This window comes from Papio anubis, chromosome 14 (genome assembly GCF_008728515.1).
Source record: "Papio anubis isolate 15944 chromosome 14, Panubis1.0, whole genome shotgun sequence".
In the NCBI taxonomy this organism is placed as follows: domain Eukaryota; kingdom Metazoa; phylum Chordata; class Mammalia; order Primates; family Cercopithecidae; genus Papio; species Papio anubis.
Window position 1 is genome coordinate 64,758,207 of NC_044989.1, and position 144,179 is coordinate 64,902,385.

A 144,179-nucleotide genomic window follows, 5' to 3' on the forward strand; every position below is an offset into this window, starting at 1 on the left:
ACTCTTCAATGCCCAGACACCAAAGAACATCGAAAAGCATCAACACCATTTAGGAAAACATGACTCCTCACCAAAGGAACTAAATAAGGCACCAGAGACCAATCCTGGAGAAACAGAGATGTGTGACCTTTCAGATAGATACTTCAAAATAGCTGTGTTGAGAAAACAAAAAAATTCAAGATAACGCAGAGAAGGAATTCAGAATTCTATCAGATAAATTTCACAAAGAAATTGAAGTAATTAAAAAGAATAAGCCGAAATTCTGGAACTGAAAAGTGCAATTGGCATATTGAAGAATACATCAGAGTCTTTTAATAGCAGAATTGATCAAGTAGAAGAAAGAATTGATGAGCTTGAAGACAGGCTATTTGAAAATACACCGTCAGAGGAGACAAAAGAAAAAAAGAACAAAAAATAATAAAGCACACTTACAGGATCTGGAAAATAGCCTCAAAGGGGCAAATGTAAGAGTTATTGGCCTCAAAGAAGACGCAGAGAAAGAGATGGGGGCAGAAAATTTATTCAAAGGGATAATAATGGAGAAATTCCCAAACCTAGAGAAAGACACCAATATCTAAGCACAAGAAGGTTATGGAACATCAAGCAGATTTAATCCAAAGAAGACTACCTCAAGACATTTTTAATAATCAAATTCCCAAAGGGTAAGGATAAAGGAAGAATCCTAAAAGCAGCAAGAAAAAATAAATAAATAACATAAAATGGAGCTGCAATACATCTGACATCAGACTTTTCAGTGGAAAACTTACTGAGGAGAGAGTGGCATGACACATTTGAGGTGCTGAAGGGAAAGAACTTTTACCCTAGAGTAGTATATCTAGTGAAAATATCCTTCAAATATAAAGGAGAATTAAAGACTTCCTCAGACAAACAAAAGCTAATGGATTCCATCAACACCAGATCTGTCCTATAAGAAATGCTACAGAGAGTACTTCAATCAGAAAGAAAATGACATTAATAACCAATAAGAAATCATCTGAACGTACGAAACTCACTGGTAATAGTAAGAAAAAGATGGAGCTAGTGATTGGGTACAAAAAAAATAGAAAGAATGAATGAGACCTACTATTTGATAGCACAACAGGGTGATGACAGTCAATAATAATTTAATTGTACATTTTAAAATAAATGAAAGAGTATAACTGGATTGTTTGTAACACAAAGGATAAATGCATGAGGTGATGGATACCCCATTTTATATGACGTGAGTATTATGCATTGCACATCTGTATCAAAACATCTCATGTACCTCATAAATATAAATACTAAGTACCCACAAAGATTAAAATCTTAATAAACAAATATTACAAAAAAGGTCAATATTGAGAACTCTTTCTCCCAGCCTTATGCCCACCACCCTGCAAATAGGTAATAACTTTTAGTAGTTTCTTGGTAATGGAACATCTTTAAAAATAGTATTGAAATAGGTTTTATAAGTTAGATTGGAACCCATCCACCTTTTTCTGGAAGAGACTAGCTGGTACCGAGCACTGAGCAGGGTGGTCATACTTGGGGACCACAGTGTGCACAGGCAGAGGCAGCCCCGCAATCTTGCAGACTGGCAGAGTGTCCAGTGTGGGTGCAGCTGGATACCCCAGAGCCAAGCTAAGGGGGCATGGATCTGAGGCCGTCAGTGTGGTTGAGGATTTCCCCCTGTGGCATCCTTAGTCTAATAATAATCCCCAAGGAAAGGGTATCAGTGTTTCCTAGAAACACATGACGAAGTCTGTAATCTGTCCCACCTTCAACCGCAAGCAAACTTCTGCATACTCGGGATTACACGCATCCTCACAACTGAGATGATATTCCCAACCACAAGCACAACTCTTTGTTTTTGTGGTCACCACGTACAACAAGATAGCAGTTGATTTCCTTCACTCTCTTGGTTATGGTTGAGATCAGCGGAGAGTGGGAGGGAGGAGCTCCCTTCCAAGGGCTGGTCCCACGGGGCCCAGAGCTGGAGCAGGAGCAAAAGCTGGACTGGGAGAGAGCCCAAGGCAAGCTGGAGAGAAATGCTGAACCACCCTGCAACCTTAGCTTTAGAATGTGTCAAAGGCGTCTTTTCCTCACGCTGCTCCTGGCCACATCCCTACTCATCACTCATCTATAAGGTTGTTTCCCAGTGAGTCACCTTCTTGGGCTTGCAGGCAAGCTCCCAACTCCTTCTGGCCTCAGCCAAGGGCGCTTCCCAGACTTCTCCATGTATTCCCACCCTCCACAGGGCCCTGCAGATGTCACTGAAAGCTCTCATGGTGTGTGAACTTCCTGGTGCCACAGCACGTCCTGGAGATAATGGCCAAGGGAAGCAGACCACTTGCCCATTGCACTTTCTGGGCCATCTGTCTGATTTGAATTTAGGAGGATGTAGAAATGATTGGGCAAAGACAAACCAAACAGAGCTTGTGGGCCCACCCTAGAGCACCATGTCATTGCTTACCTAACCTAGAGTGGATATGTTTTTCTGTTCGGGTCAAGTAGCATTAATTAATGTGTTCAGGAAAGTGATGATTGTCATGGGGACTAAGGGAGAGAATTTAAGGAGGAGAGGGAAAGGGTGGGAGCCAAAGTTCAGAGAACAGGAAGTGTCTCAAGAGCTCTGGAAAGACAGCCTGTGATCAAATGTGTAGATGTTGAAGGAAATGCACATGGAGGAAAGGTGTGGTGCAGGTTGGACTCGGTACTGAGGGTACTAGAAAGGTAAGATGCCGAGCGCTTTCCAGAAAGGCAAGATGCCGAACGCTTTCCTCATTTTCCTCACACTCATGAAAGTCTCTCCCCTCTTTCATTTGATCAATGCATATTTGCCCCTACTTCACTTGTGGGCACTCAAGAATCAACTAAAATGATGTCCTTCTCTGTATATTTTTTCCTGTTTCCTTGGATATCTCCTCCTCAATTTTTGAGAAGAAATACAAGGTTATAAAAATCCAAATAAAATTTTCTCTGGAAGACTGATTTCACCACTAGTAGTTCATTTCCAGAAATATAATCCAGTAACTATGTCCCTGCAACACTCTTTGTAAGAAATTTTCACAAGTCATAATCGCTCGCTTTCTCGCTCGCTTTCTCGAGGATGACTGGCTCCTCCTTCTGTTCGTGGGGTAAAGACTAGATCGCTACTTCATGAGTTAGACAGAAACAGAGCAGAGGGGTGTTATTTTGGTTTCTTCATGCTGTTTGGGACTCTTGCTGTACTTTTTCTAAAACTCTGTTTTTGAGGCCACACTGACAAAACATTCCTTTGTACTCTTGTTGCTGTCTGGTAATATTTTCTTTCATCTTATGGATTAAAGAGCGCTCAGATTTCTATATTTTAATAAATGTGACCTAGATAGTGGTAAACCACCCACACTTCACCAATAACTGTTTCAGATATGACACAGTACATCTAAATATGCCTTTTGAAATTCTGATTAGCTTAGGGCAGGGGAGTATAAGTTGCCTATGTTCCACTGCCAGGAATCTTGCTGTTGGAGACTTCTCCAGCACCTCCCAAGCACAAACCACCTGGGGAAAAAGAACAAGAAGTATTCTCCCTCCCAGCTAAGTAGAATAACCTTTACTTCTGGCCGGGCGCGGTGGCTCACGCCTGTAATCCCAGCACTTTGGAAGGCTGAGGCGGGTGAATGATGAGGTCAGGCATTCAAGACCAGCCTGGCCAACATAGTGAAACCCCATCTCTACTGAAAAATACAAAAAAAGATTAGCCGGGCATGGTGGTGGATGCCTGTAATCCTAGCTACTTGGGAGGCTGAGGCAGGAGAATCGCTTGAACCTGGAAGGTGGAGGTTGCAGTGAGCCAAGATCATGCCACTGCACTCCAGCCCAGATGACAGTGCGAGACTCCATCTCAAAAGAAAAAAAAAGAAAAAAAGAATAACCTTTACTTCTGTCCTTCAGCACATGTACTGTAACGAAATAACTGCTTCATCAAAGCCAGATCCTCCCTTTTCTGGAAAGATTCCCCATCTTCCCAGGGACTTAACTCCTTGGGATACCCCCTTTTTCTCCTTTCTACTGCCTTGTTCCCTCTCCCTGGCCTTGGAATTATTCCCATCTGCATAAAAACATACACTAAAAATTCCCCTTTTCACATGTGCCCCAGCTGCAGCTACACTCCTCTGCTCCCACCACACTCAATACTTCTAGAATGAGTCCCCTGTTCACTGCCATAGCCTCTGCCTTCACCACACCACTGAAATGGCCCTGTTCAAGGCCCCAGTGACTGGCCTGTTGCCAAATCCAGTGGTCATGTTTTTGTCCTAGTCTTTTTCCCCTGCCCACTCCCTCCTCGTGGACCCCTGCTTGCCTCCTGGGCCAGCCCCTCTCCAGGTGTCCCTTTTCCTTCACCACCATGTCTGCCCACTCTCCTCCACCCAACTTTTAATAGCCTGGGCAGCCCAGGATTTGGTTCCAGCCTCTGCCCTCCTTAGTCTCTTCTACCTGAGGCAGCTCATCCTTGTCTGGGGATTGAAATGCCCTCTTTATGCTGTTGAGTCCCAAATGTCACTAGCCAACCCAGACCTCTCCAGCACAAGACTGGCTCATATAACTCTGTCTATGTGGCTTCTCCCAATTCAATGTCTCCTGAATCTCCTAGTTTAACCCATCCAAACCAAGGGCCAATAGGCATTTCTGAGCATTTGGAAATTAAAGGAATTTATTCTCGCTGCCATTGTTCTGGATGATGCTGCCTGCTGATAAAATCATGTGTGTGTGTGGGGGCGGGGGGGCACCTGGAGTTCTATTCCCACTATGTGCACAGTATCCTGACAGGCAGCTGTGTGTCATTTTCCCTGAGCTAATTCCTACTGAACTCTCTTTTCCTACTGGTTCTGTGATATTTTGAATCACTGCCCCCTGTACCTCAACACCAACAAAAGTCCACATCCCATATATTTCCTGGAATGCTGGGAAATGCTGTCTAAACTATGATGACTGTTCTGCTGGAACTATGGGACCAGGTTATACCCTTTCAGTTAGGGGTGGAAAGAAAGTTCCCCCCTGAAGGAAAGAGATGTTTAACCATCATTCAATCAATCCAGAAGAGTTGATTCTGGGCCTTAGATGTAAGCAAGGCAAACCGTGATCCCTCTCTGTGTTCGTGGCGTCAATCAAAGCCTGGAGAAATTGAAGATGTCAGTAGCGGGCTGGTCCCTGAGTTACATGAACATAAAACAATGTTTGAAAGCTCTTTTTGCTTAAGTCAATTTACTCATGAGTCCAACTCCATCCTGGCTGTTCCCTAAGATCCTGAACTCCTCAATCATGAATGCTTCCATTCAGGGGACACTGGGATAAGAGTACACATAAGCGGGGAATGTGAAGCTCTGGCCAGAGATTCTCAATTGTGCTACACGTTGGAATCACCTGGAGGGCTTTAAAAACTGTTGATGACTGAGATCTTACCCAGAAACTCTGATTTACTTTGTCTGGGGCGTGGTCTGGTCATTGATAGTTTAACAAAACCTCCCAGGTGATTCTAATACACAGCCAAGATTGAGAGTCCTACTCCAGACTATGCTGGCACCAACTGCCCAAGGTTTTTTTCTTCAACACATGCTGATTTCCAGCAGTATAATTTCAGCTTCAGAGAGAAGCTTGGGTTTGCACCCATCAGATGGCACTGCCTCATCATGTGCAGTGTAGGGCTGTGTTTCCCCTGATAGACTGTGAGTTCTTTGAGGACTGGGGCCGTGTCATTGTGTCTGTTTCTCCAGTGTCTAGTACATCGTGGGAGCTCAACAAATGATAGCTCAGTGAATGGATGAACATGAAGCAAGGTGAAGTAGACAGTTGCCCCAATCCCCATGCCCTTGAGTTCACCTTCCGAGACTGTACCTGCAGTGGCATGTCAGTGTGCACTCTGCCTCACAGTCCATTCTGAGCTTGTCTCCAAGGTTCCCGTGCAGGGCCCTCCATGTGGGATTCTTCTCCACATTCCCATTGTTCTGCTGCTGCCTCCTCCAACAGGGCAGGGAAACTCCCCACAATAGGCTGGTTTCCTATTTGTGATGGCGGGGGACTGTCACCACAAGGTGTTCCATCCAGCCATTCCACACCTGCTCTCTCACTGGCCTAGGAATGTGGTACCCTGAACACTGGAAAGTCTGGAACCTAATGGGTGGTTCTGAGAAAGCGTTATGGATGGTTTCTCTTTGAGATGTGTCACTGGTTTGACATTGTCATCTGTCACTCTCTGAGCCTCAGGATGACATCACTTAGCTGGGGACTCTGGGAGTGGTGGCTGGAGATGCCAGCATCATTGGTGCTTTGCCTTTGTTTAGCTCAGTTCCTATTTGGAATCCTTCACAATGGGGTGTGTTAACCAGGGACTCATACATGGCTCTTGGGGAGGGAGATCCGTGACCCCCTGGAATCACGTCCGTATTGTACCAATATACTCTATGCACATTTCTCTAAAGAGAGAGAACCCCTCAATTTTAATCAGATTCTTAAAGTTGTCCATGACCACAAAAGGTTTGACCCATGTACCTCCCGCTGTCTTCCCCACTGTTTTCACTTCCCGCTGTTCCTAGAAGGCCTTGAGAAGGTGAGTTCTAACATCCTTCTGCCACAAAGACCTGGAATGGGGTTGTCTAGGTTAGACTAGCCTGTGCATGTAGAACAAGACTACAAATGATTTGGTTTTCTGAAAACTTGGAAGGTAAAGGGGAGTATTATTAGTGGCCATCCTTCATCTTCCAACATGGACATTGATGCCACATGCACGTGCGTATGCCTGAGTGTGTGTGTGCATATAAGAGTGTGCGTGTCACTGGCCGGGCTCCTCACACTGAGCACATGTGTCACATCTGACAAGCAGCTTGTGTCATTTTTTCTTGGCTTTTCCTGGTTGACTGACCATACGTTTCCTAGGTTTTGTGATGCTTATGCAAAATGGCCAGAATGCCCTCAGAGAGCTCAGCCGCCTGCCACCAGCACGCCCACTTCCTGCCCACCTTGGACTACTCACACAACCCCGTTTCATCCCTTTCTCCAGGGTGGATTCTGTTTATTTGCAGCAAGATGCATGTGGTGTTGCCTCCTCCTTTTCCCTGGCACTCTGAAAGCACTCTCTGAGGCTGGGCGCCACCCCTACCTGTGTATGCCTCACTGGGCAGCAGCTGTGGATGAAGGGAAGCCTTATCTTCCCTTTGGCAGAGGCAGCAGCCTATGGAGCAGGTAGCCGGCGCCGTGCACACTCAGCCCCATTCTCTGTGGCAGTGGAAAGAGTGACAAGCATGGGCTTTAAACCAGGAAGCCAGTCTGGGGACTGCTAAGGCTCTAATAAGGCAGACTCAGAGAGAGCTAGAGTGACCACGCCCGGGACTGAGTAACGTCCAAGTCAGCGTGGGCTGGCCTGGAAACGCAGAGTCGAATCTGCTTGTTCTCTGACTAGCCTGGGACTCGGCTCACAGCTGTCCCAGGCAGAGCAGAACACGTGGGAGCCTTGCTCCCTGCCCACCCTGATGGCATGATCTCCAGCCTCCTTTCCACTGCCTTCTCCCGCATAGCCTTGTATTTCCTCCTGGAGAACATTTCTCCCTCAGGCAGGGGAGCCTCCCTTATCAGGCTTTTGGTGCTGGCATAGTAAAAAGGCAGGTGGCAGCAGGGGGCACTTGTCTCTATGGATGCTGTGCTCTGATATCTGAGCGGTAGCTCCAGTGTGAGGAGCGTGGATATCCTAGGCTTTGCTGTTACACTGATTGAGGGGTCCTGAACCTATGGGCTTCTCTCCTTGCCCAGATTTTTCCATGTGTAAACCCCATGCACATATGAACATGTACCTAAGTGCATATGGTACTGTATCTGGTGCCTGCCCTCAGACAGAACCAAAATATGTGTGGAAACCTTGTTTGCACACAAGAATAATGACAATCATTTGGAAACAATAGCTGACATTTATTGAGCGCAAACCATGCTGGATCCTTTGCTATGCACTTAACGTGAATTATCTATTTTAATTCTCACACTCCATGTGAAGTAGGTGCTCCTATTATGATATTTTACAGAGCAAAGTGAGGCTCACCGAAGTTAAGTAACTTGCTCAAGATACACAGTAAGTGGTTGAGCTGAGCATCAAATCCAAGTTCACCTCCACAGCTGCGTGTGTAACGACCATCAGGAACTAACCCTGTGAGGACGTCAAGGCACAGTGAGCAGCCAGAGAGTGGTCCAAACAGCACGTGACACAGGAATTCCGTAGAATGAAAAAGGCTGGTGATAAGAGGAAGGCGAAGGAACAGAGTGAGATGGAGAAATGTGATGACTCTGGAAAAGAACACCTTGAACTCTGCCATGCAAATCTGTTGGTTCCCCTTAAAGCTTGATATTGAGAAGTCTTATAGGGGATGCCCATAATAATCTCAAAACTGTACCCAATCTCCCTACTCTGGCAGATCCTCCCTGCCAGTGTCAGAACCCTTTGTCATCTGCTGCCAGCCCTAGCCCATGCCGGCTGATTTCCAAGGGAGACACTCTAGCTGCCCTTCACCTCCACACACTCTGTCAGTGCCCCGGCCAGATCCACTCAAATCCCTCCCCACAGCCCGCCCCCGCCAGCTATGGGAGCTTTGCTGGGAACAACCTGCTCCTGTGGCTCCCAAGAGTCCTGTCCTCAGGCTAACAGAGCCACTTTCACCCTTCAGGAGCAGGGAGGCTGGGAATGTGTAAACTCCCAAGGCCACCTGCAGCCAATGACTGACAGCCATATGACACTCAGCTCTCTTGCCTCAAGGTGGAACAAACTCTAAGGTGTCATTTCTACTCCAGAGCTCCTTAGGGGCCGGGCTGCTGCCGACTTCACCTGAGGTAGCCCCCTTGCTTTCCTTTTCTGTCCCACTCTCCACATTCCCTTGTGATTTTTGTGGGAGCATGGCCTTCGTAACCACATGTGCACAAACCCTTATCTCAGGGTCAGCTCCTGGAAGGAGACTTAATGTAGTGTAGCTGTGAAGTTCCACGGACATCTTCAAAGAGACTGAATTGACTTGAACTGACTAGGCACCATGCCAGCCTGAGACTCTGGGGGCCTTCACTGGATCAAAGAACCCCTGGAGGAAGAGGAAGCGATTTCAGAGGGCAGGGAAACAGCCGGTTCTCACTGTCCCCAGGGGAAAGCCTGCTACGCTCAGCACCTTGGATGGCAGTCAGCATGAAAGTGTGAGCAGTGGTCCTCACTCCCAGAGACAGGTCTGCAGCCCTCAGCCTTTCCTCATTCCCACATCACAAGCACAGGAGAGCCTAGAATTAGTGAGGAAGGAGGAACAGAGGAGGGGGAATGCGCTGGCTCCTAAAGGGTAGGTAAAAGAGGAGGGAGGATGTTCAGGAGGAGGAACAGGCTGAGCCATGAGGAGCAGGTCCTCTTGGGCCTCCTGTCCCTCAGTGGAGCTAGACCTGAGGCCACAGCCTTGCAGCCCCCTCACACTGACAGTCTGACCCCTCTAGTCCACCTGAAGAGCCCTCACTCCATACCTAGGGCAACCACTGAATATGAGCCCTTTCTTCCATCAGTGACTCCTGCTCCTTTAAACCACAGCAGACTCAGGTGAGAGTAGGTCATGATTTCCACGGGGTTACCTCACCCAAGAGCTGTGCCCCCCAGAGCTAAAGTAAGGATGATCTCAGAAGAATACCCACAGAACGTAGGTCTCTTTCTCCATGGACATTCCATTCACTCCCTATACACATATGTGCTTGGACACACACATACACACACACACACACACACACACCCCTGTATTCTCTCTTCTGTGCATTGACCTCAGTCCAGGCCTGCTGTTTAAGCAGGTGTTGTACAGCCAGACTCTGGGGTTCATGGATTTTCCTGGTTGAGTAAGAACTGGCTGGCAGCCTGACAGAGCTAAGCACCAGCTCAGGTCACAGGAAAAGTGGTGGGGCTGGGAGAAAGAAAGTGAAGCACTCCAGGACCTTGAGACCTGCCTGACAGCAATGAGCCACTCCCCTGCTCGTCACCTCCACTCTCTCTCCACACCTGCACAGAAAGAGTGACCTGCTGCCTGGGGAATGCAGGTGCCTCCCTCCACAGCCTCGTCCCAGGGAAACAGCTGTTCTACCTCTGGGAAGAGGGAGTCTCTTCCTTGGCCCTGCAGGGATGCCGTCTCCTGTCTTCTTCCTCATTCCCAAAGCTGTGGCAATTCTCCCTCCCTGTGTGATGCCAGGCATGGTCTTTGCAGGTGTCTGGACTCATGGGTGTTCACCCATCATGAACCAGGAATGTGCTTCCTCCTGTCAGTACGGGACAGTCCTTGTATGGGAAACACACAATTCCTCCTCCCACTGTCAGAATTTCCACTGACACTTCTCCGCACAGCCAAGCTCAGGCCTTAAAGTAGGCTGAGAAAATCTTCAGCAGGGAATATAGAGTTTCTAGGGTATATTTTTCTCCACTCAGGAAAAGCAAGAAATGTATATTCCCTCAGTAATAATTCAGTCAACCCTCAAGGCTACCATGGACAGTGGTGTTGGTTGTACCCTGCACAAATATGCCCTGCTGAGGGGTAGAGTGGAGGCTGAAATTCAGCTACAGCTCACTTGCCACATTGTGTACTGTGGTATGGGACTGCATCCGTTTAAAGTTTGCACAGAAGCATCCCTTGCTCATTGGGCTCGGGACCCAGAAGGGGCACCTTTTCCTAAGGCATGCAAGGCTCACTATAGGCTAGCCTCTACCCTGCCAACCTTGCTTCTCTCACCTTCTGCCTAGAAGTAATTTTGTCTTTGCCCATTCTTACAAGGCAATATTTTTCCCCTTTCACCTCCTCCTCCTCTGTCTGAGGACAGTCTGATAGGATCAGAGACCTACAGATTGTCACTGCCATTGAGAAATAACATCCATGTGCCTTTTGAGTTCTTGTTCTCGGATGGACAGCCACCCCAGGCATACTGGGCAGAGCTGTCAAGGCTGGTTTGCCTGTCCCTTCAGCCTGGTCTTCCTTCCTGATCTTCCTGTCTTCCTTCTTTTCCTCCTGTAATGTCCAGCAAGACCATCTCTCATGAAGCTTGCTCCTGGGGAGACAGAGTCACAGGAGGTGAGCAAGGACTAACCTGAAAAGATCCCCTCTAGCCCCACCCTGCCCCTGCTTACAGCCTCAGGAAATGGCAGGTGGAGCTCATCACCAGGCCTGGCTCCAATGCCCCCTTGTTCTTCTGTGAAATATTTCTCTTTGCTTGTAGCATCGCATCTTCTTCTGCCAGGCTGTGAGCTGGAAGTAAGCATCCCAGCTGGGGTCATTGCTCAGCACAGAGGGCAGCTTAAGCAAAGTTTGCCGAAAGTGCCTCCTGGGGCAAATGGCCTGCACTGGCTTCAGTCTGATGTGGTGGAGGCTGTCACTACATATCTCAGACAGATTCTCCCTGCTCCTTTACCCCTGGGTTTTCTCTTTGCAACTTCCCTCCTCAGTTGTTTGCAGGAAGCAGCAATGAAGAGTTTGGCTTGTGTTGCTGGAGCTCCTCCAGTTTAACTCTGAAGCCCTTGGCTGGGCAGACCTCCTGTGGGTGGGTCCTTCTGAGGGTTGGGGGCTGGGTAGAGAATTTCGAGCCAGTTTGGTTCTACGAGTGAGGCCCACCCCACATCCCCAGGCTTCACCTGTAGCACAGGAGGGGCCAGACCTGCTCATCTTCAGGTGTGCCCTGACTTGGGGACTCTGCCAAGCTCATAGCCAGGGCTCAGCCTGTTCCAGTATCATATTAGGGGTCTGAGCACAGCTTAGTAGGATAGGAGGCAGGGCTCAGATAGACCCAGACCATGGTTTGCAAATATCACTCTCCACTAAGAGGAATCAGGCACCTTGGAAAAATAGCTAATTCTAGGGCTGGAGTGGAGATACATGAGCCTGGAATACCCTGTGGCAGTGAGGCAGGTAGTACTCAAAGAATGACAGGAACATGTCAACAGGACACAGCAGCCAGATTTAGGGAGCTCCCACTGGCTGTGTTCAGGACAATTTGAGCATCAAAATAGTGATAATAATGGTTTCTAGTCTATATACTACGACAGGAATCTTTGAGCCCATACTGATAAATGAATATGAATAAATTGAATGTTCAATGAAAAACAGGGCATTTATATAATCTCAAAGTATTTCCCCACAGAATGTTTGTTTGTTTGTTTTTGAGACCGAGTCTCCCTCTGTTGCCGAGGCTGGAGTGCAGTGGCGCGATCTCGGCTCACTGCAAGCTCTGCCTCCCAGGTTCACGCTATTCTCCTGCCTCAGCCTCCCAAGTAGCTGGGACTACAGGCACCCGCCCCCATGCCCGGCTAATTTTTTTGTTTTTTAGTAGAGATGGGGTTTCACCGTGTTAGCCAAGATGGTCTCGATCTCCTAACCTTGTGATCTGCCCACCTCGGCCTCCCAAAGTGCTGGGATTCCAGGCGTGAGCCACCGCGCCCAGCCACCCCCACAAAATACTTAATTACAAAATGGAAAATAATAATTTACAGTGGAGAAACTGGCAGATACCACCATAATCAAGTGATCAAAGTAAACATCACCAGTTATGGGACAAATAGAAATCATGTGGCACCTGGTAAAATCAACTCCCAGAGCACAGGAGGATTGTTGAGATGTGACTATTTGTGTGGAAAAGTGAGACTATAAATTCTACAAAATGAGTGGTTTGCGATTTCCAAAACTGTCAAGGTTCTGAAAATCAAGGAAAAGTTGGAAGAACTGTTTCAGACTAAATGAAGGAGATTAAGTAGACTTGCCTGTTAATTGCGATGTGTGATCCTGGCTTCAATCCTTTTACTTTGACATATTTGGGACTATTGCACAACTTGAATTTGTCTAAGAATTAGAATGGTAATTGCATTAGTCTTTCTTACACTGCTAGAAAGAAATACCTGATACTGGGTAATTTATGAAGAAAAGAGGTTTAGTTGTCTAACAGTTCTGCAGGCTTAACAGGAAGCATGACTGGGAGACCTCAGGAAACTTACAATCATGGTGGAAGGCAAAGGGTAAGCAAGCACATCTTCACAATGGCGGAGCAGGAAACAGGGAAGAGAGGGGGGAAGTGCAACACTTTTAAACTATCAGATATCATGAGAACTCCCTCACTATCACGAGAACAGCATGTGGGAAACTGCCCCCATAATCCAATCACCTCCCACCAGATCCTTCCCTTGACATGTGGGGATTACAATTCAGATGAGATTTGGGTGGGGACACAGAGTCAAACCATATCAGTAGTGATATATCAATCTTAATGTATAGATTTCAGTGGTGGTTTGTGGTTATGTCAAAGAATATTCTTATTTGTAGGAAATACACAATAAAGTATTCAGGGGTCATGGGGCATTATGTGGCAAATATGCTCAGTTGTTTCAGGGTAAAACAATGCTGCTCTTACAAACACTCTGTACAGTTGAAATTGTTTCACAAAGTTTTTAAATCATTTAATTAATTAAATGAAACCCTGTACCTGCAGTTAAATTCAGAAATGAGATATCTATTTCCACAGAAGTTTAAGTGTAAAGAAGTTAGAGGCTTTATGTGGCTACATACTCAATATCCAAATAATATAAAAATGGCAATGATATTATATAGCTTGAAGTATTATTCAGATTAAAAATAATCACATGAGACTGTAAGGGCAGAAACGTGTCTATTTTATTTACTACTACTGTATTCTCAGCAGATAATTTGGCATTAATAAATATTTGTTAAATAAATGAATAATATGTGGCAAATAATAAGCCCCCAATAAATGGTAATTTTTAAACTGTTGTTGTTACTTATAAGGATGCAAGTCAACCATGTAAAGCTGCCAAAATGTTGGTCTTAGGATGGCACAAGGTAAAAAATAGCTCAAATACATATCACAATAGTCCTGTCAAATCTGGACAATCATGCGCCGTTCTAAATGCAACATTTTAAGGTGTATCAGATTTAATTGATCTCAGCTGTAAATAACAGAATGCTTGATTTACAATGTCTTAAATAAATGCAGGTTTGATCTTCTCATCACACTGAAAGTCTGGAAGAAGGCAGTTAGTGGTGGCAATTCTCATTTCAACAATTTCATTGCTTGAGTCGCTGAGATATTTTTGGCCTCTCCCTTATGGTGATAAGATGGCTACCCCAGCTCCAGGCATCAGATCCACATTCAAGGGGGCAAGAAAAGGTGAAGGGACTATGCTAGTAGCAGCTATCACTACAATTAAAAAGTCAAAAATTTCTTTATAAGCTCCTCACTAGGTCTCTGTTTACATATGATTGGCTAGAACTGGGTCACATGGCCACTCCTAGTTGTAGGGAAGATTGGGAAAGGCAGCGTTTTGTTTTTCATGCTTTACATTGGGAGTAGCCAAAGCAAAAGAATTGCAAATGTCTGCTGAGTTAGCCAATGAACAGTGTCTGCCATAGATGGACACCAACCAAAACATGTCCAGAGGAACACAATTGGGATGCTAAGGGGTGTAGAGGTAATGTCCTGTATGGCTTGGTGGAAGGAACTGAAGATGTTTAGACTGAAATAGAAACACATTAGGAAGATGTAGCAGTCACCTTATAGATCTATCACGTGGAAAGGGAATTTACTTTCTCTGTACTGATAGAGAAGACAAAAGTAAGACAACAGGTGGGAGGTATAAAGAGGGGCCCCTGGTCTTAGGCTGGCCCTTCTTCACATGGCTGCTTTGTGAGGAAGTGAGACACCCTTGCCTGGGAGTGGCCAGCGGTGGCTAGACCATCACATATCAGGGACATCCTCCATGGCATGGGGCACTAGAGTGAAGAAGCTCTAGGGTACCTTCCAAAGCACAGATTCACCGACTTTTCTGTGACCCAGTCAAAAGCCAGGCCCACAAAGAAGTGGGCTGGTTTTGCTGATGCATAACTTCGTTTTCAATACCTTCTTGGTAAAAGGGAGCATCTTTCTTCTGAAGAAGTCAAAGTACTCATTTATTTCTTTAGTCACATCCTACCAGGCCTCTTCTTTCCTGCATATAGCTTCAGGGGTGTTTTATCTACTCACTCATTGGAACTTGTGTATAACTGAGGAAAGAGCGCTACCTCCTAACTGATGAATGCAACAGGAACTTTATGTTGGGCAGAGGGTTAGAGCAGAAAGAGTGGCATTTTGACCCCAGGCTTGAGTTGTCCTTAGAGACGAAGATAATACACTATCTGCTTGACTCACGCAGTTGTAGGACCAAGAGTTGCTGAGTGCTTTGGAAATCTTCGAGTGCTGAACTAATGACAGCTATTACAATAGATATGATCATTCTGTCTTCTGCCCTGTTACAGAGAGAATATCAAATACCTGGAGCCCCAGCTGGAGGACCTTTAAATTGGTATAAAAGTCTGTCTCCCCACAAGTGTTTTCTGTTCATTGGGCCTTCACTAGCAGTTGTTTGAATGTTTCATGAGTTTGGTTTTGAGCCTTCTAAATTGGCAGTGATTTTTCTGCTTCTGTCACCAGAGACTTCAGCCAAAAAGATCAGTCTGAGTTAGTTCTTCCCCAGCCCTTGTAGCTGCATCTCTGCTCCTGCAGCCCAGCCCTTGGTCCAGGATCTGACCCAGAGGGGCCCGGGAAATGTAAACCGCCTTTGGGAAGAGTGTGCTTTTTGTGATCCAAGTAGGCAAACATCACCTGCAGAGGAGCAATTGAAATCGCTGTTGCTGAAGAGAAGATAGGGAACCGGCGTTAATCGCCCATCGAACATTCCCTGCCAGGCACTGTGCTTTGGGCTTCAATATTAACATGTTTAATTCTCAAAACAATTTGTACAAAATAAAAAGAATTGGCCCTAGAGTACATAAAAGGAAATGAAAGCTTCAGTTAAGTAGCTTGCCTGAGGTTGTATATTTTACAAGATTTTGCTCAGTTTTTGAAACAAGAGTTCCTGACTTCACAGCTTGTCGGTATATAAACATCACATGCAGGATGGCTAGGCTGAGGCCGGATCTTAACACACTTGAATTAGAATGACAGGAAAGGAGGCAGGGTGGGCATGTGGTGAGGCTAAGAACCTGGCAAATGACCATTATTTAAAGATACCAGGAGTTCTTTAGCTGCTGGAGATGGATACTTCCATTCACCTTTGGGGAAGAATGCTTCTCTGTTTGTGGAAAATGGCCGCCAGAATGGGTGGTTTTTTTGGTGTGTTTTTTTTGTTTTGTTTTGTTTTTTGGTGCTGAAAAGCACTTGCAGGAGTTGACGGAAATGGTTTATGAGAGACTTAGGAACTAGACTGTGGGCAGCTGTTTCTGGATCCAAGGGAATTAGGTAGGAGAAGATGCCAGTGCTGTTCCTAGGATATGTGGAGTCCCAGGTGATATTTCTATACGGTCCCTGTCTATATTAACCATTTGTACATTAACCAAATGTACTGCAAAATGCATGGGTCTACGTTAGATAGAGCCATTTACAAACAAAAATTCAGAATAAACGATAGAAAAGAGATACGTCTGTATGTGTTTGTTGTTTAATCAGTGCACCTGAAGATTCTTTGTAATGTACTGAAAAGGTAGTGATGGTGTTGTGACTCACAGTTCTATGACTCCTTGGAACCCACTTGTAATGGTTGTTTTGTTTGTTTGTTTGTTTGTTTTTTGAGAGGGAGTCTCACTCTGTCGCACAGGCTGGAGTGCAGTGGCGTGATCTCGGCTCACTGCAACCGCCTCCCAGGTTCAAACAATTCTCCTGCCCCAGCCCCTTGAGTAGCTGGGATTACATGCGCCATCACACGACTAATTTTTGTATTTTTAGTAGAGACAGGGTCTCATCATGTTGGCCAGGCTGGTCTTGAACTCCTGACCTCAGGTGATCTGCCTGCCTCAACCTCCCAAAGTGCTGGGATTACAGATGTGAGCCACTGCACCTGGCCCATTTGTATTTTAACAATGTAGAAATTCTTACCTCTGCAGTTCCCTTATAGTTTATTTAATACTGGTAATATCATAACTCTTGACTGTATTATACATCCTGCCACCTGGCTGCCAATCACTCTGGAAGGTTGTTCTGGGCTTCATTGATGATGACCACAAATGAGATTCTTACTTAGAATATGCAGGAAAATGTGAACCATAATTTGTTTTCTGCTCACTTTAAATTTACTGATAGGAACTGTATAGCAAAAACAGTCTCTCCCCATCTTGTCTTCTCCTAAACTCATGAATCCAGTAATCATTGTATTCCTACAGTGTGATGTCTTTCAGTGTTTACCCACCCCAGCTTTGCAAACACTGCCACCAGCAGGGAGGATTAGTGGGAGGAGGGGGGTGCGCAGTGGGGACAGAGCCAGAAGATCCATCCCACTCATGTAAAGTCAATCCCTTGTCCCAAAAGGCTTAAGACCGACCTGAGACACCAAGACATCATTGATGGTAAAGGCCAATTGGCATTGAGGAGCAACAACCTCTAAATCCCCCGAAGAAGTAGACAAGGCCATACCTGGGGAGGGTCTAACATGTGGCCTGGGGCCCTGTGGGAGGGTGGGGTGACCACCGTGTGTGCCAGTGATGGTGGGGTGCACATAGGGTACAGGATGCCCACTGCCAAGCAAACGGCATCCCCACTGCCCCACCGTGCTGTGCACTGGAAGTGGCACTGCAGTAGGTGAGCTTCAGGGCATGGCTGACAGATGCACAGCTCCAGCCCAAGTCAGCGGTGGGCCGTGGGTACCCCAAAGGTCTGACCTTGTCCTTGCCATGAGTGAGAATTACTCCAGATCAGCATGTTCTCACCTTTCCCATGGCCCAAGCTCTCACGATCCCTGAGAACAATACTGCACAAGCTAATGAGAGCAATCCACCCACCAAGCCTTCTTCCTGGGAGCAAGTCCTGGACACAAGTCCCAGGAAACACCTCAAATTTTGAGAAGGGCGTTCCAAAGCGGAAGGGTTGTGTGTGGGACATACCCACTTGCCTGGATCTAAGGGTGGTAGGAAAGCTCTCGCCCCCTGCCTCTGCCTCCTACTGAGTACCTCTGGAAAGAGGCAGCATGGAGTTTGCAGAAGGCGTCTTCAGTGACTCTGGGGTGCAGTGTCCCTCCTCCCTCTGATGGCTTGGAGGGTAAGGGGAGCAGCCAGAAGTAGCTGGAAAGAGTAGTTGATGGTCACAGAATGGTGTATGAGCACATGGTGGTATCTTTTAAAGAACTTTCAGAAATTACTGGAAGACACTTCAGAGTAGGTCGAAGTGATTGGGGGAAAAGGGACTGAGGTCCAGCAATCCCCCTTGATGTGGGGATTGCAAGTTTGATCTTATTTTACACTTGGGGTGATGAGGCCTAAAAGATAGGTGATTTAAAAAAAAAAAATCTTACTTGCTTTGATATTCTTACCTATTTATACAAGTATTTGCATAGGAGATGTTTCAGACCTTTTAATTAAACAGCACATTGTGATTTACTTCTGAAATCAATAATTATTCATTCTAGTTTTTTAATTTTGAAAGTAAAATTTACATCAGGTAACATGCATGGATTACAAAGGTATGAGTTTTAGCAGATATATACAGCTAGGTAACAACCATCCCAATCAAGACACAGACTATTTCCATTAATCCAGAAAGTTCTCCAGTTAAACCCATCCCCATGGGCAACCACTGGTCTGATTTCTATGACAATGGATTGGTTTTGCAGGTTCCAGAACTTTGTACAAATGAAATCATACATTATTTACTCTTTTTGGCTGGCTTCTTTTCACTGAATTACGTTTTTGAGATTCACCCATGTTGTAAAAATTATTTTTTATTGCTGAGTTTATTATTTTTACATTCTACTATATGGCTGAATGGTTCATCTGTTTCCCTGTCACTAGACCTTGGGTTGTTTCCATCGCCTTTTTTTTTTTTTTTCTTTGAGACAGAATCTCACCGTCACCAAGGCTGGAGTGCAGTGGCGCAATCTCAGCTTACTGCAATCTCTGCCTCCCGGGTTCAAGTGATTCTCCTGCCTCAGCCTCCAAGTAGCTGGAATTACAGGCATGCGCCAACCATGCCCAGCTAAGTTTTGTATTTTTGGGGACAGATTTCACCATGTTCGTCAGGCTGGTATAAAACTCCTAAAGTATTCAGTTTGCCTTGGCCTCCCAAAGTGCTAGGATTACATATGTGAGCCGCTGCGCCCAGTCTATTGCCTTTGATTTTAAGCTGTGTTCAAAATGCCTTGGGATCATGGTGGGAGTCCATCACCAAGTTCCAAAGCAGAGGGGTCGTGTGTAAAACAAAAACTTCTATTTGTTTTCCATTTGTTTTACTTACATGTTGGGATCTCTGTGAAATAGGTTTAGCTGCTAACATAGAGTTTAAACTGCTGTAACTCAAATTAATGAAAAAAAAAAAATAGTTTTACTTTTCAAGTGGCTGGGATTCCCTTTCCTGTCCATCCTTTGGTGCAGCATCCATGTTGAAGGAGAGGCCAAAAAGGCAAGTCATAAACCAGTAAACAAGGTGCAGCCACAGCTGCCTGATGATTGGCTGCCAAGTAGACTTGTCCAGATATGCCACTTCGGCTCACTTTGATGAGTAACTCCACTCCTGGAACAATAGCCCTTCTGTAATTAACAAAGTTCCCAAAATGAATTGGACTCTGACTGTCTGCCACATTCTAAAACAATGAACCAACTGAAGGCTGAGATGTGAACCTCTACTTCAGTTGAAGTTTAGGTCAGACATGTAAATACCAAGGACTAAACAAAACTTAACTGTCTGGAGTGTCTCCAACTTATCATTCACCTAGAAAGTGGAATGTGGGTGACATATCTCTCATAGAAAGAAGGTAAGGGAGGGGAGATAAGGTTGGGCTTCTCAAGGTGGGTCCATCACCTGAGTTTGCTGAGGCCCAGCTAGGAGAGTTGGATGAAACAGGAGGTATGGATATCACATAATTGGATTTTCAAAGTGAGTTTTCTATTCCAACCTTTTGTTCTTCTCTGTACCCAAAATACTGAACCAAGAGGAAATGTAAGACTGGGCCCACCAACCCAGCTCTCCAAAGAGATCCACAGTGACTCACTTACATTCTCCACCATCCACAGCCAGTGTCACTTTCCTTGTTGAGTCCTCATCTAGTTTCACAGGAAGTTTTATAGCTTCTACTTTTTGACCAATAAACTCAGAAATACATTTGCTACCCAGACCTCTCCAGTATATAAGAACTTGTAGTCTGGACAATCTATTTTCATTGGTCATTTTCCTCATCCTAATTTTATTCTGTATTTATATTGCACTTCATGCACTGTATATTTCCTGTATGCCACTTTTAATCCTTTGTGGAATGAGGTGGGGTATGAGTAAATAAATAAGTAATAAAGCCTGACTTTGTATCTAAATTAAAACAACCCATGTCTCTTCTGTACCCCCACCCAGCAGCTGGTACAGTTGGGCAGTTGATACAATAGCTCCTTCTTCCTGCAGAAAGAGTGGGCAAGCAGGAGTATAACTGCCTCTGGGGATGATATTATCCAAGCTTCTCACCCTCTCAACTTCCATCCATTCTTTCATTTATTCAACAAGTATACATTGAGCACTTAATATATGTCAGGTGCTGGGGGATAGAAACAAGGTTGCTGCTCTCACGGAATCTTCACTGTAGCGAGGGAGACAGAAGACAAGCAACTGAACAACAACAAAAATCACATGATTTGGTGAAACCCTGTCTCTACTAAAAATATAAAAAATTCGCCAGGCGTGGTGGCAGGCATCTGTAATCCCAGCTACTTGGGAGGCTGAGGCAGGAGAATCACTTGAACCCAGCAGGCGGTGGTTGCAACGGGCTGAGATCGCACCACTGCACTCCAGCCCGGGCAACAGCGCGAGACTCTGTCTCAGAAAAAAACAAAAAACAAAAACATGACTTCAGATAACTGCTATAAAGAAAATAAATGATGGTAAGGTGATTATTGTTTTAATGAGGATGGGCAGGGAAGGCCTCTCTCTAGGGATATTTGAACAAAGACATTAATAAAAAGAAGGAGGTGAGCCAAAGAAGGGACTTGTAGTCAGAAGAAGTAACCACACAAAGGCCCTGTGGCTGGAATGTGCTTGACCCATTCTGAGAATTAGGAAGAAATTCTGGAGTGTGGCTGGAGCCTGTCAAGTAAGGTGGGGAGGGGACAGTAGTAGGAGATGAGGAGCCAGATCATGTTAGGCCTCATATGCTGCGGGAAAGAGATTGAAATTTATTCTGAGTATGGTGGGAAGTTATTGAACCTTTTGAGCAAGAGAGTGGGGTGAAGTGATTTCTAATTTGAAAGGAGCTCTCTGGCTGCTGGGTGCTGAATTGACTAAAGTGGAGCAGAAGTGGAAGCTGGGGGATTAGTGAGAATGCCTCTCCCGTAGTGTGGGGAAGAGATGCTGGTTTGGACCAGAACACTCATGGAGGAGACGGCGAGGTGTTTAGATTTCACTAAGAAGGAAAACACCGTTAATTAAACAATGGCACATCATTAGTTTTCAGATGCATTCTGAATTCATAGACTTTATCATATGAGGGGAACAGTGTATCTTAGAATCAATGAAATGTGATATTCAGAAAGCAGAATCCAAAAGTCTTGCTGACAGGTTGAAGGTTGAGGGGCAAGAGAAGACAAGACTCAAGGGTGGCCCCTAGGTTTTTGGCTTGAGCAAATGGGCAAGAAATGGTGCTATTATTGACTAGGAATGGGAAGACTGAGGGAGGCACAGCACTGGAGACAGGGAGAAAGGGCAGGGGGGCGTGAGAGTTTGTCTTGGCCATGTCATTGTGAGCTGCGTGTTAGACATCCAGGTGGAGATGTGAGCCCTACTTCAGCCAACTGAACTTGGATATATGAGTCTGGAGCTCAGGGGAGGTGCGGGCTGAGTGTATAAATTTGAGACTCCTCAGAACTGAGATGGTTAATGGCCATGAATTAGGGAGTAACTGCTCTGTTCTTCTTTTCTGGCACCTCACTCGGAGACCTTCTCAGGCCAGCAACTGCAGAAAGCAGAGTCGGGGGAGCAGGAGGACCTTATGTCACATTGTACCCCATCTTCTCCCCAGGACCCTCCTGCATACCTGTCCTACCTAGGGTTCCTCCAAAAAGCAAAGCCTGAGACAAGGACTTTAATGAAATGAGTTTATTTTGGGAACTGAATTCAAAGAGCCAGAGGAACTTGGATAATGAAATGAGAAAAGAGGGAAGCCAATCTGAGGGCACTTGATGGAGCTGGTCACCACCATGGCAGCTGAATACCACTGGGAGCTTCTGAGGAGCCATGTAGAATGCACCTTAGCATTGTCCACCTGAGACTCAGGAGAGGGGAGAATTCATCCACCCTCTCCCATACCCCATTGGTCAGCGGTTGCCCCGGGGGGTTACCTCTCTCAGACTTCTGGGTGTGTGCCTGTTCCAGCAAGGCTGAGTGGGCTCTCCCTGGTTTCACAGTCGGTGGAGGTAGGAAGTCCTGAGACAGAAAGTGACAGATGAAGAAGCAGCTGAGGCAAGGGGCTGCCAGACTACACTGGGACACAGCTGGTTCCAGCAGAGCAAAATGCGGGCCCGGGGAGGTGAGCCAGCATGTGATAGGTGTCTGCCAGGATACCCTGGAGCCCTGCCGCAAATCTGAGTCAGCATTTGAAGGAGGGTACCCATGAGGGCCTGGGGATACATGGGACACAGAAATGCAGTATAAAATGAGACAATTATGCAAGGTCAACTGAATTGTAATACTTCATCCATCTGAATTTCTGGAAGCAGGAGGCTTTTCAGACTGATTTGCTTGTTACTATGATACAGGATTAAAGTGCTTCATTCCAACTGTCTCTCCTTTCCATTTCTGGCACAGAGAACGTTTCTCCCAGGATGGCAGGTAGTCCCTAGAGTTTGGCAGAATCCCAGGTCCTGTTCATCTGTGTTTTGTGACTCGGGTGGAGACATGTGACTATTTTCCTGGTCTACGGGTCTTTGGCCTCTCACTCAAAAATGGATGAGTGATATCTTCCATGACCCAGAATTGATTTTATTTGGCCCAGCTTGAGGTCATATTGCCTGGGAGTTGACACCATCAGCTCCGGCTTAATTCTGTCCTGGGACTTGGTGTAGTCAAGGTGGGACTCATGGCAGGGAGGCATCTCCAGGGTGTCCTGGGTGCTCCAAATGAGCTAACTCTGGATGCAAGGTTGTGCATCAAGGATATAGGATTTCTCAGTGTGCTCTGATCTGGTCTTCATGAATTTTTATAGTAGTCACACTCCACCACCACCATCACCATCACCACCATACCACTACCACCACCACCACCGTCACCACCACACTACTACCACCTCCACCACCATCACCAGCACAATCATGGCACCACCATTACCACCACTCCCACCACCACTGTCACTACGACCACCACCTCCCCATGCCACCGCCGCCACCATCGCCACCATCACCTCCTAGTACAGCAAAGCTTCAATAATAATTATATTAATGTTTATCTTAAGCACCTATTTATTGCACGAAAACACTATTCTTAGCACTTTCCACATAATAGCTCAGGTAAGCCTCATAATAAAGCTGAGAGAAGAGCACTATTATTATCATCATCATCCCTATTTTATAGATAATAAAACTAAGGCACGGAGTAGATGAGTAATTTGCTCAGGGTTAACTGGCTAGTAAGTGATAGAAGCAGGATTCCAACCCAGGTGGTCTAGTCTTGGAGTCCACATGCTTAACTATTACTCTCTGTGGCCATGTTCCTGCAATGCAGCCCCATGTCCAATACCAAGGCTGATGGGTGCAATACCTGGTAGGATATTAAAGAGTAGGGCATGCCCTCTATACCCTTTTTCTCCATCTCTCAAAGCTGGGAGATGCATATGGTGGTGAGTCATTTTGAACAAGGCAGATGAAAGCAATTCTTAAAACTTAGCAAATCAAAAAAACAGGAGGAATCTGGGTTCCCAACATGATGAAACTCCTTTTATCAGTTTTGACTGCTTAGGAGAGAAAAAAATTAAAATCTGCTTGGCTTATACCTCTATTATTTTGGTTCTTAATTATAGCAACTGAATCCATATCTATAATAACACCGTGGGCAAAGTCAATCTGGATAGCAACATAGCCAACTGCCCCCACCCCAGAAGCTCTGTCTTCAGCTTCAACATGCCGAGGGCCTAATTCTGTGTGAGGCTGGGCTTTCTGAAGACTCCTGCACCGCCGAGCTGTACAAACCAGACTCACGGGGTGGAAAATGGGGAGAGGCCCATCTCCACGACAACCAAGTGGTGATGTTTATATTTATGTAGACTCATAAATGCTCCTGTAGTTTTTATGAGCATAAAACAGAAAATTATCAAACCAGAGCAGAGCTTCCTCAGCAAAGAGCTGACACCCCAACAAAAGGCCTCACCTCACAAAACAGGGTGTGTGTCTTCTTGGAGACTATAAGATCACAGGAGAAACTAGATAGGCCATCTAATCTGATCTGAAGGCTGGGAAAGAGAAAAGGAGAGAGGTGAAGGAGGCCAAAGCTGAGTCAAAAGGTTGGAACGTGATGGTTTGGGAGGTGCAACGAAGGATTCAAAGTGTTTTTCAAATCTTTTTGAATTGAAAAATCAATGGAATAGTAAAGTTTTTTTCTTCTTCGGTGGTGGGGGGTGGGTGTCTTGCTTTGTTGCTCAGGCTGGTCTCAAACTCCTCTGCTCAAGGGATCCTTTTGTCTCAGCCTCCCAAAGTGCTAGGTTTATAAGCAGGAGCCACTCTGCCTGGCTAGTGGTAAAGAAATTTTTAAGCCTCTAAAATTTCATGAATCCTTAATAGAACTTTAAAAAAATGTTTTCTATATATATCTTCGTAGCCATACTTATCAAGCTTATCTGCAAATATATTCAACTTTTTGACTTCTAATTATAATTCTCCATATTTCTACATACCTATTGCAATTGTTAGGAAAGTCACTTAATCTCACAAAATCTCAATTTTCTCATCTTTAAAATGGGGCTAACTATACCTACAGTAGCTGTTATAAGGATTAAGTAAAGAGGGTCAAACACCTAGCAGCATGCCTGCCACAGAGCATAAACAACCTTTCTCTTTAAAGAGTTTGATAAAGTTTCCCCAAAACTCCCCATTCTCCCCATTCAAGGTTTCTTTCTTCCTTGTACTCTGTGCTCATAAGGTACTTCTTATCTGTCCACATTAAACCAGTAAAGAGGTAACTTAAACGAAGGCCTGAATACATAAATGTAGTAGAGTCATTTGATGGAATATTATACAGCAATGAAAAAGAACAAACTACCACCATACACAAAACATACATGCAGCTCCCAGTAAAAAAGTTGGGTGAAAGACATTAGACATAAAATATTACATATTCTGTGATCTCTTTATATAAAGTTCCAAATCAGGAAAAACGAATGTATGGTGATGTATGTTAGAATAGTGGTTACAGGCTGGATGCAGTGGCTCACATCTGTAATCCCAGCACTTTGGGAGGCTGAGGTGGGTGAATCACAAGGTCAGGAGTTTGAGACCAGCCTGGGCAACATGGTGAAACCCTGTCTCTACTGAAAATACAAAAAATTAGCTGGGTGTGGTGGTAGACGGCTGTAATCCCAGCTACTTGGGAGTCTGAGGGAGGAGAATCACCTGAACCTGGGAGGCGGAGGTTGCAGTGAGCTGAGATCACACCACTGCACCCCAGGCTGGGTGACAGTGTGAGACTATGTCTTAAAAAAAAAAAAAAAAGAATAGTGGTTACCTCCTGGGGGAGATGACTGGGAGGGGACATCAGGGCAGCTTCTGGGGTTCAAATAATGTCCTATATCTTGATTTGGGGGTGGTTATTGGGTGTGTTTACTTGTGAAAATGCATCACACAGTCCATCCCTGATTTGTGCAGCTTATTATATGTTATATTTCAGTTGGAAAGTTTCTTTACAAAGTGAAAATTTGGGGTGTCACAGGAAAAGATACTAACACAGGATGCCTGGCTTGCCCTGATCACTCCAGCCCTACCCCGTTCTCTGCCATCTCCTCTCTAGTGTCCAAGCACATTTTTTGTTTTTCTCACATAGGCAATTTTTCCAACACTTAGGGGCTTAGGAAAGCTCAGAGTCTATTCTTACGCATCACGTCAAGGAATTTCTTCCCCAAACAAGTTCTCTTTGCATTTATGTCTTTGCGATGAACTCCTTTATGTATATGTGTTTTTTATTTCGATGAAATTTCCAGAGTGAGAATCCATCCTTATGACTTTTTATTCATATGACCATTTTGCTTTCTAAGATGGCTGTACCCAGTCACAACCCCCAAGGTGATTCATTCACACCCAACCATTAGTTTTCTCTGGTATGAGAACTAGGAAAGAAGTCCAGTCCTGAGGGCACTGGTCTGGCTACTTTTACACCCCAGGTCTGCAGGGAAAAGTTCCCCAAAAGTGATGATGCTTCTCAAGTACATGAGGTGCTTATTCATCTCAAATATGTCATCATCCATATTGATGCATTCCAGACATGAAGTGTCTACCTGGGGCCTCGCATGGGCTGTGCCCTGAGATGAGCGTGGTAGTGGTGCGTAACCAGCACAGTGATCTCTGGCCTCTGGCAATGTGACCTGTGGATGACGAGTCCACTCACAGTGCAGTGGCTTACATGGACAAGAGAGTCCTCAGCTGCCCTGTGTCCATCCCATCATTAGAAGAGACCCGCCAAACTAAAAAAGGAGTCTAGATTCACAAGCATCACTGTTATAGTGAGTTACTGCCTGGTAAATGAGTTCCAAGAGGCTCTGCCCTTTTCCTCTTAGTTACAATTCAAAATTATTGGGAAAGATTCTGATTGTCCCTTCTTGGGTTATCTGCTCATCTCCTATACCAATCATGGAGACCAGGATAGTAGAATGGAGTAAGGGACAGCTTCCATGTGGACCTCATGGTTCTTAGAGAAGAAAGAGTGGCACCCCAAAAGAAGGAGGCATTTTCCCAGTGGGAAAAAAAGGTGTTGGACCTACAAAACAAAAAATATTTTTAACAAAGTGTGAGCACATACGTGGGCACATGCACACACACGCGGGGAGGTGGACTCTGTCTTAGCTTGGGTTTCCCCAGAAAGAGGGGGAATTGCAATTGTTAGGAAAGTCACTTAATCTCACAAAATCTCAATTTTCTCATCTTTAAAATGGGTCTAATTATACCTTGAGGAGTTGTGACCCTGAGATAGAAATTTGAGTGAAGTTTCCTTGGGAGCTGATCCCAGGCAACACCACCATAGAAGTGGGGAAGGGAAAGCTGTCAGTGAAAGAGACATTCTTGAGCCAGTTACCACCAAGGGGAACTGGGGCTTAATCCCACTGCAGAACTCTGGGAGTCAATGCAAGACAGTAACCCCAGAGTTATCTCACCTGAGAGCTGCTTCCACACCAACTACCACCAATCACTGGTGGATGGCTGCTCCGGGGACTGGGGAGCGTTGTGAATTCTCTGAAACTTCTGCCCATTGGGCACTCAGACAGTGCAGGCTCCAGCTGCCAGAGAAAGCCCTTGTGCAGTTGGAAGCCTGGCTGGTGTTCACACAGTGGTCAGGCCCAGGGAATATTGCTGGGACACTGACAGTGTCTCTTTCATACATGCTTGTGTTCCAGGCGGAGAGTTAATTGTGGGAGGCTCTGTATCTTTATATCTAGCAGCAAAAGGATAAGAAATTTGCGTTCCCTCTCAGGGTTCATGGGGATGAGCCTCAGGTGATGATGGCTCAAGAGGGAGAGCTTTATCTGCAGATCTATCATTTCCATCGGGGAAGCCCACTTTTAGTGCTAGGGAGGGCTGCCGGGTGCAATGACCATGAAGAGGGTGTTCTTGGGGATGGTCAAATGTATGGAGCATACTTGTTAGTTTCTTTCCCTACAGGATGGAAACCTAACCCTGCCCTGGCCAATTAGTGCACTTTGACTCCCTACCCATAGCACCTGGTTCAAAGATGGACTTGTGACCCAAATCAGTAAAACTCAGTTAATCCTAGAATGTTTGTTATAATGGCCAGGAAAAGATCTTTCTGTAGTATAAAGAAATGGGGAGACTGTTAACATGTGGCTATGGAGGTCACCCTGTAAAAAGAGCCTGCCTGAAGAAAACTCACAGGAAAAACAAAGGAGCCAAGGCTACGGAGGGAGTGAGGGCCGATGACAGCACATGAGCTGCTGGATCCAGCTGTGCCTGAAAACCCACCAAATCCACCCTTTGACTGTTCAGGTGTGTGTGAAAAGGTACGGGTGCCTGACTTTGACTGTTCGGCTATGTATGTTAAAATGAATTATGCTGAAGCAATTTTTGTTGGTTTTCTGTCAGTTGTCCCTGGAAGAATCCTGGAAATATAAGATCCCTGATCCTGTTGCCTGCTCTCTTGGAGACCCCTAGGCCTTGCAAGACAGTAAGATTTCCAGGCAAGCCCAGGCTGAAGGAATCGGGAAAAGTGTCAATTGCTCTTATGTTTCTGAGAACTAATTTCCTGGAGCCTTGAAGAGCAGCTATGAGAATCTTAAGGGTTACCAAGGCAACAGAATCAGTCCTTAGAAGTGAGTTTAAGGCTTTCTTTCTTTATTTCTGGCAGATAATTGACAGTCCTCTTGCTTGATAAAATCTACATTGCCTGGTTAAAAAAAAGTGACCATAGCACCTTCCTATGAATTATTGGCCCATGATAGATTTAGCCAGACTTTTCTCTGCCTTTTACAAAGCCAATTAGGATGATATCAGATAAGATCTCGTAATAATAACTAACATTTTTGTGCACTTATGTGCCTGGCAGAGTTCTAAAATGCTGCATACACATAAACTCATTTGACCCTCACAGTTAAACAACCTACAAGGCAGGCACTATTATTACCTCTGTTGTATAGATGAGGAAGCTGAAGCACAGAGGTTAAGTCACTTCCACAAAGTCACACAGTTAGTACACATTGGAATGAGGATTCAAGCCCAGACCTTCTGAATGTAGAGGCTACATTCTTTTCTTATCACCCCTCCAGAAGGAAGCGGGAAAAAGCCCTGCTTTCCATTAATCCCATGACACAAGCCAACCATGTCCCTAAGCTGCTTCCACAGGTGCAATGGGGACTGTGTCTCTCAGGATGAGATAGGCCGGGAGTAGACAGGCATGCTGGGGGCAGGGGCTGCTTTGTGAAATTAGTTGGAAATACATTCCTGGGGAATGTGGGGTCTAGCCACCACTCAATGACCCCTTTCCTGGTCCCCTTCTTTCTCACTTTCCACAATAGCCATACCAAAGTGCCCTTTGTCCTCAAGTACCCATCTCCCCCAGTCTCTGCTAACGGCCTCATTACCCACTGCACCAAGAAAACAGGGGCCATGGGGTATATAACCCCTTCCACTGCCTGCTCCTATAAACTTACCAGTATCTCCAAACAATCTTGGGTTCTTCCATTCAGACTAAGAGGATGTGTTTCTCATCTCAACCAGGACCCTAACCCCGATCCTGTTGCCTGCTCTCTTGGAGACCCCTAGGCCTGGTTATTTTATCTCTGCCCTGGCTCCTGCTCTTCAACCAATAAGCCTGTCCAAGTCCCCCCTAGCCTAAATAAAATAAAATAAAATAAAATCCAGTCACCCCTTTTAATTGCCACATTTCATGAAAGAGGCCTACAGTGGTGTCTCTACTTCCTGATACCCAATCATTCCTCAGCCCACTGCAATCTGGTCTCTGACCACCACGCCCCTCCCTTTACAAACAATTCCTGTGGTGGTCATGGAAGACCTAACCTTACTGAATTCCCTACGGTGTTTGGAGCCCCCTTCTCCTTTTGTAAGCATGAGCAGTTGAGTATGGTGGTAAAGGATGCTGCTCAGGAGACCGACTGTCCGGGTGCAAATCCCAGCTTCTACCTGTGTGATCTTGGGCAATGGGCAAGTGACTCACTCTCTCTAAGCACCACTTTCCTCAGCTATACGATGGTGGCGATACTGCTCTCTACATGCTAAGGCTATTTACAGATTAAATGAGAGGATACATAGAAGGCCAGACCTCTGGATGTGCCATGCATTCCCTCTTTGTTCATCACTGACCACCTTCCTCTAGTTGATGCTGACTTTAGAACCGCTGGATAAACTTTGCAGAATTATCTGCCCCCCTTAGAGGTGGTAGGGGAGCACAAGCCCCAGCAAAAAAAAAAGTGTGTACCCCAGTGCCTTTGGCATCAGTCAATCAAATCCTATTCTCATTCACACTGTTTGGTCTGCAGTCAGACTCTGAGGTCTGACCATTTCGGAATATGGACAAGATCAGATTCCTGGGCCTACAAAGGGTGGCTGGTGCTTGCCCTGAGAAGCCCTGGCTGACTGAGGAGCTGGCAATCTAGGGGACCTGTCCTGAATGAGGGAGAAGGAAGCATCAAGAACAACCCCCAGGTTTCTACTTTGGGTGCCCAAAGAACTCATAGGCAGAGGGCAGACCTGGGGAAAGGGACCTTTTGTGCAGTGGGGAGCTGGAGAAATGGAGAGGTCCAGCTAGCAGTCGCATGTCACACAGGGTACAGCTGTGGTGCCATCAGCATGTGGACAGGAGGAGGCCCTGCTTCCTGTTGCTTTCTCCCGGTTGCTACACATGACTGCATTTCCTCAATTCAAATCAAGGCAAAAGTTCCCATTTCTGATAACTGCTGCTGCGTTTGCTTCCGCCATTACAACATGAGACCCACTTACCTTTTCAGCTTGACATTCCTTGGTCTACCTTGAAAGTGTGAATTCAGACCTCAGACCAGCATGAGGACCAACCAGTGGTCCACATTCTGAGAGGAGATTATTTACTTCCCTCCACCTAGTGCCAGCTGTGAGGCATTCAGGTTTCCTTGCTGGCCTGGCAGCCAGGTGGGTTCATTCCTTGTTGACTGTTCCATTGAAAGTGTAGCTCTTTGGTGTCCTACACTCCCTCGCACCCCCCTCACCTTGACTGCTTTTTCTTTCTTAGAGGCTACGTATAGTAACAGTGGGTCTTACAATCAGGTACCTTAGATTAGATGACACACTATACCTTCCTAAACACAGAGATTTGATCTTATTTTTCCCTGCTGAAAGCCTTAGTGACTTTCTTTTGCTTGGAGTGTGAAGGCCAACCCCTTGGCCACAAATACAGGGCCCATTCTCATCTCTCATCTCCTGACACTTCCGCCTCCTACCCGGCACCACGTCCAGGAACCTCAGGTCCACTGACACCAGATGACAGTGATTCCCCAGCAGACTCGCTGCAGGGGCCACTTTGGAGGGCAATACAGGGGATGCTGCATGGAGCCTCTGCCTCACAAGTCACAAACAACCTACATCCAGAGCTCCCCACCCCTGTCCCCTCTTATGGCTCATATTTTGTTTTTTAATAAGAAAAAATAAAATAAAATTTTCAGGTTTTAGCTTACAAATATAGAACTTTTTTGAGAAAAAAAAGGCATTTAAAAGTAGGATTACATTTGAGCAAGAAAAAGAGTATGTTTCAGGAAAATGATGATACTTTATAGATGTACAAGTATTACGTGGGATGCAGACATTTTCAAACCCATATTTAGATGGTTTCTAAATTTTTAATAGAAAGAGTTTATCTTAACAGTAAATATAATACCAAGTTCAAGCACCAGCATTCTTTGATAAACACTTGTTATAGTGTTCTTGAACTTTGTCGTTTTACATTTTTTATTTTTTACTTTTTATTTTGAAATAATTATAGACTTACAGGAAATTGCAAAAAAAGCAAGGTTCGGGTACCTCTGAGATTTATTCTATTTTTATTTTTATTTTTATTTTTTTGAAACAGGGTCTTGCTCTGTCACCCAGGCTGGAGTGCAGTGGCACAATCTCAGTTCACTGCAACTTCCACCTCCCAGGTTCAAGCAATTCTCCTGCCTCAGCCTCGCAGAGTAGCTGGAATTACAGGTGTGCACCACCACGCCTGGCTTCTTCTTCTTTTTTTTTTTTTTTTTTGGATTTTTATTAGAGATGGACTTCGCCATGTCAGGCTGGTCTTGAACTCCTGGCCTCAAGTGATCTGCCCACCTCGGCCTCCCAAAGTGCTGGGATTTCAGGCATGAACCACCCTTCCCGGCAGCCAAGATTTGATCTTAACAGATGCTACAATAGTAACCACTATAACAAAATATGTATCTAACATTGAAAAGTTCAAAGAAAATTTAATAAAGAGGCTTTTATGCATTTTATGTCGCCCATTAAATAACCTTGATATTGAAACTTTTCCATACTCACTTGCATTACCTCCCACTTTCCCCAGGCCTGGGAGACTAATAATTCACTAGCTTTTTAAAATTAAATATCACATCTCTAATAAATTGAAATTAATTAATTAACTCTAATGCTAATCTAGAGTAATTGGGGGAAAGTGTGTCTGGAAACCTGTTATTTTACAAAAAAAGCCTTACACACCTTGGGTCTGTGTGAATTCTCTCCCCTGCCTCCGGGGCCCGGGAGGAGGGAGGCTGCCCAGATGTTTCTGTCTCCAGGAAGTCTGCACGAGAACTTCTCTCTCCTGAATCTCATCTGGGTTCCCCAGGCTAGCTGAACGAATCTTCTCAACCATGTTAGAATTAGTTTTGTATGTTGGTCTCTTAGTGTAAGAGTATGAGTACGGGAAAGACATTAAGTATGGTGGGAAAGTTGTTTTGTTTTGTTTTGTTTTGTTTTGTTTTGTTTTGTTTTGTTTGAGATGGAGTTTCGCTCTTGTCCCCCAAACTGGAATGCAATGGCACAATCTCAGCTCACCGCAACCTCGACTCCCGGCTTCAAGCAGTTCTCCCACCTCAGCCTCCCAAGTAGCTGGGATTACAGGCACCTGCCACCATGCCTGGCTAATTTTTTTTTTTTTTTTTGTATTTTAGTAGAGACGAGGTTTCACCATGTTGGCCAGGCTGGTCTTGCACTCCTGACCTCAGATGATCCACCCTCCTTGGCCTCCCAAAGTGCTGGAATTACAGGTGTGAGCCACCATGCCCGACTGTGGGAAAGTTTTAGAGGGAAAAAAAAGGGTATCTCAAGTCCCAACTACTCCATTCATCCTTTTGAAACTCAAAACTTCTCATCTGTAAAAATGAGTACAATCTAGTCCAGGAGAGACAGCAGATAATGCCTGTGCCTGTCATTTGGCACAGAGAAACACATGGTTGAGATTACTGGCAGTGAAAAGAAGAAGAAAGAGAAAAGCGTTGTTATTTTTTAAATTGCAGCTGTTTGAATAAATGCCTGCAGGAGAATGAGAGAATTTCTCTTAGAGAATTGCCTTTTTGTCTCAGACAATTCTTTGTTTTCATTCCCCCACTTGGTTGTAAAAGTTGAGGCCCTGGCCCAGTGTGGTGGCTCACGCCTGTAATCCCAGCACTTTGGGACACCAAGGAGGGCAGATCACCTGAGGTTAGGAGTTCGAGGCCAGCCTGACCAACATGGTGAAACCCCATCTCTACTAAAAATACAAAACCCTGTCTTTACTAAAAATACAAAAAAGTAGCGAGATGTGGTGGTGCACGCCTGTAGTCCCAGCTACTCCAGAGGCTAAGGCAGGAGAATCACTTGAACCTGGGAGGTAGAGGTGGCAGTGAGCCAAGATCACACCACTGCACTCCAGCCTGGGCAACAGAGCAAGACTCCATCTCAAAAAAAAGTTGAGGCCCCTCCCACAACATGGTTTAGAAGAAAAAGAATTAACTTAAAATATAAAATAATAATAATAACAAAGTTAAATTCATCCCTTCCTTTTGTTTTTTTTCTGATACCTGATACCTCTTTCCTTCCTGATCCATTTGGCCCTGAGGCCATCAGTGAGTGGAGTGAAGTAAGTGTCCACAGTGAGGGGCTCTCAGTGGCTAGGAACAGTGTCTTCAAGCGCCAGTGGGGTAAGGAGGGTGTCCGCATGGAAGGACAGCCCCACGCCCAGTGTCAGAGCCTGCGTATGGTGAGGAGGCTATCCAGATGGGAAAGAGGATAGTGGTAGAGACAGAAGATCAATTACACATAAGGATGGATCAACTAAGCTGTGAAAGGAAATCTCCAGACCCCAATTCACTCTGCCAAAAGGAAAAATTAGGCTGAAAGCTGAGTCATGCAAGAAACCGCCTTTCCTTTTGTTCCTAAGCAGACAGCTACAGATAAAAGGTTAAATGTCTCCACAGGTAGCTGCTTTATTTTCACCTTACCTTATGTAAGGTGCAGCTTTACTGAGCGCAAGATGAATACAAATTGATTATTCCCCTACCTGCTCCTTTTCTCTTGCAACATATAGACTCAGTAATGTGACCATACCCCCCTCTGTCTTGCCCCTCCAACCGCTTTTCCCCTTTAAATATTTGAAGCCCTCAAAATCACCTTTGGAAAAAGGTAGGATCACAGGTTGTTCCTGTGGATTTATGTTTCTTTTTTCAGGGCATATCCTTAACCTTGGCAAAATTAACCTCTAAATTGATTGAGACCTGCCTCAGATACTTTTTGGTTTACAAAGTAAATACATTAAGGGTAGTGGATGCCACTGTCAGGAAAGGGAGTTACAAACAGGAAAGAGAGAAAATGAACTTTGTGGTGGTTGGATTGGAATTGTAGACATTAATGTGAACTCACAGTTTTCCATATATATAGATTTATAAATAAAAATAAACATAAATGTGTATATATGTGGAGAGAGAGATTGCTAAGTAGTATTTTATGATATGAATATATAATACCACAATTGTTCATCCTGTTGATAGGCATTTACCTTATTTCCAGTTTGGGAGCTATTACGAATAAAGCTTCTGTGAACATCTTTACACAATTCTTTTTGGATACATATTTTCATTTCTCTTAGGTAAATACTCTACAAGTGAAATTATTGGGTCATAGGGTAGGTCTTTGCTTAACTGCATAAGAATTCATCAAATGGTTTTCTGAGTTGGTTGTACCATTTTCACAACCAGCAGTGTAAGAGAGATTCGGTTGTTTGACATCCTCACCAACATTTGGGGCTTTCACTGTTGCCACTTGAGTAGGATTAAAAGGATATCATATTGTCATTTTAATATGTATTTTCCCAATGACTAATAATATTGAGCACATTTTCATGCGCTTATTTGCTGTTCATATGTCTTCTTCCATGAATTGTCTTCTCAGATCTTTTGCCTATCTCTTAAAAATTTGGCTGTTTGTCTTTTTGTTATTGACTTGTGAGTTTTTCATATATTCTGCATACAAGTCATTTGTCACTTACATGCACTGTGAATATTTTTTCTACTCTGTAGCTTGCCTACTTATTTTCTTAATGGTTTCTTTTAATGAGCAGATTTTAATTTTGATGAAATCTAATTTCTCTTTATTTCTCTCATGACTATTTATTTTATAAAAATTTTCTACCTAAGAAAATTTTGCCTTACTTCAGGAAGATATTTTTTATGTTTCTCTTGAAACTTTAGAATTTTAGCTTTTACACGTAGGTCTTTGTTCCACCATGAATTACATCTTTATGTGGTATGAATAGTGATTGAAGTTCATTTTATCCTGTTTAATTTATCTAATTATTCCAGAATCATTTGTCAAAAATAATTTTCTTTCCCCATAGGAAATCCTTGATGCCTCTGTTAAAAATCAATAAACCATATATGTATGGGTCCATTTCTGCACTCTTTGTTCTGTTCAGTTGATCTATTTGTGCACCCTGACCTAAATAACTCCCTACCATGGTCACAGTAGCTCCATAGTAAGTATCAGCAACAGATACTTGGAAAGCTCACTTAGTGAGCTTTGAGGTTTCCCCCCAACTAGGTTGTTCTTCTAAACCCCTTGTATTTCTGTTTAACTTGTAAGATCACCCTGTCAATTTCTACAAAAATCTGTTAGGATTGTAGTTGAAATGATATTGAATCTTTAGGTTATTTTAAGTAAACCTGACATATAACAGTATTGAATCTTTCAATCCATGGCATGTATCTTTCCATTTTGCCAGTCTTCTTTAATTTCTCTCAAAAATATTTTGTTGGGGTGGGTGCAATGGCTCATATCTGTAATCCCAGCCCTTAAGCAGGCTGAGATGGGAGAATCACTTGAACCCAGGAGTTCAAGACCAGCTTGAGCAACATAGCAAGACATCGTCTCTATAACATTTTTTTAAAAATTCCCTGGACATGGCGGTGCATGCCTGTAGTCCCAGCTACTCAGGAGGCTGAAGTGTGAGGATCACTTGAGTCCAGGAATTCGAGGCTGTAGCGAGCTATGACTGTGCCACTGCACTCCAGCTTGAGTGACAAGGCAAGGCCCCATTTCTAATTAAAACAAAACAGAAATATTTTGTAGTTTTTAATGCAAAAGTATTATACATCTTTTATTAATTACTGTTTTTGAATCTTATTTTCCAATTATTTGTTGTTATTATATAGCTATGTAATTTATTTTTGTACATGAGTCCTCTATCATTAGGATTATCTATACAATCTTGTCATCTTCAAATAAAGACAATGTTTTAATTTATTTCCACTCTTTAATTCTTTTTTCTTTTATTTTATTGCTCCGGCTAAGACCTCTAGTTACAAGGTTGAATGGAAGTGCTAGAAGTGAACAACCCTTCCTTTTATTCTGATTTTAGGAGAAAAATATTCAATGTTTCACCATTTTATATGTTAGCTGTAGGTTTTTTCATAGACTCTTTCTTCCTTTCTTCCTTTCTTCCTTTCTTTCTTTCTTTCTTTCTTTCTTTCTTTCTTTCTTTCTTTCTTTCGAGATGGAGTCTCGCTCTGTCGCCCAGGCTGAAGTGCAGTGGCACAATCTCGACTCACTGCAACCTCCGCCTCCTGGGTTCAAGCGATTCTCCTGCCCCAGCCTCCTGAGTAGCTGGGATTACAGGCACGCGCCACTATGCCCAGCTAATTTTTGTATTTTTAGTAGAGACAGGATTTCACCATGTTGGCCAGGCTGGTCTCAAAGTCCTGACCTCAGGTGATCCACCCGGCTTGGCCTCCCAAAGTGCTGGGATTACAGGCATGAGCCACCATGCCCAGCAGATGTACTTTCTTAAATTGAGGAAATTCCCTTCTTTTCCTAAGTTTTAAGAGTTTTTAACCATAAATAGATGTCAAATTTTATCATATGCTTTTTTTGTTTCTACTGAGATTATTGAACAGTTTTTCTCCTTTATTCCATTAATATTGTGAATTACATTGATAGATTTTCAAATGTTAAACCAACTTTACATTCCTGAGGTAAACCTTACTTGGTCATAATGTATTATCATTTTTATGTATTTCTGAATTCTACTTGCTAATATTTCGTTAAGGATTCTTGTGTCTATGTTCATAAGCATATTTGTGTGTAATTTTCATTTCTTCAAATGTCTTTGTCAGGTCTTAGTATGAAAGTTATGCTGACTTTATAAAATGAAAATTTCCCTTCTCTCTTTTTGAAAGAGTTTATGCAAGATTTGAATTGTTTCCCTTAAATTTTTGATAGAATTTACACGTGAAATCATAGAGCCTTGGAGTTTTCTTTGTGGAATATTTTTTATAGTTAATTCAACTTCTTTATGAAATATGGGTTATCTATTTCTTCCTGTGTTGATTTTGATAAGTTGTGTTTTTCAAGGAATTTGTTCATTTCACATAAATTGTCAACTTCATTGCCATAAAGTTGTTCATAGCACTTCTGAATTATCATTATAACCTGTAAGATTGGTAATGATATCCTCTCTTTCATCCCTATACTAGTAAGGTGTATTTTCTCTCTTTTTTAATTGATCAATCTTGTTAAAGGCTTACCAATTTTATGAATCTTTTCAAAGAACCAATTTTTGACTGGGTTAAAAATCCCTGCAGCTTGTTTTCCAATATACTGACTTCTGCTTTTATACTTATTATTTCCTTTTTTCTTTGGGTTTACTTTTCTTTTTGTTCTACATTTAAAAATGGAAATTTGGATAACTAATTTTAAACCTTCCTTCTTTTTCTAATACTACCAAATTAAAGCTATTAATTTCCCTTTAAGCACTGCTGTACCTGCACCCCACAAATTTTGAAATATAATGTTGAATTTTCATTATCCCTCAATCTGAATATTTTCTAATTCCCCTTAAAACGTTTCCTTTGATCCATGGTTATTTATAAATGTGTTATTTAATTTATAAACATGTAGGATTATCTAGGTAGTTTAATATATGATCTAATTTCATTGTGGTTAGAGAACATGCTCTGTAAGATTTCAATATTTTGAAATTTATTGATATAAAACAAGTATATAACTTACCTTCTAGAAAGTAGAAAGTGGCCATCAGAGAGGTGTAAATAAAATGCCGTGGGAGTTAGAGGAGGGAGCGGTAAATTCCAACTGTATTAAACAATGGAAGACTTACGGAAGGAGGTGGGATTTGAGCTGAGTTTTGAAAGAAAGATAGAATTGGGAAATAAGGAGATCGAGGGACAGCAGGCAGGAAAAGCTACAATTAGACTCAGCTTTCTTTAAAAGGAGTAACTATGATTATCTTTTATGAAACCCAAGGCCTCAGAGCACTGCTGGGAAAGTGACTGCAGACCCATGGCCCCAGTATTCTTCTCTCAGTTGCCTCTAAATATCTGTTTTCAAATAACCACTTAGACATTTTAAACTCTGAATCTGGCCACCTCCTGTTTTAGAAATTGAAGCAGTAACATGTACTTTAAACTCAACAATGAGAAGGGCCAGATTTCATAACTTGAAAAGCAATTTTCTTTCTATTTTTAGGATACGTACCATTCTATGATTTCTTTTTCTGCCCGCAGATCTGGGAGCATGATGAGTGTGATACACTGAGACATTTGTGTTCCTAGTCACAGCCTCTCCCTTTGGAGAAGTTTAGACTTCTTAATGATATCATTGGAGAAAAGCTTCACTTATCTCTATGGTCACATGGCAAGAGTCACTCTTAGAAGTGTCATGGGTAGAAGGCAAGTGGCTCCTCGGGATCTGTGTCATCTGAAAGAAGCTCCTGGTCAGAACCCTCTGAGCAAGTGATACCAAAAAAAAAAAAAAAAAAAAAGTTGGGGCCTGAGATCATTATCCTTCAGCCAAACGCATGGAGGCCACAATTCAGATCCACATACTCCCAGATCTGTGCAAGTTGAGTCTAATTGTAGTTTTCCCTGCCTGCTGTCCCTCTATCTCCTTATTTCCCAATTCCCAAACACACATAGGTCACAATTCAGTTCTGCTGGCATCTTTAGGGGTGTACAGCCACCATCCCAGAGCTCCAGGGCAAGACTGGTATTTTCTTCCCCACTTCGTATGCCTCAGTCCCCAGAGTGGCATTTGTGGAAGTTCGTCAAGTGGACAGGCAGGGTCCACCTGAGCCTTCTTCTCCCCTGAGCTCTGGTCCACAGCAGGAGCAGCCTTTACCCTGAACTTCCCTCCGAGAGATAAGACTGTTGCCCTTATCTTTGGTGATTCCTGGGGGTTGAGTTCCCAGTGTGGAAAGGTTGGTTTGGAATGTTTTCTCAGATGTACTCTGACATGCTAACACTCACATTCCTGCCTAAACTAAATAGTCCCGCCAGCGCTGCCAGATATCATGATCTTTTGTTGCCATAGATGCCCCTGGAGGAAAGGGGTAAAGGGATGACCTGGAATAAACATGAGCCCTTGATAGCCGTGTCTCAAAAGACTGAGAAGCCACACCAAGCAAAGTGTGGCTATCAAGACCTCTAGTTCCAGTTACAGTCATTGGACATAATTCCTGGCAAGAAAGGGGTAATCCAAAGTCAGGCAAAGGTCAGTCTTCTGTGGGTCTAATGAAGTCTATTGGAAGAGTTCATCCTGATGCCTCATTTGGCCTTGCTGAGGTCAATGTCCTTTAGCCAGAAGCTGTATGAGACACACTAGCATATATACAGGACACACTAGCATGCCTGTCCATGTGCAACACATTTTAGCCATGTGTTTACAGTGAAACCTGGCCAAAGAACTCCACCTCCAGTGAGCAGCCTCTCCCTGACTTTTGCAACTCTGAGTCTGGAAGCGTTCCCTATCCAGGATGGTGATGAAGATGAAACTCTCCCTAGAATGTCCCTCTTCAGAGGCAGTCTGAGTTCATGTAGGAGACACAGACAAGGGCTAAGGGCAGAAAGTGCCTGTGATGGCATTTGGTTGTGAGGCTTTCAAGGCTGGATGGTCTCAACAAAGCCTGCCAGGCCAGTTCTTAACATTGGACAGAGACTGGACATCTGGTTCCCTCCCCCTTCAAGTGAGGAGGGCAGAAAATACAAGAAGACTATGGGCTAGAAGCCCTCTGAGGCTAGTTAGCCTGGATGAGTTTGAGAGAGATCAGTGACAAACACTTCAAACTCAAGTCCAGTGCCTTCCTCCTGATTGTTGCTTTAGGTTGACTACCCTCATATCAATTCAATAACTTTTCCTCCTTCTCCTCCCTACTTTCCTCTCTCTCCCATAGTAGAGGGGGGGCCACTATTTGAAGAAGTACAAGATTAGGAGGCATTGGGGTTGAGATTAGGAACTAGAAAAAGGTCCAAATGGAAAAACTAAATGCCTGATCAGGCCTTACGGCATGTTTGTTAAGAAAGAGGTGGAGGGAATGCTGATAACCAGAAAGGCCAAGAAAGGTCTTCTTGCGAAGGCCTCCCACAGATTCTGATAGTACATTTATAAGCCAAGCCAAACGCCACAGAAAGACATGTTCCAAACGTAATGGGTTCCATGGGCTTGGGTAGAATGGATGTCATACTTGTTTGAGATGTTTCCAGTATCTTCCCAGACTGCGCCCAGAGCGCTAACTATTACAACAATGTCACCGAAACAGGAGTGCCCTGGAGTGCTCCACCCTCCACTCTGGGGGTTAGGCTTTGTGCATTAGCATACATTCCCAGCACTTATTAGAACTCCCTCCTGAGTACAAGATACTTGGGCTCCAACATAATTGGTTTACATTTAAGTGCCCAAATGTGATTATATAACTTTGATTCAATTAACAGGTCTGACTTGATTCGAACCTTGCTCAGGTATGAGCCAAATAGTCATCTAAATAATAATTAAAACAAGACAAACCAGCCTTGCTGGACTCCAGTGTCGGGAACTGAAGGAACTTCCGAGTCATCAGATGGAGTTGATGGATCCAGAAGCTCAACTCCAAACACTATGCTCACTTGCCTTTGAGGCTCAGGGCTGTGGTCTGGGGCACCCCAGGCATGACCAGCAGGGACTCTCAGTTGCTCCCTCTTTCCAATTTAGCAATGATAAAAGGGAGTCTAGGAGTTGAAAGCAGAGCTAGGATTTTAGTTCAACACAAAGGTTGAAGGCTCATCTAATCCAACCTCCCATCCCGTTTAGAAACCCCTGACTGTTGTCACACCTCTGCCTGGCCTCGGTTAAGAACCGGAAGCCCACTACCCCCACCAATCTTAAATGGTTCCAACTATGGTCAACCTTCGCTTGTTTTGATCTCAAATCCACTTTCCTATAACTTTCATTCAAAAGTCCTTTTATCTTTAGGCCTCCCATGCCATTTCTCAACTCCCTCAACCCACTCAAAATAAATTCTGGAACCCGGAAAGCTTACTCTGCCACAGTATGTTGATGAGCGGCTTAGACTCTTATGAAACTCAGTCATGAGATTGACTCTGCCCTGACTTTTGAACATCACAGCTTCAGATCTGGCAGGGGTCAGAGGAACTAAGGAACTCAGTGCTTTGTTGTATGAAATCATTTTGAAGACTAGAACAAAATCAGAGAGGAAAATGAAACAAGTATTTTAAATCAGAGCTTTTGCCAGCATAGTGGCATATGTTGATGGGAGAATCTGAATGTTTTCTGAATAAGTTTTTGTAGCACACTGACATTTATGATTAGTTTATAATGATAATGTATGACTTTCATAATATTAGACATGGATCTCAGTGAGGGCCAGTGTGGGGAAGGGGAAACCAGATACTCAACATCTTCAAAACTGGCTAGCAATTGAGTGCACATATCACAGGGGAATGACCCTACTCAGCTACTAAAGACACTGTGGGTCCATGGCGAATGATGTTTGAGTTCAGCCCTGCCAAACTCAGAGATCAACCTTGACATCACTTTGATCTTTTCCACATTTCTGCTCCTATTTGCCATCAAATCCAGAGACCTGGAGGAAAAGTAAGAAGAAAGAACTTTCAGTGGTTTGAGATAAGCTCCTCTTCACATCCCTGAGCTCAGGGCAGGCAAAGCCTGGTAAATGCGGCACACAAAGCCCAGGCTGCCTGCCCTTGGAAGCACATACACTGCAATACTGTATGTCTCCATGGTCCCTACGGTCAAGGATAGGAGGTCCACGTTTAACTGCTGTTATTTAATCATAACAGACTGTGTGGCATTTTTCAGATAATGGAGCTAAGGCTTAGAGAGATTAATGTCACCCAAAGTCACACAGAGCTGAGGGCTGGGCTTTAAACTCAGGCCTGCTCATGTCCACATGGGGAGGACCAGAACTCCCAAGGAAGCCCTTGGGTGGAGTGTGTCTGGCCCACAGCATGAGAGAAGGGGCAGTGCCACCTTTGGCTTCTTGGGCAGGGCAACTGTTCTCTTCAGGATTCGATTTCTTATCACATGCAGAGAATTCCTTAGTTTTCTGGGTCTATTTGTAAATTACTCAGAAAAACCTGTCTGGGTGTCCATTCTGCTGTCAGGACAATGGGGAGTGGGAAGCCAGCAGGTGAGTGGGGTGCCAGTGATTTCCTGTCATGGGGGGCTGGACTGGGTTCTGACGCCACTCTCCTATCACTTCCCCTGCCTTCTTTCCCTGTCTCCCCATGCCTCTTCCCGCACACTCAGTCCATAGGATCGGGGAGACCCCACATTGGTCCTGGCATCCCCACACTTCAATTCTCTCTTGGCAAGTGTCAAATAGAGACCCTGCCTTCCAGATACCTAACTTGGGGGCTTGGCTTAGTCTATGAGCCAAAAAGAGGAGAGAAGGTCTATCAGGAGTCCTTCATAATCTCCAGACTAAAGGAGAGTGTCACTGTGGGAGAACGAATGTCCTCAGGTGGTCTCTCTTCAGGCCTTTGCCTAGAGTGAGCCAGTTATGTGGCATCAGGAGTGGCCTCAGCATGGCTAGGGTGGTCCTGCCCTCTGAGAATGAAGGGGCTAGAATAAAATGGGCGAATTAGTTTACTTCTCGTTATTCGCCCCAGCCAGAGAAAGCTTTGTAAAAGATGGCTCTAATTTGATTAGAGTTAGAGTTAATAATCTCTTTGCCTCATCTGCAGAATCCTAGCCCTTCATGCTTGCCCCACTCACCCCTCCTCTTCTTTAGTCTCTTCACCACCCTGTCTCCACCCATGCTTTGCCCTCACTGTACCTCCTCTTCATCCTCAAACACCCCGTGCACTTTGACACCATTGAGACTTTGTTATTCCTTCTACCTGAAGTAGCCCTCCCTCAATCCTCTCCTCACCATCTACACCCAGCTCAGGTGTCACCTTCTTGCTGTAGCTTGCCATATGTCAGGCAAAATTAATTACCCCTCATGCAAATTCCCATAGCACTTTGAATGTGTCTCTATATCAGTCATCACAAGAGCTATTTGTTCATACGTCTGTCTCACTGGTTGGACGATGCACTCTTTGGAGGGGAGTGATTACTTCATATTCCTGTATATTCCTGGGCCCTAGAACATGGAAGCGGATGCGTGAATGTTGTTAGGAAGTGGATGCAACAGTGAAGATATTCTTCAAGGGGGTCCTGGGCAGCTCCCTGGGGTCAAGTACAAAAGACAGGCTCCTAAGTGACAGGACCTCTTCTCCCTCCCTTACCAAATTGTCTAGTGGGTCACAGCTTGGGTCCACCAGCTCTGGTGCAAAAGGTCATTCACCAAAGGCAGAGTTAGGTTTGGGAGCTCAAAGGTTTTTTTGAAGGACATCAAGGTTACTTTTTAAACCTATGATGATGGTTCCCCACAAGAGAGGTGGAGACAGAGAGGTGGGGTTCACAATTTTGAGCTGGGTAACTTAGAGCAAATTGCTTAATCTCTCTGAGGTACAATATCCTCATCTATACAAATGGAGAAATACTACATACCTCCTGTTGCCGTGGAGATTAAAAACTACTCTTTATTGAATTCATTGTACAGCTACAGGCTCTACAAATATCACCCAGTGAGAAAGGGACAGAGACAGAATCAGAAGTTGTACCACGATTCAATATGAAAAGGACATTGGAAACTGCAAACATGTACAGAAATATTAGCTATAGCTTTTTCTCTTTCTTTCTTTCCTTCCTTCCTCCCCTTTCCCTTCCCCTTCCCTCCTTCCCTCCCTCCCTCCCTCCCTCTCTCCCTCCCTCCCTCCCTCCCTCTCTCTCTCTCTTTCTCCCTCCCTCCCTCCCTCTCTCTCTCTCTCTCTTTCTTTCTCTCTTTCTTTCTTTCTTTCTTTCTTTCTTTCTTTCTTTCTTTCTTTCTCTCTTTCTTTCTCTCTTTCTTTCTTTCTTGAAATGGAATCTCACTCTGTTGCCCAGGCTGAAGTACAATGGTACAATCTCGGCTCACCACAGCCTCCACTTCCTGGGTTCAAGTGATTCTCCTGCCTCAGCCTCCCAAGTAGCTGGGATTACAGGCATGCACCAACATGCCTGGCTAATTTTTTTATTTTTTTATTTTTAGTAGAGATGGAGTTTCGCCATGTTGGCCAGGCTGGTCTCGAACTCCTAACCTCAGATGATCCACCCGCCTCCCAAAGTGCTGGGATTACAGAGCTATAACTATTTATTGAAAGTATTTAGGTCTCAAAATATTTGTCCTGTTGGGAACGGAAACTAGCAAAAGAAAGACATTTTTTTCTGGGCCACCGTGAGTAGCTGTTGCAGGAAGTGCAAAGGCGAAGGGGTGGTAGGAACAGCTAGTTGTCTACCGACAAATTGTGCCTCACCTTCCATAGGCTTAATGGTTTCTGAGACATGGCAGCCCAGCCAGGGATTACACTTCCTGGCTCCCCTTGCATGTAGGTGGGGCTGTGTCATACGTCCTCCTGTGGAATGTGATCAGAAGAGACAGGTGTCACTTGCAGGTCAAGACGGTTAAGAAGAGGGTGTGAACTGCCAAAAGACAGAAGCAACTCAGGTGTCCATCACGGATGAATAACTAAACAAAGTGTGGTGTATACTGCAATGGAAGGAAATTCTGACACCTTTTACAACATGGATAAACCTTGAAGACATTACACTAAATGAAATAAGCCAGTCACGAAAGGACAAATATTATATAATTCCACTTATATGAGGTACCTAGGACAGTCAAATTCATAGAAACAGACAGTAGAATGGTGGTTTCCAGGAGCTGACGGAAGGAGGGAAACGGGGATTTCATGTTGTTTAATGAGTACTGAGTTTCAGTTTGGAAAGAGGAAAGAGTTCTGGAGATGGATGGTGGTGATAGTTACAAAACAATCTCAATGTACTTAATGCCACTGAACCGTACACTAAAAATGGTTAAAACAGGACATTTTGTGCTATGTATGTTTTACAATAGTTGAAGAAGAAAGAAGAGGAGGAGGAAGAGGAGGAGGAGGAAGAGGAGGAGGAGGAGGAAGAGGAGCTATGACTTCTCCATATCTGCCAGTTGGAGGCAAAGAACTTTTAGGTCATAGATGAAAGAACCACACAAGGGAAATAGCCTGTGCCCCTTAATCACCACGTAACAAAGGACCCTCACTGACTAGGAATCTGACATTGGACTCTTATTTGAGTGATAAACAGACTTCCAATGTGTGAAGTCATTGAGATTGGGGTTCAATCTGTTGCAGCAGCTAATAGAACCCTAACACAACCTGCAGCTGATATTCACAGCTGATGTGGCAGAATGGCCACTGATGCAGCAGGGTCCCCTGGTAAAGAGATAGGGGATAGTTTCAGAAATGGTCATGGTTTGAGACAGAGAAGACATTTCTGCTGAGGGCCCATCTTCAAGTTGAGCAGTTCTCAAAAACTAAGTCACAACCGCTTGTCTGCAAGGTGGCTTCCAAGGACTTTGTTTGTAAGGAAACTCGGAGGAGCTTATCTCCTTGAAAGACATGTCACCCATTCTGGGTTAGAAACTGGGTGTGGGCTTGGGGTGTGGAAGGCAGGGGAAGGAGACTGTGGTCCTCAGTCTGTGAGGGGTAGGCATGAGATCAGTCCCTACATGCTCTGATAGGCAGATCATGCCCTGGCTAAGTGGCTCTGCAGTTCCATTTGAGTGGCAGCTCCTTAGCTGAGCATAGCATCGAAAGAAGGCAGGGATTGTCGTGTCTTGTGCTGAAAGGATGATTGTCAGTAGGATATATACCACGGCCACTAGCTGTGACCGGAGCTAGCCACAAACTCCACGATCAGCAGCAAAGGAAGTCCCAGCATCAGGAGTGCAGAGGAGGTAAGAGTGACCAGGACAAGCTCTGGGGCTCAAATGGGTCTGTGGAATTTCAGCTGCAGCTACAGTGTGTGGAAGGCCTTTCCTGGCTGTCCAGGCCCCAGTCCCTCTGCCTCTGGTGGTGGTCTGGGACCCCTGGGCATGGCAGGGGCTGAGGAGCCCTACAGCCTCCAGGCATGCATCTGAGGTGGCTCCAGTGGCTCAGGAGACAAGGACTGACTTTTGGCTTTCTCATAAGCATCCTGGTAACCTGGACTTCTTGGACTCATCACAGGGAAATGACCCTGGGAAAGAGAGAAGGCCATTCTTGCTAGAGGGGAGATGAGGCTAGAGCCAAACTCACAGAGCACATAAAAGAGATGTAGCCTCATTTCATTCCTCAATTTTGCAAAGAATTTACTGTTTTAATGAATTAGAGCAATTCAGGGTCACCCTATAATAACCATACTCTTACTTACATGTATTCTTTCTTTCCTCCTAAGCTGGAGAGGAAGAGGTGAAGTTAGGGTTTGGGAGCTGGGGATTGCAAACAAATTTGACTGTTGTGTCAAAATCTGGCAATGTACATAGGGCTGAGTCATGTAGGTAAAAGTCATGTGAGTTACATTAAAATACAAGTTGAAAATGATTGGTTTTATAATTTTTTATCAGAGATGTAATGTTTATTAAATGTATGAATGCTTCCCTGTTCCCTATTATAGTGTAAGATCTCCAGAATTCTCCCACAGTGGCCATTAACACTGCTGTGGGTTATTACCTCTCTTTAGCTTGTCCCTGGCATTCACCCTGTAATGTGACACCAGGTTCTGAGGCCTCCAGAGATGACAGACTGCAGAACATTCAAAGAAAAAGTAAAACAGAGACTCTGCCTCTCTCTGCATCCTGTCTCTTGGAGTTTCCTGGAGTCAGTCCTCCATCTTCCTACGAGGTGGTGTCTATTTCTTTCTCTTACTCGGGATTAATGTTTGCGTTTTCCTTCACCAAGGCCCCAAGGGGAGGCATAGCACCCTGCCCAGGGTCTGAGCCCTATTTACAGAAAGGTGTTTTTGCTGCCCTGACATTTTTCACAGTCTCTTATGCATCCTCAGCCTGGGCCTTGTACAAACACTAGCTGATAAACATCTGATGACAGTCTTTGAAATGGTCCAAGGCCACCTGGGTCCTGCTACCACTTCCTGGGTTTGGTCCCAGGGCTAGGACTGAGCAACAGCCCCTTCCAGCCACCTGACCTGGGCAGGGCCCTACTAGGAAGGGGAGGTCTGGCCCTGGCCATTGAAAGCTGACTCAGGGCAGCTAAGCCAGAATTCCAGCTCCCACAGCATGAGGAGTCCTCTCCTCTCCCCTCTGCTCTCTTGCCAGGATGACACACCCCTGTCTCCTGCTGTCAGTGCTCACCTGCATGGGAAGCACTCGCTGGGTCACGGGACTATTTTCCCATTTCCTTCAGCACCAGTGGCTGTGGTGACTTGAGGTCATTTAGAGACCTGCCAGCTCAGTCTACTCTGTCCTTCTTGCCCTCTTGCTGCCTCTGGGAAGGGCCGAGCTATTCCTGACACCTGGAGTAGGACAACAGCATGAGGAAGCTATGCAGGGCTGAATATAAGCAAGCTGGGCTCCTCGTGAATGACAAAATGCAAGCTCATGAACTCCAACCTCAGGTCTATGTGCCTGGAAAGGCCACTGCCCCCAGGATGTCTCCATATTCTCCAGCTGGGGGTGGGGAGGCTTATGTTCTCACCTCTGGCTCCTAGTTTCTGCTTCCACTGGGTTCTTTCAGTATGAGTCACTTTGCCATCCCGTGTACACTGTCCTGGGTCTGCACTCAGAGATGTGGAACTCAGACCCTTGCCTTGATTTCCACAGAAACCAAACCAAACAACCATCTAAGACTTCTGTGCAGGCAGCAGACTCTGTCAAGGGCTGCTCAGCCAAGAGGATTTACACTGCAGCAGAGCAAACAACTTCGAGTGGGGTTTTTGATCTTTAATGATCCTCTTTGAGGCCACTCCCAGCTCTAGAGATTTCCCAGGGATCAGATCATCCCACGCTGCTAACAAAGCTCATGTTTTTCCACAGGTTCATGAACGGCCTATACTGGAGCCACTACTGGGGGACTCGGGGGTCTGCTGCGTGTGTGTGTGTGTGTGTGTGTGTGTGTGTGTGTGTGTGTGTGTGTAAGAGAAGGAGGTGGTGGGTTGCATTTGGTGGCTTATTTCCGCTTTGTTTTGTTGGGAGACTTGCTTGTAAATGAACCTTTACATTTGGAGGCAGGTGTCCTGCTCCTTGCGGTGCCCACTCACTAGGGTAACCTCTTAGACCCCATCCACAAAATCCAAAGAGTTGAAAAGAACACAAATGCTGTCCAGCTCAGGAGTCTTCAAGCATTTTGCCTGCATTGCATGTCCCCGAAAATAATGTTGAAACATTGTATATCCCCCTTGACAGTTTTTTTTCCTCCTCCACTCTGAAGCGATCCCTTAAAATTTTTGTGTTGGTATTTTAAATTTTTAATCTTGAGTTTAAATAGCTGAAAAATGTTACATTTTACTGTAAATTTGAAATATTTTAACATTTTAACAGTTAAACATTTTGGAATAACTATAAGCCGCTATTTAAATGTATCAAAATAGAATTGGAATGTTTTAGCAATTTAATATCCTCCATTTAAAAAAAAAAATCATGAACAAGCTCTTCAACGGTCAGAAATTTTACATTATTCCTTTTTTCTCCTCGAGTTTGTATTTCCACTCCTCTTTCCCTAAAGAACTTTATCCTGATATAATACACATTTATAATTAAAGTCTTTTATTAATTGCCTTATCATTTCTCTTAAAATGTATACAAATTCAATTTTTTTTCCTTTTCTGTGACCATAAAGCTATGTTGTCCAATACTGATATTATGGAACACTCGTTAGTTTCTCCTTCACCTTTGTCAAAATAATTGGATAGCGTTATATTTGTAAAAGGATTAATAATCTAATTATTAGCATAATTCACTCTTTCAGCTAAAATCAATACTTTAATATTGTCTCTTTGGACTCTACACCAGCAATGCATGAGAGTTCCTATAGCAGCAAAGACGATCCACCCTTCTCGGGGAGGCTTTTGTAGAAGGTGGCTTTAAAAAACATTCATTTTCCCCATTTCCTCCTCCCTAATATGGGTTTTCCATCTGGGCTTCCAAGGTATCCCAGATTCATAACCTACTTCCTGAGATGTGGGGCTTCCTTTGGCTCTGGCCGGGGGGCTAAGGTGAGAGAGGTTCTAAAGTCAAAGCAGTTGTGAAATGCCACAAATCCACTGGGGACAGCTATGAGTTGAGGTTCTGGAAAGGAGAATGAGTCATTGCAGTTATTGTTAGTCTGTGTATCCACTTCAGTCTCATTTGGAAAATGTGTAATGACTTGCCCTTGCTCAATAAGGCCCCTTGCATTACCAACCATGATTCTTGGGCTCTCAGTGCAATTCACACAAGGCCAAAAGAGCTTTTCCAAACAAGGCTTCACTGGAGCTTATGCCTGGACATAAGAGAGGCTGCATGAGAGAGAGAGAGAGAGAGAGAGTGAGAGAGGAAGAGAGAGAGACAGAGAGAGAATTCCCTCACTTACTCCCCCAAAAGAGCCTTGCTTTTTTATTAGGCAAAGCGCAGGAACTGACATGGGGCATGAGGTATACAGGGGTGGGCTGGGCAAAGCACCTGAGGGTAGGGGATGCGGGTCAGCATATCTGGTTGCCATGGTTATCTTGAGTAATGGACCACCTGATGCTCTGGTAGGTGGCAACAAGGCGGTAACTCAATTGTCAGCATTCCTTCCCTAAGTGGGACCCTCCACAACCTCGTTATCGCCAAAGGCCAGTGCCTGAAATTTGTAAAGTAAAAGGCATGGTTGCACATTATGGTATCAGTGAGGCAGTAGTGTGGGTTTTGTGATCACTAAGAATGCTCCAGCAGGGCAGAGCTGAAGCCAAGCCACCATCTCCACTGTCTCATTTGGTCCTCCCTTAGAGTTCACCTGCCTGATCAGCCAGAGCAGATTTCCCGCACATCTAGGTCCTTCACACCCTCTAGCCTACAAAGCACAAAGAGGCCCCTATTGGCCCTCTGGCTCTAATGGGCTGAGAAGGAGCTTAGCAGGAGAAAAAGTGAGTTTCCCAGACCCATCCTAGGAGAGAGTCTAGAAGGCTTGTTTCTCCTCAGAAACACAAATGGTAGAGATGATTTTTCCATCTCATTATTCCAAAGAATTCTCAGGCAGTGACCATGAATAACTTATAATTCTCCTTCTTTAAAAACAAACACACATACCCCTGGGAATAACTGCGCCCACAGGAAGTAGGCTGGCCCAAGTGCACACAGCCAGGAAGAGTAAGAACCCTCCACGTTTACTTCAGAGCAAGGTTTTTAGCATGGAAAATGTTGTTAGGTTGTGTCTACTCCTTCCAGTGCCCTCTTCCCTCCTCCCTCCCCACAAATCCCCCACTTCCGTCACATGTTGGCAGGAACTTGCTGTTCCTTGGCCAGCCAGGAGGCCTGCCAGAGCCCTTCCATTTTCCGGAGGGCTTCTCTTCTATTTCTAAACAGAGTTGTTTAAAACCGGATGCTACACAGAGCCAAGTTCCTCACCCTTCAGACCCCCTCCCTGACCCTTGACCCTGTGAAGCAGTCCCCTCCTCCCTTTATTGTTCTTGACTCTGGGCCTGTCCCTGTAACCAAAGACAATGAGTTGGGGGCAGGGGCTGGCACAGGCTGCAGGCCAAGGGGGAAAGCTGCCAGAGGAAATTTCACAAGGTAAAGAGGCTCCCAAAAGAGCCACGTCGTCCCTCGGCCCCTCCCATTTCCCTCTCCCCCTGCCTTGCTGTCCTGGAGGGCAGAAGAATGAGACCAGTCCATCGAGGAAGTCCCTCACTTGAGCAGGGCCAGACTTAGGCCATCACAGAACACAGGGAGAGGGTTCTAGTTGGAAAAACAACCAAAGGAATGTCTATGCCCTTCATTCATTTAGTTGTAATAGATGGCTCTTTTAACAGGTGTCCATTCATTCATACTTTCACTCATTCATTTTCTATTCAACAAGGTGAGGTAGGCGGTGGCACTCAACTCCAGAGGCATGGCTTGGACACTTGGACACGGGACCAGATTGAGGACTAGCTAAAACAGGGCCCCAGAGAAAGCCGCTTTCAATCAGACACGCCCACCAGTGTGCCATGTCAATTCATCGTTGCCATGGCAACATGTGGGCATTACCACCCTTTTCCATGGCAATGACCCAATGACCCAAAAGTTACTACCCCTTGCCTAGAAATTGCTGCATAAACTAATCCTTAATCCGCATGCAATTAAAGTGCGTGTAAATATGACTGCAAAATGGTCCTGAGCTGCTACTCTCTCCCTACACAGTAGCCCTGCTCTACAGGAGCAGTCATGGAACTGTAACACCACTTGAACCCAGGAGGCGGAGGTTGCAGTGAGCTGAGATCGTGCCACTGCACTCCAGGCTGGGCAACAGAGCGAGACTCCATCTCAAATAATAATAATAATAAAATAATAGTAATAATAATAATAAAGCTGTTTTCTTCTACCTCAAGCTTGCCCTTGAATTCTTTCCTGGGCAAAGCCAAGAACCCAATGAGCGAAGCTCCACTTTGGAGCTTGCCTGCCCTGCGTCAGAGGCATCTACTCTGTACCTGCTATTGTTCCTCACAGCCATTGGGCTATGACAGTAGATAAAACAGGCCAAAATACCTGCCCTCCTGGGTCTTGTACTGGTGGATGTTAGAAATTTCATACAAGGGAAGAAGGAATAGGAAGTCCTTGGAAATATGACAATGAAGAGAGTAGTCAATGACAATAGCCGTTGACCCTGTTGCAATCTTAATGGGATATACAGAGTCACCAGGCCCGAAGTCAGATCTGGCAATCAGGAAGACCAGAAAACCAGCCAAGAGTCTAATGGCTAATAGGAGTAGCAAATCAGAAACATGGCTTTGGATTTCCTGCTGCAACAGATGTGTAGAGGGGAAGCAGGTGGGCTCTGCTCAGGTCTGGGAGGCAGGGCATTCTGGGGGTTTCCCTCAGGCTGGCCTCCATGCCTGCTGCCACTGTCTTAGCTGCACCATAATAACCACACATCATCCACAGCAACAGGGGAGGACCCCAAAACAAACAACCATGGCCTTCCTCAAGAGCTGTGGTGATGTCCAAGTGGTTACAAAAAAATTCCATTTTCCTCAGTGAACTAGTCCTCATGTGTGGGGGAGGCTTTGTCGCTGGTCCTGATTATTGCTTCTTGGGCAATACCTCCAACATTTTGCTTTCAGTTTCTCTGCTTCCAGTGTATCTGTCCCATGCTAGCCATCTATTATTCATTCAACAAACATACACTGGGTAGCAACCGTGCATCAGGCCCTGCACAGGGTGCTGAAAATGTCCTTCTGGAGGAGAGACACAAGTGGTGCCTTGAGGGCTGTCATGGGAGAGGTAGGCATGCCATGAACAGCACACACCTGGGCTGAGCTCTCGTGGAGGGATAGTGAGCCAGGAGCTCTGGGGGCAGCCGGGAAGGAGGGCACTCCTGACTCAGCCTCAGGTCCTTGAGAATTCGTTTGGCATTGTTTGGTTGGTTGCACTGTGCTAGGCACCGCCATCTCAAGAAAGCTTAGCTTAGCTCAGAAGGGACAGAACGTTCATTTGAGATGAATGAATAGAACTTTCCAAGGCAGTCAACTATGGAGAGGAAGCGGGGGAGGCGTGCAGTCAGAGTGAGCAGCCTCTGTAGAGCTGAGAGCTGGGAAAGGGCAGGGTTCATGGGAGGGCCAGGGAGTGGTGCACATGATGGGAGCCTGAGGGTAGGGGTAGGGAGGTGGCTGATTGGAGGGAAGCTTGGTGTTGGAGGGTGGAGAGGACAGAGGGCATGGAGGCCATGCCAAGGAAAGTTTGGACTTTATCCTATAGTAAGCAAGAAGGAACTATGGAAGTCTTTTAAGGCTGGGCATGATATGATCAGATCTGGGAGCTACAAACACATATATACACATATAGATAGCTATAAAAGAAATTCAAACATCTAAATAGTCTCTCTATATCTACTTTAAGTACACATGTATGTGTATATTTCACCCATACAAACCTAGATAATCAGTTATTGTGCTTTTCTTCCTCTATCGCCTCTCCCCTGGTCAGTCAGAGGCCTGTACATTGCCCAGGAGAATTATGATTCTCTTAGCAGAAATACAAAGGGAACACAGGCAACAAAAACAAAAATAGACAAATGGACTTAATTAAACTAAAAGGCTTCTGCACAGCAAAAGAAATCATTAACATACTGAAGAGACAATCTGTAGATGAGAGAAAATATTTGCAAGCTATTCATCTGACAGGGAACTAATATCTAGAATATGCAAGGAACTCAAATAACTCAATGGGAAAAAGAAAAAAAAATCCCATTAAAAAGTAGGCAAAGAACGTGAATAGACATTTCTCAAAAGGAGACATACGAGTAACCAACAGGTATATGAAAAAATGCTCACTATCACTAATCATCAGAAAAGTGCAAATCAAAACCACAATGAGATATCATCTTACCATAGAATGGCTATCATTAAAAAGACAACAAATAACAGATCTTGGCAAGGATGCAGAGAAAAGAGAACTCTTATACACTGTGGCGGCAATGTAAACTAGTACAGCCATTTTAAGAAACAGTAGGGAGACTTCTCAAAAAACTAAAAATAGAACTACCATTCAATCTAGCAATCCCATTACTGGGTATCTACCCAAAGGAAAAGAAATCAATTATCAAAGGAATACCTGCACTCCCATGTTTATTGCAGCACTATTCACAATAGCAATGATCTGGAATCAACCTAAGTGTTCATCAACAGATGAATGGATAAAGAAAATGTCTCATAGATATACAATGAAATACTATTTGGCCATGAAGAAAAGTGGGTTAAAGGGTACAAATGTGTAATAAGACAGAAGGAATAAATTCAATGCAAGATAACAGAGTAGAGTGACTATAGTTAACAAAAATGTACTCAGATGATGGACACAATAAATTCTCTGACTTGATCACTACACGTTAAATACATGTAATAAAGTTTGACATGTGCCCCATAAATTTGTATAAATAAAAAAATAAAAACAATAGTTAATATTCAGTTGGGTTTACCTCTTACTTCCAAATGATGCTCTTGAGAACCAAGAGGCAAATGTCTAGGGAAATAAAGAGGACTCAGAAGAGAAGAGTGGAAGAGGGATAGGCAGGTGACTTTCTCCCTGCCACAGGGATCACTCCTTCTCCTCCACTATGGGGGTGTGGATGGTGCAGATGGAGGCTGGAGATGGAGGTCTGGCCGTAGGGAGGATGGGTCTGCATGAGAGGCTGCCAGCACCGTGGGTGTTCGGTACCAGGGAACTGTGCAAAAAAAAAAAAAAAAAGCCCACATAGGCAGCCCACTTCTCATCTTTCCCACAAGCACATCTGACATCTGAGCAGATGCTGTTCACATCTCTATGGGATAAATCTGCCCATCAATAGCTGGCTGGGCACTACTGGTAGTCACATTGCAGAGGGAGGCCCACTGGGTCCTGAGACTGCTGAGTCCCATCCAAACTGCCTGGGTCCATAGTCCAGGACAACCCTTGTCCTCCTCCCCACAAAACAAGCAGAAGTCCCTGACATCCCACAGGAGGGGGAAAAGGAATGGTGGGGAAGAGGAAGCCATATATATACTGCATATCATTATATCTTTTGAGATGACTTTAAAAATCTACCTGCTATGGTCTGGCTGTATCACCACTCAGATCTCACTTTGAATTGTAATAATCCCCACATGTCAAGGGTGGGGCCAGGTGGAGATAATTGAATCATGGGGGCTGCTTCCCCCATACTGTTCTTGTGGTAGTGAATATGTCTCATGAGATCTGGTGGTTTTATAAATGAGAGTTCCCTTGCACAAGCTCTCTTGCCTGCTGCCATGTAAGACGTGCCTTTGCTCCTTATTTGCCTGCTGCCATGATTATGAGGCTTCCCCAGTCATGTGGAACTGTGAGCCAATTAAACCTATTTCCTTTATAAATTACCCAGTCTCGGGTATGTCTTTATTAGCAGCATGAGAACAGACTAATACACTACCCAATGTAAGATTTTTTTTTTATTTGAAGAGAAACCAAGTTTAAGGAGAAAATTAAGAAGGGGTAGTAAAAAGATTAATTTGGAAGGAAAGTTAGTATCCAGTGATTTACACTGATCTTATATAATTACCAAAAATAGGATATGAATTAAGCTCTGAGCTTCTTATGAAACAAAGCAAAAATGAGAATGTAAAAGTTACAAAACTGACAATGAACAAAAGACAAAAGAAAGCCAGTTCCTCAGTGAGAGCTTTCTTTTTCCTTATTCTGGGGCTTGAGTGAATTTTCCTCCAAGTTCTCACACAAGGGAAGTCTCATAGATTCTCAGCAATCTATACAATGCTAAGTTCTCTACAGCTATTCCTTAGGGTTCCTGGAGGTGACATTCCAAACCTCAACTTAGGACCAGCAATTCTAAGAGGTGGCAAAGAGAGAGAGGCCAAATACATCAACCCAGTAGTAGACTCACCTGATTTGGATTGGGAAATAAGATCTATGCTATCTAAGGGTAGACTGCATGTCCGTCAGGCAATCCTCCATAACTGTTTGCTAAAAGTTGGGTCACACGTGGTTGGAAGATACATTATTTGGAAAGAACTCAGCTAGAGTAGAATAACTTTCTATTACTGATTAAAGGCAGATCAGTAATCTTCAAAATCAATGTGACACACATCCAAAGAAATACTAGATAGTCGTTAACAGTTATTTTCTATATCATAATTTTTATGACCTGATAATTGTCTATAATATTACAGGTTTAAAAAATCAGTAACAAAATAGGATGTACAGCATCAAACATGGAAAAAAGAAGAATTTAAACATGGAGAATATATATACATATATATACACACACACACACACACACACATACACACATACACACAGAAAGATAAAGAATAGACAGAATGAAAGAATATAAACTGTTAGCTGTCTATTTCTAGGTGGTAGAATTTGACTGCTTTGTGCTTATGCTAGTTTTGGGTTCTATTCACTCCTGAAAGGAGAATTTGGGTGCAGCTGTTTAGGAGATAATAGAAGGAGGCACTAAAAGTGGGGCAAACAAGTAGAAGAAAGAAAAGAAGGTCAGTATGGGATGTGCTGATGAATGGGTTACCACTGTTGGCAACTGGAGCTAAATCCCTCAAGGGAAACTGAGAGACTCTATGAAACACATCTCAGAACAGTCCCATCAAGGGTCAAGATAGCTGGTCAAGATAGCTGGTTAAGATATTTATCCACCCACTCTCATTCTCCATTTTTAAGGATCACTTCTAGAAATGTTAACTCCCCAGCACTCCCAGCACTTTCAACCACCCTATGTGCAAGCCAAGAAAGCTCCTATAGCCAGAGAATGTTCTCAAGAAGGGGACAAAGGTGCTTGAGAAAGGAAGCCATCCATATATAACAGAACCATCCACTAACTGCAGATGACTTCCAAGTGGATTAAGGAATGTGGGCAGGTCACCAGCAGTGTAGTTTTCATATTTTTTACATATATTACTTTTGATATCAGAAAAATAGTATTTCTAAAAATGGACTTTTCAGAAGCTACATGTGCTGAAAGGCACAGATTATGAGAATGAAGGACTTGACCGTGACTCCCATATGAACAAAAGGAATTTGTCTCTGTCCAAAGGTGGACTGGGGCAGCACTATAGAAGGAACAAACTTAGAGAATATTTCTGGGTCCAATCCAGAAAACAAACATATGAGAAGTCAGGGTCTCAAATCTTCACTCCATAGAATATTGATCACATTGATGTTGGCCTGAAGTTTATTCAGACTGGGAATTCAGTCTGAAAAGCTCAATCATGCATTCACGAAGTGTTTAAATTTGAGCATCACGGTTTCCAAGGAAAGATGGCTTTCACTTTAAAATTATAATTGCAAGCTTCAAATGGGTGCCCAGCACTGCCTGATAGCATGACTGTGTCTATTCTAAGTAAGCTCACTTTCCTCATTGTGGTGGCCATGAGAATGTGTCTTGCAGTGTATGTGTAATTAACCACAGGCCCCAGCCACTGTACTGTGAAAGCCATCACTGTGTTGACTCTAAGGCCACCTTCCCACAGGCTGCTTGCAGCCAGTGGCTGAGCTCAACAGGGATAACAAGTCAAGCTCATTCAGGGGAAACAGGGCACTCCTCTGACAGCGAACTTTGGCTCAGCATTAATCCTGCCAAACCTTCCCCAGATTTCATGGCAATCTAGGATGCTTCCATCCAATCTCCCTTTCTTTTCTCCTTCACTCAGGGTCAGACTTGCAGCACTGTTGGACAGCTGTACCAGCCTCTTCTGACTCCCTCCTCACTTGTTCCCACAGGTGGTTCAAGTAATAAAATCTTTGTATGCTTATTCCCATCTTGACATTTGCTTCTTAAGGACCTGGACCAACACACCACTTTATGAACGGGCTCTTTCCTGCCTTCTCTTTTCTCAACAACTCCCTTCTCTCTCCCCCTCTCAGCTGATGACATGGCCTCCTGTTTCCTTGAGAAAACGGAAGGCATCAGATGAAGCCTAAGCCCACCAGCATCTCCTTCCTTCGTGCTAATGTAGCAGAGAAGGTGTCCCCTCTCCAGGCAAAGCCCAGTCTTTCCAAGGGTGCCCAGGATCTCACCCCTTTCCCCCAAAGCAGATCTTCACTCCTTCAGGTCTCTCCTCCCTCTCCTGCAACACAATCTCTTCCTTACCCTCTGTCGTCCTGGCTCCTCAATCTCTCCAGCTGTTTCCTCACTCCTCTGCTCCTCTCCAAAATCAAATGTCTAGTAAGAGATCCTTACACATTTTGTCTCCACTTAGTTACTTCTCATTCATTCCTAATTCACTTCATTTTAGCCTCAGCAACCACCACCCTGGTGCTCTTGTCAAGAATAGCATGGCCTCCACCTTGGCAAGTCCATGGAATATTCTCCTATCCTCATCCCACTCAACTGTTCAGCATCATTTGGCACAGCTGACCATTTCCTTGTTCTTTAAGCCTTCTCTTTTGATTCACACCATAGATTCCTGGTTTTCTCCTACCTCACTGGCCACACCTTCTCAGTCTCCTTGCCTGACTCTTCCTCCTTTGCCAGAGATTTCAACATGAGTTTCTCCAAGACACTCAGCTCTTTTCTCTGTCCCTTCTCCTCAATAAGCTCATTCACTCACTTGACTTCCAAAACCACTGACATGGCACAGCTGTCAACTTTCTATCTCCAGCCCTTACATTTCCCCTGATGTTCAGCCTTGTTTCCACCATCTGCCTACTCCACATCTCCACTCACATGCCTGATGCGCATCCCCAGTTTAACAGGTCAAGAGCTTTTGATTTCTCTTCCCAAATGTGCTCCTCCCCAGCCTCCTCTTTTCAGTAACTGACACTACCATCCACCCAGTAGCATAAGCCAGAGATATCTGGGGGTCACCCTTGATTTCATCTTCTCCCATACTCTTCACGTTTAATTCATCTGTCACTTCTTCCTCAGAAGTATGTCTCAGGTCCACGTATATCTCTTCATCTCTGTGCATCTCTCTGCATCCTAATATTCTCTTCTTATAAGGAGACCAGCCATACTGCATTAGGGCCAACCCTGATAACCTCACTACCTTTTTAAAGGCCCTATATCTTCAAATACACAGTCACATTCTGAGGTACTGGGGGTTAGAACTTCAACACATAAATTTTAAGACCCATTACACTCGAACCACTACAAGTGTAAAGGGGATGTGAAAGCCTTATAACTGATCTCCCCACTTCCATCCCATACATTCCCTCTCCATACAGAATCAAGAGCAGATTTTTAAAAACACAAATCCTATCTTGCCACTCTTCTGTCTCGAACCCTTTAGTGCCTTCCTATTGCACTTAGAATAAAACCCGAAGTGTTGCCCTATAGCACCTGGCTTCAGTCTACCTTGTCAATGTCATCTCACTCCTCTCTCCATCAGTCACCACACTGTTATCACACTCAACTTCTTTTAGCACCTGGAACAACCCAAGCCTTTTTACTGCTCAGAGGCTTTGAACACATGATTTGTTTGCCTGAAAGTTCCCTCCTGCTGCACATAGCATTGCTGTCTCTTTCTCAATCTTCAAGTCTCAGGTTAAGGATCCCTCCACCCCTGCTGTTCTTTATGATAGCAGCCTATACATGCCCTGCATAGCACTCATTGCATATACTCAGTTGTTCATCTCTTTGTCTGATTATCTGTTTTCTATTTCTCCTTCTACAATGTAGGCTTCATGAAGGCAGGGACTTTGTCATCTTTTCACAGCAATATCACTAGCACCCAGAAGAGTGCCTGGAATATTACAGGTGCTCTCTAAATACTAACTGAATGAAGGAATGGTCATGCCAGAATAAATTATGTGAAAAATGTACCCATAAGGAACTGAGAGTCAACCTGTTGCATAGTATTGTTGGATACATGTTAATTAAATTCCAAAGACTTCTGCCAAAATGACTATTGTGTTTTTAGAATAGTTATTCTCGGGCCTTTCTTTCTGGTAATAGTTGAAGAGCAGGATCAGTTTCCTGTTGAAATCACTTCTAGTTCTTCACCTAATCTCATCAGTGGAACAGAGCACACCTCTGTAATTGTCTAGGGCAGGATCAACTGGCCACCATTAGAGTGCCACATTGGAGTGTCACAGACTTTGGCATCAACATATCCGGGCTGGCATCCCACTTCTGCCATATATAAGCTGTGTAACTTGGCAAAGTCTAAACTCCCTAAGCCTCTCTGTCCTCATAGATAGATTGGAGACAAGAGTATCTACCTCTCAGGAATGCTCTTAAATTAAATGATATAATGATGTCATTATATATAAATGATATAATATATATAAAGTGCCTACCAGAGCTCCTGACATACAATGAATATTAATAAGTGATGACCATTATTAAGAATCCAGGAAACAATGATGCAAGACTTTAGGGCACAGTCACGGAGGCAAAGAAGGAGAGATAGTTTAATACATGATTATGAGATTACACAGACAGAATTTATACTTATTTTGATTGGGTATGAGAGATGAGGCAACATTAATTGAAGAGGACTTGAAATTAGAAGCTGGGTGATTAGATGTGCAGTCATGCCAACCACAAACACTTCCATGCAAAAGCAGCTGTGTAGAATAATTGAATCATTTTGAGTTCAGATCACATACTACATGATTTTTAGCTCTGGCTGGCCTTACAATGGGGTTCACCTGTATTTAAGAACTCCTTGTGGGACCTTCTCAGTTTCTGATCAGAGGAAGAAAGATACCTCAGACTCCAAAGAAGGGCTGGAGAGTTTATCTTTTTGTGAATTAGTTTTCTTCATCACCTGCCTTTCCCTTCTAAATATGACTGAACTGAATCTTTTCATTTCCCTTGCACTGAAGGGGAAAGCCTCCTCTGGGGCTGGAGCCTGACTCTGGCAGTCCTTCTGAAGTTACAGATTTAGGCTCCAGTGCTTTTGAGGTCTCACTGTGCATCCGTAGGGGTCCTCTGGTGGCCAAGGCTCTCAGATATGTGCAGACTAAAGCTATGAGCTGAGAAAAACACAGAAAATGCTGTCCCTGAGAGCTGGAAACCTATACCCCCTAAAACCAAGCTAGCAACCATGGTGCACTCTCTTAAGTTTAGGGTGGGTGGGCACTATTTTATGTTTGATTGGTTGCCAGAAGAAAAGGTGGAAGGGAGAGAAATCATCAGCAAAGCTTTCACAGAATAGAGATCCAATCAGCACCACCTTAGCGGCAGGGAGTAGGGTAGGGGGATGTAAATCATAATTGTCGCATCAAAAGTCAACCCTTCTTTTACCCTCTAGCCCTATCCCCAGTTGTGACTTTTCAAATTGCAGCAAGAAGAGTTTATTGTAAATAAGTATTGAATGAATTAAATTACAGAAAGAAAAAAAAACTGGACATGCCTAATTATATACTCCAGAGACATGAATGCATATAGTCATTTAGAGACATGTACAAGACTACTTAAAATAGCATTATTCTTAATAACTAAACACTAAAACACCCCAAATATCTACCAGTAGTAGAATAGTTAAACTGTTGTTTAGTCACGTGCAGAGGAATATTGCACAACAATGAAAAGGAAGAAGTCAGACACACAGTAGAATGTGGCAGACACATCCTACAGTGACTGCCGACAAAACACGTTATATCATCCAGTCCCTTTTATTACTGGCAGAGCCTGTGATTTGTTTCTAACAAATAAAATATGGCAAAGGTGATGGGATGTCACTTCCTTGATTAAATTATGTTGTATGTCACAAGTGATGGGAGCGTGATTATGCTACTTTACATAAGGCTCTGTAAACGAGAGAGAAAGAATCTCCCTTACTGCCATGCAGTAAAGCTGTCATGTTGACAGAGAGCCTGTGAGAGGGCCATGAGGCCAGGAACTACAGCTGTCCTTTAAGAGGTGCGGTTGGCCTTTGGCCTATAGTCATCGAGAAACCAGGACCAAAGTCATACAACCACAAGGAGGTGAATTCTGCCAACAACCTGAATGAGGTTGGAAGCAGATTCTTCCCCAAGCAAGTCACCAGAACACAGCCCAGCCACCACCTTGATTGCAGGCTTAAAAGATCCTGAGCAGAGGATTTAGCTAAACTGTGCACTGACTTTTGACCCACAGAAAATGTGAGATAAGAAATGTGTGTTGGAGCCAGGTGCAGTGGCTCATGCCTGTAATCCCAGCACTTTGTGAGGCCGAGGCAGGGGGATTGCTGAGTCCAGGAGACCAGCCTGAGAAACATGGTGAAACCCTGTATCTACAAAAAATACAAAAATCAGCCAGGCATGGTGGCATGTTACTGTCGTCCCGGTTACTAAGGAGCCTGAGGTGGGAGGATTGCTTGAGCCCAGGAGGTTGAGGCTGCAGTGAGCCGTGTTCACGCTACTGCACTGCAGCCTGGGTGAGTGGTAAGCCACTACCTATGTGGTCTTTGTAACACCATGATAGGAAATGAATACAGAGAACACATTGCATGATTCTGTTGCAATTACAAAACTGGGGATTGTATTTTATTTTATTTTTTTTCCATCTACTTCCCTTATGGGGAAGGATTTACTTCTCTTAATGCATACATATGTTCTTCTTGCTTCCCATCTCCCATCCTCCTAATATGATTATATTTGAAAGTTGGCTCTATCAGTCCTGAGGGATGATATTATTATGACTACATAACGTGGAATGTAACCTGGCTGTATTGTTCCTTGGGAGCCAAGTGTTGTGCCATTATTAGGTGTCTGTGTGGGTTCCCTGGGTCCGCTGTAACAAATGACCACAACTCTGGTGACTTAAAACAACACAAATGTGTTCTCTCACAGTTCTGAAGGCCAGAAGTCTGAAGTCAAGGTGTTGGCAGGGCCACACTCCCTCTTCCAGCCTCTGGTGGTCACCAAACTGGGTTTTTTTTTTTAAGTAGGCTCATGGTATTTGCTAATTTAACCATCATGAACTAGTCCTTCATGACTCAGAATGCTCATGACATGGATGTCATTTTGAAGGAGGCCGACTTGTAAATATTTCTCTCTGGAAGCTTGGTGCTCCTGAATGTCACTTAGCTGGTAAGTGAACCTGGCCGACTGCAGCTGCTATATCAACAAGGGGGCTTTATTGTTTTCCACTGACCTTGAGTCTGCATGTTCTTGGGTATTCACATGTTTGGGGATTCTGAAAGGTCTCCAGTGATCTCTCGGTCTCTTGAAGTCAATCACCCATTCAGGACCCTTCACTGTCCAATCTCCCACTCCTAAGCCCCAGCAGGGTCCCCTCTCATGTCTTTGCTGGAGCAAAGGCCTCGGCTCCTAACACGATCTAGTCAGGCACACTTCCTGTGGGACCCTCTGCTGACAGTCCAGCTTTGCCTCATGTTCTCTTTAAGCAGGTACCAAGGAAGTGTTGCTGTTTCTCAGCCTCTTTTCATGAGATTTGTTTTAGGATTTCCCTTCCCCTTCCTCTGAAGGGTTAAAATCTCACCCTTTTATAGGGGGCCATGGGTTTGGGGATGGTGAGGATAACTAAGAGATTTCAGCTCAGCTACCTGGACAGGTGTGGCCCTAACTTTCCTGAATTCTAAATGAGGGATGAGAGGAGAGGGAAGAAATACAAGCCAACCCCACACCCCAGGCCGCTGCCATGGTCACAGTACTTCACGCTAGAGGTGTCTGCCCAAGTGTCTCAAACCACACAGCAGCTTCAGGGAAAGGATCTCAGCCCTGTGATCCCCATAGTCAACCCCAGTCTCTGTCTCAGCGTCAGAGACAGGCAGGTTACTATGATGCCAATGAAGCTTAAGATCCTGGTTCCTCCTTGCACTGGCTCCTCTATGGCCCTGGAAGGATCCTAGCAATGGGTTCACATGGCAACACAGATCTACTAATAGTATATAAATGTCTTAGTCTGCTTGGGCTGCTATAAAAAAGTACCATAGACTGAGTGGCTCAAACAACAGATTTATTTCTCATAGTTCTGGAGGCTGAGAAGTCCATGAAGAAAGGTCGGGCAGATTCAGTTCCTGGTGAGGCCTCTTTTCCTGGCTTGCAGATGGCCACCTTATCACTGTGTCCTCACATAGTGGAGAGAGAGCATCTCTCATCCTTTTCTGATAAAGCTACTAACCCCACTGTGAGAGTGCCACACTCTTGACCTCATCTAACACTGATTACCTCCCAGAGGTCCCATCTCCAAATACCATCACACTGGGGGGCTAGGGCTTCTACATATGAGTTTTGTGGGGGACACAATTCAGCCCATAGCATATTATATATATTATACACACAATATTCATTCCTCCTGCAATACAAATTATATGAAAATTGATACATAAAATATACATATAGAAAACATATATTCATGTTACAGCAATAGGTTAAAGATCACCCCTTCTTTCCACTTTCCTTCCCCTTCCATCATGCTTCCCCTCAGGTCAGGCTGTCCTGGAGTGATCATGGGCATCTCAGGGATCGCGTTAAGCAGAAGTGGAGTCAAGGATACATTTGGTGTCGCGTTAGGGGGGTGTTTGTGTCACTTCCATGTACAGGTCAGTAACGGCTAGCCATCCTGCTATAGAAATGGCTCTGACAACCCACTCTGCCAACTCACCAGTGTCCTGACATGGAGGCACACTGGTGGTGTGTATGAATGTGGCCTGTGGCAGCCAGCACTAGAACTATGCAGGAAATGGAGAAAAAACAAGGATTAAAATGTACAAAGCCAAAAGCTAGTATGTGGAAAAATTCTTCCAACTCTTACAACTCAGATACAAAAGCAGCTTGATTAAGGTTTTCCTAGATTTGATGACAATCCTTAAAATGTACAGGATATTACCAATAATGAATTCTGAAGCTGAAAGGACTCTTAATAACTATCAGTAGCTTAGAAAAACAAATTTCAGACACATTAGAGCAAAGATTATCTTTCTATTCTCTCCAAAGAAAACGATAGTTACAAAATTGTTGTCACATGAACAGAAAAAGTGTATGTTGCCCAAAACTATAGGGAAAAAGTATTATGAAGCTGTTTTGGGCAATAAATTCATTAGAATATTGTTATTTTTCTGGATTCTGTATTTATGACACTTTTCATAAAGTATGTAGTTTATTGTTATTTCTTGTATTATTCTAAATAAACATTCAGTTTTATATTTAAATTTGTGGGGGTGGGGGAGACAGAGTCTTGCTCTGTCGCCCAGGCTGGAGTGTAGTGGTGCGATCTCAGCTCACTGCAACCTCCACCTCCCAGGTTCAAGCGATTCTCATGCCTCAGCCTCCCAAGCAGCTGGGACTACAGATGCATGCCAGGAAACCCAGCTAATTTTTGTATTTTTAGTAGAGAAGAGGTTTCGCCATGTTGTCCAGGCTGGTCTTGAACTCCTGGCCTCAAGTGATCCACCTACCTCAACCTCCCAAAGTGCTGGCATTATAGGCATAAGTCACTGTGCCCGGCCTTGCATTTAATTGTTGATGGTAGTTTTGCATTATTTTTATTAAAGAGGGCCTCACAAATTACATGAGCTTCAGGCCCCACAAAATCAAGAGCCACCTTGATGGCGAGACTCTGCTTCACGCATTTCTCTGTGTCCCCTCGCCCGTCCTCCCTGCATCTGCACAGGGATTGCCACAGAGTCCCTGTGTGGCTCCAGGCATTTGTGTCAGAGATAGTCTTCCAACCAGAGTGTGAATGCAGGATGGAATGTTAGCACTTATTTTGTTCACCCTTGCCCCAATTTTACAGATGCGGAAACTAAGAGCCAGAGAGGCAAAGTGACTTGTACAAAGTCACGCAGGAAGCTTGTGGCAGAACTTGAACTCAGGACCCTGACTCTTAGTCCAGGGATCTCTACACTGCTGCTTGCAGTCTGTCATTAGTTATACCGGTGGTTTTCAAGCTTCAATATTAATAATCAAGCTTGCAAAAAACAGATTCCTCCAGCATGCAGGTCCTCAGGTCCTCAGTCACAACCCTGAGACATGAGCACCTTGGGTCCCTAGGGGCCCAAGCCAATGATCCCTCAGGTGCACAAAAATCACTTGAATGCCTGAAATGCAGATCTCTGGGCCCCACCCCTAGAGACTGTGATCTATTAGAACTGGGTTGAAATCTGAGTTTTTAAAAAACTCTCCCAGAGAAGCTAAGGCAAGAAGTGGATGAACTTAGCCCACTTATCCTAACCTTCTTGTTCCTTAGATCCCAAATATTCTCCCTCTTCTTCGTTCCACCCACACCCACCTCCCATTACAATGGAGGAGAGAGTGGTATACACCAGCTCTCTTCCTAGCTTCCTACTGTCCCACCTACTTTCAAATGTACATCACACTGCAGAATTTTTTCCTAAGACATTGTGCTTGCAAGCTATTTATAAGGATAAATGCCCAGTGAATTCCAAGGACTGTCTAGAGCCTAAACAGCAAATACACCAGAGATCTCATGCCAGGATTATTGGGAAATAATTCCTGGTAGATTTCATAAATGCTTATTGGTTCTCTACATGAAATGTAAAATCTGGACCTGTCACATCCAGTTTCATTAATGACCCTGGGGATAACCATAGGGTGAACTAGAGAATAGCTGCTATGATTAATTTTGACTCAGGGCTTTAACACCATCTTGATGCTAACTAGTAGTGACCTGATCTGTCGGCTCCAGATGTCTGGAGCCTTGTGAGATCTGGCAACCAGAAGAGGACACACACTCTAAATTTCCTAACAAAGTAGATGCCATTTGAGGCCCTAACAATCATGGATCCTGAACTTCACTATCCACATTAGCCTCAGTTAGAAGAGGATGGCTTTTGCCTATCCCCAAGTATAGTGAGACATGTATATGAAACTCTTTGCAAATTCCTCGGAGATATATAAATGCAGTGTTTCTACTCCCTGTTTTTATGAGGACCAGATCCGTAAGTCCTCAAAAGGTGTTCTTGAGCCCAGAGTAATCAGGTGGCGCTCCCCTAAAGCACATAAACACAGACGTGACTAATAATTGGCCAAACAGAATCCCCGTGGCACTACAATTCTAGTTTTAGAAGAGCTACAAGGATGATTGTTAATGGTAATTCTTCTGTTATTAATCATCAAACTTGCCAAAAACAGTTTCCTGTGAGGTGCAGTTCCTTAGGCACAACTCCACAAGGGGTTCCCTAAGGCAGGGTGCCGGGGCCTCTGAAAGAGCCTCCCAAGGGCTTGCCTCCTGGGCCCAAAGCAACCAGGATTCTTTTGATACAAAATATTTGCCATCCTAAAAGCATGGGTATTTTCTGACCTTTCTGCTTTCTCTATGTTCAATGTCTCAAAACTGAATTCAAAAGAGGAGCTAAAGGCTACTCATTTCTCTAAATAGACTTGCATTTAGTGCTCCAAGAAGAAATTTTATTCCTACCTCCCATGAGCACAGTGTCCCTAATTCTAGAGGTAATAGCTAAATAGTAGCTTGTCCCTATTGGTGTAGGAAATTCTTTTCTCCATTTTCAGGATAAAAATAAAGATTACTCAGACAGATCTGTGATTCTCCCTTGGCAGACAGCTTCAGTGCCTGGGAAGCAGAATCTATTGGATGAACATTCGTAGGCTTAATTTCAGAATCTCAAATGACAGAAACATTCTCACTGACTGCAAATGAGGACAGAATGTTTGGCTGGTTTTGATATTTTCAACTAATACCTTTAAAACAATAGTGATGACCATCTCTTGATCATCATCACAGCAAAATGTGTTCGTAAACTTCATCAATAAATAAAAGTTTAAGTCCTGTCCTTGAAAAACAAAACATGTAATGAATTATCAATACATCTTTATTGAAATGCAAAGAATTATGCAAAGTACCTCGGCACCACAAAAATAAATGGGACACTGTTTCCACTGGGAGGACCTTACAATCCAACAAGAAAGACAAGACATGAACACTGATAAATATAAGTAGAATACGAGAAGTATCACAAAACAGGGACAAACAAAGCTATAGGATTTCAGATGCAAGAGATTACTTTTAACGGAGGGGAATCCACGACGATGGCAGAGGGGTGACATTTGAGCTGGGTCCTTCAGCATGTGTGTAGTCTCGCTACTGGATCTGCCATGTGTTTCTCCAATTACCCATCCAATAAAGCTTGCTTGCCAATAGAGCTCATGGTTTTGACTTATGGTAGTTTGCTTTTGCTGTGTAACACATTACCACAAACTTGGTAGCTCAAACCACACACATTCATTATCTCATAGTTTCTGGGGGTCAGGAACCTAGACACAGAGTAGCTGGGTTCTCCGCTCAGGGTTTCACACAGTTGAAATCTAGACGTCAGCCAGGTGTATTCTCAGCTGGGGTTCTCCCAAGTCCATTCAGGTTGTTGACAGAATTTATTTCCTTATAGTTGTAGGACTGTGCTCCTTGTTTTCTTGCTGGCTGTTGGCCAGGGGTTGCTCTCAGCAACTTGAGGCTCCCTCATATCTTAGCTGTGGGGCCCTCTTACTACACAGCAGCTCACTCCCTCAAAGCGAGCAGGAGAACCTTCTCTTCGGGGAAGGCCTGAACCCTCCTTTAAAGGACTTGCCTGATTATGTCAAGCCTGCCCAGGGTAATCTACCTTTTGTTTGACTCAAAGTAACAGGAGAGACGTTAATTACATCAGCAAAATTCCCCCACCTGTGCCAGATCATGTAACCTAATCACTCCAGTAAAATTCTATCATACTCACAGGTCCCTGACATTCAAGAGGAGGGGATTACACAGGGTGTCTATACCAGGTAGGAATCTTGGGGCCATCCTGCCTACCACGTGATTCAAGCCAAGTGTAAGCTTTGGCACCCATGGGATGACAGTCCTTACTGCGAATCCCATCTCTGTCAATAAATTTAAACCAGCAGGATTATAAGAGGTAGAGAAAGGAATTGTGAGTATGGAAAGAGATGTGGCAGACTGAATTTTCAATGTAGTGTGTGTTCACCATACTCCATACATGTATACTACATTAGTACAAGGTAGTGCATTGCACACTACACACGCACACACACACAGACACACACTATACATGCTGTTCCTCCTATGTGACATTGAACCCTCCTCCCATTGAGTGGTGGGTCTGGGTTACCCCCTCTTAGAATTGGACAGAACTTTGTAACTGCCTTGGCCAACAGAATGTAGCAGAAGTGACACTAAATGACTTCTGAGACTAAGTCATAAAAATAATATGCACTTCCATTTTGTCTCTTGAAACGCTCACTCTTGGAACCCTGCTGCTCTGCTGTGAGAACACCAGTCACATAGAAAAGCCACATGTAGGTGCTCCAGCTGACAGTCCCACTTAAGGTCCCAGTCAACAGCCAGCATCAAACACCAGATGTGTGAGTGAATGAACTTCAGATGACGCCAGCACCAGCTGTTGAGTCACCTTCAAGCTACCCCAGCCTGTAAGCCACCCCAGTAAGTTCTATGTGGAAGCAGAGATGAGCTATCCCTTTTAGCCCTGACCAAATTGCAGATTCATGAACAAATAAATGATTATCACTTTAAACTACTTAGTATGGACTTGGACAGAACATGACTGGAACACATGCGGAATGGCAAGCTGGACACTGGCATCTCTGTATTTCCCCAGAATCAAGGGGAAGCCCTCCTCCTATAACCAGGAAGGTGAAAGTAGTCAAAAGACTTTGAGGCCCAGCATTCCAACAGCTGCACAGCATTCTAATCTCCCCTGCTTTAATCTGGGGGCCTCGTCCATGCAGTGGATTAAGAACCCTAAACTACTGTCCAGAAAGAGCTTGACTCACTATTCCAAGGAAAATGAGAAAGCAAAGGGGCTGAGGAAATGAATGAAGAGCGACAGAATCAGAGGAAGATGCAGAGGAAAGAAACGCTGACTTGAAAATTGGAGTCTGAAATGCAAATGTGCATGTGAATGGGGGCATGTTAGAGACAACAGAGATTTTAATAAATCGTGCCCTCTAGACACACACACACACACACACGCACACACACGCACACCCCTGGATACCAGCAAGAGACAGGCTAGCCTCTACCTCTCTTGCTCTTTCAGGTTCTGGAAAAAGGAATCTGGCTTTCAAATACATACTGAATTTCCCATTGTCATGCCACGTCCCTGGTTCTCTACAAAGCATGTAACTCCAGCTATTTGGCTGCAGCCCAAGAGTCACTTCACGCATGTGTTCTTGCTTATTTGCCTGGGTATGAGACAGAGGATTTCTGAAGGATCCAGAAATCTAGCATTGATTGGGCAATATGAGGGGTTGCTTGGGACAGCAAGAACAAATAGTGTATGACACACCATGCAGACACATAGTATACACACAACACACTCACACACTGCCCAGTACGCTACATGTATATCATATATATTATGGGTACAACAGATACACACAGGACACGCATATACAGCCAGCTGACCTTAAGGAAGAGAAACCTAGTGTTAGGAATGGTTTGACTTAAACACTTGTGAGGCTCTAAGGAAAACTACACATCCTAGGATTATAATGTTTTGCAAACATTCAATCCAAGCTCTCCATTTTATAGGCAAAGAAGTGCGGGTTTAGCTGAAAGTGGGAGCATGTGTTCTCACTCCTAGACTGGAGCTATTTTCTCAGATCTTGGTGCTAGGGAGGCCCCACTGTGCCTCACTAGTTTTAGAAATATACATGTTGATTAATACTTCAGCACTGGTTACATACACACACACACACACACTCCCTTCCTCACCGTGCAACTACTGTTTTAACTTAACTCTAGAAAAATAATAACATGAAAATAATTTCACTTTCAGATCAGAGCAAGGTGAGAAAATGGACACAATCAAGTTCTCTTGTCAGCCAGATGTCCCTCACTTCCACACTCGGGGGTCAACCTTCCTTTTGGTGCCCAAAAGACACAGCCCTTGCACCATAGACTCCAGGAGGCTGGCCTTTCCCCGCATCTTCTCCACAGGCTCCTTGGGACTCCTCAGGAATGCAAACCCATGGATCTTGCCATGCAAGGCTGCTGCCCAGGAGTCACGCTAGTCACTTGCCATTTCATAATTGGCTTCTCCAGGTTACAGACATCCTCTCCTTACTACCCACCCCCGAGCTTGGTTGGACAGGGCACGAACCTGCCTACTCAATTGAGAGAGCTTTGGAATCCTGGAGCCCAGTGAGAGAAAAGAACTCATTTCCCCTCACCTTCATCTTCCAGGGCCTCAGGCTGCTTCAAGTCAGTTAATCGTCATCTACAGAGATGCGCTCTGCCCACTGTGAGGAACCTCCTGCCCCTGTAACCAGGAAGGGTTTCCTCACAGTCCAGCCCCACCCAAGTTCCTCTGCTGGCTCTTCCCTTCACCATCCCTATCCCTCTGGGGGCCAAGGACCCTTTGCTGTGGGGGGGATTACAAGTGTCCTAGGCTCTTGCTGGGGGTGGAGGAGTCTGTACAGGGTGGTGTGACTGGAGCTCAGCAGTCACTGGGCATGGGACAGTGTCTTCTGTGGTTGATGGACAGAGAAGGACTGCCATGTGGCTCCTATGCCTGGCAGCAAATGGTGTTCTCACTCAGCTGGTGCCAGATAGTGGGGTCTCCTCATAGGAAGCTCTCCCTGGCTCCCTCCCCTCCAGTACGGGAGACTCCTGAGAATGCTCCCTGGAGTACAGAGGGCAGGCAAGATGGCGTCCCCCTCTCATGACTTTCCTTTCTTTGCATGGCATAAACTCTGTGCCCCCAAGACCCTCAAAGCCTTGTCTTCTGATTTGCAAGAACCTGGTGATATAGTTTGGATATTTGTCCCCTCCAAATTTTTTTTTTTTTTTTTTTTTTGAGATGGAGTCTCGCTCTGTCGCCCAGGCTGGAGTGCAGTGGCCGGATGTCAGCTCACTGCAAGCTCCGCCTCCCGGGTTCACGCCATTCTCCTGCCTCAGCCTCCCGAGTAGCTGGGATTACAGGCGCCCGCCACCTCGCCTGGCTAGTTTTTTGTATTTTTTAGTAGAGACGGGGTTTCACCATGTTAGCCAGGATGGTCTCGATCTCCTGACCTTGTGATCCACCCGTCTCGGCCTCCCAAAGTGCTGGGATTACAGGCTTGAGCCACCGCGCCCGGCCTCCAAATCTTATGTGATATTGATCCCCAATGTTGGAGGTGGGGCCTACAGGGAGGTTTGGGTCCTGGGGGCAAATCCCTTCCGAATGGCTTGGTACCTTCTTCGTGGTAATGAGGGAGTTCTTGCTCTATGAGTTCCTACAAGATCTGATTGCTTGAAAGAGCCTGGCACTGCCCTCCACTCTGCCTATTGCTCCCTTTCACCATGCAACATGCCAGTTCCTCTGCCTTCTGCCATGAATGGAAGCTTCCTGAGGTCCTCACCGGAAGCAGACTCTGATGCCATGCTTCTTGTACAGCCTGCAGAACTGTGAGCCAAATAAACTTTTCTTTATAAATTACCCTTCCTCAGGCATTATTTTATAGCAACCCAAAACAGACTAAGACACCTGGCCTGGAAGTTTTGAAAACAGCTCCATATTTATATTTTTTTCTCTTTGTGTTCCTACTAAAACAAGCTCACTAAAGGAAGGAACCAGAATGCAAGGGAAGAAAAGAATAGCACAAAGATTTCCTTTCTTTGCACATTTTAATATAGAGCTCTTCAGAGATTCATTGTCCTAATTTTGGGGTCCAATCTCAGAGTACCCCTGTATGCTCTTCTCAATGATGACCAGTAACTTGAGAAACCAGGAGGTAGGAAACTTGACCAGGGTCAACTGTGAGAATGAAATCTGATCATGATAAACACCAGAGTGCCTGACACAGAGTAGAATCTAAACCTCTCTGAACTTCATTTTTATCATCTGCAAAATGTAGGTAACTGTTAGGTACAGAGTTTAATTTCATGTGGAAATTTCATGGCTTGCACATAGTAGATGTTCAATAAATATTCACTAAACTTTAAAACACTTTATTTTTGCAGGAATCTGAATTATGCCCAGTAATGACTAGGTTCAGATTAATGATTACAAAAGCAGCACTGTAATTCCTTATTTACACAGTGTATATAGTGTGTAACTTTCCCCTTTTCCCTAGAGGGCTTAGCATCGGTCTCAAATCAAGTACTTGATTTATTTTCACATTTTTTTTTCTCTTTCAGTTCATTAAGGTAGAAGTGATGGCTCCAGATTCTCTATATAGAAGATTTCAATTGGATTAAAAAGAGGCTTGAGACTTGAAGTTGCATTTACATAAAACACAGCTGCTATAAATATTCATGTGCACGTTTTTGTGGGAACATAAGTCTTGATTTCTCTGGGATAATAAATGCCCAGGAGTAGAATTGCTGGGTTGTATGGCAGTAGCATGTTTCGTTGACCAGGGTCAACTGTGAGAATGACAGAAATCATGATCAGAAATTGCCAAACATTTTTGAAGAATGACTGTATCACTTGACATTCCCACCAGTGGGATCCAGTTTCGCTGCATTTCTCCTCACAGCATTTGGTGATGATGATACTATTTTTAATTGTAGCTGTTCTGAGAGGTGTGTAGTAATGTCCCATTGTGATTTTTAATTTGCATTTCTCTAATGGCTAATGGTGTTGAACATCTTTTCAGGTCTTATTTTCCATTTGTATGTGTTCTTTGGTGAAATGTCCCTTCGTGTCTTGTACTCATTTTATAATTGGATTTTGGGGGTTTCAAGAGTTCTTTATATATTCTAGATACTAGTCCTTTGTCAGATATGTGGTTTGCAAATATTTTTTCTCCCACCCCATAATTTGTCTTTTTGCCATCTTAACAGGGCCTTTTGTAGAACAAAAATTTTTATATTATTATTATTATATATATATTTTTATAGACAGGGTCTCACTCTGTCACCCAGGCTGGAGTGCAGTGGCAGGATCTCAGCTCACTTAGCCTCCAGAGTATCTGCAACTACTGGCGTGCACCGCCATGCCCAGCTAATTTTTTGTCTTTATGTAGAGACAGAGTTTTACCATGTCACTCAGGCTGGTCTCAAACTCCTGAGCTCAAGTGATCTGCTGGCTTCAGCCTCCCAAAGTGTTGGGATTACAGGCGTGAGCCACCATGCCCAGCAAAAATTTTTAATTTTGATGAAATCTAATTTATTAATTTCTATTTTTATGATGAACTTTTGTTGTCAAGACTAAGAACTCTCTGCCTAACCCCAGGTCCTGAAGATTTTTTCCTGTTTCTTTCTAAAAGTTTCATAATTTTATATTTAGGTCTATAATCCATTTTTTAGTTAATTTTTGTATAATACATATAACTTAGGTTGAGATTTTTGTTTTGTTTTATCTATATCTACAAAATTCTTCTGGGATTTTAATGGAAATTGAGTTAATCCTGCCTATCAGTTTAGGGATAACCAACATTTTCACTATGTTGTCCTCCAGTCCATGAACATGATACGGCCCTTTGATGTCTTTATTTAGATCTTTGATGTCTTTCATCATCGTTATATAGTTTTCACAATAAAGTCCTGTATGTGTCATATTAGATTTATACCTAAATATTTCTCTTTTTTTGAGCAATTATAAATGGCATGTCATTTTTAATTTCAGTGTACATGTGTTCATCTGTAGTATATAGAAATATAATGCATGTTATTTTGCATCTTCCATCCTATGACCTTGTTGAACTTATTACTTCTAGGACTTTTTTTGTAGATTCCTTGAAATTTTCTGCATAGTCAATCACATTATCTGCATATAGAAATAATTTTATTTCTTCTTTACTGATCCATATACCTTTTATTTCTTGCATTATTAATTGAACAGAACTTCCAGTACTATGTTGAATAAGAATATTGAGAGTGGGCATCCTTACCTTATTCCCAGTCTTAGGAAGAAAGTATCCAGTCTTTCACCATTAAGTATAATTGCAATAACATTATTTTGGTAGATGTTCTTTATCATGTCGAAAAAGTTCCCCTTTATTTATTTTTTTGGGTCTTTTTTTAACCATTAAAAGATGTTAAATACTCTCAAATACTGTTTCTGCATAAATTGATATAATCATGTGATTTTTAATTTCAGTCTGTTAATATGATATATTAAACTGGTTTTTGGATATTGAACCAGGCTTGCATCCCTGGAATAATCCCCATTTGGTCATGATGTGTAATCGTTTTTATGTTGCTGAATTCTATTTGCCAGTTTTAAGGGATTTTTGTATCTATCATGGGAGACATTGTTCTGTAATTTTATTTTTTTTCACTGTTTTGTCTTGTTTGGGTATCAGGTAACAGTAACTTCATAAAATTAATGGGGATATATTTCCTCCTTTTGCATATTCTGGGAGAGATTGTACAGAATTTGTATTAATTCTTCTTTAAACATTTGGTGGAATTCTGTGATGAAAACATCTGGGACTGGAGATTTCTCTGGGGAGAGTTTTAAACATTTCTAATTTAATGTCCTTAAAGTTATAGGGCTATTTACATGGCCTATCTCATATTGAGTGAGTTATGATAGTTTTTTTTCCAAAGTATCAGTCCATTTCACTTCAGTTGTCAAATTTATATATGTAGAGTTGTTCATAGTATTCCCTTATTATCCTTTTGATGCCTTCAGGGTCTTTCCTGAAGTCTTCAGAGATATGCCATTTTATTCCAGATATTGATTATATGTGCCTTCTCTCTGTTTTTCTTTGTAAGTCGTGATAGAGGCTTGTCAATTTTATTGATTCCTTTAAAGAAACAGCTTTTTGTTTCATTGATTTTCTCTATTGCTTTTCTGTTTTCGTTTTTATTGATTTCTGCTCTTATGTTTACCAGTTCATTTCTTTGTCTTGTTTTGGGTTTATTCTGCTCTTCTTTTTTTAAGTTGGGTCATGGTAGCTTACATTATGTATTTGAGACTTTTCCTCTTTCTAATGTAGGAAATTAATTTCCTCTAATGAGAGGAAATTAAATTTCCCTCTCAGCACTTCTTTAGCTATGTCCTACAAATTTTGACATGTTGTATTTTCATCTTCATGTAGTTCAACGTATTCCTGTTTCCCCTTGAGACTTCCTCTTTGACCCATGGATTCTTTAGAAGGGCTCTTTCATCTCCAAGTTTAGCAGAAATGTTATTTCCAAAATAACAGAAAGTTTTCCTTTCTGTTATTTTTAATTTTATTCCATTATGTTCAGAGAACACACTATATGATTTAATTATTTTAAATTTGCTGAGGTTTGTTTTATGACCTACGATATGAGTTATATTGGCATATGATCCACATGCACTTGAAAGGAATGTATTTTGAGCTGTATTTAGGTGACGTGTTCTTCAAATGTTGACTAGATTCTGTTAGTTGATTGTATTGTTGAGTTCTTTTTTTTTTTTCTGAGACCGAGTCTCACTCTGTTGCCAGGCTGAAGTGTGATGGTGCGACCTCAGCTCACTGCAACCTCTGCCTCCCAGGCTCAAGTGATCCTCCTGCCTCAGCCTCCCGAGTAGCTGGAACCACAGATGCACATTACTGTGCCCACGTAATTTTTTGTATTTGGGGTTTCACCATGTTGGCCAGGCTGGTCTCAAACTCCTGACCTCGTGATCTGCCCGCCTCAGCCTCCCAAAGTGTTGGGATTACAGGTGTGAGCCACTGCACCCGGCCTTTTTGAGTTATTTTATATCCTTGCTGATTTACTGTCTGGTAGTTATATCAATTGTTGAAATAAAGATATTGAAGCCTCCAATTGTAATTATGGATTTGTCTATTTCTCTGTTTAGTTCTATCAGTTTTTGTTTCACATTTTTCAGCTCTGTTGTTTGTTGCATACACATTTAGGATGCTATGTCTTCTTGGTGGATTGACTCTTTTGTTATTATCAATATTCTCTGTCTCTGGTAATTTTCTTTCCTCTAAAGAGTACTGTATTTGACATTAATGTAGTCAATCTTTCTTTTCTTTATTTAATATTTACATAATTTTGTTCCATTCTTTTAGGTTCACCCTATATCATTTTATTTGAAGTAAGTTTCTTCTAGACAGCATATAATTGGGTCATGTTTTTAATTCACTCTGGCAATCTCTGCCTTTTAATTAGTACATTTAGAAAACTTACATTTAATGTAATTATTGATGTTTTAGGGTTTATGTCTGCCATTTTATTTTTTCTCCTCTCTGTTTTTTCCCCTCCCTTCTTTTAGCTTACTTGAACATTCTTTAGAATTCTATTTTGATTTATCTATAGTATTTTTAGTACATCTCTTTATATAGCTTTTATGGTGGTTGCTTTAAGTGTTACATTATATACACATAACTTATTATAGTCTACTAGTATCATCATTTTAATAGTTCAAATAAGGGATAAGATTTCTTTTTTTTTTTTTTTTTTTTTTTTTTGAGATGCAGTTTTGCTCTTGTCACCCAGGCTGGAGTGCAATGGCACCATCTCAGCTCACTGCAACCTCTGCCTCCCAGGTTCAAGCGATTCTCCTGCCTCAGCCTCCTGAGCAGCTGGGATTACAGGCATATGCCACCACACCTGGCTAATTTTTGTATTATTAGTAGAGACGGGGGTTTCACCATGTTGGCTAGGCTGGTCTTGAACTCCTGACCTCAAGTGATCTGCCCACCTTGGCTTCCCAAAGTGCTGGAATTACAGGTGTGAGCCACTGCGCCTGGCCTAGATTTCTTTACCTCCCACATTTACAATATGATCATCTTAAATATTCATACATTTTAGAACCATATTATACAGTGTTATTATTTTTGCTTCAACCATAGAATATAATTTGGAAAACTCAAGATGAGAAGGAAAACCTATTATATTTACCCATATTTTTGCTTATAATGTTCTTCCTTCCTTCCTTCCTAATATTCCAAGTTTCCTTCTTTTGTTGTTTCCTTTCTATTTATAAAACTTTCTTTAGCCATTTTTTATGGTAGGTTTGCTGGTGACAAATTCTCTTAATTTTCATTCATCTGAGAATATCTTGATTTTCATTTCACTCCTGAAAGATAGTTTTGCAAGATGCTGGGTGGATAGTTCTTTTCTTTCAGCACTTGAAAAATGTTGTACCACTTCCTTCTGGTTCCCCTGATTTCTGACAAGAAACCTGCTGTCATTCTAATTGCTTTCTCCTTTAGGTAAAATGTCCATTTTCTCTGACTGCCTTCAAGATTTTTTCATTGTCTTTAGTTTTTGGAAGCTTAATTATAATTGTGAGTTGCTGTGAATTTCTTCGGATATATTCTGTTTGGGATTCACTCAGCTTCTTGAATCTGTAGGATTATATCTCTTGCCAAATTTAGAAAGTTTTCAGCCATTATTTTTTCAAGTACATTTTTAGCTCTGCCCTCATCTTCTCTCCTTCTAGGGTTCTGATGACACAAATGTTAGAGCTCTTGTTTTAGTCCCACAGGCCTCTAAGACTATTTTTCTTCCAGCCTATTTTTCTCTCAGTTTTTCAAACAGTAATTTCTGTTTTTCTTTCTTCTACTTCACTGATTATTTCTTCTGTCTCCTTCATTCTGCTGTTCACTAAGTTTCTTGTTTTCATTCTGTATTTTTCACTTCATTTAGTTCTTTGTATGCTTTTATTTCTTCTATTTCTTTTCTGCGACTTTGTGTTTCTTTGCTGAGGTTTTCAATTTTTTCATGTGTGTTTTCAATTTGTTTCAAGTGTGTTTATGATTGCTATTGTTGCTTTTATCATGGCTGCTTAAAATCTGTCAGATAATTCTAACATCACTGTCATCTCAATGATGGTTTCTATGAATTGCCTTTTTCATTCAGTTTGAGATCTTTCTGGTTCTTGGTTGATGACTGGTCCTGGATATGTTCATATTATGAGACTCTGCATCTTACCTAAAATTGGTTCTACTGACTTTTTCTGATATAGTTCTGATAAGTGAAAGAGAGGAATGCTGCCTATTCTTCCTAGGTAGGGGTAGGAGTCCTGGTTCCCCACTTAGCTAACAAATAGTTGAGTATGGAGGGGATCATGATTGCTGCTGGGCAGGGTGGGAATTCTAGCTCCTCACATGGCCATTAGACATGGTGGTAGAGATGGCCCATTGCTGCTGAGTGATGGTGAAAGTCCTTACTATTCACTAGGCCTCCTCTGATACCATCCCAGCAAAGAAGGGGAGAGGTACTTCATTACTGCTGGGTGGGGATAGAAGTGTTTAATCAAGGTCACAAAGTTAGTGAGTCATGAAGTTGGAATTCAGGCCCAGGCATCTTAGTCTCCAAAGCCCAAGGTATTAACTACACCATCATAATGCTATGAGCTGTGATTATAACTACATACAAATATTTGTATATATATCCAAAGACTGGAGAGTTATAGAGAGCTGAGAAGAGTATTTCAACTAGAGTGATGAAATATGACCACTTTTTTTTTTTTTTTTTTTTTTTGAGATGGAGTTTCACTCTGTCATCAGGCTGGAGTGCAGTGGCACGATCTCAGCTCACTGCAACCGCTGCCTGCCAGGTTCAAGCAATTCTCCTGCCTCAGCCTCCCGAGTAGCTGGGATTACAGGCGCACGCCACCATGCCCAGCTAATTTTTGTATTTTTAGTAGAGACGGGGTTTCACCATGTTGGCCAGGATGGTCTCAATCTCTTGACCTCGTGATCTGCCTGCCTTGGCCTCCCAAAGTGCTAGGATTACAGGCATGAGCCACCATGCCCGGCCATGACCACCTTTTTTATTATAAAAATATTTTAAAGTACTTCTTCCAAGAAGATGAAGTAGAGTTACTTTTCTCTATTTATTCTCCTAGGTACAACTAAAAATCCTGGATATTATATATGAAACAAACATTTTTTAAAACTCTGAAAGGTAGAGAGAAGGCAGACAGACTACAAATCATAGGATCTGAAGAACAACATGGGTCCCTGGTTTTTGCTTAATCTCTATAAGCCTTCATTTCCTGATCTAGAAAATGTGGATACTAATAGTACCTCTGTTGAGAGGATTTGGTGAAATAATGAATGTTGAATACTTGGCACAGAGCTTGCCCTGTAGGAAGTACTTACTGTTAGAACTATTATTGTTATTAGCGTAATATAATGTCACTGTCGGTCCAAATACTGGCTTTTAAGGCAAGAAAATCCCTGTTCCCTATGAGCTGTTTTATCATCTTTAAGTTTGGTATTTCCATGTGGAGTGATCCCATCAACATCTATAAGGCTGTAGATTTTGAAGCTTCTTTCTGGAGCTTGTGTTGTCCAATCATTCTAAATGACAGTCTACTGGCTCCATCAGAATGATCTGGAGTCCTTGGTACTAATACATATTCCCAGAACCCACCCCCAACCTGCTGAATTGGAAAGTCTGGGGTAGCCTACTATAATCTCGTCCCTTCTTAACTTTCCTTGACTGCTCCCATTTGCTGCTTCTTTTGCTTTCTTACTGACTTCTGAGATTTGAAATGCTACTTTCTTATTTGCTTCTGAGATTCTGGCATAGTAAAACCTTCTTCAAGCAAGGAATAAATAATTCTACTATTCACATACCTAAATAGGATCAAATAATGGTATTAACATACTGTTTTGTTTCTATTTGAAAGTTAAACTATTTAAATTCAATAGTTTTCAAAAACATTCAAAAGCTGAATGAAGTGAGACCTCTGATTAACAATCTTGCATCTATTTGTAAAGTCTCATATCATCAGCCACTCTAAAGTATCTTAATGCCAGAATATTTGTGCTGAATATTTTCCATGTGTTTTTCCAGATCCACTTACCTCTCTTTTTCATCCTGCTTAGGGCTTCAGGTGGCTGACTTTTGTGGATTGTATTAACTGCCTTCTGGCAGTTGGGCTCAACTAATTGGATGCCATGCCAAGAGACAAGAGGGTGAGTGGAAATCATCAAGGCCAGGATATTCATTTCCTTCCCTCTCTCCCAGGTCATCATGCATTAACTGTCTCCCATTCAAAGGCCACAGCTCCCGTCTCTCAGCCCTTTCATACAACTCTCTCTCTGAGTCCATTCCCTTGCATCCTCCTATGACCTCTTCAGGCCTAGAAGTGATACCATTGTTACCAACCCTGGAGTACTGCACTATCCCTTGTTAGTTTTCCTTAACATGACCACACCTTTGTAAACACCCGCTTTATTGAACACGCCTCACCATGTTCAAGACTAACATCTTAACTGACAGAATATCCTATCTAATTCTTTCATTTTCTTTCAACACTCCAAGGGCAACTCCCATAAGCCTTTCATTTTTCCAAGTAAACAAATATGTCATCAACAAGTTTACCTTTGTATTAATATCAATAATACTCTGAAATGCAATCAGTAAAACAAATATTCAATATTTAGCCTAAACTGTTATTTTAAAAAACAATACACAAATTAAGCAACAGTGAACTTAGTATATTGCCAGTCAGTTCCCATTATACTGGCAAAAACATAAAAAATGACATTACTAGTTGGTGAGGAGATGGTAAAACTGGTACATATACTTGAAGTATATTCATACTTAAAGAGGTATAATCCTTGAAAACTACATTAATTGGTATAACCTTTGAAAAGCCATTCGGCAATATATTTTGAAAATCATTCACTATACTTTTGATCCAATAATTCTGCTGCTGAATAGTTCATCCAAAATAAAGTAATTTTTAAACAATTAAATGGCTTGGGAAGAAATTGATAAATAAATAAAATTAAATGGCTTAGGAGAAAATAGGTAAATAAAATTAAAGGGCTATATTAGTGTTTAAGTTAATTTAATCATCATTAAAATAAAACAGAAAACAACACTGGAAGCAACTCAAATGTCCACTTATTGAAAAATTGTTGAGCAAATAAAATAAGAAAGTTAAGTAACAATAACAGAACATTCTTATTATGTAATGCTAAACTGAAAAGCATACTGCAAAATTGTAGTGATGTCATATCTATGTAAAATGATATATGCATGTGGTCAAAAACTGAAATCAAACATTTAAAATAAAAAGAATTTTTTTTTTGAGATAGGGTCTTGTTCTATTGCCCAAGCTGGGTTGCTATGGCACAGTCTCAGCTCACTGCAGCCTCAATCTCCTGGGCTCAAGCAATCCTACTGCCTCAGCCTCCCAAATAGCTGGCTAATCCTCCCACCACACCTGGATTATTTATTTATTTATTTTTTTTGGTAGAGATGGAGTCTCCCTATGTTGCCCAGGTGATCTCAAACTCCTGGGCTCAAGTGGTCCTTCGGCCTCAGCCTCTCAAAGTGTTGGGATTACAAGTGTAAGCCACTGTACCTGGCCACAGTTGATTTTTTTTAAGATGATAGGATTATGGTTATTTTTTCTCTTCACTGATTTTGTCTGTACAACTAATTTTTAAATGGGGGTTAAAGGACATCTCACTAAGATAATAATCGCTACCATGTATATACTATATTATACACCATCATACAGCATTGACATATATTAGAAGGCTACTGCATGAGGCAGTGTATCCTCATTTTAGACATGAGGAAACTGGGGCTCTGAGAATTAAACAAACTTGCTCAAGAACACAATGGAAATAAAAAGCAGAGAGTCAAACCCAAAGCATGCAGCACATAGCTGTCTGCTGTAAGATCTGGCTAAAAGGACTGGCCCCTAAATCAGTGCACCCTTCCGGAGGCTTTCCTCCCTTGATTGTCGTAACAGCGGAGTAAAATTCTTGACTGTTCTGCTCCTCTGACCATCCCCACTGAATCTCAAGATCCTGACCCCCGGAATGCAGGCATTCCCCTGGCTCAATTCTTGGCTTTTCCCTTTCTACCTCATCCCTCAGAAGGTTCAGCGATCTCCAGAGCTATAACTACCATTTCTCTGTGGATCTAGACCCCTTTGTTCTCCTGTATTTAAAACCTGTATTTTCAACCGCTTGGTAGGCCGCCTTCTGTGTTTGCATTTCAACCGAAACATGTCCAAGACCAAGCACCCACTTCCCTCCCGATGCTGCCTCGCCTCCTAACCTTCAACATCCTTTAGTGATACGATCCTTCTCCCCAGTAACCCAGGCAAAAACCTCTTTGAATTTCTCCCTGCTTTTTTCTATCCTCACATTCTGTCACTTGCCAAGGCACGTATTTAATAGATTCTTGCTTCACTTTGTCTATTGCATCCTTCTCATCTTTGTCATTCCCACTGCCTCAATCCAAGTTCAGGCTCATTAACTTTCAACTGGACTATCATAATCCTTGGAAATTAGTCTGGACTCATAAATACCCCCACATTAGCTTTTGCCTTGCAATCACACACACATGCACACACACACGCACATGCACATGCATGCACACACACATACTCCCAGGCCCAACCCGCACCTACTGAATCAGAACCTTTAAAAGTACAATGAAGTCTGGGAATATTCTTTAAATCTCCAAGTGATTCTAATATAAAACCAGGTTGAGGAGATCCTGACCTATGATTCCTGGTCTCTAGTTCTTTCTTTCAAAAAACCTCCTTTCCAAATTTTAACCTAGATTGTACGTTGTTTTCAGATAAATCTTGCGAAAACATATGCTTATATTACTCTTTTCATAGACCTCCACTGGCTCCCCCTAGAGCACCTTTTGAAGTGTATACCTGCTAACACGTATTATCCAGGAAGGAGTCCTGCATTAAGTTTAACCAGTTTATTTAACACAGAACTCCTCCGCTTTTATTATGTAATTATATGGTGTGAATTTTCAAGAGGTAGGGATATAGCATGTGTAGTTCTCAAACTTACCTGACCCTGGAACATTCTCTTGTGAAACATCTCATTGCCTTGAGGTTCTGAGGAAGCCTCTAGGAAAGGGTAGCCTATAAGATAAATTCCAAACTCCTAAGCCTGGCCCCAACTTACCCTATACCCAATCTGCCTTTCCAGTCTTGTCACGTGCATGAGTCCCAAACACCCTACTCTGATTAAGCTATTTGCTGTTCTACCAATACTTACTGTTCGCTCTCTGTTGAGGTGGAAAAAGCATTACGGTGAAAGTCAAATGGGAATCCACCACTCTGGATTCTTGTCCTCTCAATTCACAGGCCCATTTCTATTTACCAAACTAAAATGTATGTTTACATGATTTAGACTAGAGCCTTAACTGAAAAAACAAGTCTAGGTTCTCCCTCTATGCTAAAGAATGGTATCAATAATGGGTGTGCCCACATATTCACCTGCACATGCACAGATGTGTGCACACTAAGTAAGCTTGATTATTTGATGTGGCAGAGTAAGAAACTGATTTTTGTTTTTGGTGTTCTTATTTGTTTACTAAAGAAACTTACAGGATTGGATTGCTGGGGGAAGGAGGGGAAGGAGGGGAAGAGAGAACCTATGGAATACATATGAACTGGGCACCATGGCTCATGCCTATAATCCCACCACTTTGGGAAGCCGAGGTGGGAGGATCACTTGAGCCCAGGAGTTCAAGGCCAGCCTGGGCAACATAGGGAGACGCTGTCTCTACAAAAAAAAGTTTTAAATTAGTTGGGTGTGGTGGTGTGTGCCTGTAATCCCAGCAACTTGGGAGGCTGAGATGGGAGGGGAGGGTTGCTTGAACCTGGGAGGTTGAGGCTGCAGTGAGCTGTGATTGCACCACTGCACTCCAGCCTGGTTGTCAGAGCAAGACCCTGTCTCCAAAACAAGAAATAAATATGGCCAGGAGTATACAGACAGATTCCACCAAGCTTTCTTCCACTAAATCTGAGACCATCAGACAAATATCTTCTTGCTTTTGGATCATAGTTACCATTAAAGCAACTCAATGATTAAGAGAGGAATTTCAGAGCTTTTTTGTTTTCTTTTGGTTAACCAAACCAACTGGATGTTTGAAAATCGGTCTCCTTCAAACCCCAAGTCCAGTTACTTCTTGGGACAATTGAACCACTCTCGTTTAGAACCAAGGCTCCTTAGGTAAGCATCCTGCTCTAAGTTACGCTACATGTATCATGGTTTCTGCTGCAGAAAACAGAAACCTGACTATGGTGGCTAAAACAAGTGGTTTATTCCCTTGAATAAGAAGTCTGGATGTCGGTGCTCCAGGGTTAGCCATCCAAGGATCAGACCCCTCTTACCTTTCTGCTTGCCCTCCTTACGTCTGTTGTGTTCCAGTAAGAAAGAAAGAGGAAGAACAAAGAGGAAAAGGCAAATGCCAACCTTTTATGAGGGAAAAGAATGACTCTTCTGAGAGCCCCATAAATTAGACCAATGAGATGTAAATCTCATTGGCCAGAATGACATTACAGTACTACCCTGAACAGCCAGGAAGTCTAGAGAATAGAGCTTTTTAGGGGACAAATTGCCACACACACCAAAATTAGTCCTGTTTGCAAGGAGGAAGGGGAGAATTAATATGAAGGAGTCAGCTGGAAGTATCACCAGAATGAAAGCACCAAACTACCTACCCTGACAGGCAGAGCACTTGTATCTTCCATATGGACATATCCAAAAAGATCAGGCACCTAAATGAATACCTGTGCTCTGTTTACCCACGTGTGTTGAAATGCATATATGTACCTAGTATAGCTTCCAGAGTTTCTTCTATATATAGCATTAAGCAAATTGCTTATACAGGGATTACTCAACATTCCTGAGATCATCTAGTTGTTGAGCATTTAAAGCCAACTTTCAGCATATAAAATATAAAGCACAGTGTGTTCTGAAAATCTCAGTTCTCATAAAATCTGAATACACTCATCTGGAAAAACTGCTTTTGCCCAGAGCAAAAAGATTGGCAGACATCTGACTGACAAGTTTTGTCTATAATTTAGTGAGTTTCACTCATTCATGCATTTGCACACTGCCTGAAAAGTAGTAGGAATGCCTCCCTTAGCTCACTGTTGCTGAATCCCACTGAAACTATAGTTTTTCAGGGGGAATTGTTGCAAAAGAGTCCACTGTGAGTTTACTACATATTAAATGACTTGAACTTAAGAAGCTGGGCAAGCTTCAGACATAACCTTCTCAAACAAGGCAGACAAAAGAAATGTTAACAGCAAATAAATGGGACAGTGAAAAAGAACAACTCATTCTTTCTGCAAAGGTTCAAGAGAAATAATCATTAAAGACATAATCACTTTCCAAAGGGCTTTATTGCAATTTCATGCAAGACTTTAGTGAAGCCAGGAGAATTGAGCTGGCTTCTTTCTCCCTGTCTGTGACTCAGGTCAGGTAGCTCTTTTCAATAGCACTTGTTAATCTTGTTAAATCTTAAGTACCTCTTGGTTTTATGAGCCACGCTTACTTTCCCTTCTAGCCCTCATTGACCTTGCTGTCTTTGTGTGGCTTGAATGTCATCTCATGAAAGAAGTGCACAGTTAATTCTAGAACAACACCAGGCTGAAGAGTATGTGTGTGGCCTGCATTTCAGGGAAGAAGCAGAGGGTGAAGGTTCATATTGATGCCCATCAAATTCATTTTAGATCTATCTATGACCAGATAGCTTTTAGAGGCTGAATTTTGGTGAGCTGGTTATTGTATTTTTGTCTTGTTTTTTAGAAAGGGAAAATGAATTTGTCCTAAGGTTGGTACAGGTGAGTGGAAATGTATCACACACGGGAGTGGAAAATGAATTTAGCTGGTCCAGCCCCACTGGACAAAAACCTAGCAGTATGTATAAAACTATTAGATGGGTGTACCCTATGTTCCAGCAATTTCACCTCTTAGTGGTCAAATGCTTTGATTTTTATAAGAATGTGTCCTGACTCTTTCTTGAGTACAGCATTCTATGAAAGAGTTCACCTTTTGATATTGAATCCAGCTCTCGGAAGAGACAAGTGTTCTGGAAGCAGCGGTGGCTCCTAAACGCAGTGTCTGAGGATCCAATATAAGCATCTCAAAGTCCAGAAATAGACGTTTTTCCTTTTATCTTTTATTGACACGTAATAATCGTAGATATTTATGGAATATAGAGAGATATTTTAATCAGGGACATGTAAATCAAAACCACAATGAGATATCATCTCACCCCAGTTGGAATGGCTATTATCAAAAAGACAAAAAAATAACAAATGCTGACAAGGGTGCAGAGAAAAGGGAACTTATACACTGGTGGTGAGAATGTAAATTAGTGCAACCACTACGGAGAACAGTCTGGAGGTTTCTCAAAAAACTAGCAATAGAACTACCATATGCTCCACCTTTTGTATGCTCCCTGGAATATGGCTTATTTTCATTGGGTTCCACCAACTGTGCCCAGCTGAGAAGTGACTACAGGAAGGCAGTTCAGAATCACCAAGCGGTCAATGGGGAATGTGCAGGATTCCAAGACTCCTCTCCCTCCACCATTGCTATCATCCCCACAGCTACACAATGACCCTCCACACTTATTCCTGCTTCTGCCTTCATGAGGTTTGTCAGGTTTGGGAAAACATTCTTCAATACAATGCTAGATTTCAGAAAGAAGTTATTTACCCCCTCTCCAAACACAAACTGTCTACTCCAGGAAAAGCTATGTTCCTCTGAAACCATGCTCGTTTCCCGGAGGATGGTACTAGAAATATGTTATGCTCCAGATACACTATGTCTCCTCACATTCTCTCAGTTTGACTTAGTGTAATAAATGAGCTTGGGTATCTACCCTAAGCAAGATCTGTTGCTGGCCTCATGAGTTCTCTTCTAGTTGCTGTACATTACTTTTTAAACACCTCTGTACTTGCTTTCCTTTGTGAATTATTTATGGTATTGTTATGCCCTGGGCTATAGGGCAAGTTTCTAAAATGGCTTTATGTGTTATGAAAATGGACAAATGGATAAATCATGTTAAAATATCCACAAGAGAATGGAATAGAATATGTCACAAGGGAAAGAACCTGTTAACATAAGGGTCAACAATGGTGACATAATCAGCTCAGTAACAAGAATAACCTTCATTCAGATCCCAAGTAGAATCCTTTAATCCCCCGGCTCAAAGGACACATTTGGTCTGCTGGGAAGTTTATATGTCATGTTGCTGAATTTTATCGGCTGCCTGTTTTTGTAGAGTGCTTACTACCAAGATTTTGTTCCAGCCTTTTGGACTATGTTTTATATACAAATAAAAGTAACAAGGGATTAAAACATAATTTTTCTATTAGGCTCAGAGAGGACACTTCACCAAACTCCAGAAAAAGAATTTGAAGCCAGTTAATCCCACTGGAGCTAAAAGTCTTAAGGATAATAACTTTCATTACATGAACTCTTCTAGACAAAAATAGAAGTGTAAGTTAGGGGGAAATGTGTATTCTGCATCATCCAAAATAAAACTTGCCATCCTTGGATTTCTTCCTTGCCTAAGCCCAGTCTTTAGAACAAGGAGTCTAATTTCACAATGTAGGAAATGATTTTAAAATATCTTTGAAAGCCCGGGTGCAGTGGCTCACGCTTGTAATCCTAGCACTTTGAGAAGCCAAGGCAGGAGGATTGCTTGAGTCCAGGAGTTGAAGACCAGCCTGGGCAACATAGCGAGACCTGATCTCTACAAAAAATAAAGAAAATTAACAAATTAACTGGGCGTGGTGGCCCATGCATGTAGTCCCAGCTATTCAGGAGGCTGAGATGGGAGGATTGCTTGAACCCAGGGGGTCAAGGCTGCACTGAGCCAAAATCAAACTACTATGCTGCAACCTGGGAACACAGCAAGACCCTATCTCAAAAATTAATAAATAAATAAATGAATAAATAAATAAAATATCTTTAAAAGATTATGTGTAGCTAGGCCAGGCACAGTGGCTCACGCTTGTAATCCCAGTACTTTGCGAGGCTAAGGCGGGTGGATCACCTGAAGTCAGGAGTTTGAGACCAGCCTGGCCAACATGGCGAAACCTGTCTCTACTAAAAATACAAAAAATTAGCCAGGCGTGGTGGCGCGTGCCTGTAATCCCAGCTACTTGGGAGGCTGAGGCAGGAAAATCACTTGAACCTGGGAGGTGGAGGTTGCAGTAAGCCAAGATCGTGCCACAGAACTCCAGCCTGGGCAACAGAGCAAGACTCTGTCTCGAAGGAAAAATAAAAAAAGAGATTATGTGTAGCTATAATTCCACAAAGTCGACGGGGATACGTTCTACTGCCTCTGGATTTCCTCTGTCCTCCCACTTCAGTCTGAGTCCACACTTTGCCACTCTGAGGAACAGCCATATACCCACACGGAGCCCTCTCCCACCCTTTTGGTCATGCACAGTGTTGTATTGTCTTACAGACCCTTCTGAAGAGCGCCCAGAGCCCACACTGCTCACGCCTACAGAACTCCTTCCTCTCCCTTCTTCACCCTCTTTCTCATGGTGCTTCCTACTTTTCCCTCAGGTCCTTTTCTCTACTAACACTTCACTTGCCTGGCAGAGCTCAGAGGTGGCCAGCCCCACCCTACATTTTACAACCTTTCTTCCACCTACTCACTCCCTTGTCCTAAACACTAAAGAGGACCTTTCCTCTTCCCAGGCCATTATAAGAACCCCAGCACATGCTGTCTGGCCCTGGAATTCAAGCCCAGTCATTGCATCTTAGCCTCTAGTTCTGATTCCTAGATTTTTGCAGGCAGGATTTAATATTTAAGTGCTGTAGACAACCCCAAATTATCACCTTTTGATGTCGTTCTTAATAAATGCACCAGATCAGGCAAACACACACACACACACACACACACACACACACACACACACACACAAACACCACCTTATAAAGAACTAAAAAACTGAAGCACTGATGTGAGTGCGCTTTACAATGTCAAAGTGTAGTGCCAATATTGCTGTCATTATTGTTAGGCTACTCTTAACCTTCTCTATAAAGTAATAAGACAGCATAGCTGAGTAGTTAAGAGCTCTGATTCTAGAGCCACACTGCCTGGATTAAATCCCAGCTCTGCTATCTGATCGAGTTTAGGAAGTTACCTAATTTCTGTGTACCTCAGTTTTCTCATCTGTAAAATGGGAGTAATAAAAGGACCTACCTCATAGAGTTGTTACAAGGGTCAAATGAATTAACATTTAAGCAGATACAGAGATGCAATCCCCACATTCCACTTCAAGGAAGGACTTGCTGCTCAACTGCAGGGAGTATGGTCAGCAAACACCCTCCTCCAGCTCTCAGCAACTCCAGTCTGTCTCAGCTGCAGAACTGCCTTGCCTCAGGCCGTGCTCTTCCTAGAGGGGTCCTGGAGCAGGATGCATTTGGTGACTGAGTGAGGTGGGGGCCTGATGCAGGACACTGTGCCAGATTGGCTGAGGTTTTGCTGAGCCGACATTGCAGTTCTCCTTCTTGCTTTCTCTCCCTTCGCTTCAAAGGTGTTACTCTCTAATAAGCATCTTACACCGTGAACTCTGTTTCAACTACTGCTTCCAGAGAACCCAATCTGTGATGGTATTTGTCAAGTACTTAGAAGAGTACCTGGCACATAGTGAACACTACACAGTGCTTGTTAACTAAAATTACGTAAGTAATCTGGAAAAGGTAGCACTTTCATTGCTTATCCCTCTTACAGAAGATGTCAGAGTTAATGTTCAGCATTAGGGATATTAGGTTACTCTAAAGAGCCCGAGAGTTGACCTAATCAAGATGAGGAAACAATAATACCACTAATATAGATATTATATTGCTATGCTTGTGCTTTAGAATTTTTTTCACTATTATCTTTTCTGTGCTTGACCTTACAAATTCCACTTTTTCATTGCTTACAAGGGTATTTGCTGACATTTTAAATTTAGGTTCAACAATTTTGGCTAATATTTAACGTGAACTTATGTAAAATCCATACGCTGTCTAGAATTGAGCCTTCTCCATGGTGGGAAGGACACCTAAGGAGAATTGTTCTGAGACCGTGGACAGGAGGTCAGTAAGTGAACTCCAACTTGGGACCCTGGAGTCCTCAACAGCCATGAGGTTATATATCATCTGCAGATCTGTGGCCTTGCATTATTCATCAACTCATCTATGTGCTCATTCAGTCAAACAACAAATCTTCATGCCCAATTCTCATAGTCATGAAAAAGGAAGACAAGATTCTGTGCTCAGGGCTCTTACCTTCTGGGGTGGAAAGGCCATACCAGGTAATAAACAAGACAACTAGAGATGGAGATAAATACTGTGCAGATGAGGATGCAGTTAAAAGCCCTGGTTAGGGCTGCATTAGGGAAGGCTTCTCCCAGGAGCTGACACCTAAGCTAAGGATTTAAGGATGAAGAACCTGACAAGTGTCTGGGGAAGAACATTCCAGGCAGGGGGAACAGCAAATGCAAAGGCCCGGAAGCATGAGCACGCTTGGCTGCTGGAACAACGCCAGGGAGGCCAGTTTTCACTGAAGAGTGGGGAGCAGCAGAGAGTATGGCCCCCAGGTAAAGTTGGAGAGGCAGGTCCAGCTCCTATAGGGCCTTGAAGGTCATGGAAAAGGAATTAGGATTTCATTCTAAATACCAAGAGAATCCAACAAGTAACTTTAAGGAGGGCTGACATTACACAATTTATGTTTTTAAAAGACCACGCTGCCTGGGCACAGTGGTTCACGCCTATAATCCCAGCACTTTGGGAGGCCGTGGCAGATGGATCACTTAAGGTCAGGAGTTCGAGACCAGCCTAGCCAACATGGTGAAACTCCATCTTTACTAAAAAAATACAAAAATTAACCAGGCATGGTGGCACACTCCTGTAGTCCCAGCTACTTGGGAGGCTGAGGCAGGAGAATCGCTTGAACAGGGGAGGTGGAGGTTGCAGTGAGCCAAGATCATGCACTGCATTCCAGCCTGGGTGACAGAGCAAGATTCTGTCTCAAAAGAAAAAGAAAAAGAAAAAGAAAAAAAGACCACATTGACTAAACACAAGTTCAATATTGAAGAAGGGAACTGAATTACAATTTACTTACTATAAGGTATGGATACTCTCTGATTCCTGGGTGATGCTCTATTTTAGCATTGTGTAATAATTACTAAGGGCTTTAGGGTGAGCCTGTGGCTGTTTTATGAGCTTCTATTAGAACACTGAGAATAAACAACATTGTGTACTAAAATAATTACTGGACCTAAAAAAATACACGTCCTGCTCATAGTCAGCAATTCTGCCCATCCTCTTTTCTCTTAAGCTTATTCCTTCTTGTTTCTATTTATAAGATATCACCTGGCATTGGATAATCTATATAAATTACCTAGTGCCGACCCTTAGTTTGAACTTCTTCAGAATAATTGTTAGCTATATCATCTTGGCTTGAAATGAGATGACACTCATTTTTCTGCCCATCCTAGCTATAGCACCAGTCAGTCCACAATAACTAAAAGAGACAAGGAGACACAGTGGCCTCCTGAAAGACAGGAACTTACCTACTCCTGCTTCCAAAGAAGGATCATATAGAAATGATATGTGTTTATTGGATCTTAATTTTCTCTTTCAGGCTGGGTGAGGATCTACTCAGTAAATCTAGCCTACAAAAGATAGGCTATAGAGGAAGAACATGCTCAGGAGGACAGAGGAAGCACAGATCTACTGGAAGGAATGGGGAGGTGTCCAAAGGGCCAGTAATGACAAGGGCCAACCTGTCCAGGTGAGAAGAGCGGGTTACTATGGAAACAAGTCATTTTGTATTATTAAATGATCGGTGCATTAGGTGGGCAGAACTGGCTGGGATCAGAGCTGCGTGTGGAAGATTCCAACTCACTGTCAAGGAGAACACCTGTTAGCAGAGAAAGTAAGAAAGCACCACAGGGTAGAAGTTTCATATTTGTATCTCTGCCTGAGTCATCTCAAAAAAAAGAAAAAAGATATGAGGTTCTTCTCTTCCTCACGATGGAGTTTTCCCTGGCATTACATTGGGATCAAAACCAAGCCCAGACAACTGCTTTGTGTCCTCTCCCAAGTTACTTTTGTTAATTCCTGGTAATTAAAATGAGGATTGCCTTTTAGGAAAAGCTGAAACCTCAGCAAAAAAAAAAAAATCCTATTACAAAGTGGGCAAAGGACATGAATAGGCATTTCTCAAAAGAAGACATATGAATGGCCAGCAGGGATATGAAAAAATGTTCAACATCACTCATCATCAGGAAAATGCAAATCAAAACCACAAGGAGGTATCATCTTACCCCAGTTAGAATAGCTATTATTAAAAAGAAAAATGACAAATGCTGGCAAGGCTTTGGAGAAAAGGGAACTCTTATACACTGTTGTTGGGAATGCTAGTACAGACATTATGGAAAACAGTATGGAGAGTTCTCAAAAAAAAAAAAAAAGAAAAAGAAAAAACAAACAAAAAAATCCTGTAAATAGAACTACCATAAAATCCAGTGATCCCACTTCTAGGTATTTATCCAAAGGAAAGGAAATCAGTATATCAAAGAGATACCTGTACTCCTATGTTTATTGCTGCACTATTCACAAAAGCAAAGATTTGAAGCAACCTAAGTGTCCATCGATGGATGGATAAAGAATGAAATACTACTTGACCATAAAAAAAATCAAATCATATCATTTCCAGCAACATAAATGGAACTGGAGATCATTATGTTAAGTGAAATAAGCCAGGCACAAAAAGACAAATATCACACATTCTCACTCATATGTGGGAGCTAAAAGAGTTGATCTCATGGAGGTAGGAAGTAGAAGGATTATTACCAGAGGCTGGGAAGGGTGTGAGGGAGGCAGGGGATGAAGAGAGATTGGTTAACAGGTACAAACATACAGTTAGATAGAAGGAATAGTTCTAATGTTCAATAGTAGAGTGGGGTGACTATAGCTAATAACAATGTGTTTTATATTTCAAAATAGCTAAAAAAGAGAAATTGAAATATTCCCAACACACAGAAATGATAAATACTCGAGGTGATGGATACCCTAAAGACTTTGACTTGATCATTACACATTCTATGTATTTAACAAAATATCACATGCACCCCCATAAAAATGTGCAAATAATATGTAACGATTAAAATTTTAAAAGCTGAAATTTCCCTTCTTTCCACTTTACCCACCTTCTCACACACACACACACACACACACACACACACACACCAGGCAATCTTAAAAAGTCATGCCCAGCCCAAAGCCTCCTGAATTTATACAGTTTGAACTAATTCTCAGGTTTCAGAGAAGCACTGAACCAACAAAGGCCAATAATGTGAATGAATGAAATGTGATGAGTTGAATCAATGTAGACTGTCAATTTGAATTTCTTCTTCAGTTTAAAACATTTTCTTCAACTCTTAATCTTTCTCTATGGGATAATCATTTGAACAATTCAGGCCTGAAATCAACATGTACCAGATAGCTTGGATTTAGATAGAAATCATATTACCTAAAGGGAGGTGGGATGCAACGAGCCCCTGGATTCAAAGCATTTCATTTTGATTTTCTGGGCTTTGTTGCCATGTTGGCGGGGGAGCTCTTAGATCCACTCTGAATGCTGTCACATGGAAGAGGCAGTGTGCAGGGGAGGAATCTATGATATGAGGCTAGCAGAGATATCCTTAGGAAACATGTATCTAAGAGGAGGGCAAGTATTTTAAGTGCAAGTAATGTGTGTGGTCGTTTTTGCTTTTTTAAAGAAACTAAAAATTATTATAATGGCAACTAAAACAGAGCCTAGCTCAATAAATTGTTCTTGAATAAATAAATGAAGTGTGCTTTCTCTCAATCACCTTGGGCAATCAAATTTGGATGCCAAGTTTAAATTCCCAGGTCTCTTCTGGATGGTGGTTTGTTCAGAAGCTGTGCTGTGTTAACCCATACTCTGTGTAGTTCACCTTTGAAAAAATCCAGAAATCTGTGTCATCCAAATATGCTTCCTCCAACAATCAAATGACCACCTGGCAACATGCCTCCTGGGTTTTCCTCCCCATTAGTCAGGATTTCCAAATGACTGCTAAATCCGAATCTTGGTCTTCTTCCACCCAGCCAAGCCAGGCAAGTTTCCATGAAACTACAAAACTAAGAAGCCCTTTATGCCACTTGACAACAAGAAAATAAAATCACAGAGGCGGTGAAGAGGAGAACTATAAATGAGCAAATGAAAACAGAAACGACAAGCATAATGAGAGGAGCACAATTAGGCCTGGGGCACTGCCACACAGGCCTGTCACATTCCTGATGGGTAAAAGATTGGCTGACCACAGACCCGCCTGTTGGAATTGCCAAAGGTGAGGCTGGAGAGAAGGCTCAGAAGCACATGGTTGCCTCTTTATACACAAAAAGCTCCACTGGAAAGAATCTTAAAATATCTCATTCACACTGTCAGTTCCAAATGCTGGAAGCAGGGGTTCTGTTTCCCCGAACAGCGCGCACTCCGCTTCCCCGTTGGCCAGGGTTTCTGTTCTAGGAAGGACTTCTCAGACACGCTAAAGGGTCCACGGTGACATTCCCCGGGGCTTGAAGCACAGCATACCTTTGAAGCCTCGAGCTCCTCCTGGGAATGGGTTCATTATTCTCTTCTTAAGCTGGCAGTTTTCTGAAATCAATCCTTTCTGCACTAAGTAATTAAAACACAAGCAGAAGGCTCATTCTAGTCTCCTCATAAATAAACCGAAAATAAATGAAATGTTGAAACTGGCATTGACTGCCAAGTTTTATGGCTGTCCCCTAATTACTTTGGTACAACACACATTTGTGTGTGTCTAAAATGATTATTTGATAACCATGACCATAGTTCCTAAAATAATTAAGAACTGTAATCACATTGTGAAATATAGAAATACAACCTGATAAACGTTTGCCCTCCTACCTAAGTAGGTAAACAAAAGGATGCTGAGTTTGTGTATTTTGCTGCCTACATGAATATTGATCATGAGCAGACTGGCCTGAAAAAGCAATTATGCAGTACTGAAAGCTTGAATGGACCTGTAACAGTGTGCAGTGTCTTATTCCTCAAAGTGGGCTACCACTATCCTTTGAGACCTGCGGTGAGGAGGGAATCAAAGTTGCAGGGTAAACAAGATAAACATTTGGGATGCTGTACTATAGGTATAGGCGTGGGGAGCACATTAAGTTCACATCAAAATAAACATGGCAATATTATGGAACAGAATGCACAATGCACACAAATCTCTCAATATTACAAAGACATTTTGATCTGGCAGCTACACCCACAGGGTTCCTCATGGGTCATCCTTCAGTTTAGAGGTTCTTTGTGGAATCATTTGCAAAGTGCTCCTAGGTAATCAGGAAGCAATGACTTGTCAAATAAAAAGGAAAGTGTTTCTGATGTGTACGTTTCAAATCTAGATTTGATTGGAAAAAATTTCATATCATATATATAAATAAAGATAATAGGAATCTTAAGGCACCTTCTAGATCATTGGTTCTTACAGGGTGAAAACTGGCTTCCCTCTACCCTTGTAGTTTCCTTGGCTGGACTACGAATTAATTTGACATGAGACAGGTTAACAGGAAAAAAACATTTTAATTACATATATACACATGAGAGTCCCACAAATTATGAGACTCCAAAGGGTCAGATGGTTGCAGCTTATATAGTATCCTGAGCTACGGAAAGGAATAGGGCTTGGGCCTTCAAGGGGTGGTGGAAACGTAAGTTGTGGGAGGGTGAAAGTACAAATGTATGGTGAATAAAGGTCGTCTTGTTATGCAGATAAAGTCACCCAGATAAAAGTTGTCTGGAGCAGCCCTCTTCATGATGCAGATACTGTATTAGATTTCCTTTATAGATATACATTTCTTTTACAAAAGGACAGCTTTTCCAGCTGCAGTTTCCTAGAATAATCAGCTCAAAATATGCCAAAGAAGTATATTCTGGGGTGGCATATTCTAGTCTCCTACAGTTACATTTTGGGGTAGTGTGTCCTGAGCCTCAACTGGGGACAATTTGTGCCCTCCCTTCCAAGAGGGGCATTTGTCAATATCTGAAGACATTTTTGGGTTGTCACACTAGGGAGGAGGGGGAGGTGTTATTTGCATCTAGTGCTCAACATCTTCTAACACACCAGACAGCCCCCCACGAAAAAGGGTTTCCTAGCCTAAAATGTCACTAGTGTGAGGAGAAACCCTGCTTTAGACAATGTGTATATACACACCGATAGAAAATGAGCGGTCTGTAAGTTCAAGTCAGGCCTTGGAATCATGACCCATAGGAGGCCTCAGACGGCAGGCATGGTGGAAGGGAAGGAAGCACATGCCTCTCTGGACCAAGTACAGATGAAAGGCAGCCTCTGGAAGCAGGGGTTCAGTTCAGCTGGTTGCCACACCAGAGAGAAGAGTGGGGTTAGAATTCAGGCCACAAACAGAGCTGCAATGTGGTCTTTGAAGACTTGCTTTTGTAGTTCTGCAGCAGTTGCTGCTAGGCATACGCTCAGGGATATGCCACCTCCTTCAGAAAGTGGCCTTAATCCTCCAAATGGGAGTGAGTTTCCCTGCATCAGTGCTCAGGCTGTGGGTCTGAGGCCTTTATTATCTTACCCACTAATACATCCTGCCATTGTGTCCCAGAGTAGACTGTGAGTTTCCTGAGGACAAGACTCATGCATTTTCAACTATCTCCACAGGACCACAGCATGTAGCAATACTGATAAAATAGTTGCTGAATTGTCATCAATATTTATTCTCCTCCCAATATTAGAAATTGTATGTGCATACATTTGAACAAAACATATAAAATGTTAAGGTAAAAAGGAAGTAATCTATTTTCCTCTGGAAAAATCATTTAGCAAAGCCCATCTTCAAAGACCTGTTTGTACTTTTTTTCAAAGCTAATAATGTTTGACTGCCTTCCCCACTTCTTTAACGTTTTTAGTAGTTTCCAGTAGTAACACAGTTCATCTTGAAATTTCACTACTGCATTTCATAAATGGGTCCCAATTTGGTTAATGTTTTTACACACAAATACCTATAATCAAAGCATGGAGCAAATTTTGCCTATTCTTCGCTATACAACTCAAAAAAGAATTTTTTAAGCTCTATAATTCATTAATTTGCTAATGGCTTTTCCCCATAAGGGATAGTTTGACCCTGCTCAACTTTTAGTTACAACAAAAAAACTCATTCAGGCTTTCTCTCTGCTCTTCATATTCAAAATAAACCATGCCCTAGATTGAGAAGGAATCAAGCATTTTTGGAATAAAAGGCAATTTTCCATGATAAAATATTCTGAGCACATTTAGTACCTTCCTATTCTTTACATTTCTAAAATGTAAGAAACTCATCTCCAGCAATCCAAATATCTTAAACTCCACTTATAAAACAAATCAAAGGGTTATTCTTCACCCTACAAAAGCACTTATCAAAAGATTCAACCCAAGATTATTTTCATTCAGCAGCACCTACTCTCAAACCCATTTCAATTTAGACAGTATTTACACAGCTTTTCAGGAACCAGAACTTTCTAAGAGCTAAGAGGGAATGATGAATGAGCTCAGCCCCTTAATTCTGCAAGTGAGGAAACTGAGGCTCAGAAGACCATACGAACTCTCAAAGCTGCATGATAACAGCTAGCACTTATCAAGGGCCCAGGGCTTCTCACAGCTTCACCACTTCCACCATGTCAAGGCCACCATCACATCTTGTTTGGAATGCTATAGGAATCTCCTAAGTCCCATTTTTACCCTCCCTCCTACCATCCACCCTCTCTCCAAAGGCCACTCCATACAGCAGCATGTGGATGCATCTACAGTAGAAGGCAAACTATGTCCCTCCTTTGCTCAGAAACTTTTAATGTCTTCCTATTTCCCCATGTAAAAGCCAATCCTCAACCACAGTGTAGAAGGGCTATCCATTTCTAGCTACATATCTCCTCAGTCACTGACCCCAGCCCCAGTACTTGGAGACTTTTCCCTTGCAGTTCCCTCTGCCAGCAAACTCTTCCTCCAGATGTCCACATGACTCACCCCTCTCCTTCAGGGGTCTTCTCAAATGTCACTTTACCACAGGTGGCTTCCTTGACCATCCTGTATAAATAGCATCACCCCATCTCCTGTCTCTCTCTCTACTGGCTTTTAAATTATTTTTATTATTATTGAGACAGGTTCTCACTCTGTCACCCACGCTGCAGTACAGTGGTGAAATCACGGCTCACTGAAGCCTTGACCTTCTGGCTTCAAGCGATCCTCCCACCTCAGCCTCCCAAGTAGTTGGGACTACAGGCGCACAACACCACACCCAGCTATTTTTTTTATTTTTGTAAAGACAGAGTCTCTCTGTGTTGCCCAGGCTGGTCTCAAACTCTTGGCCTCAAGTGATCCTCTTGCCTCAGCCTCCCATATTGCTGGGATTATACGCATGAGCCACCACACCTCGCCTTATTATTTTTTCCTAACGCTTTTATCACCCAACATATTTTTGTTTACTGACTTCCTTTGCCCACTAGAATGTAAGCTCAGCAAAAAAAAGTCACCTGCCGGATCCCCAGTGCCTGGTATATGGCAAGCACTCGGTATTTTTGTATAATAAGTGCTCACTATGTGCCCAATACTGTTTTAAGGAAAGCATTTACTTAATCCTCCCAATAACCTGAGATAGGCATTATTATCATCATCATCATCTCTGAGTATAACAGATGAAGAAACTAAGGCACAGAGAAGTTTAGTAATTTTTCCAAGATCACATAGAGAATAGTAGAGCCAGAATTTGAACCCAGGACACCGACTCTTTAACTCCATCACATATTGTATCACCCTTATTGTGTCACTCAGTTAATGACAAAGAACTGCTGCACTTTAATGCTTCTTCTCTATACCAGACTCTCAGAAATTGATACATACTAAAGTGTGCTTTCAAATGTCAATAATTTCCTATAAGTGCCTAATATTTTAAAATATAATAAAGTGTGATTTTGAGCTAAGACTGGTAAACAAAGTGTGCTGCAGCCACAAGCGTGCTGCGCTTCAGCCTCTAGTTCGAGAACCACTTCCAGAGGATATGACTGAGGCTTACAGGCGTGTGTAGGTAATTCTCCCTGCTCAACTGAGATTACCATGATTAGCTCTGGTCCATAAAGGGAAAACTAAGACACAAAAGCCGCAGTGATGTTCTAGGCCACACAGCCAATTGCAGTGACTAGAAAGAAGCCCGGCGGCGAAGGTGAGCTGAGATGGCGAAGGTGAGCTGAGATCGCGCCACTGCACCCCAGCCTGGGCGACAGAGGGAGACTCCGTCTCAATTTAAAAAAAAAAGGAGCCTCTGAGGGGCCCTCTGGGACTGCAGTAGGTCACACATGCTCCCTGCTTATTAGTGTAGAACGCCCCGGTGATTCATGCAACGGAATGTTTCAGCCAAGGATGTCACCTAATAGAGGATATGTTGATACAGCTTTATCTGAGAAGTTACATAATCATCCTAGTGTGGAAATGCCATAAAGGAATTTCTGGCTTGAATAAAAGAGGTGTGTATCCCCTGGGAAGTACTCCATGAAGGGTATGAGGAGATTTTCAGTGAGAAGCTTACTACCCTAGACTGGGCAAGTGACTTGTTAAAAACAGGGCTCAATGGAAGCTCCCTGAGGACAGTGACTGTGCCCAGTTTGATTTGGTAAGGCTTAGACTCCGGTCCGAGAGAGTCCAGGGAACCCCAGACCTGCCTGTCCTTCCACAGGGAAGAGAGACCTTTCTGTTTCTAGCCTCCTGGGATAGAAAGGTCCCTACCTTGAGTCCTCTCTGCTTCGTTCTTTCAGGTCACACATTTATTTCTGCAAGCCTTCAGACCTTCCATTCTCTTTCTGCCCTAGAGAGCAGAATGAATCCTTCCCCCGATTTTGTTGGAATTCTCTGAAAGAAATCCTGCCGAGTTTCCCACTCTGGAATACCACCCCCAGCACCCAGTCTTCCCTCGACCTCGCCTCCCACCGCCCCACCAGCCCCCAGGACGTGGCAGGAGGAGGAAGGAGGCTGGAGGGAGTGGCGCCGGTGGCACGAGCACCTGTCACCTGACCTGCTCGGGCCCTTACTTCTCCAGCCCCGGCCCTGCCCACCCTCTGGCCGGTGTGCGCCGACAGGGTCCCCGCCCTCCCGGACCGGGACAGGCCCGTCCCTCCCGCCCCGGCCTCCGCCACCGTCCAATGGCCGAGGGGCAGGGCCCGCTGAGCAAGCCGCGGCAGCCCCGCCGGGTCCCCGCCCTGTTCCCGGTTCCCGAGCCGGGCCCCGGAGGCCTTTAAATGCTGCCCAGGGCCGACGCGGCACGGCCCTTGCCACCTTTCTTGGTCGGGCAGCGGCAGCGGCAGCAAGCAGCAGCGTCGGTCCAGGTCCGGGGCCGTTCCGGGTCGCGGCGAGCACCTTGGCCCTCGCGGCCCGCGCTGCCTCCCTCCACTCCCCTCCTCCCAGGCCCTGCCTGCCAGGTCGGCGCCGGGCCCCGGGCGTGCGCGCGCGCGCCCCCTCGTGTGTGCGCGCGCCCGCGCCAGCTCGGACCCGCGCCCCCGCCCCCGCCCCGCGCAGGACAGCCCCGGGATCCCCGCCCGCGCGCTGCGTCCCACGTACCCCGCCGCGCCGGGCAAGAAGATGGCGGGATCGGTGGCCGACAGCGATGCCGTGGTGGTGAGTGTGGCAGGGCGCGCGCGAGGCGCCCCTCCCCGCCGCCCCGCACTCCGCTGCCGCCTGCTCCAGCAGTGCTGGGGTGCTGAGAAGCCGCAGGCCTGGCCGGCGCCCCCCGCGTGGGAAGGCGCCCGGTACCTGTTAGCAGCCGCCGGCTGCGCGCGGCCGGTGTTGGGGGCTGGAGAGGCCCCCGGGCTGCGGGGCTCTGGGCTGGGGAGGGAGTTTGGGGAGGATGGCGGGGTGGGGGCGCCCGACAGCCCGATCTGTGCCGTGCAACCGCCAGCCAGGTGTGCGCGTGGGTGAGTGTGTCCGGGGCGCGCGCCCCGCCACCGCCCCCGACGTCCCGGGGATTCCCCCTTGGAAATGGGTCGGCGCCCGGGGCTCCCAAGAGAAGTTGAGCACGGCCGCTCCACTTCAGCCACGTCCCGGAGGACAGGCCTGGCCCACCGCGCTTCCAGAAGCGTTTGCGGTTGAAGAGGGGCCTGCCCTCCTCCGGCGTGGGGCTCTGGCTCCTCGGTGGACCTCGACCTTGATTTTGATCTGGATCTGAAGGGTCTGCGGATCTTCAGAAGCTTAACCACCGGGTGGAAAGGATGGGTTTTGTTCGGGGGTTATGAGATTATCTAAGAGACAGTGAAGAGGCATCATCGGCAGACACTGTGTGCGTGTGGAAGACTGCTGGATTCCACCACATCTGTGTGGGTTCTTCCTCCAGCCCCCCAAAAAAGAGCCCATGGAAAGCCAATCTGTGTGCTTCTATTTTTAGAAACTAGATGATGGCCATTTAAACAACTCTTTGAGCTCTCCAGTTCAAGCGGACGTGTACTTCCCACGACTGGTAAATGGCTTTGCTCTGTGTTCTGTGTCTCTGCCTGTACCCTCCTCCTTTCTCATTGCTTTTTAAAATTTTATTCGTTTGTTTATTGCATTTTCCAATGGGTCAGGCCTTCAGGATCTGAGGTCTTGGCTCTTCCCTAACAGGCTGTGAAACTCATTTTTCTTCTCCCACCCTTTGCAGATAGTTCCATTTTGTGGGCACATTAAAGGTGGCATGAGACCAGGCAAGAAGGTGTTAGTGATGGGCATCGTAGACCTCAACCCAGAGAGGTAAGGCAGAGTCTTTACAGAACTATCAGGCTGTGGCTGAGCCCTGCCCACTCCTGTTGTGGTTTAGCACTCCTCCTCTTCCTCTCCTTGTGCACAATGTTGCTAGTTGCCAGTGCCAAGAAAGTACCATGTTCCCATGAAAAGAATGTGTATGAATCCCAGCCATCATTTCTCCAGACAGCTATTTATATCAGAGATTATAAATATAGGCCCACATTTTCTCTTTGACCCTTAGGGAGGCCAAAGGATTTTTTTTTTTTTTTTTTTTTTTTTTATGGTTTTGAAACGTGGTGCCAGAAGCAAGAACTATCAAGATGAATAAGAACCCAACTTAACATTATTTCCCGTGGTCAATTTCTGTGGCTGTTTTTGAGAATTCCGAAGTGGATTAAGACATAGATGTGTGGTCGCTTTGGGGTATTTGAAATCGCTAATTTTAGTCATTTTCAGCTCCACCAAAGTTTTCACCAGAGCTTGCTTTAGGTAACAAAATAAACTGGTTTGACTTACTTCTCCATAATCTAACCTCTCTTGAAGAGTAGTGGCCTCTTAAAAACGGGCAAACCCAGAGGAGGAACAGGAAATATAAGCACCTGGGTCATTTTGAAATGTTTTTATATCCAACCCTGAATCAATGAGATGATTTTCTTTTCAGCTTTGCAATCAGCTTGACCTGTGGGGACTCTGAAGACCCTCCTGCCGATGTGGCAATTGAACTCAAAGCTGTGTTCACAGATCGGCAGCTACTCAGAAATTCTTGTATATCTGGGGAGAGGGGTGAAGAACAGTCAGCAATCCCTTACTTCCCATTCATTCCAGACCAGCCATTCAGGGTGAGTACCTCGAGTGCCTCAGCTCCAGCCACTGGCAGGGTGATAATGTTCGACTTACCTAGTGTGTGCCAAGAACACTTGAAGCGGCCAGAATTTTTGCATGTCCAGGAAATTTGTCACCCAATGGTGAAAAAAAGATCAAAAGAGCTCTGTTTGCTGATGTAAATTAACACTTGCCATAGTAACTGTTAGTTCTATTCAGCTCACACATTTAAATAGACCCATATTTACGTGACCAAATTGTTAAGAATAAGTAACTTTTCTATGTAGTACCCAACATATAGTAGATACCTACCCCCAAATATCTGATTGATTAATCAATACTAATAAGTACCCACTTATTAAATATTAATAAATATTAATAAGGTTGAGAGCTACTTATTAGCTCTCAGCCTTATTTGTATGACATTTTAAAGAATATGATGATGATCATTTCATTTTCTCTTGTTCCCTTTGCTAATGAGGCCATGTTTGTGTCCTTGTTTCCCGCTCTGGATTAATTAACCGCAGTCTATTTCACGGTTACAGACTGGCTGACAAATTCCTTCCCTTGGGACTGGATGAATAAAGATTTGCTCCCCACTATCTTTTGCGCAGGAAGCACAATCCAAACTTTTCATTCAGTCAAGCAGCATTAGCAGCACCTTCCTCTATGAAAGGCAATGCTAAATAAGAGATGCAAGTAGTGGCACATTGGCTTGTGCCTGTAATCCCACCACTTTGGGAGGCTGAGGCAAGAGGATTGCTTGAGCAAAGGAGTTCAAAACCAGCCTAGGAAACATAGCAAAAACCCTGCCTCTTTAAAAAAAAAAAAAAAGATTAGCCTGGCGTAGTGTCACACACCTGTAGTCCTAGCTATTTGGGAGGCTGAGACGGGAGGATCGCTTGAGCCCAGACATTCAAGGCTACAGTGAGCTATGGTTGCATCACTGCACTCCAACCTGGGTGACAGAGCAAGGTTCTGTCAAAAAAAAAAAAAGGAAATGCAAGTAGTAATGGTGTTGAAAAGGGGTCAGACCTAGTGATGAATTGTCATTACACCTTCACATTACATCACAATAATGACAACTCAGTTAAAAGCTCCATGTTACATATGAGCCCAATAAAACAGAACTACACTTAACTGGTTACCCGTCATCTAGAAATTTTCAAGTGCCTCATGAAGAAGTAATTATTTCACTTCCCTTCTTACATTTTGAGGGGAAAATAAGAATCCATGATTTTTGCATCGGTGGTAGAATTGAGATAGTTGCCCTTCTAGTTATAGTCTCTGGAAAGCACCCTTGACCCATTCTCTCTCCTCACCCCCTTCTCTAGAATGGTGATGTTCCCTTGGGCTCCTCTTGGTAAGGATAGTTTCTCAGTGATGAACCTTAATGCATAGCTCATGAATGTGAATAACCACAGCTTCTGACTGCCAGGAGGAATATAATGCTCCCAACAACAAAACTGAAGTGAAATAGGCCTTTCTTGGTGATAAAATTTTAGTAATATGAATTAAATGTGACTAATATCACATATGGAGCCTCCTTACATGGTGAATACCAATGCTTTTAATAAACCCATCATAGCACACTACCAGTAATTAAACTTTATGGTAAATTACTTGAGGAAAAAGCTTTTACCTTATGGAACCGGTATTTCTGTTTGACTCAACAAAACCTTGTTAATTACATGTTCTTTGTCCAGTGGTAATTACTATGTGTAACCTTCTCTCTGCCTTAGTCCTTAGCATATTTTGAGTGTCTAGACTATTATGGTCTGCTACTAATGGATGCCAGTTCTGCCTTGTGAGGGGCCCTTCTGAAGGTGGAATAGAATAGTTCAGGGGATGACAGTGGAGGCATTAAGTGCCATATAAACAAGTCTATGCTACTTTACATCACTTTCTGGAGTATAGGCAGAAGGGAAATATATTAAAGGAATGCAGTTTTAAATCTTTAAAAGGTATTATATTGAATAGTGTAGAGCAATGGTTCTCAAAGTGGGTTCTCTATTCTAGCAATATCAGCATTACCTTGGAACTTGGTAGAAACACACATTCTTAACACCTACTGAATCAGAAATTTTGGAGGTAGAGCCCAACAATCTGTGTTCTAACAAGCCCTCTGCAGGTTTCAATGCATTCTAATGTTTGTGAACCACTGAAGATACTGCCTTTTTTTCTCTAAAATGAAGTATTATTTGTTTTCCCCAGTAGGGTTCATTGAAATTGTGGACTATTATTTTGTTTCTTCCAGGTGGAAATTCTTTGTGAGCACCCACGTTTCCGAGTGTTTGTGGATGGACACCAACTTTTTGATTTTTACCATCGCATTCAAACGTTATCTGCAATTGACACCATAAAGATAAACGGAGACCTCCAGATCACCAAGCTTGGCTGATTTAAACCACCTCTATTTCAAATAGGATCACGTGCCACAACTATCTTGACTGTTGGTCTGGAAGAAGTGTCCTAGCAAGATCTGGACACTTAAAAAGAAAACAAAAACAAATGGCAAGCTTCACTGTCTCTTCTTTTGTACAGTTTAAACCCAAAATGACAACTTCAACCGTGGTTTGCCCTTAAGAAGAAAGCTGTTGGGACAAAGACACCGAGCCATTATACCCAGAATAAAATAATACATTTATGCTGGATTTTATTCAGACCACACTAAAATGGATTTGTGATGATTTGTGATTTGGTAGCAAATTATTCATCTTTTCAAAGCAAGGCAATGCTTAGAAACAGAAGTGCTAAAGACACTTGAAAAGCCAACAACAACGGTACAGTGAAATCAATGCATTTCTGCGCTGAAGTGGAATTGTGTAGCACAACCAATATTTTAGTCAGGGTATTTACATAGAATGTAGGTTGTTCAAGATTTGACTTTTTTTTGTTTTGTTTTTGTTTTTGTTTTGCACAGCATAATGTTAATTCAGATTGTTGAAGCTTTCTTGTAGTTATTTATTTTACTCAATGTATGTATTAGAGAACGAACAATGTCTCAAGAACAGCAAGTTATAAACTTTTGAATGTATAAATATCTTAGGTCCTAGGGGAGAAAATTACATATTACAATTATGAAACTGGTGAATTTCTGCTTTAAAGAATTGAGATTCTCCATACCCCTAAACTTAGGATCTCTTGATATAAATTGCTGTAAGTGCTTTTGGGAAACCTTTACAAAACCATTTTGATAAAACTGCTTTTCAAGTTATTGTTGGTTATGTAAAATTCTATTTACATTGCTTTTTCTCCTTACTGGGAATTAGCACAGTATTGGCTTCCTTAAGACTAATTATTTCTCTCTTGATTTATATAATAGCTCATTAAGCTGTTATTAAATTAATCAAAAACACAAGAGGTGACTGCTTAGACAATTTTTAAAGCGACTATAATATAAACTTTTAAAGGAATAATATGAAAATGACTGTGGAATGCAGTGTAAAGCAGAAGCAAATGGCCCTGAATAACTTACTTGGAAGTAATTTATATCAACTTAAGCTGTTAGCTCATTGTATAACTTTTCTTATGTGACCCTCACCAATATCCCTAAGTAATGCCTTTGGAAGCTTCAGAGTAGAAGATGCTTCCTACTGTGTTGGCTCTGAGGAGATAGTAGGATTAGATGGGATTCAGATTAGGAAATGATCCAGTTTATCTGAAAGGTTAACTCCCAGGACTCCAGGTCTTTGAATCCAGCCAGTAGAGTGAATGCTTCCAATTAAGTTGTAGGCGTTTCCCTGCACTTATGGAACTGATCAAACAGGGTGACTCCAACAGGAGGCTGCAGTACTGTAAATGTCACCGCAAGGCAAGGGATGCTTAAAGTCCTGGGTTCTGGACTTTACAAGCTACATTGGCCCTGGAGGGAGGGACCCTTGGCATTGCTTTGATCAGGTAGTGAGGGAAGACAGGGTTCTGGGGTGGGGGTGTATTTATATATAATTTAGGTTTTGTTTGTACAGCATACTGTGTCTTGCAATGACACATCCTTGTCCTGCTTTGCTTTTTTGAGTTTTTTTTTTTTACACAACATGCAGAGGCACTGAAGTGACCATGTCATTTTCAAGTGTCAAGAATGTAGACAGTGTTTCAGTACCAAAGTCTAAAATAAACAAACTAAAATTGTGAATTTTTTATAGGTGATATATTTGGATTCTTCTCAACTTTGAAACTGTTTAGCACAGTTCCATTGTGTTATATAAGAAGATACTGTATCCAACAAGACTGGCTGTATATTGAAAAGCTTTATGTACCAGCCAACTTATTTAACCATATTCAGCCTGTTCCGTGGGGGCTGCTCTGTGGTTCCGGGTATTTTCAAGCCTGTGATTAACTTCTCATGGCTTGTCACTTCAAAGTCCCTAAATTTTGAGAAGTGTTTGTATAGAGACTTAAAGGGCACCTTGAAATAACATTTGTGGGAGTTTTGATTCAACTTATGGTGGAAGAGCCCCATAGGAAGACTCTCTTGAGTGGCCAACCATTCCCACCCACTGCATAATTCAGCAGAAACTAGAGGAGCAGGGTGTGTAACTGATTGGAATTGAGACTCTTATTCTGTCTACCTATCAGCTAACTCATTAGCAGCCAAGCCCTGAGGCAGCTTAGTGTGAAAATACAATGTTAACTGTTTGTTTCTCTGTGAGGTTAGTGGGAACCTCTTGGATAAGCCTATTGGGATTAATCTAAATGATGTGATGATTTGATTCAGGTATAGCCCAAATTAGTAAGGGGCTTTAGATGTAAACTGGAAACAGTATTCACACCCTCTCCTGGGCCTGTGAGGTCTAAGGTGAGAATTTCAGGATGGAAAGTGCAATTTAAAGCTTCCACAGGAAAGTATTTGGGTATGTGAGGAGTTATTTCTGACCAGAGCCCCAGTTCTGCAATAACCAAAACCAAGGAGTATAAATAACAATCAGGCTCTGGGGGAATAGAAAGCAGGCTTTAGACAATCTGTCCATTTCTGCAGTAAAATTGGAGTGAGTGTGTATATCTACTTAAAACCTAATAGAAGTGACTTCTACTTTTTGGGCTATTCCAGAAGTATTTTTAAATTATTATTTAAAATTTTGAAGCCCCATTTCAAATCTTGCCGACCTTAGTTCAAAACCCCCTGAGACATCGCTTTTATAATTGAGGATTTGTTAAAACGGCAAGTCATTTCATTTGTGTTAAAAAGAAGATACTCAAAAGGAAGGAGGGAGCCCTGTTGCCTTGAGATAAACGGCCTTGGCATTTTCTGGCATTAATGTAGAAATAATGTTCCTATGATGACATATTTTCAAAGAAACACTTTCTTATTTACTGCGTGGTGTAAAATGTTGCTAAATGTGTTGTTACATTATGTCACTGCTGAAAGTTATTTGCACTATAATAAAGGAATTTTCTACAAAACGGTTTCCAGTTTCTAACATGCTACATTTGGCGCCAGGTATAATGTACTTAGCATAGACTCTAAGGCCTAGCAGTGATTCCTCACTTTCACACTTGTGCCTCAAGATAACTTTTTCCTGTATTTCCTGCATACACTGATAAACAGAAGAAAAGTGTCTCAGGGCCCTCAGAGTTCTAATAACTTACATTGTGAATGGCAAATGCAGTGGGTTCCTTTAAAATATAATTTGCCTACAGCAAATTCACTCTTTTGGTATAAAGTTCTGAGTTTTAACATATACATGTAGTCATGTAACTACCATCTCAATCAGAATGTGGGATCATTTCATCATCCCAAAAAATTCCTTTGTGCTACTCCTTTGCAGATAAATTTGTCCCCCATTCCTAATCCTAATTAGGCATCCACAGATCCATTATCCCTCCCCATAGTTTTGCATTTTTTGTAATGTTTTCTTAAAAACAATCGTATAACATGTAATCTTTTAGCGTTGGCTTCTCAATTTGCATAATGCATTTGAGTCATTCTTGTGTATATCAATAGTTTTTATTGCATTCCATTGTATAGATATACTACAGTTAATCCATTCAGATGTTGAAGGATGCAGTGGGTTTTTATCAGCAAATACAATCTTAGCACAATGTAGATACAGAAACAAGATTGCATTTCTCTTGCCTTCTCTTTCGTGTGGTTTGAATGATTAGGGAAGAAATTTAATCTCTTGGCTATTCAGCCTACAGATAAAACTGTATGGCTTATAGAAGTTTGCCCAACTTCTGTCATTGCTGGGTGACAGATTTACTCACATGCTATATCTAGGGCCCTATTTATACCTTAATTTTATTGATCCCATCTTTTTTTAGAGTGCAGCATTGTGAGGCTGGTTTGCTGCTTCCTCTGTCACAGCTTTTGTAGTTAAGTACTGGCAGATGAGGCCTGTTAAGGTAGGGACAGTTCGCTGAGGCTGTTGGACAAAGATAGGAGAGCTTCCCTTGCTCCCTAGCCTGGTTAGGAATGCCTCTTGGGGGATGTGACATTTTACTTATGACAGCATTTTGGATTAGATGGCCTGGAAAATATATCCGTAATTGGAGCCTTTGAGTACCACGAACCCTTAAGGCCTTCATTCATTCAACAGGTATTTATTGAGTGATGTCACTTGGATCCATCAGTGAGTATAAAAGACAGAGGTCTCTGGTGGCTTTAAACTTTAGTGTGATTAGCAGGCAGATAGCTCTCCCGTTCCCCCAACCCCCAGGAGATTTCTGTTTCACCAGGTCTGGAGTAGGGCCCAGAGGTCTGTATTTTCAAAACCACCCAGGTGTGGTGGCTCATGCCTGTAATCTCAGTACTTTGGGAGGCCAAGGCCAGAGGATCATGAGAAATATACCAGGAATTTGAGACCCGTCTGAGCAACTTCGGGGGACCCCATCTCAATTGAAAAACAAACAAACAAACAAACAAATAGGTGTGGCAACACATGCCTATAGTCTCAGCTACTCAAGAGACTGAGCAGGGAGAATCGATGGAGCCAGGGAAGTTGAGGCGCCGTGGGCCATGATCATACCACTGCACTCCGGCCTGCAGTGACAGAGCTAGACTCTGTCTCAAAGAAAAAAAGAAAAGAAAAACAAGAAGCACCCTGGATGGTATAGGTGGTCCTGGGTCTCCTGAATCTTAGATTAAATGACGCTGCCTTTGGGAACTCCTAACTGTTGGGTTGTACAGGCCTTGAGATTCCAATCTATGGATATCATTCTGTGAAAACTGCATTTCAACACAGGCACATCCTTCTCTGCCAAGATCCTGCAACTATCATTACAACATTACAACTATGTGTCATTGTCCTTGACTTAACCTTCTCTTCTCTAGGATTTCTCTATCATTTCATTTGCTCACTTCTGCTCTACCTCAAAAATAAAACACTGTAGTAAAGGAAAGTTTGCCTTTCAACTGAGTCTTGTAAAAATCCTCCTTCTTTGGGTTGGTTTGGGAACTAGATGGCACTTTGACACCTATTTTAAATAGCGATTGCCCCTAGAAAGATTAAAGTTCTTGGGGAGGCCTGTCTTCCTTCTTGGTAAACATTTCAATTAGTTATTCACTGAAGAATCGTCAAGGTGGAACTCAGTTTTCTCTGATGCAAGTCCACATGGTGGCTTACAGCTTGTAAAGAGGCAAAGGGCAAGCAGCAGTGGCCCAAGTGAGCTTTCACGGCACTTTAGAAATGAATTTGAAGGCTTCCTTTCACAGGAAAATGCAACTGAGTGTGTACATAATGTTGCATGGTTGCCTCGAGCCACTTGCTTCCAAATCACCAGGTTAATTTCACAACGATTTTTCACACACACACACACACACACACACACAAAATCTTCTGCATAAGGCAGAGACCTGCCTTGCAAAACATAGACTTCATAATTAATTAAAATGGGTGTATCTAAGGTACAGAAACAATACCCAACCTAGAGAGCAGAGGAAGAAATAACCACTGACTCTTTCTCTTGCTTTGATACACCCTTCCATCTCCCAGGGAAAGATGGTGACTGGATGAACAAACAGAGGGTGAGGAGGCATCATTGTTTGATAGGACAACACAGACAGTCCCTAAATAATAGGCCCTGGGAAGCTGCAAGCCAACCACAGGCCTTGGGGATGATGTGGGGTTTTGGGGGCCTTCCAAGCTTTCTTGAGTCAGAACAATAACAAATGTTTGCTAATAACCCCAACACATCCCTTTCTGTCAGTATTCTGTTATTAATTCTAAAACGACAGATGCAAATTATCAAAGCTTACCTAAACAGTTGGGATGGGAACAGGAGGAAGCAAAGTGGTGAGTCTCTGGTGACAACAAGGAGTTGGGAATGGGACGTCCACGCCTCCTGGATTTGTGATGTGTGCTCAGGTTGGTGCTTTAAACCTCCAGCCTTAACTGACCTCCTGTGGGAAATAAGGACTGCAATGCCACTTGTTATGGTGAGCTTGGAGAGCCAGAGGTGACAGCAGGTCATGCAGGAGTAAAGCATTTCTTACAGCTAATAAAGCCAGAGTTTAAAATAATCATGACACCAATTTCCATAATAATCCTCCACAGTTTTATAAAGAAACAGTGTAAAAACTGCTAATCCTTAAGACTATGCTCCAATTCACCAGAATATGCCTTACATATAATTTCACTGGACTCTCATTTTATTTAAAATCTAGCCAAAGTTAGCAGTGTATTAGGCAATATTTAGAATAGCATTTGTAAAATATACTTAGGGATTTTTTTTACTCTAAGTTATTGCAGCTGTTCCAATATTAGAAAGCACAGATTTCTCTTAATGCAATAACAACGACCTTTAGCTCAGCATAAAATGATATTTAGTGTTATAATAAAAAGTGAACAAGGAAGAGATGCACCAAATGATGAGAAACTGCTGAAAACATTTTTTAAAATGAGAATCTTCATGTAGTAGTGTGGTCTGTTACTCTAAGATTCTAATTAACCATGTATCACACATTTTTTAAATCCTCAGATTTAAAAAGAATCATACACATTATGGAGCACAAGACCACAGTCTTTTATTAGAAGAGGTTGGAAATGGATCTGCTCTCACAGGGCTCTGATTACAGTCGACACTGGGGTCACCTCACAGGTTGGTTTGTTTTAAGGCAACTAACTTTCTTTTTGGTTTTGTAAATGATGTAAATCCTTGACATGAGAGTCCCCTTACAATCCTTCAGAATTAAGTACATAATTAAAACAAATTAAAAAACATATCTGTCTGGTTAACCATAGCCATCGTTTCTCTCTCCTATGAGAGAATCACTCATACTCATAACTGGTGCCAATGCAGTTAGATGTGAAAGAAGCACTGTATCTGAAGGCGTATTAGACATTGTGGGGTACCAAACAGGGAAAAGACACATACCATTTACCCTTAAATAATTTATGATTTAGCTGTAAAGACAAGATGTGTACATATAAAATACACGTAAAGATGAATGTCAATAGATAATTAGAGTCAGCCTGAGTAGGTAGAACATAGCAAGCTACAGAAGTTTGGGGAGGACAGAGCTTGCCATGTCTTGGGTGATGGGGGTAGGTGGGGAGGGTCTAAAGCAATGGTCTCCAACCTTTTTGGCACTAGACACTGATTTTGTGGAAGACAATTTTTCCACAGACAGGGAGGAGGGGGGATCGTTTTGGGATGAGTCAAGCACATTACATTTATTGTGCACTTTATTTCTATTATGATTACAGTGTAATATATTATGAAATAATTATACAACTCAACATAAATGTAGAATCAGTGGGAGCCCTTGTTTTCCTGCAGCCAGACAGTCCCACCTGGGGGTGATGGGAGACAGTGGAAGATCACCAGGCATTAGATTATCATATGGAGTACACAACCTAGATCCTGCACATGAGCAGTTCACAATAGGGTTCACACTCCTATGAGAATCTATTGCCACTGCTGATCTGACTGGAGGTATCTCAGGTGGCAATGTGAGCAATGGGGAGCAGCTGTAAATACAGATGAAGCTTTACTCATTCGTCCACCATTCACCTCCTACTGTGCGGCCTGGTTCCTATCAGGCCACCAGCTATTACTGGTCCATGGCTGGGGACTGGTCTAAAGGACTTTAGCCGTGTTTCTAAGGACCTAAATCCCCTTTGCATGTTTACAGGCACAAAACTCACTAGTATATACTAACTTCGGGTTTGATCTATGGGGCCAGGGTTGTGTTTCCTAATGCTCGGTGATGTGGTTGAAATTCTAGCCTCCCAAGAAAAGAGTTCAGGGAGGAAATTTATGTTCTTTAATTGCAAAACACATGGGTCTCTGGTAGAGAGCAGACCCTTCCTTGAACAAAGCCTGGGGCAAAGAAAGGCCTGCCTTGTGGACTATCTACAAGGAATCACATCATTGAATGTACTCAAACTTCAGCTCCATGCATTTATCACCAAAATATAGAACAAAGCAAAAAACTGTTTAAATACTATATATGGGTGCCATGGATCACACTTTAATCCCAGAGATTTGGGAGGCCAAGGCAGGAGGATCACTTGAGGGCAGAAATTGGAGACCAGCCTGGGCAACATAGCAGGACCTTATCTCTTAAAAAAATAAATAAATAAAAATAAAAAATAAATTAAATTATCTACATGTGGTGGCACATGCCTGTAATCCCAGCTACTTGGGAAGCTGAGACAGGAGAATTGATTGAGCCCAGGAGTTTGAGGCTGCAGTGAGCTGATAGCATTCCTGTACTGTCTCAAGTAAATAAATAAATAAATACCACAGGGACAATTCCACCTGTCATTCCATTGAAAGAGAAAGGAGCCCAAGAATGGGGAGGTGATTCAAATGGGCCTTCAGTTGGTTCTGCTTCCTGGGTCTCTCATGGTTAAGCCCTTTATCTCCCTGCAGTGTTACGCCAGTGTACAAAGATACCATCAGTATTTCTTATGCATGGCCCCTAACCACAAGCCAAATCTTTCCTCAGCCAAAGAAACAAAGATCTGTTGAATTTTGTACCTAGCCCATGGGTGAGATGGGCTTCCGCTGTTTAACCTGAGTGGACAGTTTCCTTGTTCAATCGTAGTAGCCAGCTCCTAGATAGCAGAATTCATTCTCTGAGCTCTGGCTCAAGACACAGCATTATCCACTAAAACTTTCTGTGGTGTTGGAAATGTACTATAATATCAACTGTCCAGTACAATGGCTACCAGCCATATTTGAGCATTAGGGTGACTAAGGAACTGAATTTTCCATTTTATGTCATTTTAATCAATTTAACTGTAAGTGGCCACATGGGGCTAGCATTTACTGTACTGGCAGTGTGGGTGTGGAACATCAGGAGCTGCTGGGCTTATGTTTGGTCTGGACACTCAGAGAATACCAGAGGCTGCAGAAATTCCTTATTTAAACCCAAGTCGTGTTTGCCCTCAAGGTCAGAAAAGGGTAGGTGCTTTCTAAAGACCAGTGGAGGCCTAGTGGGGTAAAACACGCAGGTGCTCCTGGTAAAGAAGTCATCCTAAGGGAAGAAGTGCTCAGGCAGTTCGATGCAGGAAGACAGGCAAGTTGAGAAGGAAGTGGCAACTCTGTGGTCCCAGGCCCTGCTCAGTGGAGCCACACTTGAGTGCTAGAACAAGGACGCGGCCATAAACCCCCTGCTAAACCCCCTGCTTCCTCGTGAACCCCACTCCCTGGAGGATGAAAGGGGAAGGTAGTGGCAGATGGGCAGCTTTCCTCATTCAGTCTTGCAGCCAGCCTGCATTTCCCAAGCAGTGTGTAAATGCTCGGCATGGTGCTGGGCCGCGGTGTTGGCAGCTGCAGCAGCACCTATCCAGGCCTGCTTTTAACAACCTCTGTACAGCTGTCAGCAGTGACAGTGATGCCATCATTAAGCATCAGGAGTATAGCTGTCTATTTTGGAATTATAGTGATGATCAGGAGCATTTATTTATTTACATTTTTATGTCCAAACCATAGGTGGCTGGTCTCCTATGAACAAGCCTTGGATTCACCTGAAGCCAACCCAGAAGAAGGATGTGGTGCTTTGCTGAATCCTCAAGAAGCAAAACTACTCCAGAAAGCGTTAGGGAACAAGGAATTTTACTATTTTGTGGGAGGAAGTGCATTTTATCACATACCACCCAAGAAACTAGGGCATAAAAATTCCTGTTAGACTTTTTTTTTCTCTTCCAAGTTTCTGTTAGTTTCTATTCCCTCTCAGGGCCCTCTTTTAGGCAGCTTCTAAATATCCCCCAGCTCCCTTCCTTATGCAGAGCTATTTGGCCACTACAAGCTTCCCTGGGGTTTTTTTAAAGCATTCATCCTGCATGGGCCATTTTCCACCATAGGGGAGATTTGTCCCTAAGAAAAGTAGGATTTCTCTATAATTTCATTTCATTTGTTAGTTTCTTTAACACCCAGCCTCAAGTCCAGAGGAACTCAAGGCAGCAAAAAGTGAAAACACCAAGACAGGTGAGAAGGAAAAAGGCCAGGCACCTCCTGGTGCTTTCTAGTCTCAGGACTCAGGTTTAATGTCCTTTCTTCAACTTCCCCACCTTTATCCTAAAGTGTTCTCCTTTCCTCTCAATGTTGTCTCCTCTGTATGCTTGCTTAATATCCATCTCTCCCATTAAATAATAATTTCCACCAGGACAGGTACTATACTAGTCTTATTCTATTGCATCCTGAGCACCTAGCATGACGTTTAACACATGATAAATAACAAATAAGCCAGACATGGTGGCTCATGCCTGTAATCGCAATACTTTGGGAGGTGGAAGTGGGAGGATCGCTTGAGGCCAGGAGTTCAAGACCAGCCTGGGCAACATAGCAAAACACAGTCCCTTCCACCACCTACAAAAAAAGTAAATAAATAAGCGTTTGTTGAATGAATGAATGGTAGCCAAGATGTGGTACTGGTTATATATCACTCTGCAACAAATTATTCCAAAATTTAGAGGCTTAAAATGATAACAAACAGTTAAGATCTCACACAGTTTCTGTCAGTGAGGAAACCGGAAACAGCTTAGCTAGGTAATTGTAACTCAGGGTCTGTCATGTTACATACAGTTAAGCGATCAGCCAGAGCTGCAGTCACTTGAAGATTTGACTGGGGCTAGTGGATTCACTTTTCAACATGGCTCATTCACATAGCTGTTAGCCACACGAAATTCTCCACAGAACTGCCTGAGTGTAGTCACAACATGCAGCTGTGTTCCCCTTAGGGACTGATATGAGAGTGAACAAGGTAGAGGCCGCAATGTCTTTGATGCCCTAGCCTCAGAGGCCACCCTTCCACAATATCCCATTTCTTACATAGGTTACCCCTATCCAATGTGAGCAGGAACTACACAAAGGTATGAATACCAGGAAGTGGAACTGTTGGGAGCCATCTTGGAGACCAGCTACACAGATGGCTAATTCTTGCAAATTCTCAGAATTATTTGAGTGGTTGCAGAATTCCTAGAAGGTAAATGACAGTGGAGCCAGAGAAATGCTGTTCATGGCTATTATGTTTCCCTGGTATTACACCCCCCACCCCCTACTACTGTTGCCTGGGATTAGTGTTTCCTATAGAATGTCTTCACTTGTACATCCAGATCCTCAGAGTAAACTAAGACAAACAGAGCATGAAGAACCCAGAAATTCCTAGCGGATTGAAAATAGCAAAATTCCATTTATGAAATATGATGACAAAGTCTCCCTAAAATTATGGCAGAGGGTAGAAAATCAGTTCTTATTGGGAACTTCAAATAAGCATAATTGTATTTAAGAAAAGTATTCACTTTTTTTTCAGTTTAGAAAGAATATAATTACTCCTCAGAAAATGCGTGAGTTTTCCTTATTTGTCTTCAAGTTGGTGTTTGGTTTTAACAGAATTGGATAGGAAGATAGACTGAGGTAGCAAAATCCATTGCTAGCCTGCATCAAAGGGCACAGACTCAAATGCCTACAAGGGGGAAGCATGTGATATTAAAGAAATAACATGGGCCACGTGGGCAGCTGCCACCCAGACCTAGCCATTATTGCCATAAATAAATGAGAGCCCTTTATTGCCAAAGCTTCTGGATTTTCTTTTAAAAGAAAAGTCAATATGTATTAAATATTGCGTGTGAAAATAATTTTAACTATGTGGATTAATATGGCCCAAGATCTGGCATACTAGCTGCCATTTTGCAATCTTTGCTATGAGTTAAAGAGTAGATGGAGTAATAACCAAGCAGGTGAATGGGTCCTGGTTACTGCTTGCGTTGGGTGGTGGAGTGGGGGTGGCGGGTGTGGTGCCTTTTGAGAGGCTACTTGGCCTTTTGAGTTCTTCCAATTTACTGAGGAAGTTTTCCATTCTCCTTTTCACAGACATTCTCTGCATATCTGAGGATTGGGGGTAGGAGAGAGGGGAAAACATGACAAAAAGGGGTAAGAGAGTCTCGTAACTCAATGGACATAGAAGCTGAAAGGAACAGCACACTAAAGCATTCTCATACCACCGTTGGAGCTCCTTGTAGGTGAAAGGGCCTTCCAAAGCGAAATCACTTCTGTAGTCTCTAGCAGGACAACCAGCTCCTTACAAAGTCAATGAGAAAACCAGCCTTTGGCTTTCCTCCCTCCTCCGTAATAAAATCATCTGGGACTCCAAATGTCATTGGCTGTGCAATTGGGGTGCCTTCTTCATATCAGGCAGTGGTTTTGAGGGAAGTCAGTGCCTCTCCACTCAGAGACACGGTGCAAAGGAAAAGAACATGAAGACAGACACATTAGGATTCAAATCTTGCCACTTACCAGTTACGTGGCCTCCTTGCATAAGTTTTGACAAGTCTGAGCCTCATTTTTCTCATCTGTCATATGGGATAGCAAAAATCATCCTTATAAGATTATTGTAAGGATTAAACAAGAGAAGACACCTAACCATTAGGGTTACATCAGGGTAACAATTCTCTCACCTGATATTTTATATTCTGGACCTCAACTTTGCAGTTCATAGTCTACCTGAATAGTAGAGCTTGCAAATTTCTCATGTTGCACATGAGTGCTTAGGTGGCTTTGTCAATGGTGGGACTTTGCTCCTCACTGCTTGTCAGGACCCTGCGCAAGGCTCCCTGAGATGATACAAGTGGGAACCAGCTCAGGAAGAATGATGAATGGCCCAAGACAGCAATGTTCTGTCTGGGCTGCTGAGGCCACTTAGTGGTGAGCTGGGAGCCTGGCTACTGTCTTGGTTGATCCTACAGGAGAGGCTTATGTGCCTGACCCACCTCCCAGCCATGGTTAGAAGGGATTAATTAGTGGCTGGGAATGCAGCTGTGACAGCCATCCTTATTCCAGTGAGCCACCCGAGTGCACCCAGCAGCTACGGCCAGATGGAAAACAACCACTTACGCCTTAACAAGCTTGTTCAGCTGTAGTTCTGGGGAGTCCTGAGAGCCCTGCTGATTACCCCATTTTGTTGTCATTGTTGTTGTTTGGTTTTGCTTTGCCTTTTGTTTGGTTCAGGTTTTCCTCACTGAGCAGGCCCCTGCTTTGATTAGCTTGTCTCAGTCGTCCATACAGTCACATACTACTTTCTAGGCAGATTTCAAATCATTTGCAAATGCAGAAGTACGAGACTGTGTTTGTATTTGCCTGGATTCAAGCCTTCCTCAATTTGCCTGAATGGCTTCCATTTTTAACCCAGAGAGCTCACTTCTCTTTCTAATCCATTCTAGCACCTGTTATAACCTACCCAGGGCACTGGAGGAGAGAGGAGGCAGATTTTCTTTTATCCACCAAACGTAACTCCCTGGTTAGGCAATGAAGAAAGCACCAGGCTCCTTTGAGGTCAGGAGGATGAGATGTAGCGCCTTGTCACAGGCTTTTCTGGAAAACGGTACATGAAACACTACCTACTGCCCCACCATAAAAGTGAAATGAAAAGTTGAACTGTGTTCACACGACAGTAAGTTCAAGGTACACCCTACCCTACCCCTCCAAGGCCTAAAAGAGGGGAAATTCCTGTGCTCTAAATTTGCTACAAGTGGGATGTATGGATGCAACAGAGTACCAAACAGATGAGCAAGTTCTGGGTGGCTGATGGGCTGCAGTTGATGATGGACACCACAGAATCATGCTCCAGAGACCACCCACCCTCCCGGGGCAACGCCTGGGGTTCCCACAGGGAGAGTCACACGCTGGAGATGAGGTCCTGCCTGAAGAAGGTGCCTGTGAAGAATTCAAATAAGCTCTCTGGAAGGACAGTATATTGGCCTTAGAGATCTGAGATGTGAAGCCAGTTCTAGGGTGAGAGGGGACTGACAGAAGACTTGGAACTCATTCTTGAAGTGATCTAATATTGCCATTTTATTTTATTTTATTTTATTTTATTTTATTTTATTTTTTGAGTTGGAGTCTTGCTCTGTCACCCAGGCTGGAATGCAGTGGTGTGATCTCGGCTCACTGCAAGCTCCGCCTCCCGGGTTCACGCCATTCTCCTGCCTCAGCCTCCCGAGTAGCTGGGACTACAGGTACCTGCCACCAGGCCAGCTAATTTTTCCGGCTAATTGTTTGTACTTTTAGTAGAGACGGGGTTTCACTGTGTTAGCCAGGATGGTCTCGATCTCCTGACCTTGTGATCTGCCCATCTTGGCCTCCCAAAGTGCTGGGATTACAGGCGTGAGCCACCGCGCCTGGCCAATATTGCCATTTTATAGATAAGGAAGCTGAGGCCCAGGGAGATGAAGCCAATTGCTTAAAGTCACACAGTTTACCATAGATGTAGAAACAAAATCCCGATCTCCTGCTTCCTAAGCCAGGAGTCTTTGCAGGAAAAAAGCCAGGAGCAGGAGGTGGTGTAAGAAGCTGAGGTGAGATGGGAGTTACCAAGGCTGCTAAAGAGGCTCTGAAAGGAAAATAGTCAGATACTCAAATCTGTCACATGTTTCCCAAGGATTATCACAGCTTAGAGAGTAGTGAAAAGTGACCCCTAACCCCAAGAAATAGAATTTTGCTTCAAGGGTAAGGAAAACATCAGAAAGAGAGAAGGGTAATATTCTGTCTATGTATGTATGTATGTATGTATGTATGTATATAGAGATGAGGTCTCCCTATGTTGCCCAGGCTGGTCTTGAACTCCTGGGCTCAAGCAAGCCTCCTGCCTCAGTCTCCCAAAGTGCTGGGATTACAGGCATGAACCACTACAGCTGGCCTCAATTTAGTTAGGTGCCTGGCAAAAGAGAAGGGTTGAAATGCAGCACTCTCGGGTGAACATGGAAGCCGTCTACAAACACAGCAGTCTTCTGAAATCACTATAGACAGTAGAGATCTGTAGAAATGCTTCCAGCAGAAAGTCTGTTGAAAGGGAGCAGAGACAGATTTATCATCTGTGGCACCTAAAAATGACATTGTTTCTTGACAGGGGCCAAGAAACAATGTTGCCAGGCGTGCCCACTGGCTACCCTGCAAACAGGCACTGGTTTGAAGGGATGGCTCACCCACGGGTCCTGGGATTCTCCCATCTTGTGGAGGACTGTTCACTTCCATGAAATGGGGAAGGACAAGGTTCTGAGGGGCCTTCCAAGATCAGTCAAGTGATGAGACTATGGACACTGAGAAGACGTGGGGTGGGGATAATGAGGAGGATGGGGATGCAGGACCCCACGTTTCCCTAAGTCTATTGGGCCTCCACACCCTGAACCAGGGCCCTGAACAGTCCACATGGGGGAGGGACAGTGCATGTATTTGGCTCCCTGGTGGACAGGAGGTCAAGTCCAGCAGGCTGAATAGCAGAAACTGCTGCAGAGCTGGGGACTGAAGCTGAGGACAGGGAAAGGGCACTCGATTCTGCAGTTCTGCAGATGTTCTACTGGGTCATCTGTGGTTCTGTGAAGTACGTGACATTGTCTTCACAGCCATATCCCCCAGTTTCTCATCTTCTCCTTCCCACCCACACTCCCAGGAAGATGAACTTTCACTTCTTCCACTGAATGACCGATACATTAATATGGGAATTCCAGGTGGTAGAGGACACCAAGGTCAAGTGTCACCTGGGTCTCAAGGGAGGAAAGGTGCTAAGAATGGCCCGGCTCTACTGCAGGTAACTTTTTCTCCATTTCACTCCACCAACTTGCTCATCTCCCTGCATTCTAGATATATGCTGCAGTCATAAACAGCTCTTGCATCTCAGGGACTTGATAAAACAACAAAGTTTATTTCTTGCTTGTCACTTCATGTCCCTGTCAGGTGGGTAGAGGGTGTTGAGCTCCTCATCATCCTCACTCTGATCCAAGCTGATGGAGACTCCATCATGGGCACCACTGCCCTGGCAGTAAGCACTTAACACATGGGCCTAGTGTTTCTTATGATGAAATCTGTTTTCTCCCATGATGTAGTTCTTTTGAAGATGGCATAATCAGGGATGGAAAGAATGAGAATTCTCATTACAGGGCAGTAAAAAGGCCAAATAATAAAGGTTCAGGAAAACAATTCCCAATTTTAAAACTGCCAGTTACTGGCTATGTGACCCAGGGCAATTCACACACGCTGTGAACAGTTTCTGTGGGCTTGTCTATAAAATCAGCAGCCTTGATTTGGGTCATCATGAATGTGCTTTAAGATGTAGGCTTTGTCATCAGGCATAATAAATTTGGTCCTTAATTCACTGATGGTTTTCAGGTCATTGACAGTGAGCCTGGTCATCCAGGGCTCTGGCCCAAGCAGGACTCAGGCCCCTGTCCAGTCCCTGGTGGGAGGAGCCAGGCGGTAGTTTCGTGGGGTCCTCAAACTCACACTGCACGTCAGGTGGTCAATGCGCATTCCTGCAGTCATTGTATGCTATGGCCTCTGGTCTCAGAAGGGCTCAGTTTCTGGAGGAAGCATTGAAAAAGTGCCTCTGCTTGTCGAACACCACTTTGAGACCTTCAGAGAGCGTGAACGCGAGACTTCCTCTCTTCTGCTCTTTATCTGAATCGCAAAGGGCAGCTTGTGTTTCCAAGAGCTCATGGTTTGTTCCAGATCACACAACCTGTGCCCTCCTGACAGGCTCCCCGCTGGTGCCAGCAGGACACCTTCTGAAGCACTAAGATGCCCAGTCCAGTCTTTCCTGACAGGACTCTTCCCTGGACAAGAAGGACTGACAAGCTTCCTATAAGCATTTGACAAAGCAGAAGATTGTTTTCTAATCACACCTTTGAAAATAGAGTCTCTCAAACATTGCTGGTAGAAGCATGCATTGATTCAGCCTTGCTGGCAGGCCATTTGGCAAAATGCATCAAAAGCATTAAAAATGCATAAGCCATTTGAGCCAGAAATTCCATTTCTAGGAACTTACCCTAAGGAAACCGTCTAAGATTGAGGTGCCACGGAATTCATTACATCCTTATTTAGAATGGGGAAAAAACAAAAAAAAAAAACCAAAAACTAGAAACAACCTCAATGAGGAGAGCAATGTTAATAAATGAATGTGATCATAAGATGGAATCCTGGGCTACCACAACAAATGACATTCTCAAAACGTTAAAGAGAAAGAAGAAAAAAGCAGTATAATACAATATGATTCTATTTAAAAAATGTGTTTTATTTTATTTTTATTTGTTTGTTTGTTTGTTTAAACACAGAGTCTCACTCTGTTGCGCAGGCTGGAGTGCAGTGGTGCGACCATGACTCACCGTAGCCTTGACCTCCCAGGTTCAAACCAGCCTCCCTCCTCAGCCTCCCAAGTAGTTGGGACTACAACCACATCCAGCTAATTTCTAAATTTTTTGTAGAGATGGAGTTCCACTGTGTTGCCCAGGCTGGTGTTAAACTCCTGGGCTCAAGAGATCCTCCCACCTCGGCCTCCCAAAGTGCTGAGATTACACATGTGAGCCACTGTGCCCAGCCTAAAATCCCATTTTTATAAAACAGTATGAAGGACATATTTCAAGAGGTGATGGGAATTGTATTGTCTTCCTTTTGTTTCTCAGTACTTCCTAATTTTTCTGTAGAAAAGGTAAATCCATCCAATCTTCCAACAAGTAGATTGACCAAACTACTACAAGTAGTAGTTTTATTGAGTAACTACTAGGTAGTTTATCGAGGAACTACTAAGTATGAAGCACTATGCTGGGTCAGTATTGAGAGATGAGATTCTTGTTCACCAGAACTTTTCTGTTTATTACTACTTGTGTGAATTTTTTAAAATTATTTTTTCAGTTGTACCAGTTAGGCATTTTTTCAGTCTAGAATCCAGGGAGCGAGTTATATCAGAGGCTTTCAAATAGTTCTAGTTCACAAAACCATCTTAGTGGTGCTAAAAACCCATTGATCTCCTGGTTCTTTCTCCCACACCCCACTGCTGCTTGCCATGGCAAATCAGGCAAAATCTTTGTCAAGGCAGTAGGGAAAGCCTGACCTGCTTTCAGAGACGGCTATAATCTTGTTAAATATCAAAAGGCAAGTTACTGATTTATGCTAGAAACAGAAGGATACCTGTTGTGTATCCTTGAGTGGATGAAGAGTCAAGGGTGGCTGTTGGACAAGTCCTGCTGATGAGTTTGGGTGGCTTTCAAAAATCCACTAAGCTCTCTACTCCACACTTTCCTTCTACAAAAAATCCAGATGAGAACAATAGTGTCTGCTCCTCCTATGTCACTCCTTATGTGAAATATGGAAAACATTATCTGCCCTGCCTGCCTACACGAGGAGTCTGCACAGCTCACATTGGCCCTCTTAAGAGTTAACCTTACTCTAAGTTGGGTCTCCGCAGCAGTGTTTGTACTAGACTTTCTCTCCTGGGATTTTAGAACGGGCACCAGGAGACTTAGGTTCATTCTGAACTGGTTTTTCAAAAGGAAGAAGTAAAACACCTTGGTTTCTGGGCTTGGCCATCTTTGGTCGAGGAATCTGGATTATAGAAGAACGAAGCAGTTTGCTGAGAGAGGCAGAGCCGAGAGACAAACAGGCCTGGTGGATTTCCACTTCCAGGACCCTGGCCTGACCTAGGACTGGGCTACATTCTTATCTTCAAGTTCAGGAGAATGCCCTGTATTCTTATCAAAAATCCTCCAGTTTTGCTCAAGCTAGTTTAAATCATCTCTGTTTTCATAACTAAGCAATTCCAACTTACACTCCTCCTCAAAAATTCTGTGAGAATCAAATAGACTTATTTTATTTTTAGACGGAGTCTCCCTCTGTCACCCAGGCTGGAGTGCAGTGGTGCGATCTTCACTCATTGTAACCTCTGCCTCCCAGGTTCAAGCAATTCTCCTGCCTCAGCCTCCCAAATAACTGGGACTACAAGTGCCTGCCACTACACCTAGCTAATTTTGGTATTTTGAGTAGAGACAGGGTTTCACCATGTTGGCCAGGCTGGTCTCAAGCTCCTGACCTCAGATGATCCACCCACCTCAGCCTCCCAAAGTGCTGGGATTACAGGCATGAGCCACTGTACCCGGTCAAATAGGCTAATTTTATATGAGACATTTGAAAACTCCTTTAAAAAGGAAGTCCCCTAACTTTGCAGTTAGGTTAGGATCTCAGGGTCTGACTGGTTTTCTTTCTCACAATTCAAACAATTCTGCTAATTTCTACTCCACCTTTATCCCACATTCAAAAGTACATGTCACATCCAATTCCTGGGCTTTCTGGGGGATTTGTGGCACAAAGTAACTTGTACTTGGATTGCATATTGGTTACAATAAGTAGTGCTGGCTGCTGTAACAAATGAACTCCCAGTTCTCAGTGACTTGACAAAATAAAAAGTTAATGTCTAGCTCATGTCAAAGTTCAGCAGTGCTGGAAGGAAAGTTCAGCTCAATCCTATTATGTGGGAACCCAGGTTTCTTCTACAAACTGGTTTTGTCATTTCCAGGGCCTCGAAGTCCTCTGCACAAGTCAACAGGACTTGTCCAACAGCCACCCTTGACTCTTCACCCACTTGCTCCATCCACTCACAACAGGTATCCTTCTGTTTCTCATATAAATCAGTAACTTGTCTTTTGATATTTAGCAGGAGTATGGCTTCTCTAAAAGCAGGTCAGGCTTTCCCCATTGCCTTGCCAGAGATTTTGCCTGATTTGCCATGGCAGGTAGTAGTGGGGTGTGGGAGAAAGAACCAGGAGATGCATGGGTTTTTATTTGCGGACTAGGCCTAATACCAGAGGACTCTGGATCCTCTGTGCCCAGCCTGCAGATAAAGGAAGAGCGAGTGAGAACTCAGAGGTCTCGTGGGCAGTTTCTGTGGGGCCGGGCCTGAAAGCGGTGTACGTCATTTCTGTCCATATTCCACTATTCAGAGCTTAGCCGCATGGCCCCACCTACCTATGAGAGAGGCTGGAAACATCATATAGTCTAACCACATGTCCAGAAGGAAAAGGAAAAGGGAAGGAGGTTTAGTGAACACAGAATAGTCTTTACCTCCATTTTCCAGCCCCATAACCCCTACTCCTGTTTTTAGTTGTCTCCAGCCTACTGTCATTTAGCCAACAATACAGGGGTTGACAAACAATGGCCTAAGGGCCAAATCCAGCCCATGGCCCATTTCATACATAAAGCTTTCATTGAGACTCAGCCATGCCCATTTATTTACTTACTGTCTATGTTGCTTTCATACTATAATGGAGCAGCTGAATTGTTTTGACAGAGCTCGTGTTGCCTGCAAAGCCTAAACTGTTTACTCTCTCGATCTTTACAGAAAAAAATTTGCCAACTCCTACAAAAATACATCAGCTTTCAAATAAGAGTGCACAATCTCTCCTGATCGTGTCTTTTCCTCTTCTGTTTTTGCCCCTTACGGGCCACCTGCTGCCCCGGGTAAACCATCAGGTGAGACAGCCTCTGGAGAATGGTTCCAATGTGCTAAGGAAGAACTTGGGTGCTCATTTATTCCTGAGGTTCACTGGAGTGTTTGGTCTTTTTGTAAAATTGCTGAAATTTTTTATGTTCTGAAGTCTAAGGATACTCTTTCTGAATTTGATTATTTTTTTCTTATTCAACTTCCAAATGATGTTCTCATGTTCACCTGGAAGTGCCATATCAGTTTTCAGCTAATGGAACAGAAAGCAAACAAGATGACTGTGGTCAATTAAAGAACAAAAAATGGGTTAGAGAAAGAACAAAAACTGGGAAGAGATAAGCAATGTTACCACAAGTCTCACAACCTACAACACCAACCCTACCCCCTCTAATACCTTGTTGTTACTGAAAAAAGACTGTGAGATAGGATTTATTGCATACATCGTGCTATCTTTGTAAATTCAGAGGTTATACGTAATTTAGATCATTTTAATTAACAAGGGTTATATGTTGCTTCATTGTCCTTTACTATGTATATAATGTCATAAACTTTGCTGCATGATCAAAGCTTCTTGGATTCTTTCTTAAACAAAGATTTTGAGACTTCAAAAGAACCTACATCCCCTCTGAGATGGCTTCTTCTAGCCTAGGGTTCCTATGATTCACAGAAACCCCATCCAACCCCCAGTGGCTCTGCCCAGCCCTTCTGTGGTGTCTCTAAGCACATAGGTCTGGTTTCAAAAAGAACCCACACCTCCCCGCCCTTCCTGGAGCTCAGAAAATGAGCTTCCAGCCTCCAGAGCCCGTGCTGTGTGGGCAGATGTGCCTGAAGGAAACCAGACCCCTGGTGGAGGTGCCTTGCTTGGGGGAGAGGGCACGGATCATATGGTAAGGCAGTGGGTGAGCCACCCTCCCAAGCCACAAGGAGACACTGGGGATGGGGCTGGAAGATTTGCAGACTCTTCTGGGCCTCACTGGGAAGTGCAGCTGTAGCCCCCAAGCATGTAAGGACTTTTTTCCCCTAGACATTCAGAGGCTTTTTCAGTGTAAGGAACATGGCTATGCTTTGGTCAAGGATAGCCCCAGGTAAATATCCAGAGTGACTCAGAAAGTTTAGAGCATAGGTGTATAACTCCACTTGTTATCACACCCATGTAGCCATAACATGGGAAGACTCATCATTTGGCTCTAAGCCACTATTGTCTGTAAAAGGTATAATTGCCCTGCTGACACTGTATAGGCCTGCTCATGCCCAGACAGAGAAAGAGTTAAGCTGCTGACCCTGAAGGGAGAGCCAGCAGCACAGCTGTGCATGGGAGCAGCCAGACCAAGCAGCTGAGATACAGCAGACAGTGTAAGAGAGCTGCTGATGAGAGAGCTGCTGAATAAAGCTGTATTTCATCTACCTACGGCCCCCTAAGTGTTCTTTCAGCTATCTGCCATTCATCCACCCACTCCCTTCAGACCTCAGCATGGGCTGGAGCCTAACCCTAGACTTAACATTCAGGAATCTCCCTTTTCCATGAATCACTGAGCCCCTCTGAGACTAGAGCTTCCAGTTGCTCCTCCTGAGATCAGCAATCAGGGAAAGCAATCAGCCAAAGCGCCCACCTCTGCCTGCCACTTTAAAGGTCCCTGCTAGCATGGAAGCTCCATGGAGACAGGGACCTTTGTCTCTTCGCTGATGGATCCTAGGACAGTCCCTGGTACTTATCAGGTGCCCAATAAATATTTGTTGAACAAATGGCTCTTAGGTGATATACTTGTATGCACTTGGGAATGCCTGTCTGCTTACTAGTGTCCTTTTAGCACTATGGCATTGTTTCTTAGACAGAAAAAAAAGCTTTTATTTAGGTAAAATTTATACACAGAGAAATACACAGGTATTCCTTAGCACAATTTGGTGAGCTTTGAGAAATGTATTACCTCTGCCACCAATCAATATTTTTAATATTTCCATCATCATTTCCAAGAAAACCATGCCTTTTGTTACTTAGTTTAGGGACTTTCCTCACTTTACTTATTCCCCCTTAGAGTTCTTGTCTTATTTTACTCTATGATAAGGACTCATGGCTGCCTTCACCTTCCAAGGTGTCCCAAGGTATAAGCTCAGTGAGGCTGGGATGCTTCAACTAGATAAACGTTGAAGTATGCACACCTGGATGGTCTGAAGGTAAAGCCTGATTCAAAGATACACGGAGAGGCACCTGACCTGCTTCTGAGTGCAGCAATGGTTTCATAAACATGGAGAGAAGATCCTGGGTGGAGGAGCAGGAGAGGCTTCCTAAGTTGAAGAAAGGACAGGGTCAGGGTTCGAGAAAGGCCAGACAATGAGACACAGAGAGATCACAATTTTGTCTCAGGTCAGATCTACTATTCTTACAAACAAAAGGATTCCCTTCCCAATCATTCAGTGAATAAATAGCAGGCTTCATCTCCACACCAAAACCCACACCCCAGGTTTACAAGTGAGCACAGTGTCTTGTACTCAGCAGATGTTCAACAAATGATTCTTGGGTAGAATTTATTGAACACCTATCTTATCTCATGGTAAAGCTGCACCTGACCCAATTGACTGTAACTCAAAGGACCCTGCAGGAAATGGGCTAAATTCTGGAACCAGTCAACAGCATCATGATCAAGAACACAGATTCTGGAATCAGGTTGACTGGGTTCAAATTCCAGCACCACCACTAGATTTGTAACTCTGTGCATGCCATTTAACCTCTCTGTTCCTCAGTGTCCCTATCTGTAAAGCAGAGCTGATGAGGAGGATGAGCTTCTTCTTAGGATGAACCAAGATGGTGTGCGTAAAAAGCATAGCACGTGCCTAGCATATATGTGTGCTCAGTGAGGGTCAGCAGTCATGATTCACAACTCTGAGAGGAGGGTGAGCCTTACAAAAACACACCCAGCTGCAGGAGCTCAGCAAAACTTATTTAATCCTTTCTGGGGCCAAGCTGCAATATTGGTAAGATGCTGCCTCGGTGGGGCATGCACAGTCCCAGCAGACAGAGAACCTTGGAGAATCTGACAGGAGGCTCTGGAACATCCCAAGGAGCAAGGACAGAAAATTTTGGAATTCAGAGATGGAGGAGATTGAAGGATAGCCTGGGAGAAATCCTTAACGTGAAGATGGAAGTTAAAAATAGATGACTTGTCTCAGCAACGAGAAGGCAGATGTTCTGCCTTCAAAACTCGTATGTCTAATTTCTTCCCCCAATTTTTTGTTTTTACCCCAATTTTGTGTGTGTGTGTGTGTGTGTGTTGTTTTGTTTTGAGATAGGGTTTCATTCTGTTGCCAGGATGGAGTGCAGTGGTGCAATCACAACTCACTGCAACCTTGACCTCCTGGGCTCAAATGATCCTCCCACCTCAGCCTCCTGAGTATTTGGGACCACAGGTGTGCCTAACCATGCCCAGCTAATTATTGCATTTTTTTGAAGAGATGCAGTCTTGCCATGTTGCCCAGGCTGGTCTCCCGGACTCAGTGATCCACCTGACTTAGCCTCCCAAAGTGCTGGGATTACAAGCCTGAGCCACCATGCCCAGCCTCTCCCCAATTTTTTGTTGGGCAACTTGTTGCATACCAGATATATGCTCAATCTGAGGTATACAAATACATCACACATTTGTCATATGGGATTGTCACAATTAATAAAGAATATTGAAAATACAAATAGGAGGAAAAAGAATTTACAATGTATGTTCATGTTAGTGGGCCCTGCTACAGTGTAATTCCAGTTTTGTAAATTGGATTGATATTGAAATGCAACTGCAAGTTGGTCAGGACTGTGAGAGCTGGGGTCTGGAAAACTGGGCATCACTGCAGCCCTGGATCAGGGCAATGCAGGGAGGAAGAGAGGCCCATCCTCGATGAGAAGCTGATTCCAAGTTTTTTTTTTTCCTTTTTCAAGCCACTTTCTCAACATCATGATTATTAATTATCCTTCTCTATAGTACCTATTAGAAGGATCCCCTCCAGGGAAAAAGCAGTTGACCTTTAAAAAATGTAGTCTTTAAAAGGTTTAGACCCATGACTCTTCCCTCTGTGATGTTCTAAAAATGCTTCCCTCGGCAGTTCAGCTGTGACCCACAAGACACAAATAACATTTCAGGGAAATTACTTGTCTCTATCTCTGTAACTAGGCCTTTACATCTTCTAGTCTCTGTCATGATTTCTTTTGTTCAGCTGATGAGAACTCTATCTTGTTCAACCATCTTGGTGAAGGCATCAGAGTTCCACCTGTACACCTGCCGACGTAGCTCCCTGGGGTATAGCTCAAGAAGCCAAGGCTGAGCTTTCCTACTTCTTGACGTGGAGGCCCAGGTTACTCTCTCTGAGAAATAAAATTCCTGGTTATCTTCCTTCAGTGGGGGGCAGCCTGCTTTAATAAACAAGAACTGTCACAGCGCCTTTGGAAATAGCTGGCACTGCCCCCTCCCTGGCATGCTCAGCCTTTGGTTAGCACAGAAGCAGTTTGACTTGGAGACTGAAGAAGGATTCCTTCCCAGGGGACTTGTTCAGCTGGCAGCAGGTCTGGTGAGAAATTTACCTGTTGGCACAGAAATAAAAGAACAGAGTAATTCGGTGAAAGCATTACAATCAACAGGTCTGCCCTCTCTGAGTGAAGGCCTGATGTTGGAGTCATCACACCCCACCAGCAGGAACAAGCGGGCCTATTATTGGATAAAGACAATTACCTGCCTGCCAGGAGGCAGCACGCTGCTGTGGAATGAATGTCCTTCGCTTGTATCCCAGAGCTGCCACTTCCTGGATGAGCAGTCCTGAGCAAGTTATGTCAACTTTCCAAGCTTCTATTTTCTTACTTGTAGAATAGAACTAACAAAACCAGCCTTGTACGATTAGGGAGGAATGATTAAATGAGATCAGCAGTGGAAAGTGGCCTGCAACGTGCTTGACACATAGTAGGCCCTCATTATTGCCAGTTTCTTCCCATGTTTCCCTTCCCTGCACTTTTCCCTCTCCTGTTGGCTCCTAGGAAAGCGTGGTGAATGGGAAGAAATTAAAAGTGTGAAGAAAAAAAGGATAATCCAGGCAGAGAGGAAAACAACGCTGGAAGGAAAAGTCTGAGGACATTCAGGCAGCCAAAACAATGATGGTATTTTTGTGTTCTAGTAAGTTCTGTGGTGGATGCCTGCTCACTTTTTCTGTCTGTCCAATGTCATTTCTCCCTGTATTCATTTTCTGCTGCTGTATAGCAAATTACCCTAAAGTTTAGCAACTTAAAGCAACATACATTTATTTTTTCCCCAGTTTCTATGGGTAAGGAGTCACCCAGCTCAGGGTCTCCCCGAAGACTGCAATCAGAGTGTTTGCCAGAGCTGCCTTCTTCTCCAGGTTCGGATAGGGAAGGATCCATTTCCAAGCTCACTCAGTGGTTATTGGCAAGATTCAGTTCCTTGTGGACTATAGAATTGAGGGTCTCAGTTTCTTGCTGGCTTTGGCCAGAGGCAACCCTCAGTTCCTTGCCATATGGGCCTTTCCATAAGGCAGCTTACAATATGGGAGCTGGCTTCATCAGAGTGAGCAAAGGGTAGGGGGAGAGAGAGAGATCACAAACTTTGGTAAAATAATCTCAGAAGAGATATCCCACCACTTTCCTCATATTCTACTCATTAAAAGTGACTTACTAGAACCATCCCACACTCACAGGAAGATTACATGAAGGCTTGATAACAGAAGGTGGTGATCACTGGAGACCATCTTAGAAGGCTATCTCATTGCCTTTCCAATAAAAGCAACCCTCCTTCTTCTGTAAAATCAAATATGATTCTTGTGGGGCTGCTTTCGGTAACACCTGCCACTCCCACCCCATTCCCACACTGAAATGGCCTGAGACCCAGGTCCGGTAGATTATCATAGCACATCTTGTAGCCACAGTGATTGGTCCAAGATGGAGCCATGTGACCCAAGCTTGGCCAATCAGAGCCTTTCCCAGGGATTTATATATATTGAAACAGGGAGTGAGAAGTTTTCTCTTTCATCTGAAATAACTAACATCAGATGTAAGCTTAGGATTTCCCATGGCCCTATCTTTCAGCAACCATATAAAGAAACTGGGCAGAGCGAGGTAGCTCACACCTGTAATCCAGTACTTTGGGAGGCTGGAGCAAGTGGATCACTTGAGATTAGGAGTTTGAGACCAGCCTGGCCAACATGGTGAAACCTCATCTCTACTAAAAATACAAAAATTAGCCAGGCATAGTGGTGCAGACCTGCAGTTCCAGCTACTCAGGAAGCTGAGGTGGGAGAATCACTGGAATCTGGGAGGCGGAGGTTGCAGTGAGCCGAGATCGCACCACTGCACTCCAGCCTGGGTGACAGCGAAAGACCCTGTGTCATTAAAAAAAAAGAAAAAGAAAAAGAAAGAAATTAATTTCAAGTACACCAAGAACAACTGAGGCCATCATATTCTGAAGCAGAGATAAAAGATTTGAGATTAAAGAGAGAGTGCGAATAAACTAGTGACATTTTCCTGAATCCTGGACACTGCTTTCACCTCCCAAAGCTAATGTATCTCCCTTTTTCACTTGAGATAATTTAAATTGGTTTCTGTCACTTGCAGGAAAAAGCATCTTGATCAATTTAGCTACAGTTTTTGCATCTACAAAATCAAGGAGCTGAACTAAAGGATTTCCATTTTTCTTTTTTTTTTTCATATTTCAAGTTCTAAGATTCTGATTTAAAATGTCTGATTTTTTACTAGGAAATAGATTTTTTTCAAAAGTGAGGGAAGAGCAGGAGAAGCAGCCTGAAAGAAAAGGAATGCAGAAGAGGAAGACAGGGTCACTTCTGGGACAAATGAGAGCCAAAGACCAACTCTGGCTGCTGCATGATTTAGACAAGGCTCCCAATTTTAACTCAGAACCGTAAGAGTACCCTGCAAAAGGACTCATGACTCTAGTGATCCCAAGTAAGGCCCGGACATACTTTTCTCTGACATGCTGTTGGAGCCATGACGACACAGTAGTTGAGGGCATGGGCTTTAGAGGCTGCTGCCCCTGGATTCAATGATTATCATTGTCATCATAGCATTTACTGAGCGTTTATGACACACCTGGAAATATCTCAAGACCCAGCCTCTTCACTTACTAGCTGTGTAACCTTAGGGAAGTGACTTAACTGCCACAAGCCTCTGCTTCCTCATCTGTAAAATGGGTGCAATAATAGTTTACTTCTCACAGGGATGTTGTGAGGATTGAATGAGTCAATGCAGGTAAAGCATCAAGAACAGTATCTGGCACGGGCTTTTCCTAAAATGTTCCTCCTTGCCTTTTACACACAGCTCAAATATCAAATATCCACAAAACTTCCCCAATTGTACTCCACCTCCTCTGTCTCCCCCAAGCAGTTTACTCCTGCCTGCTAGCTTTCTGGCCCTAGCTCTGTATTTCATTCACCTGCTCACAAATCGATCACCTGTGTGGCTCACTATACCTTATCTTTGGGTTCCTGAAGCATTGGTCAATGACAAACACACAGGATCTCAACAAATTTAAATGGGTTGAGCAAACGATATTCAGCCCTCTCTCAAAAACAAAGCAGAGAGTCTCATCAGTAGTACGTGCCACACCTTTTGGTTTCACCACCTCAGTGAGCATTAAGGATTTTTGTCAGGCGAAACTCTGATGTGTGATTGTGAAGATGCTCCTCACATGAAACCACCAATTGCTCAAGCTAAAAGTAACAATTCCTCACAGCTGGCAGGCCAGCCCATCTGCAACTGGCCGTGGAGCCTGTGTTAACGGGTGCGGTGCTGCTGGTTTGGAAGCTGACCAAAGAGAGAGTAAACACAAAGGTTGCCTGGGTGCATAAATACAAAACAATCTCCTCCTCACCTCATCCCTGAAACAGGCCAGTCACAGCATCAGGGACTCCACAAGTGGCTACTTGTCAGCTCCTGTCAAGTGCAACGGCAAGGACCTACCACCTTCAAGCTGCAGATACTAAGGATGAAATTGCAGGACCTGCGGTTTTATAAGAAGCCAAATTGTGTGTGCATTCAGAAGAAGATATTTTTCTAAGGTGAGTACATGGCAAGGTCATGTGTACGGAGAGGAAACATTTCCCCACTCTGGCTAAAAGAAAATGTGTTAAATGTGTTCACCCAGCTAACTACAGAAAGAACCTCTGGGATCAGTCTGGTATGCCACATGAGGCTGACCATGTGGCACCTCATTTCTCATTAGTGCAAATCTTAGGGAAGCAGTACAAAGTGCTTTTGAATCTATAAGGGAAACGAGATGGATAACTGGCTGGGGTGGCATGAAGTTTTCTAAGTAAATAGTGGAATAAAATATATGAATACAATTTTTATTCCCTTGTGTTGATTGGAATTCAACTCGAAGGCATGGTAAGGCTTACAGGATCACAGTGGTGATCTTCCAAATGACTGGAATTAAAAAAAAAAAAAAAAACTCTCTTATTCTCAATTCCTCTTCTCCATCTGTATGTTTTATATTGATTCACTCATTTTATTGATTCACTCATTTATTTATTTGTACCCTATGCCATTCCTGAATGCAATGCAGCCTTATGCTCTGCAAGCACTGGGGAACTGACAGTGGCTTTTGAGCAGGGAAACTACATGATCAGACATGAATTTTAGATGATCTGGAATCCGTGTTGAGGATGGAACTAGAGAAGACAGAGGTTGGTAATTGTTCAGATGAGTCCTGACCAGATACCATGAAGGAGAGAAGACACATTATTTAAGAGGTAGAATGATCAAGATTTCTTGATTGGGTGACTGTGGACAGTAGCAAAACTGTGAAAAAATAACTAGAAAATGCCTTTTTTCCATGACTTTGTGAATGATGACGCTACTCAAACAGATTGACAATATAGGAGGTGGACCAGTTTTGGAGTATGGGTAGTAGAAAGCTCGAGGAAGTGCTTTAGAGAAAGGTGCCATATAATGATGCTAAGATTTCAATTCTGTGTCAAGTTGCCAGTGCAGGTGACGGAACATGTTGCTAATGAAGGTCTACTGTTGCTCCTTGTGGGGTGATCGCCAGCTGCGCCCTTTGAAGTTGTCCTACATCCTCATCATGCCCAATGGTGACCGCTAGGCTCATTAGAGGAACTTTGAGAGGGTGTGGAAATGGAACAATACAAGCCCAGAGACATCCTTACAGACCCAGCCAGAAGGCCTCTCCTACCGATGGGATGGTGGGACTAGAGGAGTGCCACTTTCGCTTCTTCTTAATATTTGAAGGGTGGGCAGAAATCTATTGCCAGTGGAATACTGAGTATGCAAGGGTAGATGACCTCACAACTAGGGTGACTGTCCTCAGGCCCTGCCTTGAGTATTGTCTCCCAGTCTGTCTTCATAGCTTGAGGAATGGATCGGGGAGAAGAATCCTCCCTTCCAATCATCCTAGTCTCTCTCTTTCTCCCCAGACACCTTCTGTCTATCTCGGAGCCTCTGCTGCTCTTTCCATATCCCCGGAATGCCTTCCTTTTCCACACTGGGTGAGTCTATGAGCTGGGATACTTCCTGGATGGGAGAGCCGTTATCTGCTGGAGCAGTCAGCTGTGGACTCGCCAGGCTATGTCTATGACTGCTGCACTAATAGAAGGCTTTTGTTCAACTTGGGAATTTTTTGTGTATTCTTTACCTATTATCTCATCTTGTTTCTAAAAAGGTTCGCGGCATCTTGCAGTATAACAGGAGTTGTTTGCTTTTATTTTATTTTTTGTTAGAGGGACTGGGGATGCCCTCCTTGGGGCTAAGAACCAAGGTGCAAAGGTAGAGCTCCCCCTGCTGGCTGGCTTTTGCTCCTGCAGCCCTCGGGCGTCCGACGCTTTCACCTTTATGAAGTCTTGTGGTTTCACAGGGAAGAAAATCAGTGTGGCTCAGCTTCGGGAGGTATGCTTGCTTTCAGAAACAATGGTCAGTGTGCCTGTTGGACTGAACATGCTTAAAACTCATTCCATCACTTTCTGCCATTATCTTTCACTAGCTCTTGAACAAATATTGAGGCTCTTAGTTTGTGGGGCGTTGATTGGGCCCTGACCCTGAGGCAAGCACTTTGCTAGCACCAGGAACACTAAGGCCAATGAGACACCCTCCCTGACGTTGTAGGCCAGCATAAGTGAAGCTGCCCTCTTTCAGATAGGAAAGCCCTTGTCAGCCCAGGATGGGGACACTCAAAATGAAAGGAGCTCCCTAGCCAGGGCCCCAGATCCAGGTGCATTCAGGAATAGCGGGTATTTTGTCACGAGTTAACTTTGAGTTATCCTAGCCCCTCCTCTAGGCTGACCCAGCAGGTGGGAGAGAGAGCAAGGCATCCTGAAGGCTACAAGCCTAGCTGGTTGTGCTCCACCCAGGTGATCTACATCTCAGAGCACTTCCTCCCACTGGGCAGTGGACCACTCGAGCAGTGGTTCTCAACACCTGATCCCCAGACTCATAGCAGCAGCAGCAGCAGCAGCAGCATCTAGGAACACGTAACGCATTCTCAGGTTTGAAAGGCCGCTGGGTGTGAGGCCCAGCAGCCTGTGCTTTAGCAAGCCCTCTGGGTAACTCTGACAGTTAAGGACGTCCAGAGACAGTGGTGTGACCACCTCTGGGAGCTCTACATGATAGCTTGGCTTCATGAGACATGGCTTCTTCTGCCTCACAGCAGTCACAAAGCCATAGCATTTCAGAGGTACCTATTGGATACCCCTTCCTTTTACAAATGAGAACACAAAGGTGCAAGAATATATGGTTCGCCCAGGGCAAATCTGTCAGGGGATTTCCCCACCAGGCATCCGAATCTACACCAACAGAAAAGGGAGGCCAGTAAAAGGGACCCTTCCCGGGTTCCTTAGAGCTGCCTGCTCTGGGTGTCAGGGCTCTGCACAGCATCTAGTGCAGATCTGTCTCTCCCGGGCCTGTGACTGGGTCACCCTGAAGCTCTGGGTCCATGGTCTTCCTCTCCTTGGGGGTGATGTTGCATTCCACTTTCTCCTTTTTGATCGCACTGGTCCTTGCTGCCACTCACTCGGAGATGGAACATAAAGGGCCCAGCTGTGAAAGGATCACAATGGGGTTTGGTTTTTAAAATCAATCCTCAGCATCTAAAAATACTTGTCAATTACAGAGAGATAGGGAAGTCACTAGAAAGACAGGAAATGTTTGAGGATGGAAATACATCCCCTCTAGCCTGGCCATATGGTACAGATGCCCTTTCAGATAAGTGCCAAGGTCTTGTCAGCTGGCTAGAATTAAGGCAATGATCTGCCTTCCCTCCCCACAATATTTACAAGCGTTGATTTTCTAGAAGGGAAGTGATGGGGAGGGAAAATAATAGCATCTTTATTAATATGAGGATTTTTGTGCACATCATCAGAGGGATCAGGCTCCAAAGGGGAGACTGCTCTTTGAAAACACAGCTTTTCTACAAAGAGTAGAAAAATGATGGGCTCACAGGGTGAGCACTGTCCATGTAGCCCTGCACGACAGGTGAGGTGCTGATTCAGGCAGAGAAGAACTTTCTGTACCTCTCCACTTATTATTATTATTAGGGTCTTTGCAAAATGCTCCCTTGTTTGAAAAAATCACTACACACACTTTCATCCCTGATGCAGTGAACAGGGGTTGGGGAGCACAAAGGAAAAACTATTTTCTCACCAAGTGTGAAGGAGTCGTTTTCCCAGGAAGCTTTAATCAAATGCTATGCCAGATGTATTGAGGAAGCAGTGCAGGGAACATTCTGTACAGAAGGATGGCCGTTCCATACCTGCCTTCTGGAGAGGAGGTTCTGGGCACGCCTGTTCCATACAGAATGTTTCTGCAGGTATTGGTGGCATGGCCGGATTTCAGAACTGTTTTAAAGAAGAGAAAAAGGGGATCTTCCAGCTGTTTTGGGAAAGGGAGCCTGGGGTACAAAAGGAGTGCTCATCACACACACACACGCTCACACTCACACTCTCACACGGACACACACACACTCTCACTCACACACACACACACACACACATACACACTCCGAGCTACTTCTGCTTTGTTTTCCAGGTATCCCACCTCCTCATTCTGAGCAGCCCTTCTATTTCTTGGTCTCAGGAGGGGTTTCTTAAAAGAAAAACTCTTTTCCTGATATAAATAAGAGTTTAATCTAATTGAGGATATAATATTAGATATTCTGGAAGTGGGGTTATTTGGGGGAAAATGGGGGTTGAGCTGAAAGAGGGGGATGATTCATGGGTTCATTGAGAATTGGGACCCATGCTCTGTGTCCTCCCAGTGCCCCAGGGATACAGCAGGGCCTCTGGGAGGAGTGGCCATGGGACGTGCCCAGGGCAGCCAGGTCTAAGTGTGAGGATACCCAGTTCACAGAAAGAACACAGTCCTAAAAACAAATTAGATGGGCTGGGTTTGAACCCAAACTCTGCCATTTGCTGGCTGTGTGACATGGGGTAGTTACTTCCCTTTATTGCCTGTTTCCTCATCTGTAAAATGAGGACTATTATTCTACAAATATTTAGGGCTGGGCGCAGTGGCTCATGCCTATAATCCCAGCACTTTGGGAGGCCGAGGCGGGCGGATCATGAGGTCAGGAGTTCGAGACCAGCCTGGCCAACATGGTGAAACCCCGTCTCTACCAAAGATACAAAAAATTAGACAGGCGTGGTGGTGCATGCCTGTAATCCCAGCTACTCGGGAGGCTGAGGCAGGAGAATCACTTGAACCTAGGAGGCAAAGGTTGCAGTGAGCCGAGATCATGCCACTGCACTCCAGCCTGGGTAACAGGGCAAGACTCTGTCTCAAAAAAAAAAAAAAAAAATTATTGAACTATATACTGGGTACTATTCTAGGAGTTGAAAGACCGAATGTAAAAAATAGAGGTCCTATCCTTACAGAACTTACATTCTACTGGGGGGAGGAGGGGCAGACAAAAGACTTTATTAATAAATAAATCACACAGCATAGTATGCTGGAAGATGATAAGGGTTATGGGAACAAAGTAGAGCTGGGAAAAGCAGAATTGGAAGGGGAGGGGCACAGACACAGGTGGTCAGGATATGCTCATTGAGAGGATAATATCTAGACAAAGCCTTGAGGAAGATGAGGGAGAACCATGAGTTATCTGGGAAAAGAATGTTCTAGATCAAAGAGTAGGTGCCTCATATAAAACTATGTATGTAAAGTACTACCAAGTCCCTGACACCTTAGTAACATTCCATAAACGTTAATTGTTGTCGCTATTTTCACGGTCAAGTATGGCCCAGCAGCTACCATGTGGGCTAGAAAGATAAGCACGTCCGCAGTGATCAGCATGCCCTGGGCTGGAGGGACCCCTCCAAGTGACTGGTTCTAGATAAAGTCCCCAGGACCTTTGTTCGACTCAGGGATAAGGGGAGGAATCCCTAAAAGTGACTGAAATTACATTTCCCTCCAGGCCTACCAACAGGAGACTCAAGTCAGATTCTATTATGATTTAAAGAAAATAAGGTAATGTTGCTTTCTGACTTGAACTGATAAAGTAAGAGTCTTACTCATGCCCAAGAAAAACGGGAGGAGTCTGAGAAGGGAACATATGATAGGGTCCTAGACTGAAAGATCTAAAAATGCCTTGATGTTGCAGATTGATATGACTTCATCAAGGCAGGGACCAAGGGCAGGAGTTAGGGGAGACAAATGAGAGGCAAAAAGGAGTTAAGTTCAGAGAGAAGAAAAATGTACTGGAGGATATATTTGAAGTTGCTACAAGTAAAATATAAGCAGCTCTGGCAATAATAGCAGAGCCTGAACATATAGCAAGAACAATCAACCCCCAAAGGAGGTAGGAGCAGTAGACATCATAAGTCAGAGAGGCCAGAGAGTACCATGTGGCTCCAGGGAACCAAGTTTATCTAAAGTCAAAAATGTTTAGCCTCCATTGAAGGGGTGAGGATGGGGTTGGGGGGCTTAAATGTGTTAGAATCCCAAAATGTTAAAATCCTGGAAAAGACTTCCATGCTTATTTAATCTTACACCCTCCTTTTTCTATGTGAGGAAACTAAGACTCAGAAACAGAAAACAGCTAGTCGGGAGTCACAGTCTACGGGTCAGAACTCCATTCACAGTGACAGAAACTCAATTCAAACCAACTTAATGAGCAAAGGGGAATGCATTTTGGCTCGCGTTGTAAAGACCGGGACTGGTTCACAGGGCAGGACTGAGACAAAAATTGGGGTATGAACAAATCTAGGATGTACAGCAGAGACAAAATCAATAGTAGACGGCTGTCACAATATTCTGTGAGCGCGTAGGCAGGCATGAGGCCCCCTAGAATTTACAAGAGTTTTCTTAAATGGATCTGTGATCCATTTCCCGGAACAAAATTAATCAAACATCAACTTCATGGGAGGCAGGAAACTGCTTGCCATTCTAAATGGCACTTGTTTCCAAGGGCTGCTCAGTAAGGGTCTGAAACTAAAGTTGTGAAGTAATGGTCCACACATTGAATCAACACTCCGGATGCACTTTGTCTGCCCCCAGGGTGGGATGTTTCAAAAATTCATTTACTTAACAAATACTTGTTGAGCACTTACTATGTGCCAGGTCCCACTGTAGGCACTTGGCAAAAACAGTGAACAAAACAGGGAAAAATCCTCGCCCTCATATACTTTGAGTATAGTGGGAGGATATGAGCAGTCAGCCAATAATTTTTTAAATTCTATTATTCTAGAAGATGACAAATAGTATGGAGAAAAATTGAAAAGCAGGGAAGGAGAGAGAGTATAAGGTGGAAAGAAGGAGGCGTTGCAATTTTTAAAAGAGTGGTTAGGAAAGGCTTCCCTGAGAAGGTGACATTTGGGAAAACACCTGAGCAGAAGAAGTAAGGCTTGCCGGCATAGAAGGGAAGAGTATTCCAGGCAGGAGGCACAGCAAGAGGCGGAAACAATGCCTATGATATTTGGGAAATAACAAGGATGTCTGTTTTTTCTTTTCTTTTTGTTTTGTTTTGTTAATCTATATTAGCTACCAACATTTAAAAATTGGGAATTTCACATCAAAATCTAGATTTCCAGATTTCTGGAAAAAAAAAAAATCTCTAGTTAAGATCTTGCAATGCTGGCTCCAAATCATTTCGTAAAATAATGAGCTAGCTCCGAGTAGCAGCTCTTCTCCCATAATGGGACATGCATCTCCCATGTAATATAGTCCCCCTTCCAGCCCAGGTATTTTCTCTTACATTCACGCGCAGCTACTTCATTCATTTCGTTTCAACTGCTGATCAGGCCCCTACAGGCATTCAAGCCGCTGTGGCCTACATAGGACAGGTTAGGCTATGGCCATAAGTAAATCCCAACAGCTCAGTGGCTTAATTTAACAGATTTGTTTCTTGTTCACACAAAATCCAACAGGGATGGGGTGATTCTTCCAGGCATCTGTCCTTCATGCAATGAGTGACTCCTGGTCTGGGTTATTTCTATCTGTATCTCTGCCATTTCAACTTGTGGACTTCTTGGTCACCTTAAAGAGAGAGAGAGAACATGGAGGGGCCACACTGACCCTTACGTGTTTTACGTGGGAAGTGACACACATCATTTCTGCTCACATTTTATTGGCTACAACTAGTCACGTGGCCTTGCCTAACTGCAAGAGAGCTAGGAAGCATAAGCTTCCCATGTATCCAGGGAAGGACAAAGAAAAGGATGTAGGTACAATGTATTAGTCTCTTCCCTACCCTTGTTTAAAACTGTGTTTACAAACTATCTATTCTCAGCCAGAGCCACCTGGTTATGTGCATATAATGTGATATCATTGAGAAATTTTCAGAGAACTGAGCTTCCCAGACAGGTGGCTGATTATCTAAGCAACCTACAGTAATTATATACATGGCACAGATGTTAAGTGCGTGAGCTCTGGAATCAGACAGCCACTGTCTGAATTGCGATTCTACCATTGCTAACAGTAGGACTTTGACCAATATTTTTAACTTCTCTAAACTTGTTTCCTTATCTTTAATTTGAAGATAATAAGAGTACCCACCACATAATCTTAATGTGAAGATTAAAAGAGTTTATACATATAAAATGCTTTGAAGAGTACTTAGTGAATTCTTGGTAGGCATCCATTGTCTTCAATAAAGATTAGTGTTCCAATCATCTGAGGCCAGGAGTTCGAGACCAGCCTGACCAACATGGCGAGACCCTGTCTCTACTAACAATGCAAAACTTAGCCGGACCTGGTGGTGCATGCCTGTAATCCCAGCTACTAGGGAGACTGAGGCAGCAGAATCGCTTGAACCCAGGAGGCAGAGGTTGCAGTGAGCTGAGATCATGCCACTGCACTCCATCCTGGGTGACAGAGCAAGACTCCATCTCAAAAGAAAAAAAAAAATCTGAGAATAGCTAAGAATTTGGAAGAATTTACATAAAAGCAATCAGAGTTTTTAACTTATGGGAACCAAATAAACTATAACCTCCTATAGCGTTTATAGAACTCAGAAATAATATTTATTTAACTTTATTATGAGACAACACATACTTTCCTGTATTTCTAGATATAGTTTGGAAAACTATCCTTAATAGTCCATTTTATATGCCTTATGTTTAAAAGTTTGTTTTAGTCATTTGTGAAACGCCATTGCTGCTGCAAATAGTTGGGTGCTTTACATTCTAAGCTTCAGTCAATTTCTTTATTTAAGAGCATCATAATCTGACCTGAGCATTCATTTGGAGAATGTTTTTGTGTGTGTGTGTGGTCTAGGGTGACAAAAGACCACAAAAATGTGTGGTCTGGATTTTTTCAACTATGTCATTAACTTGATGATCCAAGACCAGTTATAGGACGAATCTATATGTAAAAATAAAGTCTAATTTATGGAAGGAATTATTCTAAGGGAAAAATCCACGGTCAAGCTGTATCTTTTATGTCCTCTATATTGCATGTCTATTTCTGTTACACAAGTTGTTATTTCTTCAAATTTCCTATGATATAGCATGATAAATATCAAAGAACCTGTTTGGGATGTAAAACTTTGATAGAAAATATTTGATGAGTATCTTGATTACGACCTAGAATATGTGTACATTAGTAAAATAACCAGATATACTACAGAACTCTCTGTTGACTCAAACAGGTTGACCTCAATCCGAGTTTTCTCTTGATGTCACTCTGTTGGCTGAAGGAGGAAACTCAAACCTCAGGGTTTGTTTTTCCCAGGACAGATAGTAGTGATAGTGGTTATATTTTAATAAGAAAAACAAACCAGTAAACCTTGAGAAATTTTAAAAAGCACCATCGAGGCATATTTTTTCATAATTACATACTTATCTATTTATTGCCCATGGAAAATATATGTGTAGAAGTATTTGTCTGTTATTTGTTACAATCTTCTTAATTTGTTTCAAAGATAATGCTGCCATACTGCATTCCCTCTGGAAGGAAATATTACTTAGCGTTTTATTAGAAAACTCTTTCTCATATACTCTTTTCAAATTCCCTGAAAGTTAATACTTTATCACACTTGCTTTATTATTCTTTCTCTCTACAAATACACAATTTTTTCCGAAATATTTGCAAATACATTACAGATATGTGGTCCCTTTTTCTCTAAATATTTCCGTGCGTATTTTTTTAAAAACAGGAACATTCTCTTACATAATCATAGTACAATTGCCAAATCCAGAAATTGACACTGAAACAATAGTGTAATCTACAAACTTTATTCAGATTTTGCCAGTTGCCCACTAGTGTCCCTTTTGTGGTCTTCGATCCAATTCAGAATCATAGGTCACATTTAGTTGTCATGTTTCTTTAATCTCCCTTAATTTGAAACAATTCTTCTTTGTCTTTCATGATCTTGACATGTTTATAAGAGTACGAGCTAATTGTTTTGTAAAATGTTGCTCAGTTTGGATTTTCTGATGTTTTCTTGTGATTTGATTCAAGGTATGCATTTTTGTTCAGGAATATTCCAGAAGCCATGCTGTGGTCTTCTCGGTGCTTCATGTCAAGAGGCACATGATGCCTATTTGTCCCGTTAATGCTAATGTTACCTTTGATCCTTTGTTGAGGTGGTATCTGCCAGATTTCTCCACTGAAAATTACTGTTTTTACTTTTTAAATAAATATCTTATTGGGAGATACTTTGAGATGGCATAAATATCCTGTTTCTCGTTGTTCTTTTAGCTTTTATTGATGATTCTTCCCTGAAGCAGTTATTATTGTGGTGGTAGCCAAATGGCAATTTTCTAATGCCATCATTCCTTCAACATGGCCTCATCAGCTATTATTACATATTAATGCATCTTGCTCCTCTCAAAGGAACAGGAATAGGAATAGGAATAGAAATAGGAATAGGAATAGGCCCTCTGCTATGGGACTAGGAAACTTGCCCTTA

The 144,179-nt window shown here is 43.3% G+C and overlaps 1 protein-coding gene and 1 long non-coding RNA gene across 2 annotated transcripts; one reads left to right on the forward strand and one right to left on the reverse strand.

Annotated features, from left to right (window-relative positions):
• Positions 1-41,770: 41,770 nt before the first annotated feature.
• LOC116270286 lies at positions 41,771-102,035 on the reverse strand. The gene is made up of 3 exons (XR_004178281.1): positions 101,208-102,035; positions 44,840-44,938; positions 41,771-42,060 (listed from the first exon to the last, which is right to left on the reverse strand). It is a non-coding gene; the product is annotated as an uncharacterized LOC116270286 (long non-coding RNA).
• On the forward strand, positions 100,782-108,587 carry LGALSL (galectin like). Its single transcript, XM_003908729.5, has 5 exons — positions 100,782-101,264; positions 102,028-102,099; positions 102,280-102,368; positions 103,024-103,201; positions 105,442-108,587. The coding sequence occupies exons 1-5, from the start codon at positions 101,229-101,231 to the stop codon at positions 105,583-105,585; spliced, it is 519 nt and encodes a 172-aa protein (XP_003908778.1). The 5' UTR covers positions 100,782-101,228; the 3' UTR covers positions 105,586-108,587.
• The last annotated feature ends 35,592 nt before the right edge of the window (positions 108,588-144,179 follow it).

Excerpts from the sequence above, each read along its gene's own strand:
- LGALSL (XM_003908729.5), top strand. The coding sequence starts at position 101,229 with ATGGCGGGATCGGTGGCCGACAGCGATGCCGTGGTG. Across the intron at positions 101,265-102,027 it reads CCGACAGCGATGCCGTGGTG|AAACTAGATGATGGCCATTT; the intron begins GTGAGTGTGGCA and ends TTCTATTTTTAG. Across the intron at positions 102,100-102,279 it reads ACGTGTACTTCCCACGACTG|ATAGTTCCATTTTGTGGGCA; the intron begins GTAAATGGCTTT and ends CACCCTTTGCAG.